The following is a 144,179-nucleotide window of genomic DNA, read 5'->3' as shown; positions in this document are numbered from 1 at the left end:
ACAAATTTGTAAAAATGCAAACACAATTTGGGTTGGCCTCTGAGCATATGGTGAGAGGTAGCAACATCTGCCACCTCCAAAGATGGAGAATTGCATTTTTTTAATGCTTGTAGATGTTCTTCTTACTTTGCATCTTTTCTGTGTTACTACTAAGACAATAACGCTGGGAAAAACAGAAGGGAGTAGAAAAAGAGGAAGGCCAAAGAAGAGATGGATTGATTCCATAAAGGAAGCCACAGACCTGAGCTTACAAGACCTGAACAGGGTGGTTCATGACAGATGCTATTGGAGGTCGCCGATTCATAGTCGCCATAAGTCGTAATCAACTTGAAGGCACATAAAAACAACAACTGTTTCTACAGAGAATCTAACCTAGAAAATTATCTCTCATTATTCATCCTAGAAATCTGTATCACATTTATTTTTATTAATTTCAAATTCTTTTTACTGGTCAATGTCATATGATGGTGAAGACAGCCTTTTGTGTTTCAAACTGGAGGTTATGTTCTATTTCTATTTTGGGTGCATTAACAGTTGAATCTGAAACTGCAGTTTGATGTAAAATCAGACTGATTACAATATGTTGCTACTTAAGCAATGACTCTGAATGTAAATGTAAATGTACTGCCTTCAAGTCGATTCCGACTTATGGTGACCCTATGAATAGAGTTTTCATGAGGCTGAGAGGCAGTGACTGGCCCAAGGTCACCCAGTGAGTTTCATGGCTGTGTGGGGATTCGAACTGTGGTCTCCCAGGTTGTAGTCCAACACCTCAACCACTACGCCACACTGGCTCTCTAGCAATGACTCTAGCTGTTGGAAAAAACAAACTTGGCCTGCCCAAGATGCATGTTTTCAGCCTGCTATGCTTAAACTACTCCACTTAAGGAAACATGGGCATGGTCAATTAAAAACATAGAGCATACCTAGAATTTTGATAGAATATATTTCATCTCCCACTGTTCTATCTTGTGCAAACTGAGACACTCCTCATATTCATTGGAAACTATTCTGCAGAACAGTCAGTGCCATTATTCCACAATTGTTTTGGAGGCTTTTTTTTTTAGTGTTGCAAAGTGTTTCTGTACTTCACATATTCACAGAAACAAGCAAAAGAAAATGATTTACTATAGGAAACTTCACTAAAATTGCAAAGTAAATCAAACATTTAAAATGACTATCTGAACTATAGCAATTGTTTTAATATTGTTGCTTCCTCCCTGCTAAAACAAGATCAGCACAACAGATGTCCTGTTTCTGTTATTTGGGCTGATTGGAGGTGTTGCCACCACTCACCGTATGCTCAGAGGCACATGTTGCCCAATTCTTCCAAGCTACACAGGTAGTGGATTGGACTGTAAAAGACCAACCCAAATTCTGTTTGCGTTTTTATAAATTTATAGGGCGATATAATATCTCAGAGGGGAGGTCAGGTCTCCTGTGCCCTTGGTGCATTCACTGTAGCTGCCCAATTTCCCTGCTGTTAAAGGTTTGATAGAAATATCTATTGGCTATAGGTACGTTCGGAAACTGCAAGTGTTTTGCCTATTAGTGAATTTCTCTGCTTTTTAATCTGGGAGGTAAGAAATGAGATCTTGTGCAAGTTTGCTGAGAATTGATTGATCATTTGCATGCTTATTGAGTTCCGTGGGATTTATCCCCCTGCAGTCATGCTTAGGATAGGTAAAACTGACCATGGGGGGGGAGGGGGAAGGGCGGAGGGGAGGGGAAGGAGGGGATTGGAAGGGGAAGGGAGGGGTGAAGGAAGGGGGAGGGAAGGGGCAAGAGGGAGGGGATAGGAGGGAGGAAGGCAGGTCTGATCATTTGCCTGCTTTTTGAGTTCAGTGGGATTTACAATCATGCTTAGGATAGGTGAAACTGACTGGGGAAGGGGAAGGGGGGAGGAGGAGGACAGGAAGGGGAAGGGGAGGAGATTGGATGGGTGGGTGCTGAGCAGAGGGAAAGCCCCTTTCCTTTGCAAAAGGAACACTGTGAACAGTAATCATTCTTTTTCAGCGTTTCCCCCACCTTTTTATTCTACAGCAGGCACATGTAGCCTCCCACCCAAATTTAAACCAAAGCTATCCCTGCCCACATCCACACCAGACCTTTATTTCACTTTAGACAGTCATGGCTTCTCCCAAAGAATCCTGGGAAGTGTAGTTAGTGAAGGGTGATGAGAGTTGCTAGGAGATGCCCTGTTCCCCTTACAGAGCTTCAATCAGAGCAGCTGACTCTGGCCACTGGAGCTTTGTCAGGGGAATAGGAGTCTCCTGTCAGCACCCTTCACAAACTACACTTCCCAGGATACTCTGGCGGAAGCTTTAACTGTCCAAAGCGAAATAACGGTCTGGTGTGGTTGTGACCCCCTGATTATGCAAGTCCATCAGCTGTGGGTCTGCCTTTTACAACACTGACAGTTGGTTCTTACTGAGCATGCCCGGCCTTATCATTGAGTTCAATGCTAAATTTCTTAAATTAATTAAAAATCAGCCAGGCATTTTTTTAAACGTTTAAACTGCAAGATGAAGGTCAGAGTATGGGACAAGGTCAGTAATAGGATTACATATACTCTGTGAACATGGTTGATTTAATTTCAACAAATTATGAGAACTGACCAAAAAAAGTCCAAAAGGGGTCTGGTTTCTCTCTCTCTCTTTTTAAACTTTGCAGTCTTGATTCTCTCTGACTGTTTTGTGTATCGCCATGAAAAGTTAGAGGGTTGTTGAGCAAGTGTTTCTGAGTTCAGGACTGTAAGTTTTGTAAGGTTTTGTTTTGAAATGAGCTTATGGGAAGCATCAGAATGGCATGAGGTGGTATTTTCAATTTAACATTGCAGAAAGTGAAAAATCCATGTTGACTATAGTATACAGCCACTCTTGTGGCTGTATAATATGTACCAGCCACTGAGGATTGCACTTCATGCATCTGCTGAAGTGGACCGTAGTCCAGTGATTCCCAATTTTTTTCCCAATGGACCACTTGAAAACTGCTAAGGGTCTTGGCAGACCACTTAATAGTTTTTTTTCCTGCCAGTTGAAGCAATTGTAACACACTGTGCTAGGGGCTGTATGATTTTTAATTGTATTGTATTGCTTCTTTTACTTCATACAGCGCATTCTATTGTGTTACAGCTTGAATTCTATTGAATTCCACTTGTAGTTGTTTTTCACAGACATGCCGTGGACCACCTGAATGAAACTGACACACTCCGGTGGTCGACGGGCCACAGTTTGGCAACATCTGCTGTAGTCCATGAAAACCAATGCCATAAGAGTCCCGAAGGTGCCGCAAAACTCTTCCCTACTTTTGCTGCAACAGACTAACTCACCTATTTCTCTCGGGATGACTCATTAGCTACTCTTTGTCGTTTCAGATTTCTGCCCCCAAAACCCGCAAAAGGTACAGACAGTAACAAATGGGACTTGCATCAAAATGTTGCAGTGAAGAGTCCTCCCAACCAGCCATGTGCTGGTGTTCCATTCCGTTCCCCCACCCCGCCCTTTTCCATTTTCTCCCAAAACTGATAGCATTCCATGCAGAGCATGCTCAATCCTGACTAAATTGTTTTGGGGCTTCCCCCTCCACTTCTCCCTAATGTTTTTCTTTTTTTTACTTCTGCAAAACGTTGATGCTTCCCTTAACCTGCTCATACTTCCCTCTTGTGTGTGGATGGAGCTGATTTGGCTACAGAAAATGAGTTTCCTATTTGTGTATGGGACTAGGCCTGTAGCCCACTTACAGGTTCCGGGGTGGGGGGAACCAAAAAAGGTGTGTGTGGGATTTTTTCCCCTGTAATGAAATCAGTTTAACAAAGCAAGTACAACTGGAGGGGGATTTTAGGGAAACTAGGGACCCCTAGCCCACCCTGGCTATGGGACTGTATATTTATTTATTTATTACATTTATATACCGCCCCATAGCCGAAGCTCTCTGGGCGGTTTACAGCAATTAAAAACATTAAAAATAAATATACAAATTTTAAAACACAAAAACAATTTAAAAACACAATTTAAAAAAATTTAAAACCAGTTTTGTATAGGACAAGTGTTTCTTCTGTTCAGGCTTCTAGCCACTCCATTCCATCCTCCCTCCCACATGGCTGTGCACCTCCCCCTCCCCACAATCAGGCAAAATTCTTTAGCTACTGAGCATGCTTAATTCCTATTGAGTTGTTTTCAGGTATTCCTCGCCCTCAAAAGTTCTTTCAACTTCTGCAGCCAGTGAGGTTCCCCCAGACCTGCATGGTTGGAGTCATTTTCACTATAGAAGCCATGGCCAGAGCAGCTGAAATAGTGTGTGTGTTTGTGTGTGTTGGGGAAAGTAATGATGGATGATGATTCTATCTACTTCAAAACACATGACAGTTGTTATTGATGAACTTACAAATAATTATCAAAAAATTAAAACATACTAGCAGAGGTTATGAACCATTCGTCCCTGAAGGTTAATGATGGCTAAATCCTCCTGATACTATAAACAAATGAAAAGTCTCTGTACCTATTTCGTTTTCTCTCATACTCTAGCTAACCCCCTTCCCTGACTAAATTGGAATTCTTTTTGTCCATTATATGCAGTTTCTCATCAACTAAGACATTATAGGAACATTAGAAATGATTAGACTTAATGGTAAGTGTAAGAGGTAAACTTACCCATGTGCATAATCCTTAGGAAGATCATGGACATTACTACTTTTAAAAGAACAATTTCAAATGAGTTTTCACAAGCTCTCTGCCTTGCACCACTGTCCCATGTGAACAAGTGCAATCACTGCCTTTAATTTCTATTCAAGAGGAATGATCTGCAGAAAAAAAATGTTTCTGTACGCACACATACATTCATAGCAACGGGGCCACAAACATAATGGAAGGCCCATATGTTGAAAGACTAATCGCTTGTAATGAGAATTGCTGCATTTGGGGGCAGTGCAGTGGGACAGATACGCAACAGCTGTGGCTTACTCAAGCAGCAACTAATTTAGCAAGCTGAACTTAAGGATATTTCCCAGAACTACAATACAATGAATAGCAGTATTGTTTAAGATTACCATGAGGGGCTTACATCCTCCCCTGACTGGAAGCGGAGGGAGGAAGCCTTTATCTGTGCTTCTGGGGCAGAAGTGCATGATTCCTGGCTAGTCCGTCACAGTCTGGCCCCCAGGGAGCTGAGGGGACTGAGGTTGAAAGGAAGGAAGTTAAGTAGCATAAACAAAGAAAAGAGCCTCAGGAAAGCACTTCAGATGGGCAATGCGGACGGAGAAGGCCAAATCCTCTAGGGATGGATTTCAGTTCTAGCTACATTAACCAGTTTTAGCAAGGAATAATAATGATAAAAGTAACAATACTTAAGTAGGCAACACTTAGGTCTAAAAGCATCTCCAAAGCATGCTGGCTTCAAGTTCTATATATTTCAAATGCCTTCTAAGCCAGTGTGTTCATTGTTTTGGATATAAATAGATGGTTTTCAGAACATGTGGGTCTAAGTTAAGCTTCATTTATCAGGGCTTAAGCAGCATTTCAACATTTTTTAAACGAAAGACATGATTGAAATGTATGGCCTTTGAGAGCTGATGCCGTGCAATGCAAGCACTAAGCGTGTGAGCTGAGCTACAAAGTCCCTAGTTCAAATCTCTTCCGCCATGAACTCACTGGTCAACCTTCGCCAACCTGGCACCCTCCAGATGTTTTGGACTACTATAAGCCCCAGTCAGAATGGTGCTGGCTGGAGATGATGGGAGTTGTAGTCCAAAGCAGCTGGAGGGCACCACATCAGCAATGGCTGTGGGTCTTCAACAAACTGCTATCTCAGCTACCCCCTGCCCCCAAATCTAACTTGAGGGCTGGGATGAGAAGACACATCTTTGGGGGGTTGGACATTCCTGGCCCTACGTCACCTATCTTCCTGTTGCTCTAGCGAAGGAGTCTGAAGACCTGCTGAGGTCCATTCTACCCAGTGGCCACCCCTACCTTGAACAATTTAGATCCTGGCCTCCTCCAGTTTCAGCGTCCAGGTGAGGGTCAAGACTGGAGTGTGTCAGGCTACATTACACCTGACTACTTGTATTATCCTTATCGTCTCCACTTCTGAACCTGGTTCCTACCCTAAAGCCATCCTGTGCTAGAGAATTAGGACAGGTGAGAATAAGCAGGTGATAAGGAATGATCCCATCACTTCAGCCGGACCTGGAGCACACTTACTTACTTACTTACTTACTTATTTCTTTCATACCGCCCCATAGCCGAAGCTCTCTAGGTGGTTTACAACAATTAAAAACATTAAAAACAGATATACAAATTTTAAAACACATGCTAAAATGCCTGGGAGAAGAGGAAAGTCTTGACCTGGCGCTGAAAAGATAACAGTGTTGGCTCCAGGCCCACCTCATCAGAAAGATCATTCCATAATTTGTGGGTCACTACTGAGAAGGCCCTCTCCCTTGTTGCCAGCCTCCCAGCTTCCCTCAGAGTAGGCACCCAGAAGAGGGTCTTTGATGTTGAGCGTAGTGTACGGGTGGGTTCTTGTCGGGCAGGGCTGGTTCTAAAGGGCGGCCAGGTTGGGCACTGGCCCGACAGCCCCTGGAGCTACAGGGGGCCCCTCAGCTTCCCCTCCACTCCCCTTCCACGATCCCACACCCCCACCTACCTCCACCTATCTTTCTGCAGTCTTTTACCATTGCCCTTAATGAAGATGGCGGCCGCAGTTTCCCTAAGGTACTGAAGCCCCTGCCGCCATCTTAGTTGATGGCAGAGATGCACGCACGTAGCACACACGTGTGCCATCAACAAAGATGGTGGAGGAGGCGTCATCCCATTAGGGAAACTGTGGCCGCCATCTTCATTAAGGGCAATGGTAAAAGACAGCAGAAAGGTAGGTGGGGGCATGGGTGTGTGTGTGCAAGCTGATGCCCAAGGGCCCCGGCATTCCTGGAGCCGGCCCTGGTGTCGGGAGAGGTGATCCATCAGGTATTGTGGTCTTAAGCTGATAAGATGGAATCTGCAGGAGGCCCTCACCTACAGAGCATAGTGATCGACTGGGTATATAAGGGGTAAGATGATCTTTCAGGTATCCTGGTTCCAAGCTGTATAGGACTTTGTACACCAAAACAAGACCTTGAATTTAGCCTGGTAGCTAATAGGCAGCCAGTGCAATTCTTTGAGCAGTAGGGTGACATGTTTATTTATTTATTGCATTTGTATACCACCCCATAGCTGAAGCTCTCTGGGCGGTTTACCACATTTAAAAACATTAAAAACAAATACACAAATTTAAAAACACATTTTAAAACAGCAATTTAAAAACACATGCTAAAATGCCTAGGAGAAGAGGAAAGTCTTGACCTGGCGCCAAAAAGATAACAGGGTTGGCGCCACGTCAGGGAGATCATTCCATAATTTGTGGGTCACCACTGAGAAGGCCCTCTCCCTCGTTGCCGGACTCCCAGCTTCCCTCGGAGTAGGCACCCGGAGGAGGGTATTTGATGTCGAGAGTATGGGTGGGTTCATGGCGGGAGAGACGTTCCATCTGATATTGTCCTAATCCATATAAGGCTTTAAAGGTTAAAACCAGCACCTTGAATCAAGCTCGGAAACATACAGGCAGCCAATGCAAGCAGGCCAGAATCGGTGTTATATGTTCGAACCATCTGGTCCCTGTTACCAATCTGGCCGCTGCATTTTGCACAAGCTGCAGCTTCCGAACCGTCTTCAAAGGCAGCCCCATGTAGAGCACATTGCAGTAATCTAACTTGGAGCATGGACCACTAAAGCCAGGTTATCTCTGTCTAGATAGGGGTGTATCTGGGCCACCAACCAAAGTTGGTAGAAGGCACTCCATGCCACCAAGGCTACCTGAGCCTCAAGAGACAGAGATGGTTCTAGGAGAACCCCAAGCTATGAACCTTCTCCTTCAGTGGGAGTGCAACCCCATCCAGGACATGTTGAACATCCACCATCCGGTCAGAAGAACCACCCACTAGCAGCATCTCAGTCTTGTCTGGATTGAGCCTCAGTTTATTAGTCCTCATCCAGTCCATTGTCGCAGCCAGGCACCGGTTCAGCACATTGATAGCCTCACCTGAAGAAGATGAAAAGGAGAAATAGAGCTGCGTGTCATCAGCATACTGATGGCAGCTCACTCCAAAGCTCCAGATGACCACACCCAACAGTTTCATATAATGTTGAACAGCATGGGGGACAGAACTGACCCCTGCGGAACCCCATACTGGAGAGTCCAGGGTGCAGAGCAATGTTCCCCAAGCACCACCTTCTGGAGCCGACCCGCCAAGTAGGAGCAAAACCACCACCATGCAGTGCCTCCCACTCCCAACTCAGCCAGTCTTCCCAGAAGGATACCATAGTCTATGGTATCGAAAGCAGCTGAGAGATCAAGAAGAATCAACAGTCACACTCCCCCTGTCTCTCTCCTGACAGAGGTCATCTTACCAAAACCAGGCCTGAAACGGATCCAGATAATCGGTCTCATCCAAGAGTGTCTGGAGCTGGCCTGCAACCACTCGTTCCAGGACCTTGCCCAGGAATGGAACATTTGCTACCGGCCTATAGTTATTAAGATTTTCTGGGTCCAGGGAGGGCCTCTTCAGGAGTGGTCTCACTTCAGGCAGCCAGGGACCACCCCCTCTCACAGAGAGGCATTAATCACTTCCCTTAGCCAAGAAGGGCAAGGATCCAGCACAGAAGTGGTTGCACGAACCTGTCCAAGCACCTTGTCAACCTCCTCAAGCTGTACCAACTGAAACTCATCCAAGAAATCGGGACAAGGCTGTGCTCTGGATACCTCGCTTGATTCACTTGCAATAACACTGGAGTCTAAGTCCTGGCGGATGCTAAAGATTTTATCCTGGAAGTGCCTAGCAAATTCATTTTAGCTAAGATTTCTATCTTAATTTGCAATCAGATAATTTTTGTTGTTTGAATAGTATGCTCCAGTCACCTGTGGTTGATGCTTAATGTATTATGCTTAATGACTAGGGCCAACCCCCATGACATCACTAGGGACCACCACTGAAATATCACAGTTTGGGATGCTTCTGACCTGGCAACCTTAATCTTTTAACATGCTTCATTGCGGGGACAGGAGGCTGGCACTGCATCCACATTTGTGGATGGATTTGTACATGTAAACAAGAGAACCCTCGCAGACAATTAAATTAGTTCGAAGCAGCTCTTTCAGATGTTCGCATTAAAATAAAACAAACAGGGAACTGGAAGAGGGAGTATTTTAAACTGATTGTACTTTGTTGTAATTAGAGACAGATTGTAAAACAGTATCGTTGCACATAGTGAAGCATGTTTTTCTAGATGATTTCCATCTTCTCCGCCCCACCCCACCCCCGCACACACTTCATTCCTATAAATATAGTTCTTTATTACTGTGCAGCTGGGATAACTTCAGAGCCCATTTGGTACAATCAACAGGCTGATTAGGAGAGGCCTGGGTTCAATGTGTGGGGTTCAATGTGTGTTTGACAACTCACAGTTTGTCAGCTTAGCCTACCTCACAATGATGTTGTGTGTGGGGCAATGTTTTACAGATAAAGTGAGATATACCCAAATATGCTTCCCTAAACTGTTTGGAATAAAGGCAGGATACAAATGTGATAAATAAATGAAAATTGCCAAAAATGCCAGAGGTATAGCTGTGTATTGCTGAAGCAGCAAAACCAGTTAAGAGCTACACCAATACCTCCGTTAACAAAGCAGACGTGTTCCTGGACATTGCTTCCTTAACAGAAACTTTTCTACCAGAGGTAGGAATACCATAGAAAGAAGAAGGATCGGTTCCTACACCTGCTCATAGATGGTGGGGGCAGCTTTGACAGGGGATTTAAAGAGTGCCTACCCAGCACCCACCCCTTCCCCCTTCCCCTTTGAATCGTATTGGATCCTTCCCTCCCCAGCCCTGGGAGAAAGCAAAATATCTCTTTAATGCAAAGCAAAGGCACTGGCTTGTCAATTTCACCCCAGCAAAGCAAAGGCAGAGGCTTATTAGTTTATTCATAGCAGAGCAAAGACAAAGGCTGGTGAGTTTTACCTTAAAGCAAAGACACAGGCTTTAAATTGTAATTTGGTCCTCCAAGCATGGTGAGAAGGAGGAAGACACAGAACAGTGTGAAGATTTACTAAATTATAACTAACCTATCACAGAGATTGTTGGTTACACTGTAAATAATTACTGAAGGACCAAAGAAGTTATTATTTGACAACAACAGGCTCTGCCCCTTCTATCTGTCTGACATAGCAAGTTCACCTGATCCTTTTTGCTGGGGCTTTACACTACCTTGACCAAAGACTTTATTTTTTTCTCTCTCCGTCCTTTGTAAGCAGCACACGTCATAGATGAAATTTTGATTTTGAAACCGCAGGAACACAATATCAAGAAACCACCTTAAAAGCCTAGAAACGACTGGTTGAATATAGCTTACGTATGGGATAGCACCTCCTTCCTAAGGATTGTACAATTATAAATGAGATGTTAATATTTAGAACAGACACTATTTTCAAATGCAACAGAAGCAAAAGTTGTTAGGGGTCTTTTTTGCCCACATTCTAGTCTGATAATTTATAGGGAGTTAAAGAATACTGGGTTATATTATTCTACACGTAAGACATTTTTCTATATCACTTTTCACCTGACACTTCAAAGCACCGTACAATTCAATCATATAAAAACACACATTAAAATGTCAATTTTTAAAACCATAAGAACTAAACAGCAACAAAAATCAATGTAAAACATCCACAACACCATCAACAGCAGCAGGACCTGGGCTAGAGAAGCCTTGAAAATAAGTCTACAAAAGAAAATAAGATGACAGAAGGTTTTATTACCCCACCCCATCATTCACCTATGCCTGTGTAGTATATTACAGAAAGATTCCAATTAGCTTTTGTCATCTCATTTAAAAAGCAGGTTGATATAATAGATAGAAAACAATGAATAAGGCATATGAAAGGACGTGATCCACATTCATTAACTATATAAAAAAGGGTTTAAGCTAGATTTCCTTGATGATTTTCTAAATGTTGCATTTTTTTCTTTTCCTCTTCTTTGTAATAATTTTCAAAACTACTAACAAAAAAACAAAGATTTGGTCATCTGTTGCTCTGAGCCTGAACAAAACCAAAATAAATTCCACATTACTGAGAGCAGGAATGTTATAGCGAAGGAGAAAGGGGGAGATGATATGCATGCAGAACATGCCTGTTGTGATGTGAACTGCATAGCAAAGTGCAGATTATAGAACAGTCTTGACTTATTTTCACAGGCAGCTATTTTGCAGTCAGCATAAGGAGCAACCACGAATAGAGAAGAGCAGACAAGACACAAATTACAACATTGACTAAAAGAAGAATGCTGCTCATGTGGTACTTAAAAAGGCAGAACAGATGTCTTGAGAGATGCATTCAATGGTTTGTGTTTTGCTTTGTGCGTTTTTCTTTGGCTGGGGGCGGGGGGACTGGCAATGAGATACCCTTTCGAAGCCACTGTGTTCCCTCCACATCTGCACAACGTGGCTAAATTGAAAGGTGGAGAAGAGGTCTGGCAATCTGTTTGCGGTGGTACATTATTGTGTGTAGGAGCCTCAGCACAGCTTGGATTTATATTCAAAAGACAGTTTTGCAGCTGAGGTTCAAAGGGGCATGGATTGAGCTGTGGGCGAGTTGAAATCACTCACAACTCAATCAATACATATATGAAGGTGAGGGGACTGGTAAATCCTGCCAGGGTAGTATCATGTAAATATATTTCAGATAAATAAATGAGGTCAATGCGCTATTTGTCTTCCCCTGCCCCCAAGAACATATAGCATAGGTCTTCATCTTTAAATTACATCTGAAGCTTTGCCTAGTTAAGCCCATGCTGCAGTTTGTGGAAGGTTCTGCAGGCTCACTTGTGAACACATTACAAAGGTTTCCTCATTCTGCCAATCATTTATCATCTCTTATTCCTGTGTGAACTTCAGGGAAGAGTACCTACCACTATGTAGCGAAAACAGCAGCGCCCAGGCACGTGAGGTAGATATTGGCAGAAGCAAGAGACACACAGAGGTAAAAAAGGTACTGAGAGAACCTCATTGTCTGGATATGTCAGTTCCTCATTCACACTGAGAAGATATTTTTAAATATTTTCAGGGACAGAAATGAGACTGGCCAGTATGATTTTAATGGGCATGGACACTAGTTTGTCTATTCCAAACCCAAATAACTCCAGAAGGTAACAACAAAAATATGAGGTTTTGTTCGTTCAAATTTGGTTCTTATTTAGTGTGAATCATCTATAAAAAACAAAGCCTGCAAATGCAAATTCCAAAGCAAATACAGTGAATTCTCCTTATTGCAAGTGGAAAGATACTGGGGCTGAGAGAGTATGGCTTATGACAGCCCTGTAGTGTACTTCACACTGAATATTGCAAGTCAGGCTCAGAGTGCTTTGCAGCAACCCTGCAGTGTTGTCCAGTGGTATTAGATCTCCACATTGCAAATTGAGGACTAACTGAAGATGAGAGAGTACAACGACCTTACAATATTATCCTTTTTATTCCTACATTGCAGATTAGGCTGAGAGAGTAGTGGTCAACAGCCCTGCTATGTAGTGTAGTGTACTCATAATGCCCCTATTGCACATTGGAGGGCTGTACTGACATGGACTAATTTACCACAGCCCTGTAATCCACTGATGATACAGGGAGAGCCAAGGCAGCTTTGGATTTCATTATGGTTAAAAATCCTCCAGTTATAGCAAAGTTCAATCTATTTAAATTTTTCCCTTCGGCCAAATCAAGCACTGCATGTACCATCAACTTGCATGCAAATGGGTTGCACTTTTAAATATTCAAAAACTAACTCAATACGTATCATTCACATATAGAAAGACCCCAGTTACAGCAGGGACTCCAAGTTCAATCTATTTAAATTTTTCCCTCAGGCCAAATCAAGCACTCATATGCAAATGGATTGCACTTTTAAACATTCAAAAACTAACTCAGTACATATCATTCACATAAAGAAAGACCCCAGTTACAGCAGAGACTCCACCTATCTTTGATGCTAATATTTGCCAGTTTCTGTCTCTCAGCCTAAGCTACCTCACAGGGTTGCTGTGAGGATTAAATGGAGAGGGAGTGAACCTTGTTTGTGCGCCACCTTGAGTTCCTAAGGAGGCATATAAATGTAATAATAATTAAAAAAATAAAATTGTGTTTTTATGTGACCCAGTCACAGGCTCAGGTAATGTGCACCAGAGATACATTTATACTGTCACTGGATGCTGTTGGGTGATTGGTTAAGATACACCTCTTTACCCAGGCCTTTTGGTTGAATGGATGGTCTTCCTTCAGTGCTGTGCACTGTATGTCCTGCTCTTTTGTTCTTCCAATACTGGTTGGTTGGGTGGTATTGTTTTATGGTTTTAAAATAATTAATTATTATTTATTTCACTTATTTGTTGCTTTCCACACACACAAAAATCTAGGAGCAACGTTTGGATTTTAACGTAGATTATACTTGTTTTAATTGAAGCTGCTAGTCGCGCATCAGAAGCTCGTCTCCCCTGCCAGCAGAGCTCACGCCAAGGAGGAACGGATCCCCAGGACTGTCCCTGCGTTAGTGGTGGTGCCTGCACATACGGCAACAACTGCCGGTGCAAGAGCTGCAAATGCAAGTCGTGCAGAAAGAGTTGCTGCTCCTGTGGTCCGGTGGGCTGCAGCAAGTGTCCCCAGGGCTATATCTGCAAAGGGCCCCCACCAGCAGATGCAGCGGCTGCAAGTGAACTTCCCCAGGCTTGGTGTATTTGATTGTCAGCAAGAATGTAACCTTATTGTCCATTTATATATTTTCCTGTGCATTTTTTTTTTTTTGGTAGCCTTTAGGTGTGAAAATAAGCTACCTGGAAAGCAACAAAAGCTATTTGGAAAGTAATAAAGCTGTTGTTTACTTCTTTTAATTGTGACATTATTGTAACCTGCCCTGGACAATTTGGTGAAAGGTGGGCTCTAAGTATAAATAATAAGTAAGCAAGTAGCAAGATATTGTCACAAGTCCTTGCTTGTTCCTTTTATTTCTTTTAAATTATTTTTATAGAAGAAAAATGATAGCATACAACAGATTGCACAGTTATTTTCCACTATGCGTAAAGAAACACATTTTAAATGCAAAGACTGTTCTTTCTATTTCAAATGTTTAAGCGTGAGAGCCAATGCTTCTCTTGTCAAAATGGCACCACCTACACACAAGAAGCATCAAGCTTGGCTGAGTCCTGAAATTTGCCGAAGTACAAAAAATCTGGTGGGGGAAAAATACTAAGGGAGGGAACCCCTCAAAACAGCCCTATGAGGACTGTACATAGTGACCACAGAATGCTGGTTAACTGTTGGAGAGGGGGGTGTCATGAAAGCAGGTGGAAGGAGAAATGGAATAGAGTATCCTAGGAAGAGGACATGACTGACTAATTGGAACTGCCTCAGTACCCTTTGGGATCTGTCATTCTGAGGGCAATGTTACTTGCCTAGAAATCTGATTGTGTTACGTATTGCAGATCACTTTGAGAACCATTATGGATGAAAGTGGTATACAAACATAATAAAAATAAATAAATGAATTAAAGTGCAGAAGAACCATCCTCAAAACATCTACAGGTCTTCCAAAATAAGAAGATCTTTGTTAATCTTCAAAGATTGGGAGGGACCTGTCAGATGGGCTTTCCAAGGGAAGGACCTCCAAAGGTTGGATGCTACTGCATTAAAAATGCTTTGCACTGCGTCAACATATTAGGTTTTGATGAGTACCCATAAAGAACTTGTGTGTGCCATTGTGTTTGCTTTGAAACATTTCAACCCAAGAAATGGCTGGTCTACAGCCCCACTCACATACATAATGCCTCCACAGAATTGTCACAAACTTTGTCACTGCTCAGGACCTTGGTTTCTACAAGTCTCATGTATCTGAACAGGATTAAAAAGCTTTCACTGGCTCAAACTCATGTAAATGGATTAATGGAGGTTAGCTCCAACTGAAGCTAGTATTAGCTGAACATGGTATTAGTTTCTCACTTGTGATGTTCCAGTAACACCAATCATTTAAATAATTTACGTAATAATTTGGCAGTTTGTCATCAAGACTTTCCTATCCTCATAATTCAGAAAAAGTAAGCAGCTCCCCAAGTGACAGTAAAAACAACACAAGAGTCTCGTGGCACCATCAAGACCAACAAGGTTATTATGGCAGAAGCTTTTTGTGCCATAATAAATGTGTGAGCCTTCAAGGCAGGAATGGAGAAGCTGTGGCACTCCAGATGTTCCTAGATTCCAACTCCCAACACCCCAGCCAACAAGGCCGACGATCAGGAACACTGAGAGTTGTAATCTAACAACATTGGTCACAACACAGGCTTACATGTCTACTCCTCTGGAAACTGTTAAATTAAAGTGAATTTGTGCTTTGGCAGGCCTACCTGCATATTAATTTATTGGAGTATATGCCAGAATGTTTGAGGATTGATAGCTCCACATTTATTTTTCTAAAAAGTTATTTTACTTTTTGTTATTTGATTTTGTAAATTCATCTTTTTCAGCACTTGGGACATCAGGCAACATTTTGTCTGTATTGCTTTCAAAGAAAAAAAAAACCCTCCCTGAACATGATATAAATTACTGTAACCTTGTCTTATCTCTGTGCCCTCAAGAGTCTGCTGATGGCCCCTGAAAACTCACAAGGTCAATTTGGATTTTAAAATAAAATAAAATTACACACTTCTCTACTTGTGTATCTAGGGGATCCCTTGAGCCCATGGAAGCCATTATCTTATATTTGTATGGCCCTGTTTCTATTTCAAATGATAGGCACTTGACCACACAAGTTTACTATTAGAGGGAATGATGGAGGCCAATGAGGCTATTATAGAGGAGTCCAAGCATATTGAACACAAATGCTGTAGTATAACAGCCTTGGAATCAGGTGCTGTCTTAAAAAAAAAATCGCTCCACTGTGAATCTCTAAAAACAGTAGGAAGAAAAACAGGTTATAGATACCCTTATTTTACTAAGAAAAGGCTAACTGACTTGTCCATGGTTTCATATTGAAATCTAAAACTGATAAGCAGCTCTGAGTTTAGATTTATAATGACAATGTCAGAAAGTAAGTCATACTTCCAATCTGCCATATTGTTCAAAGTTTATCCACAAGCGAAGACTGACAAATCAGATGAATGATGGTGCCTTGATGTCCAGCAATGCAGGGTGCGGGAGGTCTAAAAATTCTGAGAGATGCAAAGCCAGTGCACCAAAAATACACACATAGTTTCCACCCTTGAAACTATCTTGCTTCTGGTTGGAAGCCAAGCATTTGTATACTTATTTTCATTTGTGCCATCACAAGAATCAAGAAATATAATGGTGCTACAGCTGACATTTGCTTATTTTGTGGCTTTCCAAACAAACTTAATCAGAGGGAATGAGAGTAAAGTCAGCTGCTTAGGAATCATGTGCTGAACTCAGCACAATGGTTTGTGGTACCATCATGTTTATCTCTGTAGAAGTCCCGCTGTGTTGCTTGCAAGAAGTGCAGAAGGTCACAAAGCAATTTTATGAACAGTTCAGGAGAACAGGACATTTAAGAACATAAGAAAAGCCCTTTTGTATCAGCTCAAAGTCCCATCTAGTTCAGTATCCCATTCTTCCATCAGATGCCTATGGGAAGCCTGAGTTCAATAGCACTCTTCCCACTTTTGATTCACAGGAATTGGCATTCAGAGGCATACTGTCCCCAACAGTGGAAGCAGAAGATAGCTATTGTGGCGAGCAGCCATTGATAGCCTTATCCTTCATTTGATTAACTAGTCACTGTCAGGGATCTTGAATATTGCACCTTGCTTTGGAGGTGAGTGCCTTGATAAATAGCATTATCTTTCTACCATTTCTATATATTATAATGCATTGTAATCAAATGGTCTGCTAACATCACTGTTCTCTATACATGTTCAAACTGTTGACAAACCCATCAGTAAGAAAGAATATTCAATCAATACTTGAATGAGAGCAGTAGTCATATGAGGCATAGTTGAGGGGAGAGGGGAATTACTTTGTTGGATATCAGAAATTCTAAACCTTAATCAAACCCTAAAAATGCACCACAAAAGCTACAAACAAGCTCTGCTAGAGGCAACCAGTTCCTTGCTTTGCCCCATGAGCCACACATCAGAGCAACCCACACGTACAAGCGCAAATCCCCAGACAGCTTGCAAAGTTTCCATCGTGTCTGGGGAAGGGGTGAAGATAAAGATCCTCCTCAATCAAGGCTGTGTTATTTGGAAAATGATGACAGGGGTGCCTATCTCCACCTCCAGCTGGTTCACCAGCTTTTGGACAGAGATGACTTAGCCATGGTACTTCGTGCTCTCATGGAATCATAGAATCATAGAGTTGGAAGGGGCCTATAAGGCCATCAAGTCCCCTGGCTGGATCGCCACCTTGCAGTGGTGAGTGGGTTTGCGTGTTCCAATGAACCCTGTGAACGATGCCGTCGGGAGTCATGTACTCCCAGCAGGGTCACCCATGGCAGTAAGGTCAAGGGAGAGGAACCAGACAAAGAATGATCCAAGAAAGTCCTCAATGGCAGAACAGGCGGAGGATAACAATGTGTATGTTACAATGGCTGTGAAGGTAGATGAAGGCTGCAGCAGATAAAATACTTCCAATCGTCGTGGTATCCATGCCACTGGATCAAAGCCTTTTTCTGTCAAGATTGTGTGTTGATCGTCGTGCGCCGATCTCCCCACATAAAACAAATTCATGCACAGGTGTCTTCCAACCAAATATTCTTGGAAGACAATCTTACTCGGTCACGAGTGATCACCAACCAACCATAAGGCCATCAAGTCCAACCCCCTGCTCAACGCAGGAATCCAAATCAAAGCATTCCCGACACATGGCTGTCCAGCTGCCTCTTGAATGCTTCCAGTGTCGGAGAGCCCACTACCTCTCTAGGTAATTGGTTCCATTGTCGTATGGCTCTAACATTTAGGAAGTTTTTCCTGATGTCCAATTGAAATCTGGCTTCCTGCAACTTGAGCCCATTATTCCGTGTCCTGCACTCTGGGATGATCGAGAAGAGATCCCGGCCCTCCTCTATGTGACAACCTTTCATGTACTTGAAGAGTGCTATCGTATCTCCCCTCAGTCTTCTCTTCTCCAGGCTAAACATGCCCAGTTCTTTCAGTCTCTCCTCATAGGGCTTTGTTTCCAGTCCCCTGATCATCCTTGTTGCCCTCCTCTGAACCTGTTCCAGTTTGTCTGCATCCTTCTTGAAGTGCGGAGACCAGAACTGGATGCAGTATTCAAGATGAGGCCTAACCAGTGCTGAATAGAGGGGAACTAATACTTCACATGATTTGGAAACTATACTTCTGTTAATGCAGCCTAATATAGCATTTGCCTTTTTTGCATCGCACTGTTGGCTCATATTCAGCTTGTGATTATTGACAATTCCAAGATCCTCCTCACATGTGGTATTGCTGAGCCAAGCATCCCTCATCTTATAACTGTACATTTGGTTTTTTCCCCTAGGTGTAGAACTTTGCATTTATCCCTGTTGAATTTCATTCTGTTGTTTTCAGCCCAATGCTCCAGCCTATCAAGTTCCCTTTGAATTTTGTTTCTGTCTTCCACGGTATTAGCTGTGTCCTGCAATTTTGTATCATCTGCAAATTTGATAAGCATGCTCTGTACCTCCTCATCCAAGTCGTTAACAAAAATGTTGAAGAGCACGGGGGCCAGGACCAAGCCCTGTGATGCCCCACTTGTTACTTCTGCCCAGTTTGAGAAGGAACCATTGATAAGCACTCTTTGAGTATGATTCTGGAGCCAGTTGTGGATCCACCTGATAGTTGTTCCATCCAGTCCACATTTAGCCATCTTGCTAATCAGAATATCATGGTGCACTTTGTCAAAACAACTGGTAACTTCCAGATTGGATTATTGCAATGCACTCTACAAGGGGCTGCCTGTGGGGCTGCTCTTGAAGATGACTCAGAATAGTCCAAAATGCCAATTACTGGCTGGGGTTGCTTTTACAACTCATATAATCCTATTGTAAAATAGTTGCCTTGGTTGCCAGTTTGTTTCTGGGCCCAATTCAAGGTGCTCACCTTAGTGTTTAAAGCCCTAAATGCTGTCGGAAGGCAGAGCTGGGGTCCCAATCCCGGGGAGCTGGATCCCGGAGAGTTGGGAGAAGAGTATTCGGATGGATGGCAGAGGGAAGGGGGAGGAACTTCCCCCCTTTGGAGCGAAGACGAAACAGAGGAACTGCCAGTGATAAGGTCGCTTAGCAACGGGGAGCCTGAGCCCTCCCTGGACATTCTCACGCCTCCCCCTCTTTCAGGCTCAGAGCAAGAGGGGGAAGAGGGAGGGCTGCTCACAGCCGAAAAGCGGGGAGGCAGTTTACCATCAGCCCCTCCCCTATCCCCCATCCTGGAATCGGGAACTTCAGAAGAGGAGGGGGTGATGCTTCCCCCCTCACCGCGCACACGCAGACAGCTGAAAGGACAGGAGAGAAGGGGGGGAAGGCGGGCAGTACCTGAGGGGCAGTTAAGGAGGAGCGAAAGATTGCGCGCCCGTTTGGCCCCTTCTTAAAGAACAGGCGGGAAGAAGTCCCTTGCTCTGTCAACTTTCTCCCAATGCCGCAGGACCTGTATCACTGTATTGCTTCATGAGAAAACATAGTCTTTGTTTGGACATTACCCTAATAAAACACGAATTAACTACAACCGCTGGTCTGGTTCCTGAGTCGCATCCTGGGCCTTTAGGCTCCAAATATCTCAGAGACTATCTCTGTCTGTGCAGACCCTTGGGGGCCTTCTTGGTAGTTCTGCCACCCTCCGATAATCAGGGGATGGTGGCTCGGGGCAGAGCTTTCTCTGTGGCAGCCCCTAAGTTGTGGAATTCCCCCCTTACAGAGCTGCGTCTGGCACGGTCGCTATACAATTGTCAATGAATGCTAAAGACGTACCTCTTTATCTGGCCTTTGTTACCTGAGATATGTGTTTCCAGACCCATTCTATTCCTATGACTGTAATTTATTTTAACTGTATTTAATACTGCATTTTAAAGTGTTGTAGCCTGCCCTAGGACCGGCACATGAAGGATAAATAGTAATAATTTATTAATAATGCACACTCCTATCCAGAACTGTGATGACTGAGCGAATATTATAGCATTAAACTTGACATCTAATGGGGATTTCAGGTTTGCATTCTGCTCAAAGTTTATTCATCAGTTCCCACTTGAACTATTTTTTCCAAAATAATTAGAGAGTTTAGAATTAGTGGGGCAGTAGCTACTCTAACCTAAAAATTAACTCAGGGCATATAACTTTTTAAATATATCTGAATCTGGTCTGAAGATCACACACATCTGACAAGTCTAAGACGCTCTAACTATGCTCAGCAGCATCCTGCTGCAATTGTGATGCAACCTTTTTCATGATTGTTGCTAAAACATGTGGTATTGTACCTAAGTTTAGAGGCTGGCAGAACTTATCTGCTATGCTAGTTGGTGGGCTATGCATGTGTGGCAAATGGTGTGAAGTGGCTGTGTGATGCCATTAGCCTACACATCACTAATCAGCCTGAAATTGTTCCTAGCGTGGTCCTGGATTGAAATTATTTTGGCACCCTAACTAGTTCCTGTAGGCACACAGCACAGCTCTCATCCCAAATCAGCGTACCAATGTCTTCTGGTACTGCAGCCAGCTCAATACCTGGCTGAGCTATTGCCTACTTGTGCAGAGAATGATTATTTTATTTATTAATTTTATTTGTATACGGCTTCATACTTGAAAAGAAGCCTCTAAGTGGTTTACAGTGTTGTAAAAAAAATCAAAGAAAACCACACATTTAAAACAATACAAAACATTTAAAAGAAACCGTCTTAAACATTAACATCTTAACATTAACAATCAACGTCATAAAAACCAAACTGCATATTTAAGACCATATAAAAACTTAAAAAAACATCTTAAAACATTAATATAACCTACAGTAACAAATAAATCATCATCACTACCAACAGATTAAAACACAAATATACCAGGAAGACAACCCTACCCACTAAACACAAGAGTGTGTGTGTACATGTAGCATGTGGAGTGATATCTTGGAGATCAACAGGCTCCTTATTTTAAGCTCCCTACAGAGATGATCATGACCTTTGTTTAAGGGTCACTTCACACATTGTGCAGCAGCCACTAAGTATAGAATGGTCAAGAAACTACAGCCAATCCTGGCTTGCTGATGAGTTGTAGGATACACATGCTTATCACATTTCAAACTTTACATTTTCAGGTGTAACTTTGCAAGATTCAGTGTGCGTGCTTAAGAAATATCTTTCTTATGAAAATACTCTTCTTAGCATAACGTTTGTCTTTGCAGCTACAAACACCAAGGGACATTGGAAGCTGCTGTAGAATGAGTCTGACCATTGGCCCATCTAGCTCAGTACTGTCTACACGGACTTGCAGTGGCTCTCTGGATTTCAGATGGGGGTCTTTCCCAGCCCTACCTGGAGATGCCAGGGATTGAACCAGGGACCTTCTGCATGCAAAGCAGATGCTCTGCCACGCAGCTATCACTCTTCCCAACATTCTCCAATGTAAAAGATGACACCATTCCATAGCTTCTAAAGATACTTCTCCAGGTGTCTATTTTTGAAGGGGTTCTTCCCACCCCCAAGCCCCACAAGGAGTAAAAAGAATTAGTACATTGTGTCCCTGGTTTGCTGAGTTGTCTTGGATGGTGACATCACTTATTGCAGTCCCTTTCCCTAATTTAGCACCAACTGGAGGCCTGGATGGGGCTAAAACCAAGTGGGAACATCACCTGCTCTTGATACCTCAGTATTAAACTACAGATTGGGAGGCTAACTATTGGTTAGTCTGGCTCTCATCATTCCATGTTATTACAAAGTGTCCTCTTGCTTTTTACCGCAGAGGAACAAGAGCTCTCCCCTTGCAGTTAAATACAGAACTTTCCAGATTTGGGTACATCTTTTGGATAGCAGAGCTAAGGGTCTCTTTATTCATGGAGTTCCTTAAAGTGGCATTCAATACGACTGAAGAGCCATCTACTTTCATGAGCCACATGCACATTACACTTGCATCTCCTCTATTCTTATCTTAATGAACTTGAATAACCTTGAACTGTACTTCAGCTGATGATCATTAAATGCACCAATTTACCTTTTCCCTAGCATTTAAGACATGGGATAGAACTCTTTCCTCTTGTTGTGAAAAGGAAAAAAAGGAGCAGCATGGATGTAATCACACCAGACAATGCTTGAATGACAGCTGAGAATTGTCAATGCCTGCCAATGACCTGTTGCTTCCTGCTGCTTTTAATACAGGAGCACATTTCTTTGGTGGGAACTGGAGATCTCCCGCTCCCCACACCCTCCATTCTTTTATCCAGGAGAGGGGTTGATTTTGCCATGAGGAAAACCAAAGTGTTGCATATTAGGCAAATTCTGACTGTAGTTCTGCACAGTACTTGCAAGATACTTCTGAACCACTGAAATGGAGCATGACGCTCCAAGTCCTGTTTTGTATGTTCATGAGGTGCTGCTGCAGTCGGTTAGGGGAGAGGGTCTAAATAAGAGTAGGTGAGAGAGGAAAAAGAGAGAAACTGAAATAGCAACTTTTCCATTTTTGAGGCCACCAGAGCACATCAATGGGGTTTACTTCTGAGTAGACATGCATAGGATTGCACTGTTAGTGCCTTAGGACTTACTCTTAGTTAACATGTCATATGAAGAACATTAGTTAATTAGGACATGTCTTTAATTCTTCAATATTTACAAATAGATTTGAATGAGACTGACTGCTGTGGTGTTTTGACAAGTGATGTCTGGGTCTTGACAGAAGAAAGGCCAAGACATGGGTCAACAGAGCTCAATATAGGTGATTACAATTGGGGCCAATACACAGAAGAATTATATAAAAGAGATGCCAGGATGACAGATTCATTCACTGAGGAACCATATGATGAAGAACCAGAAATTTTAGAATGTGAGGTGCAAGTGTCTCTTAAAATACTTGGAAGAAACAAATCACCAGGAATAAATGGCATACCAATACAGTTGCTACAAGTTACTGAGACTGACTGTCCAAATTTTGACTAAAATCTATCAACAAATATGGAAAATAAAACAATGGCCTACAGACTGGAAGTGTTCAATATACATCCCAATTCCAAAGAAAGAGGATCCCAGGGAATGCAGGAATTATCGACCCATCGCCGTAACATCCCATGCAAGTAAAGTAATGCTCAAGATTCTATAATGGCTCTTAAAATAATTGTGTGCTTTAAAGATTACAGCAAAGCCTTCTATTGTGTAGATAATGAAAAACTATCGAATGCTTTAAAAGAAATGGGGGTGCCACAGCACCCAAATGTTCTGATGCGCAACCTATACTCTGGACAAGAGGCTACTGTAAGGACAGAATATGGAGAAACCAATTGGTTCCCCATTGGAAAGGGTGTGAGACAGGGTTGTATTTTATCACCCTATTTGTTTAATCTATATGCAGAACATATCATAAGAAAAGCAAGATTGGACCAAGATGAAAGAGGTGTGAAAACTGGAGGGAGAAATATCAATAATTTAAGATATGCAGACAATACTATACTACTAGCAGAAACCAGTAATGATATGAAATGAATGCTGATGAAAGTTAAAGAGGAAAGCACAAAAGCAGGACTACAGCTGAACGTCAAGAAGGGTAAAGTAATGACAACAGAAAATTTATGTAATTTCGAAGTTGATAATGAAAACATTGAATTTGTCAAGGATTATCAATTCACTAATAGGCAAAAAAACTTGCAGTTTAAGAATGTATCTATAGCCAACAGATATTTCTATCAAGGTTTGATAGAAATATCTGTTGGCTGTAATAACATTCTTAAACCATAAGGGTTTTTTTTGCCTATTAGTGAGTTTCTCTGCTTTTTAATCCAGGAGGTAAGAAATGGGATCCTGTGCAAGTTTGCTGAGAACGGACTGATCATTTGCATGCTTACTGAGTTCAGTGGGATTTACTCCCCTGCCATCATGCTTAGGATAGGTGAAACTGACCACAGGGGATGGGAGGAGGAGGGGAGGCTTGATCATTTGCATGTTTATTGAGTTCAGTGGGATTTACTCCCATGCAATCATGCTTAGGATAAGTAAAACTGACCAAGGGGAGGGAAGGCTGGAGTGGGCAGGGTAGGAGGAAGAAGGAAGAGGAGAGGGGAGGAGGAAAGGAGGAGGAAGGGAGAGGAGATGGGAAGGAGGGGAAAGGAAGGTCTGATCATTTACATGCTTACTGAGTTCAGTGGGATTTATTCCCATGCAATCATGGCTAGGATAGGTAAAACTGAACGTGGGGGAGGAGGAGGGTAGGGTAGAGGGAAGGAGGAAGTGGGGAGAGGGGAGCAGAAGGAGGGGGAGGGGGAAGGAGGTGATTGGAAGGGAAGGCGTGGAGGTGGAGGGAAGGGGCAAAAGGGAGGTGATGGGAGGGAGGAGGAGGGGAGGGCAGGTTTGAACATTTGCATGCTTTTTGAGTTCAGTGGGATTTACAGTACAGTGATGCTTAGGATAGGTGAAACTGACCTAGGGGAGGAACAGGGAGGGAAGGGCAGAGAGGGGGGGGAAGGGGAGGAGATTGGATGGTTGGGCACTGGGCACAGGGGAAGCCCCTTTCCTTTCCACCCAAATTTAAACCTAACTGCCCTGGCCACATCCGCACCAGACTTTTATTACCCTTTAGGAAGTCATGGCTTCTCCCAAAGAATCCTGGGAATTGTAGTTAGTGAAGGGTGCTGAGAGTTGCTAGGAGAGGCCCTGTTCCCCTCACAGAGCTTCAATCAGAGTGGCTGACTGTTAAACAACTCTGGCCCCTGGAGCTCAGAGGAATAAGAGTCTCCTCTCAGCGAAAGTTGGATAGTGGAAAAAGTGGGTAAGAGAAAAATCAACTCATTTGAAATATGGTGTTGGAATTGTGGATACCATGGACTACAAAAATGACAAATAATTGGATGTTAGAACAAATTAAACCAGAACTATCACTAGAAGCTAAAATAATGAAAAAGAGGTTATACTTTGGACACATCATGAGAAGACCTGATTCATTAGAAAAGACAATAATGCTTGGAAAAACAGAAGGGAGTAGAAAAAGAGGAAGGCCAAACAAGACATGGATTGATTCCATAAAGGCAGCCACAGACCTGAACTTAACATGATCTGAACAGGGTGGTTCAGGACAGATGCTATTGGAGGTCGCTGATTCAGACGGTCGCCATTAAGTCATAATCGACTTGAAGGCACATAACACACACGCGTGTGCGCGCGCACGCACTCACACACACAAGTCGGGCCCTGTAACAAAATGTTGCAGTGTATTCCTGACGTGTATGTGATATCCGAATATGTGGCTGAGGGGGCTGAAATAACAAATATCAGAGACAGAGTAGTTCAATCTCATTTCAAGTGTAACTCATTTTGTTTTTGCTTGGTTTGGCCTGAGAGGAGCCTCCCTCTCCAAAAGGAGGTATCTTCACTGGCCACATCAATTCCTCCACTTACCCAGCTTTATTTTCCATTGTTCTGAGCCCACTGATCATGCTTAGCAATGTTTAGGCTGTGTTGCTCCCCCATTCCCCCCCCAACATTTCTTTTGTACATCTGCAAACCTTGCTGTTACCCCCCCAATGCTGCTGATAAATCTCCTTTTGTGTTTGTTTCAATTTTGGCTACATAAGGATTGGCACTCACCCCAAGGTCTGCAAATAGAAAGAATGATAGTAGGCACAAAACTCTTGGCAGAGAATTACAGAATGGGAAGCTGTGCTGAAAATATAAATATATATAATCCCCCTCCCCAGCTGAAATCAAACTACACTCAGGCCCCTTTTAGGGTCTGAAAAGAAACAACTCACATGTTGAGAAGTGAATGGGCAGAAATTCCTCCGTACTCTTTCTTGTCCATTTGAGAGTGATGAAATTAGATTCTGCTACTTGCTTCATCTATGGCTGGCCTGAAAGGAGCACAGTCCTTGGAGATGTTGACAGGTATCTCCTTAAGTGATCAAGGTGTGGCCTCTACTGTCAACTGGAGTCCTCCGTTAGTGGGGAGATGCTACGCTATGGCTTGTATTCAGCTAGGTGTTTTGTTTTGTAATAGGAGGGCATGGCTGGGTCTGGGCAAAATGCACAGAAAAGTGGGATGCTTGCCTTTGCAGCCCTTTGTCGCTTTGTTCAAATGCAGAAAAAATTAGCCACAGGACACTGAAGAGCAGGAGGTGTTTAAGAGTGTGTGAGACCCTTGTCAAGAACGCAAATTCAGAGGGCAGTGCCAGAGATACGTTCTGAGCCACATCCAGGATCTTTATCACATCTGGAGGGAACAGCCCACACTAACCAAGTGACAATCAATTACAAGAAGGGTAAAAACAGTTTTGCCAACTAATGGTGAAAAAGAGAAGACCCACCTTTTGCACCATACCTTTTTTTATCATTTGTTTAACACCCCCCCTCCCCGTTTTCTGTTGATTGAATCCCAATGGAGAGACAAGAACACTGTTTTGTACTGTTGCCAAGTCAGCACAGCTCAGTGACAGAGCATCTGCTTTGCATACAGAAGGTCCCAGGTTCAATTGTTCAGTGTCTCCAGGTAGGGCAGGAAGAGACGACTATGTGAAACACCGGAGAGCGACTACCATTCCCTGTAGAGACAATACGGAGCTAGACAGAGTGAGCTTGGAAAAGTTACTTTTTTGAACTACAACTTCCATCAGCCCAATCCAGTGGCCATGCTGGCTGGGGCTGATGGGAGTTGTAGTTCAAAAAAGTAACTTTTCCAAGCTCTGACTAACGGTCGGACTCAGTATATGGCCGCTTCCTGTGTTCCTATGAGACATGGCCTGCTGCTGCCTCCTGACAAACACAGAGGCACATATGAAAAGGCAGGTCTCTGTCTCTCCGTCTAACACAGCTGGGGGACTTTTGCTGAAATATAACAAGGCAAATTCCTTAATAGAAACAAAAAGGTCTTTAAATTGAGATATTTTGCAAAGCTGTGTTGAAATTTTATGACTAAATAATGAGCTACTCTTGAAATTCAACAGCAAGTACAAAACCTTGCTTGTTATTTTTAGACATCTTTGGAAGACTTCCTTGTGTCGACAGGCTTCTTCAGCTGGATGCATATTTATGTTATTGACCAGTTCCTTCTGAATTTTTTGCTTTCCTATTTTTCTTATGATTGATTTTATATTTGCTGTATACCACTTAGATGTATTTTATATGAGTTAGCGGTATATAAACATTTTTCTAAATGACATGTGGAATGAGTACATCATATAATCTCTTGAACTCTTGTTTTATGTACTTATTTTATTTATAAAAATATTTGTATGCCACTAATTATAAAATCAAAATGGTTTACATCATATCTGTATAGACACACAATAAAACTATGTAAACATTTAAAAATAGGAAATGTTGGGAATTGGCATATTTGAATCTGTAAAATTTAGAGAAAAACAAAATATGAATCACATGATCAGACTGATTGCTTAACATAACTTAAATATAACTGGCTCTGTTAAAAAGATCTTGGAAACTCCCTGTCTTACTAGATATACACTGTTTGCCATTCTGTCACTACTTTTAACTTCCCTCCTGTCCATCAGTAGCTCCAATTAAATGCATAAATGCATGGCTGGACTCAGTATAAGGATCATAAGGCATGATCTTCTAGGGATTGGCTGAATTGCACAGTATAAAATAAAGAGGAAAATACATCCGTGAAACATTTTGATGGTTATCATGGTGTATGCGCTGAACGTTAACTCAAGATGGATTCTCAGCAGGAATAAGGGCCTCGCCCCTTGCAGATGAATGAAAGGCAAGAATCTTTGAACCTCACCATGCTGTCATTGAATGCAGATACCATTAACGATTTGCTAAAGAAAGAAGCCCCGCGTATCTCCTTCTGCTCAGAGCACTACCTAACAGAGGATTCTGCATGACTGCTGGGAGGGAACACTGACAGGATAGGCAGCTTCACTCCTAGAAAGGGCACCAACAGAGTGATGTGCACATGTGGATATTAATCCCAGCCTCTTAGAACCACTCCCACCAGCTCCCTCCCCTAACCTGAGCTGCTGATGCGTGAAAGGGGGACACAGAAAGCAACATAAAATCCAGCTGTGGACTACATCTGGCATGTGGGCCAGGGACTCTCCATCCCCACTATAAAATTCACACTCCCTCAGTTTCTTCTTTTGAAGTCTCTGTAATCCTTGCTGCAGCTGCTAAGCAATGGGAACTTCCTTCCAACAATTGCAGGATCACAGGGCTCTGCAGACATTACAATGAATAAATGAGTGTAATGTGTGTGTGTGTTACACAGGGTGATGTTCAACTGTGTTCACTTCTGCCCTCCATACTTTTAGTTGATGTCTGCCTAGAGCAGGAGTGACAGACATGTGCTCTCCATATATTGAATGAATGAATGTTTTTATTCACTCCATATATTGATGGACTACAGCTCCCATCATGCATAGACGTTTCTCTCCATCTACTGGAAACCCTTTCCCTCCCCTCCACTTCACTGGAATCCTGCACAGGACTTACCAGATTGCCACAAATGGATACAAACCATCCCTAAGATCAAAAGTACCAAATGACAATTACTACTTTAATTTTTTTTTTAAAGATGTTTTGTTTTTGAGATGTTTTTAAGATGGTTTGACCTTTGTTTGCCACCCTGGGATCCTTCTGGAAGGGCAGGATATAAGTTTAATAAATATATAATAAACTAAAATCTAACAGCAGCAGCAGCTCTGGAAGCGGCTTCCTCTATCAATATGATCCATGGGGCCAGTTTATATAATCAAAATGGCAAGCTTTTCTTTAGAAGCAACATGTTAATAATTTTTTTTGTTTTAAATCTCATCCTGAGTTGCCATGCATTTAGATGGCTAAATCAGGAAACACCAATCTTATCCCTTTTCCAGCATCAATTAACTATTTCCACAAGCCTCACCTGGCCCCCATTTTTCAAAATTCCTGTGCAGACACTTCATACCTTTCCCCCACAGCTGAGATTGATGGCCATCTTTGGAGAGTTCACATTTCAAAAGATCACTCATGTGACTATAAGCTCCTCAGTGCTTTGAGGCCTTCTTGAGAGGTCAGTGCCACAGTGAGACCAACTATCAGAGGTCTCCTTGCTATGTTCCCATGTACGCGGCGTCAACACTGAGGAGATGAAAGGGGGAGCAAAGACCACAGCAGGAAATGGCTCCACTGGGTAGAAGAGACTGATTGTTGTGTTCTGATGGGCGAGAGTAAGGGAAAGTGCCCTTGGACGCCAAGGGAAATTTTGGGAACTATGGAATAAGTGGGCTCATTTTGTGAATAATGCACAAAATGTACGGTTGGGCAATATATTTTTAGAACCAACAAAAATGTCCCATAATTATGACAAGATTTCAAGTTCTCTAAAAACACTCCATCAGGCAAGATGTTACACAAAACAGAGGGTGGTGATGATGGGTTATTTTAAAAAAAATTAGGTTGGATGTTATAGGTGTGGGACAGACCCAAGTTACAAGGCACTTAATTGATCAGAAATGAGGACCAGTCATCGCTTCTTCATCCTAGAATCCTAGGGGTGTAACCTGGTATCTGTAGTACCTGGGAGGGACATATTCAGCCTGCAATCTCCATCTTGGAGCAACGTTTACCAGCTGACCTCATGGCTATAACAACATCCAGCCTAATTTTTGTACTTTTAATATGTTCCTTGCCCCCACTTCTCACAGTGTAACATCTTGCCCATTGAAGCTTGCCACAATTTTGTGACATTTTAGTTGGTCCTGATACGGTATTGCCCAGCTGTGCATTTTAGAGTTTTGGATGTAAATCTGGTAACACCAGAGCCCACATCCCATGCTGTGAATCCTGAGGAGACCTTCCCCCAGACTCTCGATGACTGCACTACAATCTACTCGGTGGAACAGGAGAGCCCTGAAATTTCACTAAGACAGTGTCTATAGCTTGAAATCCCATTGCTGATGGCTGTAGAAATGGGCACTGTCTTGGACAGATGCAGCACAGAAAGGGTGGGGCTTCCCTCTTGACTATCCAGCCCAGACTATAAAGTTCTACCAGATGCCCCATGGCTCCATGGAGACTTGTGTATTTTCTGCCTCGGCTGCAGGACTACTAACCATGGTCCTGAACCAGCAACTTTGTTCTTATCCAAGGTTGTGACCTTGCCTTACCTTCCCATCTGTTCCAGAATCCTAGGTTTAATTATCTCCACCTTGCTTCGGCCATCACCATCCCTTGCTGGTGAACATCACCATGGATAAGGACAGCTGCATCATAGACTCATCGGACCAAAAAGTGGGAATAAAAATATGTAATAAATACATTTATTATGCATATACAAGAAGAGCAATCCACCTCCTGGCCAAGAATGCTTTTAACCTCAGTATAAATTATACCTCATATCTCCACATGCTGCATTGGTACATTGGCAGCTATTAGAGGAAAAAAGCAATGGCAAGTTTTACTGTCTTTTGCATACCAGGCTGTTAAAACGCCCAGGAATATGGCACTAGCCTGCTTTTGGCACAGTTTTCCGGAGGTATTTACAAGCTTCCTGAATGGATTTTGATATTAACAGTATCTTCTTTGCACCCACCCACACTCCACAGCTGCAGGCATCCTTTATTCCAGTATGCTGTCCTCAGTCTCACAACATATCCAATTCCAAGCAGTGGATACAGTTAAGCTGTTTAATGTTGACAATTGTTTAAGACTATGAAAAACAGTTTTTTTCTTCTGTCATTCATTAAGGAAAAAGATGTTACCTTTTTTTGTATTTTCACAAGTTGCCTCCTGCAATGTTTGACCTTTAGTTGTCAATCCACACTGCACAGAAATATGGTCTCAAATCTTACTTTATAAAAACCAATAATAAATGCAGAACTCCTTGAGTGCTACCATCGACTTTTAAAACAATATCAAAGAGCTTTACACAAACAAGTGTGACCACACAGTATCACCCCAGGAGGAGTTTAACTTGCACATTTTAATTAATATATAACCATTTGTATGAACACAAGTTACTAGGTCATACCTGATGGCCATATAAAACCTCACAGTAGAAACCTCTAGGCAAAGGCAAAAAGAGATTAAAAGAAATCAAAGGTGGACATATTGTCTTGCCTAAAATAAAGGAAGATGTGAGTATCAATTATTTTTAGTCAAGAAAACAATCAGCCAATTAGGTTGCACTTCACTTAGAGTCTCTCCATGACCAGCATGTATTTATTATATTGGACATTCCCTCCAAGTTTAATAGCACTTATGGCCTCACTCACTCTTGATATGGTTCATTCCCCTGTGAAACTGGATCTTTGTGTATGGGAAGGGGTCAGGATGAGGATGAAAAGCTCCTCAGACCTCATCAATAAAGTATGAAATCTGTTTTTATATGCTCTAAAAAACCCCAAGGAAGATTATTTGAGAATTCTGGAATTACCACTAGGAATGGGATAAAAAGTAAGCAGTAAAAAAAAGGTTTTGACACTTCAAATCCTATAGTGAAGCTTCAGTAATTTCAAAACATGTTGAAATCATTATGGTTGGACATAGTTCCTTTCCAAACACAAAATGCTAAAACTGGGAAAATAAGTGTTAAAATTAACACACAAGCAGCTGGATTGCATACATGCTCACATAGGTTTAAAGAAGTTCACTGGGCTTCTCAGGCGATTGTGCATAAGTGGGTATGAGGCAGCCACCACCACTTCCCAAAACACTCACAACAATTATTTTTCCTCGCGAAAGAATTACAGGCACAAAATACTGTCCTATATATGCTGAGAAAGTGCAATACCCACACAAGTGAAACACAACTTTAAATTTACGACTGGTTTATGAAGCTGAGTTTCTCCACGAGATCAGAAAAATGAGCATGAATTGGGCTACACGCATACAAAACCCATGATTGCACTTTTTACATCAGCAGCAATCAATGGGTTTGGACATGGCTATCCCTCCCCTCCCTGCTTACCTACTTCACACAATTTATTTGTGCAGAGAAATAATTGGGCAGAAACTGTATACGGGTGCACATTGAATAACGTGGAATGCACCACAGAGGCTTGTCTTGCATCTCATCTTTCAGTCACACACACCTTTCCATTAAAGACTTCCAAAGCATGTAAGACAGTTTTGGTTTGATATGATGTATTTATATTTACATGGTACATTTTTAAAGCAATAGCTACAATGATCATACATATTAGAAACAATAAAAAAGAAGTTAAGAACTAAAATATACATCATACACTTGTATATATATTCTTTACACAGAGGTAAAAAGGCTTATAAAAATCAATACAACAGAGTTTTAAACTTTTAGTATACAGATACATAATGGAAGTTTGCTTCAGGCACTTAAATTTGTTAATGTGAGCAATAGCTTGAAAAAAATGTTCCAACTGGGAAAAAAACAACCACCACCTTTTGCTTAATGGGTTGTTACCACAGATACAAAAATAAAATCTGAATAATTTCTCAGCTGATTAATGTCAGTACTGAAAAGCCGACAGAGGAAAAACACCACAGACCATTCTACTGCAGTGTGGAGATCAATGGGAAATATTTACAAAAATTGTCCCACTCCCACGCCCCCATTTCTACCCTTGTGCCCATTTTGCTGCTCCCGTCACAAAAATGAAAAAACACCCACAATTCCTCCCCCCAAAACTCACGCGGAGAGAGAGGAACAAAGGAAGAGAGAAGAACAAACATGAAACAATTCAACATGGATTAAAACAAAACCAGCAAGGAGAAGAAAAGAGGAAATTTACAGAAGAGGACACACATCAAGGCTTGGAGTATGTCTGCTTTAGCTAAATAAATAGGGGCACTTGAACTCAGAGGCTTGACAATCTGTAAGATCTCTTCTGTAGTGTTGTGCTTTATAGAGGGGAAAGACCTTACAGAAATTCAGAAAAGTGGAACAACTTGCAAACAAAACAAGTTGTACCATCACTTTTTATATATTTATTTTGAGGCTGGCTTGATGTTTGGTAGTCACCCTTTAGAGATTTGTCATTTGCTATCAGGCACAAAATATTTATTCTTCCCATGAATTCACCAAAATTAAAAAAAAACCCACAAAGAACTTCCCTTACCATTTAGCATTCTATTTTTACAAATGCAAAACCTAACAATTGCTATAACATTGAAGTCTATATTATACATGTGTATGTATGTTACAGACAAATCCCAAATCTTGAATACCAAAATATGAGCTAGAGAGATAATGGAGCCGATCTACCCATTATGTAGAATTCTGTACTGTATCACAGCAGGATGCAGTTGGGAGAATTGTATTTTTTATAGCTATTAAACTAGCACACCAGGAAAAAGGTAATGCTAAATCTCTGATCTGCTAGCTTGCTACAAAGCAGGGAGTATGTTTTTTTAACATAGGGGAAATTATGTACAACTCCCTACCTGAAATGGTACAGTTTAGAATTCTACCATTTTATTCAGCATTATGTGTAGGTGATTAGGTCTGGGGCCATCCTTACATTACCTTGAAACATGGAAATTACTGCAATATTCTCTTTTCTGTCCTTCAGAGGTAATATGAGAAGCCGCAAGTCATCTGGGAGGAGCCCACAATGCAGCTGGGGTAATTTTGGCATGGGGAGGAGTTCACACACAGGTTCCTCCCACATGGCGAATGTACCTTTGTGGTATGCAGAAAGGGGCTATCCTCCAGCTGCTTCCATGCTGCCAAGGCAATGTGAAAAGGAGCCTGTTGAAGTTCTTAGGAATGTGCAAGTTTTACCACAGACACCCACATGCATGCCAAACATTCTCCCCTTTGTTTCCAAGACTGCTCCTGAAGGTCCCCTGAGTTTCACAAGAGTGGTTTGTCCGGTGGCAGAGTGGGTAGGGTGCAAGGTCCATGTTTGGAAACAGGCTTCAAGCGCTGCTCGCCACAAGGCCCTTGGATCCCAGCCCACGAGTTTCTGGATAGGCCCATTGCATACGGCAACGAACCTAGGTGGGCAGTCGTAACAAAACCCAGAAAAGCAATCAAATTAAATCATGAAGTCAGTGCCTGAGTATAACCAAATCTGCTCAAGCTCCAGGATTCGACCGTAACGCCACACACTGTTGCATATGTAGTTAAATGTGATAAAAGCTATGACGACTCCCAGAAGGAGCTGGTGGCCCATTTTACACAGAAAGAGTGGCAAGCATGTCACTATTCATCCCTATTTGGCAAAAATAAAATTCAGTTCCTTTTCCTTTAAGACTCATGTCAACGTGCAAGAACGAGGGCGGGAGGGGGCAAGGGCATGTACTCACTGGCAGTGATCTGCAAAAAGAAATTATGGCAGGAACAGGAGTGCCAGTCCTCACAAGCCAGTGCCTAGCTGCATCGGAATATTCAGATTGTACTATGCTATATTATAGCTAAACTGCTCTACATTATTCCTTTGAATAAAATTTTTGCCATTCCACGTCATATATTAGAAAAATATTATTTCCCTAGCTAATTACAAGCCTTGTACATAAGACATGGCTTTAAAGAAACAAAAACAAACATCAAATCCACACGGAATTAAAGTACGGTTTCACCCTGCTGTACGTATTTCACAACTAAATAAAAAGAAACCTGTCAAAAGACACAGATCCTGCAAAGCACGTATGGTTTATGCACTATCAAGTTCTACTGCTATCAATTGCCTTTCAATGTTAGGGCGCCTACTGATTTTGATAGGGCCTGTCTCTAACTTAGGGAAGGGCTGGAAAAATATTTCAATATTCCTAGCATCTAGTTTCAAGGCACCAAGGTCACCAGGTGCCTGGGATTTATCCAGCTCTGGCCTAAGGGATGTCTGCTCTAGGTTCTCTGCAGATCCCAAATATGCTGGTTCAGTGCATTTGAAAGCAGAAAGCCACAAGGCCCTCGGCTGACCCCAGGTTGATCCTGTAGTCTGCACAGCAGACAGAACTGTGGGGTCAGATCAGGCCACTCAATGGAAAACCCTGTAAACACCATAGTACATTTTTCCTCGATACTTTCTGCTTCCTATCTGTGCATTAAATCACTGAACTGGAAACATGGGAAGTTGTAATGTGGTCATGAATCCACCAAAAATTATTCATGTGCACAGTGCAAGCACACCTACTTTGCAGGTCCAAAGGCTTGGGGAATGGAAGAGACCTGCTGTCCAGATGGGAACAATCCTTGTCAGTTAGTCAATTTCACCAATGTACATTAAATAAAGTGGAAGCAGAGGGCTGGAGTGCACAGCCACACTAAAAACTTTCTTGAAACCGATACCCACCACCACCTCTCTAGAATAAGTTTGAAGAATCCCCCTGAATTTGACTAGCTTAATAAGTTTCGTCAGGCTTCTCTGGAGAAGAATGCTTCTCAATTTAATAAATGCATTTAAAAAAAAATTATATTCCTTCTGATGGGAATTGAACTATACAAAGAACCCATGCTCCTGCCTTCATCTGTGTGATTGTCAACTGGATCCACTTCCACATCTGACAGTGTCAGATGTCGGCAGTGCTGTTTTTTCCCCTCTGTTAAAAACTTTTCCCTCATGGGAAGTGACCCCATGAGGAGAAGTTTCAAAACACCCTCGCCTGTTCAAAAGGCCTCCAAGGCAGACAGAGGCAGGCAAAACAGAAATAAAAACAAACTGAGACAAACACCTCCTTGCACTAGAGGCTTCTCTGTATTTCTAGGTTGGTCTGGGACCTCTGAAAAGCACAGAGCCCTGAATCCATTCCCAAAATGCTCCTGCCCTGGATTCTGGTGGGAGCAGAATTTTCACCCATCCTTAGTACACAGATTGTAGACATGGTTTTAAAAAACAAATAAAAAAATGTTCCCTCTTATGCATTTCAAGGTACACCACATGAGTGTACATGTGAATTTACTAACATGATATCCCCCTTTGTTTCAAATAGAAACACTATAGGTTAGAGTGTATTTCCAAAGTGAAGAACATCAACACTCAAGTGATATTTTCCAATGTTACTTTGAGGAGAAAGACTTAAGGTGGTAGTGGGGGGGAAAGAAGAGAAGACACTTAAAGTTTCCCTTTCACTGTTGGGTCTGGAACAAGAGTTTGCAGAGTCACAAATATTATAGGTGATACTAAGGCTCATTTCCCACATTTCACTTCAATGGTTGGTGATCAGAGAAATCATTCAAAGCAACTGTCAAAAGAAATGATGGACTCGAAATCTCACAATAAAGATTGTCAGCAATACTGTGTCATGGTACACATTTCTTATTAACACATCTTCTATACACACACACACACACAAACACACTCAGTCACTGGCTGCAAGCTGAACACACTTTAAAGTGGGATTTCATTCTATTACACCATATTTCCACATGTGCCAGTAGCTTGCTAAATACAGATACAGCCATGAGATCTGAAGTCCACGTCACTCAACCGTTCACATCTCAATTTCCTTTGGGGGCAGGGTAGGGAGGAGGGAAGGTATAACCATGTACAAGACATTCTGCTTGATTACAGATCAATAATAGAAAAGTCTTTTATGCTGCACATTAGTCTGTTAGAACTCGGTGAGCAATCGATGCATAGCAGCTGAATGGGAGGGAGAGCCAGCTGGTTTCCGAATTCCGTCGTGCTCCCTGGGCTGTGTGAAGATGTACGTAAAATTTGAGAATGCTCCAGACCAAGAAGCCCCGTAGCTAAAGGGGAAACGTAAAGTCCTTCACAAGCTTTGAGTGATGTCATCCAGCTGCTTTATGTTTTCCGCCGCAGCACCTGCACATAACCCCACAGTGATAACAAGCCCGGAGGGGCAAGTAACAGCACATACAAGGGGCAATAAAAGACAAGGCGATAAGGGCCAACCACCGGAGGCAAAACTTTTCATCACTGGTATCACAAGAACAAGGGTCTGTATAGTCTCCTTCTGGATCGGACATACAGTGATAGAGCATACTGTCCGCACACCACATACAGCTGACTCGGCGGATACAGGTTCTTACTCTGTCTGGAGCATCCTGACACTGACCCCGCCTGTTTTCCTCATGATTGAACATGTCTCTGCAATAGACACACCGTGACCTCTCCCCATCTTCCTTTCGCCGCCGCGATTTGCACCTGGCAGGCTGAGTCTTTACCACAGCACCCTTGATGTCTTCACCCAGATCAAAGTCAGAGTTGCCTACGTAGGGGTAATTGTAATCATGTTTTGAGGCCTCAGTTTTGGCAAATCGCACATACGAGTCCCCATCATCCGGATCAATGTACTTCCCCCGCATAGGGGTGTGACGGTAGTCCTCATAACCCGTTACCCAGATCTTTTCCCGTGGATTAATCCGTACAATTTCCTCATCATCATCTGGGAAGCTAACGTGCCGATATGCTCGTGGGATTGACTGTTGGACAAGCATTTTAAAAAAGCACATTTCAAAAGCTGATAATACATGGCACATTTAAAATATTGCATAATCTGATATATACACACACTCTCTCTATACAAATATGTATAAAACACAAAGATCCAATTATCCAAATTATTGTGGCACGTATAGCTGAAAGTTCATACACTGAAGAATACCAGGTCAAAAGCATCTCATCCATCTATAAGATCTTCCAACTGGATACAGGGAAGGATAGCAACATGACCAAGGTGGTACAGCCACCTGTAGTTCACATGGCTACAGTAACTATAGAGAGCGTCTCCACACCTGGTGGACATTCTTGCCGGCTGTTGTCAGCTGTAATTCTTGCTGATGTTTCTTCACATTATTTAATCCCAGAAACATGCAGGAAAAATAGTATTGGGGCAGAGGATGGGAAGAAGCTAGCTTTTATGTGCGAGCCCTCCCTAGGAACTTTAAATCACAGGGATTAATTTAAGGCTGTTTTGGCTATGGGCATATGCCGACCTAACAAGAGACCATGCCAAGCAAGCATACTTATCAAAAGAACTCCCTCCTCAAGTCTCGGTTTCTATGAGAAATGCATACATGGAGAATTAGGCATACCCATCTTTCTGAAAACTAACAGACGAGTGACAGCAACAAGACCACTGTTCTGAAGTTGAGGGAAAAAGAATAAAAAAGGGCTCACTTGTTCTAGATGGTACTGGTCAGGACTAAACTGGTCATGAATGTGTCCCCGGGTGCAAATTCTGTGATGCTCACAGGATGGAGGAGATGCTAGTGTTCGCAAAGGCTGCTCCCTCTTCTGAGAAGAATTAGAAGAGCTGTCTGTAGCATTCTGTTAGTAACATAAATGAGAAAAAGTGAAGCTAAGTAATACAGCCCACCAACAATCCAAAGATTTTCTTTAGTCAGGCAATGGGGCATATACCCCACCATCATATTGCCGCATTATAAACATCTTTAGAAACACCCATATTTTAAAAACAACAACCAGTTTTAAGAACTAGTTGTCTAAAAATATATCTGGGACAGCTGGGCAGTTCCCTATGTTTTGGTCCCTCAATTTAGCATCACTTTGTTTTATACTAACAACAACAAAGTCTTGTGGCACTTGAAAGACTTGCAAAGTTATTATATCACTTTCATGGCCTAGAGTCCACACCATCAGATGCGTGCAACACAGACTAAGAAGCCTACCCCTCTGGAAATTGTTTTACAATGTGCATAATCTCACAGATATAATAAGCAAAGTTGTGCAAATGTTCCTCATGCTGGAACTTGTGACCCTGTGGAAAACAACTTCCTTGTGTCAAGCCCTCTCCTCCTTCTGCCCTGTAACGCTTAGGATCACTTTTGCCATATTGTCACATCATGTTGGCGGCTCCTGGTAGAAACAGGAAAACTTATCATGTGATGACTTCACAACACAAGGTTAAGGGATCATAAAATGTAATAAGACAGAAAGAAAAATGGACTTAACTAATTTTAAGCTGCTTCCTTATAATATAGAATCCAGGAAGTCAACCTTTCCTCCCCACCTACACCCACTGAAATTGATCCTGGCATGTCACAGGGAAGAACAGTCCCTGTGTAGCATCTGTAACCCAACTTCTTCCCAGTGGCTTAAACCAGTGCTATAACCTCACAGTAACCAGCTCAGGCCAAGAGACTAGCTGTTGGCACATGTTATTTGTGTGTAGGACATAACCAAATACAGACTGGATCAGGTCTCCTTTCTTTAAGAACTACACATTGCAGTTCTAAGGTCAATTGTGGGAACAACTGTGATCCCACGGAAAATTGTACAGTGTATCTTTCATATTTGGCCCTGGAACCAAAAACTGAACTTAAAGGTTCCCCTGTCCAGGGACTACTCTCCAAGCTCAGGGTTAGCTATTGACAGGCTTTTGAAATTGAGCATGAACAACCTACCCCAACACACACATAAAGTAAAAAGGGTGGCACGTGTATATTTTTAGCCATGTTTTCATCTAAAATACATGTAAACTGGGTCTGAACAACACTTGTGCGCATCTTAAAAGTGTAACAGGGTTAGAAATACATGTACACACCCATATTTGATGCCCTGTATTCATTTTGATGCTGTGTGATTATTTGTGTACAAGGACTGGCTTGTAAGAATAGACCTGTATTTCAAGTAGTTATGTGACAAGAGATGAAGATAAGATGTTACACTAACAAAAGTAAACCATGGAATCAACATTAGCATATCTGTGGCTGCAGCTTACGTGCAAGCTTTTAATCTCCACACAGGTCCCCTCCAGGTAAATGAGCATCCTTACCTATGTCAGAGCAGAGAAACATATTGCTATAAACTAGGATCAACTGCTTCAATTGCCCCTGTCTGGTTAGTAGGACCCAGTATCTATGGAATACTCTACAAGTATATCATACATAAATTCACTGGCTGTTACCTTCCTATCTTTCTTTTGCAAAAGGAGAAACTGGAGATCAATAAATGTTACAACACTTTTACATAATGCAAGACATATTTTGGAAGAATATTTTGGAAGTTTTACTTGCATCAGCTGTTGAGTTCTATTTTGGGGGCAGATTCCCGTTAAAGTAAGTGTAGATGGTCATAACTGCAAATAAGTGACCCCATCTGACTTCTTAAAATATCGTTTCTGTCTGCTCTGAGAAGTCTCTGCCTCCAATAACCTTCTTTTCAACTCTTAAGCATAAGCTCATGAATGCGCAGCTGAAGACAGGGGGAATGTTTAAAAGCTGTAAATAGCAAAGTATGAATGCAAAGCATGCCAATCTGCATGAAATATTTTAACACAAATTTTGAACTCAAATACTTCTATTTTAGACAAATATAATATTGCACCTGTCATCTTACTCATTCTTGTACATAAATCTGGCAGGATGGACATCTGTTCCTGGAAAACATTTTCTTTCCTTTGTCTTCCAGGCTGCTCCCTACCTTGCTTCAAAACCTTTTTCTGTTTTAATTTTAACAGTGGCAAGAGTATGATCCTATCCTATGTATGCCAGTGATTTTTGTCACTGAAACAGGGAGACATGCCACTTTAAGCAGCCTCTGCCTGGTAGGCACCTAGGATATAAAGAATGCAAATTAAAAGCCACAGCGCACCTTTAAAAAATACCCTCAATAGGTCGTCTCCAATGTCTGTCGTACTCAGAGAAGACTCATTTAAATTAATGGATATGACTAACCTAGGACCATGGTCTGCCAACAGAGATTCAGCAAGCACCTTCTGTTCTGATTTTTAAACGCCTGCCGGAAGTTTTTCTATGCCACTAGGCTTATGCAGGCAGTTGAGTCAATATCTTTCTGCAACTGATCTCTGATTTAAATTTTTTAAACGGTTTTATTCTGTGTTTATGTATGTGGTAAAACAGAGTTTGTGAGCTCTGCCTGAAAAGTGGCATATAAATGTTAAATGAAAAAATAAATTCAAACGGGTCTGCTCTTTGTAGAACCCTACTGGATACAACCCTCTGTTTATGGGAGACTGCTTTTTCTTCCGTTCCCCTCCATTTTACAACTGTTGTAGTTTCCCATTGTATGACGCTAGCTGGCTAATTGTCTTTTTGTTTCAAGGCAAAACAAAATGCATTAGGGATACTTCATCTACTTTTTAAAAACATGCATATTTTCTACAAGTTACAATAGATCAGAGCTCAAAATCAAATCTGAACAGGTCTAAATGGCTTAAGTAAGTTACAGAACATCAACTTGACATATATTTTCCTTTTAAAAAAATAAATAAATCAGTTTTTCTTTCTACTTCTGCTGAGATACACGGGCCCAAGTCAGCACTGGGAGGAAATTTATCTCTATTCTTCCTCTCCCCTGTCCATCAAAAAGATAGAAAAGCCAGAAACAACTTCAGAGACTAGTTCCAGATCTGTCTTCCCTCTGAATATTCATAACAGCCTTGCTAATGTCTTGCATTATACAGGCTGCAAGGCAATTCCTTAATCTTTTTTCCTTTGTTAACAGGAAGTTGTCAATCATCTTGTTGTCAGGCTGCCAGGGCTGACTTTCTCCAACCAAGTTTGCATGCCAAGCATGGCCTGCCCAGTGTGTCACTTTCAGGGCAGAATACAACAACATACAAACATTTCTCAGGGCTTTTTTTGTGTGTGATTCAAGAAATCCAATAAATAAATAAAAAAAAAGCATGTTGTTGAATAAAGCCCTCTTCTCCTGCCTGTGTTCGCCACCCGTATCAAAATCCTCTCTTTTTTCGACACAGTGAGTTAAAGGGTGTGTGTGGGGGGGAAGAATGGCACATAAGAGCACAATATAATCTACTTTCTTGTGTGTGCAGAAATTTTTCTAATGCTGTGATCTAGATCTAAGAAGAACCCAGCTCTCAGAAATCTCCTTGACAAACATTTTGACAAACATTTGCACCCATATAGATCCATTGGAAGTGTCAAAATCCATTCAATGGTTGCAGTATTACTAAGCCAGCCCCAAGTTTCATTTTTACGGGGGAAACAGAAGCTGCAGCTAGAAATTGTTTACTGCACAATTGTTACTACAGTTAAATAACAAAATGCTGAAGCTACATAATGGGGTTAAGTTACTAGATATTTTATTATTTAAAAGGTCTTTTAAGTCTGCCTTTCAGTAACGCTATGAAGGCAAAATCAGAATTTTTAAAGAATCAGTTAAGTCAACACGTTAGTTGCGTCCAACGCTTTTATGAATGTTGGAGCAGTTGAACCTTGCACAGCACTGACTCCTCCTCCTTTATGAGCAGCAGCATCTTAGAGAGAGAGAAAAGACACACAAGGACTTCCTGACACAGGTCACAGATGAAAGGGAATCCTGGAAACATGACCATTATCCAGAAAGTGCAGCCCTGCTCCTGAGCACCAGTTGGCACTCACAGGGAATGGAGCTTCTACGAGAATTCAGTGGTGAAGGGCACAGAAGAGAAAGGGGAGGGCAGAACTCTGCAAGGCACAAGACCTCCAGGGCACAGAAGCGACAGCAGTCCTGCTCAACAGTTCAAGAACAGTGCAAATTAGGAAAAAGTATCTGTTGCAGCAGAGCCATACTCTTCTTGGGTGCTCCACAACAAAGGCACTGGGTGGCAGGGAGCAGTAATAGACCTATTGCTGGCTAGGAGGTGAATACACCAACTTTAGCCTCCCCAGCCCTTCTTTACTTCACCTGCTCCTGCACCTGGAGAACAGCAGCCTGATGCAGAGCCAGCTAGTCCTGTCCCGGAGAGCAAATGTAGGAACTGTGCTGCCATTGTATCTGATGGAGGATCCCTCAAGCATCTTGGCCCCAAGCAATATGGGCCCTTGAAAAATGATGAAGGAAAAATGGATTTCTTTCCCTACATTCACACACAACAGGCATTAAAAGCAGGTCTGTGTGGAGGGAAAGCAGGAAAATGGTCAAGCTCACCTTGCTGCAAATTCCTGAGCTCTTTCCGTGCCAAGAATGGCTAATGCATGACTGGCAGATCATTAATTTGGTATTGTTTTAAGCAAAATGCGTAGGTTTTGATTAATATGCTTTTCATTATTTGATCTTGGAAAACGAGGTTTCTGGGTCTTGTATGCTCCAGAGCAATGGCCTCAGCTAAGAGAAGTCTTCATAATAGAATCAAGGAGAGCTTGACAATGATTTTTTTCAATAGCATGATGTGTATAATTTTACTTCATAAATATAATAAGTGTGTTTTCAAGGTGAGAGGTATTCTGAGGTGGGCTGCCTTCTTCAACCCCCTGTGTTTGATGGAGAGTGGCTGACTCAGAATTACCCCTTTTCTTTACTGCGTGCCATCAGCCAAGATGGCGGCAGAGGCTTCAGCCCCTTAGGAAAACCTCAGATGCCATCTTTCTTAAGGGCACCACTGTGTGCGCAACCGCAGAACAAGGTAAGTTAAGGAAGAGAATGGCGGAGCTCTGAAGCTCTCACCCTGCGATCTGCGGCTGCGATCCTGCTGTGAGTTGTGGAAGGGAGCAGAGGGGGCCCCCAGGGGCTCCTGTAGCCTCAGGGGCCCTCAGGCCAGTGCCCCACCTGGCCACCCTTTTGAACCGGCCCAGCCAGCAAAGATCCCACAGGAGAAAAATAAGAAAATTCTCCATCATATCTGCTTCCAGGGAGAAGCCTACTGTGTGGACAATTGTTTTGTGGGTGACAGTTGTGTGCTGGCGAGAGCACAAATGCAACTTACGAATGTATAAGGGTCATTTATGGCGTGTTTCCGCTATTTAATCTTTTTACTGAATTATTGTATCAACCTTTTATATTTGTATTTATTGTTGTTTTATTGCATTTTCTTTTGTATTAATCTGTTCACTGCTTTGGGGACTTGGCCAAGCAGCAGTACAGAAATAAACAGATAATGATGATGATGAATACCAGGATTTAACTTAAAGCACAGCGAAAGGAAAGTGCTAAAGGAAAAGCAATCCGATTACTAATGTGGGGCAGGGGATACTTTCTGGAGGTCTGGGAGGAAATCTATTACACTTTGATTCATTGGTCTTCATGTTACAACCAAGGCAGGCTATACACAGGAAAGGTTTTACTCTGCTCCCTGTAAATGAATAAATAAATAAATAAAAATGGTAACAGCCTTGAAGTTAGCTATTCGTCTTTTTGCACAGAGAGAGGAGATCCAGGTGATCATATTCTTGGCTCATCATTCAAGCCTCTGGCAGATGCCAGCAGAAGCAGAAGTTTGCACGCATCTCCAAGGCTGTGTTCAAGAAGAATTCAATCTTCTCGATGTGCTAATCAGAGAGGCTAGAGTGGAGTGTCCAAGCGACTCCAGTTGCATATGCAGATATTTTAATTCAGAGATGGGGAACTTGTGACCCTCCAGTTGTTGCTGGGCTCCAACTGCCATCATCTTGGACCGTTGGCCATGCTGGTTGGGGCTGATGGGAGCTGGAGCCCAACAACACAGAGAGAGCCACAGGTTCCTCACCCCATTCTAACTTCCCCAAACGAGGCAAAACGGCTCAAACTTTGCTATGTTTGCTGAGAGTTCCATCTTTTTTGTGAATTGGGTCTTTGGCAACCTAAGCTTTAGAATGCAAGTACCACTTCCAAATAATTGGCACTGATGTATCTGGCAGCATTTTGCAGAGCCTCCGTTAGTTATTGCTTCGAGCTGTACATGAATAGGGGAAGTTTTTTCTCCTTGTGCGCTGCTTTGTATGAACAGACACAGCTAGCAAAGTACTGCCAATTGTTCTGATTTTGTCAGGATAGTTCACAGAAAGTCACCATCAAACGCCGCGTTAAAAAAAAAAAGCATCTCTTTGCCTGTGCCAAGTTTAAGGTATAAACAGGAAACAGAGTTACTGAACAACAATGCATTCCTTGTATGAAATGTTCACATGGCCAGAAATGTAAAAATGTGTGATCTGGTAGGTCTGGAGCCCATACATTTGTCTGGCAGTGGACCTATTAGGTAACACATACACTGGGCATGTGTCCACAAAATAAGACACATTCCAATAATTCTTCCATCCCCCCCTTTTTTTAAGATGGAAAGAATGTGGGAATCTGGCATACACCCAATAACCTAGAATCCTACTGTTTGGACTTTAAGGGCACAAACAACTTCGCATAGCCACTGTGGATGTAGCCACCTAGCACACTCTTGCTCCCTATTTCCAATTGCACCATAAGAGAGACACCTGAAAACATTCTTTAGCGCAGTCTGAGGCCAGATCAGTCCAGTCAACATTCTAATCACTGGACTCAATGAATGGTTTTGAAACTTTCTATTTTTAGGGAAACCCTGATAAGCTTCTAAGGAATCCTGGAACACAGATTGAAAGCCGCTGATCTAGGAGATGCTGGACTCTCATTTGTGCATTCAGAACTGAACTGTATATAGCAGGAGAGATGTAAAATTTCCAGAAATTTTTGAAACCATGGGAAAAATGGAAATGAAAAAAATATGCAATACTTTTTTTAGCACCCTATACAGATCGAAAGTCACTTTTTTTACTTTAGGAACATAAAATGTATTATATATAACTTGTGTTGCCATTAAGTTATCATGTTTGGTATATTAAAAGTACAGTTTATTCAGACAATAATTACAAATTGATTTTACTTTTTAAAAATTTAAATTGTTTTGTTACAACTTGAGCTACAAGCTGCTGAACTATAAGGCACCTAGCATCTCTTGTTTTGCCAATATATGAGAAGCAGGCAAAGAACCCCAATAAAAATAGGAGAAACCATCAACACAATATATATATATATATAAAAGAGAAAATGATTATGCCTCCTCCAGTCCTCTACAGTGTCAAGCAGACATAAAGTGTTCATTTCTACAGAAAGAGCAGAGAAAAAAAGGGGGAAGGAAGCAAGACTCAGTGAATACTACATGAAATTTAATCAGTCTTATTTTCTGATCTATCACTATTAGTTTGTGCTCATATTTATCATGGACTTACAAAAATGCAGGACACGGAATAATGGCTTAAGTTACAGGAAGCCAGATTTCGACTGAACATCAGGAAAACCCTCCTAACTGTTAAGAGTGCCATGACAATGGAACAAATTACTTAGGAAGGTGAGCGGGCTCTCCAACACTGGAGGTATTCAACAGCCAGGTGGACAGCCACCTGTTGGGTATGCTTTAAGTTGGATTCCTACACTGAGCAAGGGGTTGGACTCAATGGCCTTATAGGCCCCTTCCACCTCTATGATTCTATGGCAATTGGGAGTTGTAGTCCAGCAATGTCTGCGTACAGGAACAGATGAAAGTGAACATTTGTTTCCTATTCCTATCATTAGCCTAACCACCCTATCTCCAGCAGATGGGGTAAAAATCTGCAAAATACATTTTCTTATCCTTCTTCCCACCAAATGATGTGCAGATATTAATATTAGAGGGTTTTGTTTCTCATCCACATGTTCATTCCTTATCATTTTTAGAGGTCCCCCTCAATCTTCCCTAAGCTGCCCTATGGCAAAACTGTAACTAGAATTTATTTTACAATAAATAAACTGAGAGGGGGAAAAATAGGAAGGTGGGGGTAGGAGAGAAGATGTGAACGGACTGCTGGAAAGTGTATGCACTTTACCCCTCTCTCATAAGCACATTTTAACAGTGTGGCTGTAACAGACTTGACATCCTTCTGGGAGGCAAAAGTAGGCCAAAGATTTCTCTGCCGTCTCTGCTGTCTTTTCGGTGCCTCTTGAAGACTTTCCTCTTTCAACAAGCCTTTTAAGTTGAGACCTATCCCAGTCTGCATCTGTGTCAGAATTGTTTAATATAAATAATAAATAATGTTTTTAACCATTTTTTAAACTTCTTTTTTTAAAAAATGTTTTTAATGCTGTTTTGTTTTAATGTATTTTAAGATCTGTTTTTATGATGTTTTAAAGTGTTTTAGTGCTTTGTTTGCCACCCTGGACTCCTGCTGGGAGGAAGGGCGGGATACAAATTAATAATTTGTATTAATAATAATAAAGATTTCATGAAGGAGTCAGCAGAAAGAGATCTAGTTTCTTAACTTTGTTTGTAGGGGGATGAAGAGGGGCATGGAAATACACCAAGTTTTTGCATTTTACATTATTTATGTTGGCTATGAAGAGGAAAGGACACTTGATTTTGTTAACAGGATCTAAATGTCTAGATAAATCTTACTTATAAGCTACATATGGGACCAAGAATTTATTACATAAAGCAACAGGGAAGATCATCATTTTAGGTAGGCCGATGGCTAAATATATAACTAACTAAACAAAAGCCAGATATAGTAAGCCAGACATTGTTTGGGTTTTGTTTTCTTTAGTGTGTCAGCCAGAGTCAGGCCTGTCTTAACTAATCTCCTGGCCAGTAGCACTCTGGTAAAGAAATTATGAGTTATATATTAGTGTTGAAGCAGATAATTAGATCTGAGGACTTTATGAATTATTTTGAAGGAGGCCAATGACAAAGTGTCCCAGAGGTGCTGAGGGCAACCCTCAACAGCACATTTTGCAAAGATCTTTCCATGAACGGAGACAGTAGTTGAAAAGTATTTGATTAGGAATTGCCATGAAGTCTGACCTGCTGCTGAACTGAGGAGTGCTGGTTGCTTGCAAACATTTGCAGATGCATTTGGGGTTTAGGAAAAATGTTTTTTTCAAAATCAGGTGTATAAAAGGTTTTGTAAACCTGTGGGTACTATTGATGCTTGAAACTCACTTCGGGGCTTACTATAAGTGCAGATGTCAGTGGGATTCCTGTAAGCCAGTCTTTCCCAACCAGTGTGCCACCAGATGTTGTTGGACCACAACTCCCATCTTTCCTGACCATTGGCAATGCTGGCTGAGGCTGATGGGAGTTGTGGTCCAACAACATCTGGAGGCACACTGGTTGGGAAAGGCTGCTGTAAGCACTGACAAGCTGTTCAGCATTTACATGATTGATTGTGCTATGAAATTCTAGATGAAGTATTCCATAGTGCAGCTGATTGCTGCTGGCTTGCCATCGCTGCTAATCAGCTGATTGGTGCTGACATCAAGCCTCCCTTGCCAAGGAAAACTGGGACCACTTTAGGGTTCTGTTCCTTGGCATCCGTGTTTCTGCCTGCTCCACACCTAATATGATATAGGACATGGGTGTGAGGTAGGTGGGCATGGTTTGGGGAATGTGGCCTCATGGGCCAAATTGAGACCTGTGCTGGGTATCGTTAGACTGGTGGGTTGGAGGTTTCGCACTCCTGCAATAGCCCATGCCCCTCTTCCATGTTCCCAGTTGGCTTTGTCCCTCATCTCCACTGCCACTTCCTCCTTGATGCCTCCATTCTCCTCCATTGGGTTCTGTCTCAATCTCTTTCTTCTCAGGCTGCCTGTACTGTCCAATAAGTGGTGTGTGCATTTTCTGAGCACATTAGGTGTGCATAAAACAGTCTGAATGCTACATCAATCTGGATCAACAAGAGTATTTCGAAATGAATGTGATGGCAGAAAGAGATAAAGAAGGCGGTGGAGGCAGTGAAACAGTATCACCAGCATCCATATGACTTCAAAATTGTGAGGAATAGGAAGAGGCTAAAACATCCCCCCCAAAAGGAAAACCCACTTGCACCTTTTGAAGCCATAGGAGTGTGGAGTACAATAAAGCAGTGATAACAAACACTCCTTAAACTGATCTTAGAATCACAGAATAGTAGAGTTGGAAGGGGCCTATAAGACCATCCAGTCCAATCAGAGAGCTGCTAGAATATGAGTACACACTCCAGCTCACAACACCACCACTCCTGCCCAAGTTGGTGAAGCGATTCAGGAAGTGAACACAGAGAAAGTGGACAGAGATAAATGTCCACTCTTCTTTGCCTCTCATAACACCAGGATAACCTGAAGGTGTGTTGGGTGGATTTGTCACTCATTATACTGACTGGCAGTAGATTCAGGACACACCAAAGAAAGTACTTGATACAATGCACGAGCAATGGCAACTGCTTTAAATAGTTTAAAAAAGGTATCAGTCAAGGTCATCAAAGGAAAAACCAACAACGCTATTCATGGCTACTAGGTTCAAAGGCAGTGTGCCATTGAATATCCAACAGCTGGAGGACTGCCTTCAACATGTTCTGGGTGTGGACTTCCTAAAAGCATGTGGTTGACCATTGTGAGAAACAGGATGGACATTGGTTTGATCCAGAAGGAAACCATGAAATATTATTTATTCTGGATCTATGCACACACTTGGGCTTTTTCATACTCCCTCTCACTCATAAGCCACCAGACAACTATGCCACTCCTCAAGTAGAAAAGGTAGATCAACAGTTAGCACAGGCAAACCATGCTGGGAATAGCCTGCCAAAGACAACTATGGTCAGAGCACAGGTCTATACATATTTGCCAGGATACACAGGCCTGATTCACACATTATAAAAACCATGCTTTAGGCAACCATAGTGAATGTTGCTTATCTGAACCCAGCCCAGTGGCTTAACCATGGTTTATAAACCACAGTTAAAACAATTTGTTAACCAAGGTTTGTTGTGGTTTATAAACACATTATGTGCAAAACCAGGACTGTCTCCTTAACTATGGTTAAGAAACACTCACAAAGCTACAGAGCCACATGTGAAAAGCTGCTCAAAATTCAAAACAGTGGGGAGAGAAACTATGCTGTGACTTGGGTCCCCAGAAGTTGTTGGACTACAATCCCCAGCCACCACAAGACTATCTGCAGCCCTCCAAAATGCCACGGAGGGTTACAAAGACCCCCATCTACTAAAATCATCATCTCTATATTCATGGACAGCATGGTTCTCTGCAATGTCAGCTTTTCTTGGCTCCCAGAGATTGATTTCTGGCTGGTCTTTTGGGGAGGATTTGGAACAAGACTGAATTTGACAAGTTCTGCTATTTATTGCCTACTGCAATAATTAGACAACGCAAATATGATAGTTGCAATTTCATGTCATCTCTCTTAGCAGTTGCACAGAGAAAGCACCTATGGAATGTAAAGCCTGCATTACATTATGATGCAGTACTACTTCCCAAAAGATGAACATTTCTCCAAAGGGGAAAACAATCCGAATGAAGAAAGCAGATTAATTAAATGGAGGCAAAGAACAATTTCAGATTGCTGGCAAGCAAATGCATTCTCTGTCAAGGCAAAACTGAATGACTGGCTTTACTCAGGTTGCCTCTAGAGAAGAGCATTCAATATGCAAAGACTGGAGAAATTTATTTTCAAGCATATGGAAAACATTTGTGAATTGTAATGAGGCTCTGGAGTTAAGGTAACATTATATTACATACCAAAGAAGCCCCCTAAAGGGAAACTTCATCTTTGGGAAACACAAAAGGCATAAGTCAGCCACAGTTAAGCCTGTTTAGCTCCTTTTGATTTCACTGGGGGAGAAGAAGGAGAGTTAAGCACATAGTAAACTTTCCCATGAAAAATCAACAGGACTCCTATGTGCTATGATTTTACCATCTTCCAAACAAAAGACTTGTCACCCTTTCTGAGGATACTGAGGTTTCTGTGTTTGGGCTGAACAGGAAGAGAGCAGCATTGATTATTTCGGCTGAGCCATTACTTCACATGTTGCCATTTGTGTTTTAGATACACTGTAGGACAAAAATATACACAGCTGATGTTTGAAAGTAGCACAGACCTGGCCATACACATATACAAAGGTATGTAAGGAGATACTCTGGAGGTCATGACTGGAAAGTTTGCTATAGAATAGTATCCCATTCCAGGTCTAGTATAGCAAAATCCTCTCCCCCCCCCCAACCGCCCTTCTTTCTCTCTCCATCATGGTATCTATAAATCACTTCTGGCAGGTAGCTAGGAAGCAGCTGCTAATGATAGTTTTGCTCTGGAGGAGAGGAAGTCACCTTTTCACCCTGCCTGCTGTTGTTTGTCTTACAACTATGACAAAAGAACAGAGGAAAACACTGTCACAGAGGATCTGGTCACACGCTACAGGAAACCTATCTTAGACCCTTAACATCATCAGTAAGCCTTTCAGGTTGAGGATGTTTGTCCTCCATTATCAAAGATATTTGAATGGATGGGGTTCCCCCCCCCCCTTTAACATTTTTTAACACTATCTCCACCAGTTTCTTCTCACGGACGAAAAAAGATCAGCAAGACATCACACAGAGGCAGCTATGGTTTTCTAGCTGAACAGAGATGTCAAAGAACGTTGCACAATTACTAGTTTCCAACTCCTCATTTTGAAATCTGTGGATGTGATTTCATCATACAAAAGGTTTCTTGCTCAGACCCTGCCCCCCCCCCACTGTATGCGTTTGTTCTGTGTTGACAATACAGAATACACAAAACTGACCTGCAAACCTCTATTTCAGCAATAAAAATGAGAAAAATAATGACGATTAATATTGCAATGTCAACATGAATGGGCCTTTACGGAGTACAAGATGACAAAGGCCTGCCCCAAGGCACTTACAATCTAAAATTTGCCCCAGGGGAAACCAGAGGAAGAGGGACATGATGTTCTAGTTGCATGTGCTACAGCTTAGTTACAAGCCAAAGAGAGCAATCCTAACGGCTAGACCTGCTAGGTGAAGGGGATCAAGATGGGATGCAGGTCCCTTTCCACCAGCAGAGAGAAGCTCTATCAGAGGGTGGGCACTAGACATCTGCCCCAGAAACCACACTTATGCCAGAGGAAGAGTTTTTGGGCATAGATCCACCACTGATGTTTCTGCCAGCAACAGGGTCCGAAGATTATCCAATAATGGGCAGAGGCAGGTCAGAGACAGCATTGAATCTGCTAGGTCCAAAGCTCCTTGGTTTACTGAGAGGCCCCAGAATTGGATCCCTAAGCTATGCCAGCCTGGAGGTGGCATAATTAATTTCCCCCTTATAGAAACCAACTGGTGGCAGCATAAATGTCATGGGCCTGAAGATAGGAGTGGAACTACTGTTAATATAGTTTCTCCAAAGATGCAAGATCAAGAAGAATCAAGAGGGTAGGTAGCAACCCATCTGTTTCTCTCCTGGCATGAGTTAATCAGTCAGGGTGACCAAGGCTGTTTCGGTACCATATCCAGGTCTGAAGCCTGGTTACCTGTTGGAGTCCTACAAGACCTGCTCCTTGCATTGCTGGCTAATCTCCACCTGGCCTGGAAGGGTGGGGCCCTGTCTCCATCCAGCTACTGCTGAATGGTCCAGTGGCCACCTCTATATGTGAACCTGGTGTTCAGAAAGTCTATAGACTATTGGGGTTGGATGTTTTTTAGGAGTTGTTTTTGGGGTCAAGACTTAATTTTGGAGATTCATTTTTGCTGTTATTGGGGCTATGGCTTTGTATTTTTGTTGTTAGACATTATTGTGAAGTAAGCGGGGTTTGCTTAACTGTATATTTATTGACATGTTTTCATTAGTTTGTTATTTATTACAATTGTTTGGCTACTTACTTTGATCTGTTTTTGAAACTGCTAAAATTACGTTGCTTTTTTGATGCTGTGCGCCGCCTTGAGCATAGCTGCTATGGAAAGGCAGCATACAAATAAATGATGATGATGATGATGAAGCCAAACTGAAATAGGTCTAGATGGATGGGATTGTCAAAGAGATTTTTGAAATATTAAGTGCTTTATAAATGCACTTAATACATAAATGCTTTAAAATAAATAAAAACGTGGGATGTAAATGTAAGCAAATGAATGAAAAGGGTTCTTATAAGCTCTGCTTTCAAAGTATCTCAGGTTCACAGCCACACATACATACACAAGCCTGTAAAACATTGTAACAGAACCTGGTCTGGTAATCACTGAGGTTCAATCTAGTCAGTGTCTTTATGGGTATTTTTCAGTTTATGAAACTTAAGGATTTTTCAGTTTATGAAACTTGAGAATAAGGGCAAGACCTTTGGAACTAGAAGGTCCACCATGTGTACTTTGGACCCATGCCCATCATGACCTATTAAAGTGGCCAAAAGAGAGTTGAAGGGGTTGGGTCAAAGAGGTGATGCATGCCTCACTAAAAGAAGGTGAAGCCCTGATTTTTTTTAAGGAAACGATAGTCACACACACACGCACACGCGCACTAAACATGCCTTTGACATTTTCAAAAATGTGCTTTTTTGGGCAAAATTCTTGAGTGTGGTGGCCAGTCAGCTCCAGGTTTGGATGAAATGGATTTAGACCCATTCCAATTTTGTTTCTGGCCTGGTCATGGGACTAAAACTGATTTGGTCACTCTGATAAACAACCTGCCCTGAAGATTTATAGAGGGAGGTGGAGCTGTGGATTCCCCTGGAGTTCTTATGGATTTTGATATGATTAACCAGGATATGTTTCTGGACTGTCTTGCTTGGATGCACTTAGGGCAGTGTTTTACAGTGGCTCCAGTACTTTCCGGAGGGTAGGTTTCAAGTCGCTGGTGCCAGGGACTACTGCTCTACCCTGTGGCTTTCGGTAGGTGGGGGCAGGTGCCACAGGGTTCCATCCCATCTCTCATGCTCTTCCAGGAGATATGGAAAAGATCAACCAAAGATGTGGGCAGGTGGATTATGAATATGCTTACAACACCCATCTCTCCTCCACCCCACCCTCCACATATTATACAGAGCAGCTTTTCTGGGGAGGGGGAGAGAAACAGCGTAGAAATTAAATCTCTAACTTCAGACATTTGTGTTCTAGTCATTTCCAGGTTGGATTACTGTAATGAACGGTATGGACTGCCCGTGAAGACAGTCCAAAAGGTTCCGAATGCTGCAGCCAGACTTGTCTGGGGTCACAGCAGGATGTATCCTGCAATGCACTCTGTGTGGGCCTTTCCTTGCACATGACCCAGAAACTGCAGTTAGTGCAGAATGCTCCAGCCAGATTGCTGACAGGGGTGAGAACATGTCAGCATATGACGCCTCTGTTGTTAGTTCTGCACTGGTTGCCAATTTGTTATTGGGCCAAGTTCAAGGTGTTACTATTAGTGTATAAGCCTTTAACAGCTTGGGACAAGTTTACTTATAAGACTGCCTTACCCCATGTGCGCCCACTCAAGCCCTTCACTATGCGGAACAGGCAGTGTTACAGGTGCCACATAATACTCACTCTGCAACTTGTAAGAAATTGTCCTTTTAATGTGGCAGCACCTACTCATTGGAATTCCCTGCCTATTGACATCAGAGAGGCGCCTTCGCTGTAAACCTTTTGATGTGTGCTTAACAGGCAAGCTTTTCCAACACATAGATGTTGATGTTTTAATCTTTTTAGTTAGGAGTTGTTTTAATTGTTTTATATATGCTTTTAATGGCTTGCTTTTAACTGTTTTACTGATTATTTTAGTGTTTTTTGTCAACTCGCTTAGAGGTCTCTACATTCAAGGGGTATATAAATTATGTTAAATAAATAATACATTTTTTTAAAATCATCATTTTATCTTGATTTTGTTCCAGCTTCATTGGCTACCAGTTTGTCCCAGGTTGAATTCAAGGTGGTGGTTTTGGCCTTTAAAACCACAAATGGCCCTGTGCTTCTGAAGAATTGCCTCCTCCGATATGAATGAATCTGCTCAAGATCTGTGCTCAGTTTCTGAAGCCTTCCTTACTGTCTCTTTACCAACAAAAGTGTGGCTTGTGGGGTCAAGAAAGGGGCTTGTTCAGCTACTGGGCCCTCAGGGGAGATCTGTCAGGTTCTGCTCATTCTTAAACAACCTTTGAAGCAGGATGTCAGATCTTGTGCAGATATATTTTAATGATGCTATGTGCTTATTGTTAGCATTGCGTCTTAACTTGCTCATTGATTTATATTTTTTATTTTGTAAATTAGCCTTGAATATGGTATCTCATAGAAAGGTGGGCCAGAAATGCTGAAATCATAAACAAAAAATACATTTTCACATCATGTTTGGCCAGAGCCTCTTTAAACACTATGAATATCTTGCATCTGTAGAGTCCAACATACCACAGCCTTTTGTGAAAAGTCATTCAGAGCAATTCCTAGTGAGAGATACTTACTGTAAAGACGTCATCATCTCCAACTTCAGTCTCATTGTGGATTGTTGAGGATGAAGTTGTAGATCCTGGAAAGACATTTTAAAATGTATTCTGTTTCTGTAAATAATGATCACAATCCAGCAAGCCTATTGACCTTGGTTCAAAGGAGTGCACATGAACTGCAAAGAGGTTTGCTTTCTTTTTGGCAGAGCAGTGTCTCATAAACTACATTTTAAAAGCTTGCCTATGTTTCAAAAGCCAACTGGTGGTGGTAGTGGTGGTGGGAATGAGCCAGGAAAAAAAGGGGGGGAAACTAAACAAAGGGGCCAGCTGTATGCTTAGAACGATGCATATATCCTGGAATGTGACCAACATTTTTTTTGTTAAATTTATATGAATATTCTTGGCAAGGTCCTAAATAAATCTTTTAAAATGGTAAAAGAAGTTGTGTCAGAATAAGGAACAGTCATTCTATGTAGGACAGAGAAGCATCTAAGAAGACCACTTAAACAAATGTAAGTTTAGTTTTGTAACTGATTAATCTGGCAACATAAAATCCGAAAGAACTTGTTCAAGACAAACAAGGATTAAGGCTGAAGTCACATAAAGCATATTAAGAAGTCATGTACTAGATTTATTTAAAGCTATTCAATACAAGATGTATGAGTCAATAAATATTATATTCATTTGCTTGCAGCAGATTAGCTTCCAAAAATATAAGTTCCTAGATATTACAGAGATTGAAAGCTGAATCACATCTTCCATAACAAACTGCAAGCTGATACAAAAGAGTGGCTCATTTCATTGAAAGATGTGTGAAATGCAGTCTTCAAGTTGTAACAACAACAACAAAAGCTACTTAGCAATAATAAATAGAGTTGTTGAATGCTGTTCAGTACCTTCCATGAGATCTTCAATGGCTTTTCTCACACCTCTATCAAATGCTCGTGCATCAGCAGGGCTTAGAAAAGTGAGCCCAAACTTTCTGTTGTCAACTTTCCAATGATGAAATGTAGGATTTGCTTTAGTGTAGACCAAGTCCTTCTTCACATAGCATTTCAATACCATCTGGGGTTTAAAATGCAAAGAGGTAAAATGATGTTTACAAGTGAAGGTCATGTATTTGTTAGTATGGTTCAATACTACTTCTTGTATACTGAAAACAAGCAATTTATTCCTGTTCACTACGCCATTGCCTTGGTGAGAGAAGCTCTCTTCATAGAAGAGGTCAGCAAAAATAGCTTGCGAGAGAAACCAAAATGCTTTAAACCCTTCCTGCTTGATTGATAAAGGAACACCACACACTTTTACATTATACACTACATTTCATATCTGGTCCAAAACAGAGCTTAAAATTAAGCAGAGCTACCCAAATTCCTCTGCAAAATTCACTCTCTTTATCTTGTTTACCAAGATAAACCAAGAACCTGCTCTTTTGCACAAGTGTAAAAATGCAGTTCTAGTAATATTAACGAGAATATGCAGATTTACTCACCTTTTGTGCATAATGAAATCAAATACTTGCAGATGTAGACACACATACTACCACTACCACCCCATGGCAAACTGACTTGTCACATCCTGCCCTTTATTTTGTCTTCTCTTGTAATGAGCAGTTTGGCTCATTTCTAGATTCAACTGGTAATATTAAAGAGTGGATAGTGCATTACAAGTTGGATGAGGAGACTTGGGCTCACATCTCTACCCAACAAGCTTGGGCTAATGACTCAGTCTAACCAACCTCACAGGGTTGATGGGAAGATTAAATCTTGTATATGGTGCTCTAAGCTCCTCAAAGAATGTCAGTGTGATAAAATAAATCAAGAGCATTCTGCAAGCATATTGGTGTCTCTGCAGGGATAGCCAGCTTTTGTATTCTCAGTGGCTAGCCTTTCGCCAAACAGTGGTCCCAGGGAATGTCTGTTTTTTATACTCCACAGCCTAGCCCTTTCCTAAGAAGTCAAGCTGTATAACAAAGACAGCAGGAAGAGGCTCATGGTTACATGGCACATGCTTAGATGTGGCCAGATAATCATGTGCACTATAGTTGAAATAAGGCCCTTGCCGCAGTACACATTTAAAGCACTATTATACTGCTTTACTCAGCCATGGCTTCTCCCAAAGAATCATGGGAACCGTAGTTTATGGGTGCTGAGAGTTGTTAGGACACCCCCCTATTCTCCTCACAGAACTATAATTCTGAGAGTTCTGAAAGATTGATTATTAAACCATTTTGGGAACTGTAACTCTGTGATGGAAAAGAGGTCTCCTAACACCTCTTTGCACCCTTAGCAAACTACAGTTCCCAGGATTCTTTGGGGAAAGCCATAATCATTTAAAGTGGTATAATAGTGCTTTAAAAGGTATAGCGTGGATGTAGCCTGAATCTCTGAGTTCTGATCCATAAACAGCCCAAACACCATCTACGCACAAGAGATGTTTATCAACCCCAAATGTATGCAGAACGAACAAAAGATAGAAAAAAAAACTTAAAGGGGAGGAGGACCAGAAATAGCACAATCAGAACAGAGCATGCTCAGTGACCGTGGAATGCTGAGTGTCGGGAGGGGGGGTTGCCAGGGGAGGGGGGAAGAGGATGTAATGGAGAGTCATGGAGGACAGCACAGCTTGCTGGAACTCTGAAGAAGAGCACTCCACAACACTGCAAAATGTTGATGCACATCCAGCTTCTAACATATAAAACCCAAAGATACAACATCAATGTGCGGGCTAACAACTTCACAAAACAATTAACTCTTTGATTTTTTTTTTATACCTTGATTAAAATCTGGTAAGGCTTTAGTCCACAGGTCATTGAGCTGGCCATTCCTGCATTATCCCTGTTGGACTAAATATGTGAGTGGAACCTACCTCGGGCAGCTAGCTGATTTGTTCTTTCAGCTTATGATTTAACCACCACCCCTTTCCCATTTTATTTTGTGCAAAGAAGCAGGAACTCTTGGTTCTATAAACAGCTATGGTAAGGAGCAAAGTGTCAATCTGCAAGACAAATTACCCTTGCGCTTTTGCTCTACCAGCCTATACCTCAAACAGAAGGTGGCATAAATAATTCATTGCCATTTTAAAAGCTTGAATTACTCAGTACAACGTGACTGTCTTTGTCGATTCTTTATACTTCAATCTGCGATGCTACAGGAATTTAGAAAAAAGTGTCAGTTTCACTTCTTGGGAGTAAGAAGGTGTTAACTGCATTAAAATGTAGGTTTTAAAACATTAATGTGCAGCTGCTGTTTTGGTGGAAAAAATAGATTTATCGGGAGGAGGGGTTTCGCCTGATGTGTCATGTATGGTCCTATGAAATGATAAGGGGGGGCAGAGAAATGAACCAAAAACAAATACTGAATTAGATTAAGTTACCAGTTTGTCTTTTTGCCTTTCTCCGTGGATCAGAAATCCACTTCTTCCATTGCCCTCTGGGCACATGACCTTGCAGACACCAACTCTACTAAGACCTCCTCCTTCTTGTGGCAACCATCCTCCACTGGAGTCATCTCGGGTCATAACCACAGCTTTGACTCTCACAATATAGCTGTCACTGAAACAGACAACACGAACAAGAGACCGTTAAATCAGACGACGCAGTCCACAGATTTTAGCATCTCCTAATCTATCGGGGGGAGAGAGAAAAACCCAGCCAGCTTCTGCAGATGAAGCCACTAACAGTGTTCTTTGCTGCCAGGACCAATCCACATCCTTCCCCAGATATCAAAGAGAGATACCAGGATCCACTAATGTTCAAACAAGCCAAAGTATTTGACATACAATTATATTAGGAAGCTCTTGATATGTGTGAAGGGTAGTTCTTGCTCTGTGCAGGGGAAACGCAGCATCACAAAAACTCAAATATTTTGGTTTGTTTAAAGTTTTTTCCCCCAGAAATTGGTGCGTGCAAGTAAATATACAATGAAAGTGTTCCATTTTCATGTTTCATTCTGAAATAGATTTTTTTTTTATCTTGCACATACATTTTGGAGCTCATAAGCTTTTGCCCACACAAGCTCATGCCACAATAAGCATGTGATAAAATAGTATTGTGGCAGCATAGACTAATGTGGAATTTTTGTGTTAGGAATCAGCTGGTCGGAGGCCATGCAGGAACATGAGAAGCTGCCTTATACCAAAGACTGCTGGTTCACCTAGTTCAATACTGTCTACATCGATTGGCAGCAGCTGCCCAGAGTTTCAGGCAAGAGACTTCCCCAGACCTGAACGTAGGCCCTTCTGCATGCAAGGCAGATGTTCTACCAAAAAGCTATGGCTCTTCCCCAAGGGACAAGTATTCAGGAAGGGCAGAGAAGTCCTTTGCCATAAACGCTAGGACTATCATAGGCTTTAACTCTGCATCCATTCTCTAATACTCTGCTGTGTCTGGAATCCTGGAGCCCTTCTTCCCACTGTGGTCTTCCGTAAGGAAAGGATTCTAGAGTAGCTCCTGACTGTCACATTGTGCACAATCCAGTGGGACGAAAGGTGACGCTGCCCTTTATGCTCCATTGCCATTTCTTTTAATAATAATATAATAATAATAATAAAATTAATTTCTTTGTCGCCTATCTGGCCAATGGCCACTCTAGGCGACTTACAAAATTATTAAAATACAATTAATAAAATACAGTAATACAATAAAAACAATAGATCTGCAACAACAATATTAAAACTGGGCAGGAGGCATTACAATTATATCGATTAACCCTCCCCGGATACCCCAAAGGCCTGCTGAAAAAGCCAGGTCTTTAAGGCTTTCCGAAATACATTTAGGGAAGAGGCATGCCGGAGATCTTGTGGGAGGGAGTTCCAAAGAGTGGGGGCCGCCACTGAGAATGCCCTCTCTCTTGTACCCGCCAATCTGGCTGTTTTTGTTGGCGGGATTGAGAGAAGGCCCTGTGTGGCCGATCTTGTCGGGCGGCATAATTGGTGGCGTTGAAGGCGCTCCGTGAGATAAACTGGGCCAAAACCGTATAGGGATTTAAAGGTCAATACCAACACCTTGAATTGGGCTCGGAAAACAACTGGAAGCCAGTGTAGGTCGAACAACACTGGTGTGATGTGATCTCGGCGGCGACTATTCGTAAGTAGTCGAGCCGCCGCATTTTGTATCAGTTGTAATTTCCGGACCGTTTTCAAGGGTAACCCCACGTAGAGCGCATTACAGTAGTCCAAACGAGAGGTGATCAGGGTGTGTACCACCAGTGGGAGCTGATGAACAGGAAGGTAGGGTTGCAGCTTTCGTATGAGGTGTAGTTGGTACCAGGCTGCCCGGCTCACTGCCGAAATCTGAGCCTCCATGGACAGCCTGGAATCAAGCACAACCCCAAGGCTGCGGACCTGGTCCTTTAGGGGTAAACTCACCCCACTGAACTTCAGGTCAACAGTTCCCAACCTTCTCTTGTCCCCCACAAGTAGTACCTCGGTTTTATCAGGGTTCAACTTCAGCTTGTTCCTTCCCATCCATCCACTCACGGATTCCAGGCACTTGGACAAGGTCTCCACAGCCAACTCTGGTGAAGATTTAAACGAGAGATAGAGCTGAGTGTCATCCGCATATTGATGACACTGCAGCCCAAATCTCCTGATGATTGCTCCCAGCGGCTTCATATAGATGTTAAATAGCATGGGAGAGAGGATAGAGCCCTGTGGCACACCACAATTGAGAGGCCAAGGTCTGATACCTCCTCCCCCAACGCTACCTGTTGGTACCTGTCGGAGAGAAAGGAATGGAACCACTGTAATACAGTGCCTCCAATTCCCAATCCCTCCAGGCGAAGCAGAAGGATACTGTGGTCGACTGTATCAAAAGCCGCTGAGAGATCGAGGAGGACAAGAAAGGTGGATTCTCCCCTATCTAATGCCCTCCTCAAATCATCAACCAGAGCGACCAAGGCTGTTTCAGTTCCGTGACCAGTCCTGAAACCCGATTGGTATGGATCCAAATAATCCGTTTCATCCAAGTGTGCTGACAACTGGTTGGCCACCACTCGCTCAATGACCTTGCCCAGAAATGGTAGATTCGAAATTTTATTTATTTATTTATTAGATTGATATCCTGCCCTTCCTCCCAGTAGGAGCCCAAGGCGGCAAGGCCAAATCATGTATGCTGGGCCCCAAGAACAATCCTGCTCTGAATCCTACTGATGAATTTGGAGCACAGCAGAGGCATTCACAGACACTGCTTTCAACTCTGTTTCACACTGGGTTGCAGACCTGTGATGGGAATCCTCCAGATTCTGCATGCTAAACTCTTATCCTACCCTTTGATACAAAGACTTGTGACTTCCAACTACTGTGTCCTTAAGAGCTTCCCCTACTTCTGCGCAGATATTCGGCGCACACAGTTTCACAGGAAATTAAGCAGCACAGGTCAAAAAGAAGAATATTTAGATACCACTCCCTTTGCAAGCATTGGGAGCTTCAAACTCCAGTAACTCTCAGTGACAGCATCTGCATGCTAGCCATCCATGCATAAGTCTAAGACATAAGACCAACATGGTCAGCATTACTCTTCTAGAAGCCTGCATGGACTTAGGCAAGTATACTGAACAAACCGGTAGCTCTTTTTCCTCAGACAAATGGCTACTAAAACATAAAATGATTATCCTTTTCTATTCTATTCACAACATGCAAGAAACTGCACTGGACATCCCATTTACCTCAGAGATCCTCAATATTAAAAGCCAAGATCAAATGCATGCAATCACTCTCAGAGAAGCTGAGGTTTAGAACTACAAATGCCAACTTTTAATCCAGAGAGAACATTTACGTCAAGTTTCCCTTCAAAGCACAACTTCATGAACCCTTGCACCAGCCAGATATTAACACAGAAAAGTTATTGTATTCATAATTATACTGGTGATGGTCAAATTTTTTAGGGCAGGCTAGAGCTTTCCTTTATGCGTGGAGAAATTCTTATGGATATGGTTTACTACAAGTATCGAAGACCACGTGATTGTCATCCAAAAGTTTCCCCATAAAAATATTTTGCATGTAGATTTTTCAGAAGGGAAAGAAGCATCATATTTCTTGGTAAGAGATATGAAAGTAACATGCGGGGGGGGGGGATCAGCAATAGCTCTCCAGTACGTAGAAGTTGAGGGGGGGGGGAGTTGAGAGAAGAAATCTTTCTCAGTAGTGGCTCCATAACCCTTCAAACTTTGTCTTTTGGCAATGTTGTGGATTGATACACAAATAGGTCAAATTAGCTTACTTAAATTGTACAGGGAGTTTGCACAAGCATCATACTTGCCTTCTTTAAATACAGCCACAATTGTATCTGACTGATCATCAAGCATAGCCTTGCTCAGATAAATATCCTTCCCATCTCCTCCTTATAAGTGTAAGAAGAAAGCCTTCAACACGCACATTCATAGCAATGATAACTCCTTCATAAAGTAATCCTCCCTAACATTGGGGGGAGAGAGAGGGATGGAGAGGCAGAAGCAGGTGAAGACTACATTAGAGCCTGCTCCAGCTGGACAACTTCTCCCTTCCCCCAGCAGGGCCATTCTACTACCAACTGCCCTGTGGGAAGGATCCTGATGACTTTTGTTGATATTGTCTTTTTTTTTTTTAATGTCATTTTAATGTTTCTTGTAAGCTGCCTTGGAAGGATTTGTATCCTGAAATCTGAGATGTAAATATGTGCAACAAACAAACAAAATATCCTATTATTTCAAAAGTTCAAACAGCCATTTTTCTTTAAGAGGTTCCTTTTCCTCTTTCCCTTTCCTGTACCTAATTATATATGTCCATTGTATCAAACAGAACATTTTCCATATTCTTTAAAAAAAGCTAGCTTTCGACTTAACTATATGCGAAAGCCACTGGGAGGATGATTCTTCCTTAATAGCGCTAAAGAAATTAGTCATTAGCTTTGATTCCATTTACCAACTATTCCCTTTATATATTCCAGAATAAATTGATTCAAAGGGAAAGCTACACCTGTCATGTCCTTAACAACACCTTTCAAAAAAAGGTAGTGTATGGACTATCACATTTCTAGGAGTTATTATGCTGTAAAACATGTTACTGGGAAACCCCCAGATTTAAATTTGACTGGGTGGCTTTAGAAAGCCATATTCTTTGAACCTTAGATCTGCAATACAGGGGACGACCATACAAGCTTGAACACTAAGAGTTGCATTCATTGTAGAGCTACATGAGGGCTCCGTCCATGCAAGGATTACTGCTAGCTTAATGGGATTTTCCCCCTCCTGCCGTGTGTCCCCTAAATCTGTTCTAGGGGTTTCTTCAACTGTCTGGAACAGATTTGTGGAGGACACAGGGTATGCAGGGGAAGTCCCATTGCGCTAGTGGTAATCCTTGCACTGACAGGAGTTAGTAGAATACCATCCTAAATGTTTGATTGTGTGCCCCTCTGTAACTGTGCACAGGACTGAAGTCTTCACTTCCCCTCCCTAATCAAAATATACTACACACCATTGCTAGGGCTACATTCAATCTAAATTCGATACTGATCCGTTTTTCTCAATACTGGCACAGCCATATTGCCTGGTGAGATAGCCAGGCACTAAAGGTAAGCCAGGGCTCACCGGGATGCACATACATTTGCTGCTCTGTCCTTTTAGGAATAGTTCCCTAAACATTTTCTCAAGGGAGAAAAAAATGCAGTTGCTATTTCTTGGTATAAGGCACCAGAAAGAGACAGTAAACCATGAAACTATTGCAGACACCAATGAAAATATATACTCTGTTGTATGCTCACTGTATATCCTCTGTGAGAAATAATGCCAGAAGAAGCAACACTTTTTTCAGAATGTAAACATCTTTTGAACTCTTCGAGAGAAAAATCACACAATAAATGTACCATGCTGTGGCTTGCCAAAGTGCTCCACTATGCTCCCAACATGGCTAGCAGAGCAGTCCGGGGTTAACAGAGACTGTCACACACAAGATGTCATTTCTTAAAATACTGGACATGATGGCTGCACAATGACAGGAGCAGGTCCTGATGCTATACTGAAGCAACAGCTCCCCTCCCACTTCTACAGATCCTTTCATGAATTCACTTTCCATAGCAGAACTGCCAAGGTCATACATACCTTTGAATGTGTTGCTTGTAATGTGTAACCAGCAAGGCTTACAACTCAGTCCATTCCCGTGGCAGTGTTTCATCTGTGCAGTTCACTCTTACTTGTGTTAACTGGCTGATTTAGCTACTTTAGCTCAATTGATATCTGAGGTGAAAGAAGCTTTGGGAAAATGCGTATCTTCAGACTACTGAGCTATGTGGCAACCTGACAGCCCTTTCCACCACAGTGTTTCAAGGTTTCTGATAATCCTACCCAGAACAAGAATCATCACTTCCTCCAGTACCAAAATGGGTAGTCCCACACCAACCAGTTGGAAAAGCAAAATGGGGTCTACCACAAACACCTGTTTGGCACAGGTGGGCAGTATACTATAGAGAAGCTATATATGAAAAAATATGTGTGCCATATGAATACCTCTGGTTGCGTGGCTCTCTACACCAACGTCCACCAAGACCGTTCCTTTCGTATAGTTAGTATAATATGAAGATAATCTGGTCCAACGGAATGTTTTAAAATGCTATACAGTAAACCTAACAAGGAACTGCAAAATAAGCCTTTTTATTTATGAAGGTTTCTGCAACATAGAAGTTACTTCATGAGTGATTTTATCATCAGTAATATCCAATATTTCTGAATACCCAATAAAAAGTTAGCATCCAAATCAGAGACAAATGGATCTCTACAGGATGAATGCGCTAGAACACCAATCCATGTGGGCATTAAATAACCAAGGCACAGATAGATTTATCCTGAAATTCATACAGTGCCTTTCTATACCATTCTTCAGCTTAAAATATTGGTTAATTTATTGGAAAGGACGTAGGGGTCTATGGTGAGCTAGCAATGCAATGGAGCTACTAAAGCAGCTAACGCAATCGGAGGGTGCACTAACCGAAGCACAGTGTTCAGATCACAAGCAGTAATAAATAGTTCCACTCTGTTCTGCACTGGTCAGGCTGCACCTGGAGAACTGTGTCCAGTTCTGGGTGCTACATTTTAAGGAGGGCATGAACAAACTGGGGCACATCTAGAAGACAACCAAGTGGTGACAAGGGTGTCATAACTAAGTCCTACCAGGAAAGGCTTGGTTGAAAGAGCAGAGCATATTTAGCTTGGGGAACAGAAGATTATAGGCAGACATGACAGCGGTCTTCAAATATCTGACAGACTGTCATGCAGAAGATGAAGACTTGCTCTGCTACTCCAGAGTGGTGGAATTTGGAGGGAAGCAGACTTGGGTTAAACATTAGGAAAATCCTGCTAAAGGCAAAAGCCGCTCAACAGTGGAACTGACTGCCTAATACTTAATTTGACATATTTATTTAAGCAGAGGTTGGAGAGCTATCCGTCAGACATGCTGTGGTTGCATCTGATACTGCAGTTCCTGCACTGAGCAGGAAGTTGGGCTAGATGACCTTCAAGGACCCTTCCACTTCCACGATTGAGCAAACCATCACAATTTGAAATAGGAGGGGACATTTACCCTTAATATGCATTTTATATACTCTTTGGTATTACTCTGAAACAGATTCAGTGCAAGAACAGTGTCCTTTAGTTTTTGTTAAAAATAAGTTGGAATTGCACTCACTTTGGCTCAAAATATACTCGCTTGCCTTTTAGAAGTGCTTACAATCTAAAATATATTCTCAAATATTTTCTTTAAGCATGTGTTCCTTGCCAAAGGCTTTGGTTAAGCAGAACATGTACATTAAAAAAAATTAAAAATACCTGCCGTCTCTAAGGCTAATAGCACTCCAGCTCTTAACATTTTAAACTCTGCTTCTATTTTATTTACAAAGCAGCAAAGACAAGAGATAAAGTCTGGTGACTCAAATACAGTTGCAAAGCCATTTTCAGCTTTCTTGTTTTAACAGACGCAACTGTGCCTAAATTCCTTCCTAAATAAATGCATTATGCACCATAATTATACTTATTATAAATACTTATAATTTATAAAGTGCTTTTAAACTGTTCACAGTACTTCACACACATCATCTAATAATGCTTAACAACATTTTGTAAGAAAAGTCAGATATAGTTATCCTCATATTGCATAAGTTGGGCTGAGAGAGTGTCCGTTTTAGCATGATCAAATATCAGTTTAATAAGCCAAGATATACAAGAACTTCATGCACCTGTATGAAGGCTCTTTGCTTCCGTTTCTCTCCTGCCTTCATGCAAGTTAGCAAGTGAACAAACAAACAAACCAGGAAACCTCAGTTTAACCACAGCTTCCCACTACATGCAAACTGGGAATTATGGTTGATGGCTTCCAAACAAGCCAGGATCAGGATGCTAACTTGAAACGTGGATTTACATTCTGGTTTGAGTGAAAAACTTCCTCCCAAGCATGGACAGGGCTGCAGCCTTAATCACATGACCTAACAATTCAAGGAAGTCCTATGGAAGTAATCAATGTAAGCACTTTAATTCTTAGTGAGATATTACTTTAATTGAAATTATGGTAAAAGGGGAAAAAAAGCCAAAACGTGTTAAATCCTCAGAACTGTTCTGCCTAAAGTTGAAAGGAGTAGTTAACCTGATACAGGAAACACATTACTTATGCTAACTTCCGTGAAAATATTGTTGAGTGCCACGTCCTTGCATTAGCCTTTCCTGCTTAATACTTAAACATACAAGAGCTGTAGCCCCTTAACAAACTTAACACCTTAAACAGACTTACTGCTGCATAAGCTTTCAAGGAGGAGAGCCCACATCTTGAGATGCGTGAAATGTATCCTCAGTAGGCAGGAGACCACATATACAGGTATAGAGAAAAAACAAATGAAAATATACCCTGCTTCTCATGCCAGAGTACCTTGATGCACCTAAAAGAGTATTTTAAAAGGAAAAGAAAACTAAACTAAAGCACACCAGTAAACAAGAACAAACCTAAGCTGTTAAGAGGGCCACAAATGCCCTCAAATGCAACTGTCTTTACTTGCCACTAGAAGGCAAGGAGTGAAAGAGCAGGTCATACTTTACACCAATCATAAATAGTGGAGCAAAGAGGCCATAAAGTGCAAGAGCTACATCTTGCAACTTTTCTACGCAAAGCTCTAATGTATGCAGAATGACCATACTGACTATTACTGCTGTTGCAAAAAGATAATACCAGAATTTTCCTATGTTTGCTAGAATCTGTAGCAGGAGAGAACACTTTGATTTCAATTGAGTCCTAAATGGGGGGGCAGGATGGGTGGGTAGAAATCAAACATACATATGGGTGGCTATAAAACAGATACGTACTGTATCTGTCCATACAGATCCTTTGATGATGGCATCAGTAGATGGTATCCTGTTCTGCTCAGCTAAGATTATGTGGCAAGCTGATTTTCTTGCTAATTCCTTGGACTAGGCAAGGCAACAAAATCACTATGTAAAACATTGGCCAATATTGCAAGCATCAGAAGGGGGCCATGAAACCCCCCAAAAGCAAATTATGCAAGTGTCTGGCAGTGATTTGAAGGAGATTCCTACTACGAGTTCAGAAGCAACTGGGAAGCTGAAACTCTTTAATCTTCAAGAGACTCTTCTTCTAGACTTTTATTTAAAACATGGGTTTCATTTCATAGTTAAACACCTTGCTACCTTCCATTCTACACCCCCCCCCGCTCCCAAAAGAGACAGAAGCACCAAAGAAATAAGCAAAATAACTTTGAATTCACTGGCAAAACAGTGAAAGATTTCATAGAGTGAAAGCTTACTCCTCCCACTGTAAACAAATTGTCCTTTGAAATTTCAGAACCTTATTTTTACAAGGATGAGAAAAATTAAAAAGAGTAAGCTTTTCTAGGACCAAGCATTTTGAATTATAATTCTTTAACATACATTGAATTACCTTGCACTGATGTGGGTGCATATGGATCCAAGGATGCATGAAACCACAAATTCTTATATATTGTGTTATGATCAGCTGAGTTCTGTGGAACACAAACATCCTTATTTCTCTCCAGAAAATCAGTCATAGGAGAAACCATTTGGCAGAGCAATACGCTTTAAGAAGGAGTGCTCTTAATGACTTCACAATTTACAATGGAATAATCATCTGGCTCTAAAGCACCCATTCAGCAAAAGAACATTATAGTGTCAGAGGTCAAAGGTGGAGGTTCTTAAATGGGAACAGACAAAAGGAAAGGGTGGAATCTAATAAAGAGGCAAATTAATGGCTGAAATGCCATTCAGAATCTGCACTAATTCTATTCAGCTTCACATTCTGCATTTGTATTCACATGAGGTAATGGTAAAAAGGAGTAAACTAGACTGATCCAATTACTTCAAAAGATAAAATTTTACTGGCTGGCTGGCAGGTGTTGGTTTTTTAAAATGCTTTAAAAAGCAAAGTTGAACTCTAATCTCAAATCTGCTGGAGGAACCATTTTACTATACCAGTGTTTCAGATAGTTTCCGCACTGCTATCAAACTGTGACATAAAAACTTTATTTTCTGTTTGAAGCCATCAGATTTAGCCATTGTCATTTTTTTATGTTTAGCCACAAGCGCTGGGGATCAGTTCAAAAAAGCAAATGCCAAACACTTTCTTCAAAATGCTACTTTTCACTTACAAGTATGTTTCTAATGCTGATGGTGAAGAAATGTTATCTCTTCTAAATAGACCTAGAACCTGTCAACACAGATTAAGGTGGCAAAATTCTGGACTGTGCTACTCTGGACTTCAGGTATGGCATATATGTCAGATTTGAGTGTGCTCCCATACGTAAGAAATTCCCTGCGCAACTAGAAAAGCAGAGATAAAAGTTTAGTGTTGCTTTCTTTCTGGTAAGCTAATGTTCATGCAGTTCTAGGCTACCATCTCATTCTGTGTGATTCACAGAATGTCTAGAAGTCTACCACATTGCAAGTTTTAGTGGCGACCAGCAAATGTTGATTTAAAATCTCCATTTAAATTTACACCAAAGCTGAATGACCAACGGACATCATAAAAAACAAAACAAAGCCCAAATACCAAACTATTCTGGTGGCAGCTAAGAAGAAATCACCTGCTCAGCTGCTATCCAGACGGGATAAATACAACCTACATTTGAGACTCTGTGCACACAAGCCAACCTTGGGATATTGCAAAGTTTTACTTTTAATCATTTTGATTAAACCTCTTAACATCCTAAAAGAACATCTGCTCCTACGTACAGTACACTACGCAGGGCTGCAGGTCCCTGAATGATAACATCATTAAATCTTTTTGAAAGTATTTATTTGTCCGCATTAGTAGCACAAAGATAAGCAATGCACACTTTTTATCAGAATCACACACACAGAATTCCTAGGTGACTCACTTAAATATTTGGTTACAGTGTCGACAATAGGACAAGACTATTTGATAAAAAGAAAGTATCAAAAGATTACATTCCTTGCTAAAAGATACATGGCTCGTTGAATAGATTTACCTCTTGTAGAATACAAGTTTAGTTGCCTGGAGACAGACAGGTCCTCTAATAGACACACCTCTAGTATTGCTTTGGTCACGTTGCTGGAAGTGGAAGATGTGCACCAACAAGAACTCCTCTCTCTGTATCTGTGGGAGGTTTCCATCCCTCGTTTCACAGAAAATTGATTTGAAACTGGAATCAATGACATCATAGCTTTGGCAGTAAAGTTAACAAATGAAATTTCTTTTATCCCAGATGGGCCAATGGCAGCGATTTCATTCCTAGGATGCCACATGGGATAAAACAAATGTATTAATGAAAGCACTACATTGTTAACCCCATGGCCAGTGTGGGAGACACCCTTGTTGTTAAGATGAGGCAATTCTCTCAGGAAAAAAGTATTGTGCAAGCTATCACATTTTTCCTAGCATAAAACAGTAGAAAATGGGGTGGCAATTAGCCTTTTATCTGGGATCGGTAAAAGGACTTCTGCGTTGGCAGACAGCATATATCCAGGAATCACTGGGAGATGTTACCACTGTGACTGCATTCTGCTGCCCTATCTACTGATCTCAGGCAAGAGCTTATTAGGGGAAGCAGCATCCTGTGCTTGTGTGACATAGCTGTGGAGCTACTTGAGTGGTTCTACGCATTCCTAGCAGAAAAGACATAAAAAGATAATTACTGCACAGCACAATGGAGCCTCCTTGTGATGTCCCTCTGGGTTCCATTTGGCAGCTTTATTTTCAGCCATTTGAATGTCATGGAGTGTCTTTACTAGCTCTTGTTTTCCAGACACGACTCAAGGAGATACTTTTTAATCTATACAGCCCTTAACAAACTAGGACCCTAAAGACCTTTCATGACAGTATCTTCTTGTACAACCCACTGCAACTGCCACAGCATTCTTTTAGGATACTGTCTCTGCAAAGATTCAGACTATAAGTGGTCAGAATAGAGAGGGCTCCACAAAACTACACAGCCCCATAACAATGGACTTGCCACAATACATTCAGATGGATGGCTGTGCTTTATTTGGGTGGCTTTTTTCCCCCATGGTCGATGTTGTAGTCTGATTAGGTACTGCTTTTAGCTCTCAAGTTATAACCAGCTCTTATCCACAAGGGTGGGACAAGCTAGAAATGGAAAGCAAGATTAGCAATGAAATTTAACACTCAAAATATAGAGTAATCTCAAACAATTAAGCGGAGAAGCCCAAAGTCACTGTGTCTTTTTAGGAGGATTCCAACAGACATGCCCAGCACATATCTTCTCCCCTGACAGCAACATACTTCTTTCTTCACATCACTGTTGATTTGCCTTGTTTATTGCATGGATATATTGCATTCTCTTTGTAAGTGTATTTCCTTGGGGTTCACTGTACGATCAGGGGCAGATTATTGTACTTTGGTAGATTCTTTGGATTAGCTATTTACATTGCTTGCCTGATTCTGTCAGCTTGAGAGGGTGAGTGGGGACGGGGGAAGTTAATAACTCTGTCCATGGTGATAAATCTTATACATGGTTACTGCTATAGCAGTGAAAATTGCAAGAAAATTACAGGGTGATGCATCACATGAATTCCTTAGACAAAAAGGTAAATCTGCGAACAAAGTTTTTGTTTGAAACATCTTGTTATTTAATAGAAGTTCCAACAAAAGACATTTTGAAGTAGAATGAGATATATTCACTGGTTGCCAACAACAATACAGATTTACATTGAACATTTATTTCTCTTATCTTTTTTCCCTTTGTGTCTCTTTATGGTCTTTGCCTTATGGGTCATAAACCGCGTTCTTTAAAATTAAAAAATGAAGCGAGGGAGGTGGGTGGAGAGAGAGAGATTGAAAGCAGCACTGAAGACAATGTAAACAAACCCACGAAATTTCATCCTCCCCTTTCGTTCCTCTACCCCTACCCCCAGGAGCAGCTCTTTCCATACCTACCTGGCCCCAAGGTTGCCCTTTGGAGTGCTTCTGCCATGGTGGGCAGCTACAAGACAACAGCCTGCACAGTAGTGGCTCCTGGCCTATGGAATGTCTTCTGAAGAGACGCCCATCTGGCATCTAATTTAATATGTTTTTGTGCCACGTAAAAACCTTTTCATAATCTTTGTAGCTTTTCATAATGTTTTTATTTTGTTTTTAATTCTCCGCACCTCTATTTTTTAATGTGTTCTTATTTTCAGGTATTTTGAAATTGCACTTAGCTGCTGCTTGTGATTTTTATCTCCTTTTATATAATTGTTTATTGTTGCTTTTATAGTGCACATTGCTTTTTTGTGATTTTTTCCCTTGTTTTACTGTTTTCATGTACAATGCCCAGAGAACGGTAGCTATTGGGCATTCAATGTATTTTGAAAACACACTCACAGACAGACACACGCACATACAGAGACAGAGCCTCCCTTGCTATTTTTTGTCAGTGGAAGACTTTGTTTTATTCCAACAGGCTTTTGCTGCAATGCTTTGGTTTTTAACTGCTGGCCTTATTTCTTTCGTTTTTATACAATTGGCATTTTATAAAATTGTTGACTTCAAATGCTGTAAAGTGGCCAGAGCGGTGTTTTTAGCACAGAAGTGTGGGTCATAATTGTTTTAACAAAATAAATAAATGTCAACTTGAGAGGGTTAACAAGGAAAGGCGTAAGTGAAAGAATGACAATTCTGTGAAAATTGCATCTGTGGCTATAAACAACTGCCAGAAGACACACGATCATCAGCCTGCAAGGTCTTTCCTATTTGTTTTAATGCAGTGAGCTTAAATTATACTACTAAAATAGCTCACCCCATTGTAGATTTTGCTAGAGTCTCCTTGGACCATTATTTGTTACTAACCCCCCCCCACAACTTACATAATCTGTGGAAATGAGATATTTTACATACGTCATAAAAAAATCAAGATGTCTTGCAAGAGTTAGACCACTACTGTTTTCTCCACTTTTTCTAAAACTGAACTCTGAGACAAGACACCTGGAAAGTGTATCTGTAGTCAGTATGGTCACATGTGCTACAATTATAGTTGATTAATGCTTTCTATGGTGAAAGAAATCGCTGTTCCTTGCAAAATGCAATATCAAAGGGGGGAGGGAAGCATTTATTCAGTAACATTTTCACCAAAATTCACTTTTGTCTTTTGGCAAGATTCATCACCAATACGACCATGAAAGGAAGAAGAGAAGTAAATGAGGAGTGTCATTATCAAACTAAAGATGGAATTAAAAAATGATGATGCATGGAAAAATCATTTCAGAATTGGGCCCCAATATGAGATGAGCTTTTGCTGGTAAAGCCTGCTTAAAGCCAAGGTGGGGCTCTGAAGGTTTGAGAGGCTACGAACTGATGGCTTACTATGTGGTACTAAGCACATCTATCAGCAAAACTGGCAGAACACTATGCTTTGGTATGCTTCACAGGCATAGCTGTAAATATAACAGCTTGATTACTGGCCCAGAAAGTCTAGCTGTTAGGCCATTAGCAAAATATAAGTGTTACCACATACTTCCATAAATGTTCCCCACGAGTATAAGAGTTTGTCTTTTTTCATCTATGGTATTTTTTAATGCTGCATAAAGCAAATGCAGACAAAAATAGCAATAGACCATTTTGTGACGTATAAAACAAATTGTCAATTTAAAATGCGCTTAAATGGAACAATAAAAATCTTCTCCAGGGTAAAAAAAAACCCACCACCACCACTCCTATTATTACAGTATATATTGTTGGGTAAAGCCTAATTTATCACAACTCCAATCAATGACGATAGATACACTCATCGTTCAAAGAATGTTAGTCACCTGCCAGCTAACAGAGATTAAGAGCTACATTCCCCAATGACACATTTTACTGTTCAAAACCTGATTCCCTTTGTGCCCTCTTACTCTGCTCATGAACAGGTAGCCTTCCTTTCTCTCTCTCTCTCTCTCTCTCTCTCTCTCTCTCTCTCTCTCTCTCCCCACACACACATTTCAGTCATAAAGGGTCACACAAGCACAAGTTATCCTCATCAATGCATCATCTAAGTGATTAAAATGTGCCTTCTTTCCACATCAGGCATCTGCAGGATTTACAGATTTGTTTCAAAAGAGAGACTAGAACCTGGGAAAGAAAGAAAAAAAAATCCAGCGACATGAGCACTGACACGCACAGAGTCTAAAAGAGGAACACACATACCTGCCAGCAGATGCCATTTCCTCTACATTTTACATCCCAGTATGCACCATTTTTACAATTATTGCCACCATAAACCATACAATAAAATGGATTGCCGTGCTGATTCGAGTACCAGCTGGTTATTAGAAAAGTGACTCCCCCCCCCATGCATGATTCAGTCTCCTTGACAAATATACTGCATTGTACTAGATGAGTCATCAAAGGACTATTCTGCATTTTACAGGCCAGTTGCGTAGTTCCTCATCTTTCAGCATCCCCATTCCCACACTGAATTACATCAAAAACTGACCAAAGATGCCTCCACTCCACTCTTGTTCTCAGGTTTTTAAAAAGAATATCCTGCTCTTAGAGTAGCTAAATAACCAATAGCGGAAGAATTAAACAGACACACTGGCCACCCTGATATTGTCCTGAACTCCCAGAAAGCACTATTTCTAACGTGAGGAAATTAAAACCTACAGCACATGCTTTTTACGTAGGGACTGAAAGTAATGGATGTAAGGTGCAGGTGCTACTCTGCCTTTGTGCTACACTGCCTTTGTGCAATGCATCAGTGCAATTCTGGTAGAACAGACCACACCTGCAAGAACCTGTGACCAACCACAGCAAGCACGTGCTTGGTGGTCCACAACACTTCTGAGATGTTAGCTAGTTGAACATAGTTGCAGCCCAATAAGTCACATAAAAATCTATTCCTGCCAATAAGAATGCAATTTTATTTAAAAGAGTATTATTTGTAATATCTGCAACAAGAGGATCAAGCTATTGAGTTCTTAAATCTGAATATAATGGACATTATAAAGAAAGTGAGCCAAGTCCTCTACCTTATGACATCAAGCAGGGCAATATCTGGTCATACTGCATTGTCCTTTATAACGTCCCTTAACCTCCATCAGCCTTCATTTAGTTAAAAGCCCCTTAAAGCCATAAGGGCAAATGAAGGCCAGATATGGGGGCAGTTTCCCTGGGGAGGTGAGACAAGATTTTGTATAGGGTGTTTGAGCAGCAATTAGACACTAGTATGGAAGGAGCCTGGAAGTCAACATTGGTTAAGCACCTTGTGACTTCGAAATGAGCACCACAACAGCCCCTTGCAATCAGAGAGCCCACTGGGAAGCGCAAGTCAGAAATAGTCTGACCAGTTTTAGGAGTGCATGATTCTGATGCCATTTCCTCACAGTCCGTTAAGACAAGGGAGGGAGCCTGTTACTTAATGTCTATAATAAATTGCTTTCAGGGCTAAAGTTTTTATTGAGCAATAGGATGCCTCTCTATGTTCAACAGCCTTAGGCATAGAACTGGGGACACCTAGGGGTCTTGTCAGGAATTTATGCTGGTCTGACTCTAGGGCTGCAATATCTGAATGTGCCCATACAGGGGCTCAAGGAGGGGGCATCACTAGCCTACCAACTGCATAGCACTAGCCGTTACATTAGCTGTTAGGGCAGCAGCTTTCAAGTGGGTGGACCAAGATCCAGAGTTTTTAAATGTCACACCCAGATTTTATAGGAGTTTACTTATTTCAGTCACCGATTGTCCAACTGCCAATGGAATTTCCGCCTTCTCTTTGAGATGCTAGCAAGAGCCTTGCATTGTGGCTTATGAGTCCATTAAAAATTGTTTCCCCCGATAAAAAGGGCATCTGAAAAACACACTGAAATAATTTTATCACAATGTCATTCACATAAATACAGCTTTTGCAACTCTCCATTATAGTTTGTTATCCTCTTCCCCTTGTTTGTGGTCTGGTGCCGCCCACGGTAGAACTGCGTATTGGCCCTACTTGGCTGATGGCTCGGGGCTTCATAAACCATGTCATGAAGCTGGAAAGGAGAGTCGGGGTAAAGTGCTTCTCACCTTGCATTTCTCCTGCTCTACGCTGGGGAGGAGTGTTCTACCCCAATGCTCATAATCTATCTGAACCAGGCTATTATCTTGGCTAATGCAAGGCCTTCATGGGGGGTGGAGGGGTCATTTGCACTGGAAAACTGGCATGTGAAAGAAGGGGCCGTTTAATCCCTTCTGCACCTGTTGATTCCCCTTTACTCCCCCCTCCCCAACATCAAGTATGTTCTTGACTTGTGAGAGCCTGGCAGGAATGGATGTGGGCAACTGTGGGAGAATTAAAAACTCCCTCTCACCCCCTAATTCTCCTGTACAAGTGCCCTCCTGCATTTCCCTTACACGGTAAAAAGAGGATTAAGAATCCTATGTGTCCCTCAGGAATGGGTAATTGTGCCCCAAGAGTAGGTGATGAACGACAGTGCCAGCAAACCTGAGCTCAAGCTGCCCTATAGCAAGTTCAAATTGGATATTAGCAAATACTTCCTGTTAATGTGAAATAAGATGGGGAAGAGAATGGGAGACTACATACAATCTGAGGCAACAAAAGCATATGGACCCCCAAGTTCCACATGTCTGGACCAGCCATTGGAATCACTTGCAGGGACATGTACGGAGTATGTAGGGAAGTGTGCGCAGCTAAAATTGTCATTAAAAATTGTTAGGGTAGATCTAAAGACTGAAACAAGGCAGATATTGCTGCATGCTTATGTAAACAGAGCTATGCAACACAACTAATTTTGATCTAATTCTGTATTAAGTGTGCAACCTCTAGAGCACAGAACATGGTAGAAGTCACTGATGAAGAAGATGACAGGTGTTGATGAAAACGACAAGCAAGTCAGATCAAAAGGTGCACAGAGCACTCCTCTTCTTTAAAAAAAAAAAAAAAAGCATTTATTTAAATAAGAGTATTTGAAAGGCTTTAGTCACAACTAAGTTATCAAACAATACAGAAGAAGACTGGGAGAGATCCAGGCTGCCATTTCCAAGAGCAAAGGATTCTGTTGAAGAAAGATGCACCCAAAAATGTTACTATTTTTAAATATAGCTGGCTTTGAAGCTCTAATTGCTTTTAATTCAACTTGGATTTCACAAGGAGGGGAAAAGGGAAATTATGAAATACCTTTGAAACAGTTTCAAGAGCACACTTTGACACACACACACACAAACAGCAAGGTATTTGGGGAAAAAAAACTGGTATCATTCAATACACCAGAAATGGAAAGGTGTCTGATGTTTATTTGAAAGCTTACTTCCCTAAGAGAGATTAAACATCCCATAACATGCCTGTCTATCATCCTGAAGTAAGCAGGGGGTGCACTTGAAAACAAAAGCTGAGTTTTTCATACTTACTCTGGTCATTTCCAGACAACCTGTTTACTGAACATTCATCCTGATTTGTTTGCACAATGTTTGCAGGGAAGTTATACGACAGCGGCTGTTGGTTGAACATTCATCCCAAATTCTAGGGGTGGGGAGGTTATACCATATTGTGTCAAGTAATTGTTACCGCACACTTTCAGTGTTTCCTAACTGAAAAAGTCAAGTCTTTTTGGAAACAGGACTGTTGCACAAGAGCACCAAATCTCTTTAATTGCACAACCTGAATTTGCCAGCGTACGATTGAATACCACCCACAAAAGATCCACAGTCTGGAAGTTGCCTCTGTTTGGAAAGAGGCAGACCAAAAGAAAATGAAAACCACCACCACAGGAATCCAAATAGGCCAAAGGAACAAAAACACAAACACACCATGAGCCGCCACACCAGCATGGAGTGGCTGACAATTCAGCCAGATAAGCGACTAATAAGTCGAATAAATAAAATATAGTAGGGATAGATACTATCCAGTCATATTTCAAGCTATGAACTTCCTTATTTTGGTATCGGCTGCCTTCAGTACTGCAAATAGTTGTCACTCAACCCAAAGACTCTTTACAACATTATCTACCAACAGGGGGAAAAACAGTGAGAAATCTCTCTCCCCCCCCCCCATCTCAAGTTATCAGTGTGGCCCTACAATGTAATTCTACCACATTTTACCATCATGCTTATGCCACAAAAGACAATGCAGAAGGACTTACCAAAAAACTCGATGACAGAGCAAGGATCTGAATCTGGGACACCCATGTACTTAATGTATGGCACCATGCCAGCCAAAGGTATTGGAGCAAAGCATTGTGGCATACGAGGAAAGGAGGGCAGCTTGCAAACCCAAGCGTCCTTGGGCTTGTTCCCACACTGCTAACCCTGGATGAATTATGCCCGAATGGTCCTTTGAGAAGGAATTTTGTTTATAGGATAGAGTCGCATATACAAAGGTAGAGCTGATAACCTACCTGCCCGTTGCAGAGAATTTTGCAAGGAAACTTTGCTCCAGAATGACACAAAATTAATGTTGGTGGCAGCAAGAGTTTGCTTAGCAAAAGTGTGGGAAATGTGAATATCCCATAAAATCACAGCTGGTCCATCTACATTAAGTCAAACTGGCATTTGAAATATTTTAGATATCTGCATGGGCTAGCGAATGCTATGATTCCACATACTAAAGATGACATACTGTAATAAAGACATCACCGAACAATGCTGTGTCTTTGTTATTTATATTTGCAGAGATCTCAAAACCTCTACCCTTCTTGCTGACAGTTACTGAGAACCAAACATTCAGATCATTACAGCTACTATCTCATTCAATCCCCTATCAAGTGAGCCTTTATAGTGCAAGGGATGTGAACCAAAAACAGCTTAACAATCATTGTTGGTAAAACTTCCCATAGCTCCTCTAAACACATCAAAATAGCCAAAAGATGTTGTCTTGCATGTAATATAGACAATGGCCGTGTTTGGATCATATCCTCATTTAAGGAGAGATTAAGCTCAAACATTTTTCTCCCTTCACAATGTGCAGGAAGTCTCTTTAATTAACCACAGTTTCATCTTTCATCCGAACTGGGAAACTATGGTTACCCGCTTCACGATCTTAAAATTTCAAACTGAGCAAAAGGTAGGAGTATAGAGATGTGTGTGCAAGAGAGGGGGAGTAGAGTCCATCTCTCTCTGCCTACTCCTCTTGATCTTTTGTCATATTTTCTTCAAGCATGGGGGGGGCTTTATTTTTCTCATGCCTTCTTGAGTCTTCTTCCTTCCCTAAAGCAGGAGGGGAAATGGCTGTATTAGAATCTCTCATACCTTCTAAATAGTTCTCTCTCTCTCATATGTATATGCTTTTTCGTTGTCATGTCTGAATGAGGAAGTGAGTCTGTCTCTTTTCGGACATCATGTATGGAGAGAGAGTTTCTATGGGCATTTATAGGTTTCCTGTGACCGTGTATCATCCGCTGTAAAAAGAGAAAAGGCAAAGACAAGTTTGCATTTGTATTTGAGTTTTTTATCATGGATTCACAGATTCCCCCTGAAACTTGTCTCTCCATTATGTAAAATGGATAGAAAGTTTCTAGACTTTCTTCCATATGCTAAATTCTTTGAGTTGTATTCAGTGAAGTCCAAGTCAGAGTAGACGCAATTAAATTAATGAATCCAAGTTAGTCATGTTTATTAACTTCAATAGGTCTACTCTGAGTAGGACTAGCATTGAATACCATGCTGTTTATTCCTACTTCCAGTTTATAGCACAACTGTCTGGCTTGTTTTACAATCTTTGGATGACTGATGAGTTAGAATTGTGTGGTAGACTGTTTCTCAGGTGTGAGCCCTAGTCCTCATTCTAAACTGGGTACCAAATTATGTTACAAACAGTAATAGCTGTCTGTACAGGGGCTGTGGTCTGTGTGTGTTTATTTTACTTATTTATAATACTATTTATATACCACAATTTATTTATTGCAGTATCACAGAGATGTACAGCAACACAATGTGAAACATCACTAAAACAATACAAAATAATCATTAAAATCATTGGCTAACCAAGAAAGTTTAAACAGCCGCATAGACAGGCTTGTCAACATAAGAAAGTCTTCAAGAGACACCTGAAAGTCAAAAGCGAGGATGCCTGCTGAAGAATGTTCTACAGCACGTGACTGGCAACACTAAATGCCCAACTTATAAATCTAATGAATAAAATAAACAAACTTCTAGTTGAGGCCAGGCTCCTGACACGGGGGACGACTGGCAGTGCTCCTCCAGATGATCTCTGTGGTTGAGCATAGATATATGGGGTCAGGCGGTCCTTAAGGTATCCTGGACTCAAGTTGTTCAGGGCTTTGTTTATCATGACAAGAGACTTGAAGTTGGCCCAGTAGGATATAGGCAGCCAGTGTAAACATTTTAGCAGAGCTGTTGGCCATCTGCCCCCATCAGCAACCTAGCCGCTGCATTCTGCACTAGCTACAGCATTTGGACCAGACCTCAGGAAAGCCACACCTGTTGGGAATGTATTCCTTTCTTTGCATTAATTGCCCTGTTCCTTTCATCAACTTTTTTTTTAAACTTCCATGTGTTGTTTTTTTATTTCATAGAACTGTCCCCCAGGCTGGACACTGAGACTGGGACAAGAATTGCTGCTAAAGAACGCAGGTCACCAAAACATGACCCAAGCATGCCCCTTTCGGGGGACTTATGCCGGCTTCCCTTATACTGGTCCTGGCTGAAACTGGCTGAGCTAAGCTGAGGGACACCAGCGTAGCCCGACTGAGCTGGGCCCCAGCTGGCGAGGCTCTGCATACAACTCTCCTCAGCCTGGTGTACAGTAAATGCGAGTTGGATTGCGCCCTAAGTGTTTTAAATAGGCATCTGCTTAGTATCTTTCATTTCTAGCTAAACAAACATTTTGAGAGCATTTCATAGGAATTGTTTTCACCTTTACAAGTTACGTTCCTTAGAAGGAAATGACAAGTATTGTGCAAGCATGGAGCTTCTTCTTTCCAAGACTAACAATCCTGAAGTTCCACAAGAGTATCTATTTTAACTAAAACCAAATGGCTGGTTACTTTCAGTCTCAGGCTGAGCAAGAGTGTCCTCTTGAGTACTATCAGATCTTTGAATCAATTCTTTTTTAAAAAGCCAAACTACGTATTTAAAAAGGGGTGAACAATTACCTTCACTCATTTACTAAATCCCCAACCACTGCTGCCTTGTCAGAAGCATGTTCATTAGTCTGACCTATTTTTTTTAAACACAGTCTCTGGTTTATTAAGACAACCCCAACTGTTCACATCTACCATTTAAAATGCCACAGTTAGGCCCTTTAAATTATACACAGCTTCCAAGGTTTTTCCTATCTCATCCAAAGACTCCTATTAAAATCAAGAAAGGAATTGCTGTAAGAAATTCTTTACACCCTTTTGCCAAACATGGAAAACAACCATTTCTACATCATTCTTTGCCTGGCTGATTGAACTGCAACACCTGGATTTTGCTAGGGATAGTGGACAGGCTTCAGGCTATGGCACCAGTGGGTTGATCTCTGCCACTTTCCTCATGATGTTCTGGCTACTCGCAGGAAGCACATCTTGGCATAGCCAGAGAGGCTAAGCTACACAAAGACACCACCGAGTAGAAAACACAGCTACCTCCACATTTCAAGGTCACTTGCCAACAGAGCTACAGTGCCCAGAGTCTCACTGGCCGGGTGGTGGAGAGAAGAAAACCTCAGGAACTCCAGGAAATGGAGTTTTAGATCCTTCGGAAGCCCACTGTGAATTGTTTGCAAGGCACTTTGAGGGTAAAGTTGCTCGCCTCTGTAGCAGTCTTGATGCCTCATCCACATCTGCTGTAGTCCCCACTGGGGTGTCCAGTGCAACATCTGCTGCAACTTCTTGGGAACGGTTTCAGTTGATGCAGCCTGATGACGTAGGCAAGGTGCTTGCAATGATGTGGCCAGCAACGTGACCTCTCAACCCTTGCACTTCTTGGCTTATTAAAGCTTGCCGAGGGGGGTTGACCAAGTGGATCCTGGGAGTGGTCAATGCATGCAGAAGGAAGTGCTTCCAGCCGCCCTCAAAGAGGCAGTGATCTGACCTCTCCTGAAAAATCCCAACCCTAGACCCATTGGTCTGCAACAATTACCAACCAGTCACAAATACCCCCGTCTTAGGGAAGGTGATTGAGAGGGTTGTGGCGCAGCAATTGCAAGTACTCTTGGATGAAACAGATTATCTTGACCTATCCCAGTCTGGGTTCAGGCCTTGTTATGGGACTGAATCGGCCTTGGTTGCCCTGATGGATGACCTTTATCAGGAGAAGGACAGGCAGAGTGTGTTACTCTTTCTTGATCTTTCAGTGGCTTTTGATACCATTGACCATTGTATCCTTCTGGGCCAATTTGGTGGGATGGGTATCAGAGGCACTATTTTAGAGTGGTTTCGATCCTAACTCCAAGGTCATTTTCAGAGAACAGCATTGGGTGATTGTCTTTTGGCCCCCTGGCAGTTGTGCTGTGGGGTGCTGCAGGGTACCATCTTGTCCCCTGTGCTGTTTAACATCTATATGAAGCCCTTGGGAGTGGTCATCAGAAGATTTGGGGTGTGGTGTCAGCAGTACACTGTTGATGCCCAGCTCTATTTCTCTGTAACATCTGAATCGGGAGAGGCTGTGCAAGCCCTGGAACGCTGCCTGGACTCGGTGGTGGGCTGGATGAGGGCCAATAAACTGAGTCTGAATCCTAGCAAGACGGAGGCGCTGTGGGTTGGTGGTTCCCGAGTTCAGATAATTGGTCAGTTGCCTGCTTTGGATGGGGTCGTACTCCCTCTGAAAGAGCAGGTCCATAGTTTGGGGGTGCTCCTAGATCCATCTTTGTCGCTAGAGGCCCAGGTGACCTCAGGGGCTAGGAGTGCCTTTTACAAGCTTCGGCTGGTAAGACAGCTGTGGCTGTTTGTGGACCGGGATAGCCTGACCACTGTTGTCCACACACTGGTAACCTCCAGGCTGGATTACTGCACTCTATGTGGGGCTGCCCTTGAGGTTGGTCCAGAAGCTGCAACTGGTGCAAAATGCAGAAGCAAAACTGCTCACTGGGGCAGGGTATCGCCAACATGTCACCCCGCTGCTGAAAGAATTGCTCTGGCTGCCCACTTGCAACCAGGCCAAGTTCAAAGTTCTAGTCTTGGTGTACAAAGCCCTATACAGCTTGGGAGCAGGATACCTGAAAGAGCGTCTTACCCCTTATATACCCAGTCGATCACTGCGCTCTGCAGGTGAGGGCCTCCTGCATATACCATCTTATCAGGAGGTCCGTTCTGCACAACGTAGCAAATGGACCTTTAGTGTGGCGGCACCTACCCTGTGGAATTCCCTCTCCTTAAATATTAGACAGGCGCCATCACTGTTATCTTTTCAGTGCCTATTGAAGACCTTCCTCTTTCAACAAGCCTTTTAAGCTGAGACCTTATCCCAGTCTGCGTTTATGTTGGAATTGCTTTTTAATATGTTTTTAAATTTTTTTTAAAGATGTCTTGAGAGCTTTTTAAAAAATGTTTTAAAAGATGTTTTGTTTTAATGTATTTTAAAGTCTGTTTTTATGTTTTAAAGTGTTTTTAGTGCTTTTGTTTGCCACCCTGGGCTCCTGCACGGAGAAATGGAGGGATATAAAGCAAATAATAAGATAAATAAATAAATAAATAAGAAAACCGTCCTTCTCCAATAGAACTAAGTAGATGAGCCCTTCAGTCCTTCCTGCTTCAGCTATAATGACCATCCAATAACCTACAACAGAGATGAGGGACCTGTGGCCCTCCAGATGTTGTTGGACTACAACTTATTCCTGCCTACTGGTCATGCTGGGGCTGATGGGAGCTGGAGTCCAACAACATCTGGAAGGGCACAGGTTCCCTGTTCCTGACCTACAGTGTTGGACCTGGCCATAGTGTTACATCCAGATGTACACCTGAGCATGGACTCAGCTATACTGGATGCAAAGCAGTGGACGTCCCATGGATGTAGATGCATTAGTCTGCCAAGTGAGATCTTTTCACCCAAGGACTGGTGGTTTTTTTGGTGGTGTGGAGGGACCCAGGCAGTGGATATTCCAGATGCTGGGGTGTGTGACTGGATGGATTGCTCTGTTTCTCTTAGTACTTCACTAACCAAAGATACAACAATCTGTCCCAGAAATTTCTAACGAGGAGTGATATAGAAATCTCTGTAATAAATTAAGGGGGCAAACCATCTGCTATTTACGCCGGGCTGAGGGGAGGTGGATATGGCAGACCCCCGGCTGAGCCATCATGGTCCTGGCTCCACCGACAGAAGCCCCTCATCCCCGGTCAGTCAGGGGGCTGCCAGGGAAGCCCAGCCTGGCAGAAGGAAGCTGGTGTAAACCAGCGTAAGGCCTGAAAAAGGGACATTCCGGGGGGGGCAGAGGAGGAGCCATGGGGAGGGACTTGGGTGACATCCAACTTGTGTTCAGACTGCTCCTTCAGGTCCCAATCCCGGCCAAAGTTAGGCTGGGAAAAAGGTTAGTCTAAGAAAATAATTACTATGCAAGACTATGGAGAGTGCTTACTTCCTAGTAGGGGTATTTGTGAGAGCCAGCTTTTACTTTCTGATCCCTGCACATGGCTCCGAGCTGAGTCAGTGTTCAGCCAGCCCAGAGGCCCAGAATGGCAACTGGATGCTGCGGACCTTCCTGCTGGCTCCTCCTCCACCGGCTTCCCCTGTTGGACTGCTCTGTAACTAAATTTAAACAGCTGCAACCGAAACGTTTGTATACAATTTCAAGTATCCCAAATCCAGTACATTAGAATGCTTCAGATCCATAAATTATCTTGTTTCAAGAGCCAATTCCTACTCTTCCTAGCTTTTCCTAAGTAAAGAAACTGACTCTTGAAACAAATCAGGTATATAAATATGCAGAAAATTAGCGTTTTCTGGGGGACGTGAGTCAAATTGGATGAAAGTCCTCTGCAAATGTAAAAAGCTAAGTATCCAGTTTTAAGCCAGGTCTAAGAGCAAGTTCACTTTTAATAGTCTTTCAAAAATGCATAAGTTTCAGGCAAATTGAGAAGTCAGATATATGAAAGAGAAACCTAAAAATAGTATTCTAAAAATACCTCAGATGATAAATGCCATACAACATGGAACAATACTTAGAGGTCATCATTCTACCAAGATGATTTTAGGAATGGAAGTAGAAACTCTCAGTCACTGTGGGTATGTGGGAGGCTGATTAGCCCGAGAAAAGCCGGTGACCCTATTACAAATATCTCCTTCTTATCAAGAAAAAAGGCTCTTTTGCAGATAGAATTGCGAGGGCAGATTCCATAAAGTGCTACCTCTAGTATCAGCTTGAAGCATCAGTCGTATCAGCTAATACATGTGGAAAATATGATTAAGACCCCCCCCCAAAAAAGCTAGCCAGATGGGAATAGTAATGAGTGGTGGGCCAGCTCTTCCCTTTCCCAGTGCCCTGGAAGCACACTCTGCTTCCTCCTCTAGGTTGACAAGGGAAGGTTAGGTAGCACCTTTCAGGAGGTAAATTTGGCATGGATTCTAACAACAGAGTAATATTTGGATTTTCTACCCTTATCAGATTAAAAAGAAACAACATGATTTGATTCAGTGATTCACACAGTATATTGGGAAAATAAACTTTGATTCTTTACTCCTATAATTGTTCTGCAGAGGCCATTCAACAACTTAACATCTAAAAATAGGGGTTAAGTTGGCCTAACCCAACAGACACACTATTTTTCCTTATCTGACAGTCAAGGCAGACAACTAAAATATGGTCAAGATATTTTTTCCCCAGAAAAAAGCAAAAAATGAAACTTTGACCTTTACTCGAAAACAGATTGACTATAATTTGATAGATTTGGCAATTAAAGCAGTTTCCGCTGATTGAATGCAAAATCTGAACCATATAGGCAAAAAAATCCACATGCAAGAAGGTAAATGAAAGATTTTATGGTCAACTCCACATGCACAATTGAATGCTTCAATGTACAGATTATGTGACCTAAACTAGTAACTACTTGTGCAGAATCCCAAGGCTTCTGAACAGATTTGCAGCATCAAATTTCACTATGTTCCTCAAGTGTATCAGTGCTCCCACTGATGTAAATCCATCCCAAACCCAAGTCTATTTAACTGGCACTAAGAATTTAAGATACCCAAGCATAACTACAGCTAGCAATTGACTTAAATTGGATCCTATGGCATACATCAGTGCCCCTAATCTAAACCCACATATCTGTAAATTCCTTTGAAATCAAATGGGATTCGTTTGAAGGTGAAACATTTTAGGATCAGAGTATATCCCTGTCTTTTAAATGAAATTTTCTAGAACTTATCTGATCCTTATCCTGGCAGTAGGTAGGACCCAAAAAACTGGGTGACCTTGTGGATAGTGGGGTCCTTAAACAAACAAACAAAATCAAACCGATACTCATGATGCAGCACAAACTGCTTCTGAAAGTTCCTTCAGTCCAAAAGTGATTTGCTTGGATGTGGGTTTCGAGCTGCTGTTTGAGAGACACTCGCCCAACGCTTCCCCCATGCAGAGGCAGCTCTTTGGATCCAGGCCAGGGATCACTGTTGGTATAACTGCTTGTTATTATTGCTTCAGTATCGTGTGCATTTGTGTAATCACCGCTGAAATTTCATTTTGCAGAAAAAACTTACAAAATTCTCCTTTCACTTTAAAATATTTGCAGAATTTGGTCATAATCCAGTCAGTAAGAGCCTCCAAAAAGTCCCTATGACTTTCAGCAGAGGCGTACCCAGTCATGAAACCTGCCTGACTGGCGAGGGGGGCGCTTTCTGTAGTGGTGCCCAAACTATAGATATCTCTCCCCAGACATGACTGCCTGGTGCCAACTCTTGTTATCCTTCAGGCACCAGGTGAAGTCCATCCAGTTTGCTTGGGCTTTTAGTTGTATGTGAGAAGATTTAAATGGTCTTTTATCTGCTAGTTTACTGTTTTATCTTCTTAGCTTAATTGTGTTTTATTACTGGAAGCTGCCTGCACGAAGCAGGATGGAAATTAGCAAAGACTGTTGCATTCACAGCCCAGAAGCTGCTCACAGTTATTCATGCAGAACTCCCAGAACATATCAAACTGTTCTCTGTCCTCCCACCCAAAACATTATTTCACAGTAAAATCCATGCAGCAATTCTGTAATGTAGCTCATCATCATCATAGCCATATTGCAGATGGGAGGAGGTAAGTCTAAGGGAGAATAGTTTGTCTATGGCCATACACAGAGTTCATGTCTGAGGCAAGCTCTGAAATAGGGTCTTCAATTCTGCCTCTTAACTTGTTCCTACAGCTGCTGGCTTGTGGATTTCCCCCTTGCCTCCCACTAGTGATTAACACTTTTCATGTAAATACACAAAAGCTCTCCTATATATTTTCTGCATCTACTGACAATGGCACAGCATCAGGCACAAACATGTCCCTGGAATTAGCTTTGCCGAAACTATTTTACTTGACTGCATTGCCTGTCAGTCAAGTCTTAGAAGTACCTTTCGACATCTACTAACAAAATCCAGCTGAAAAGCCATTTCCCTTGGGAAAGTACAAGCAGGACAGAAAGGATCCACTGTGCCTTCTTCTGTGTGCCTTGCGAGTGGGGCGGGGGAGAGATTGGAAAAAGGTGAACGTTTTGGGAACCTTGATTTTGTTGTGAATTCAGCTGCCCTTTACATTGTTTTAGTTTTTGAGGTTGTATATTTGTGTGATGTCATTTTCAGTACAATGTATATGACCTTGTGTACCTTGGCAATAAGGCATCAACACACACAAACACCAATACCAAATATAATAATGAAAAGATCAATGCCTGACCTGTTGCCATTCAGAGTTGAGAGCACTACGCCTTTGGGCCAGATACAATATAAAGACAGTTCCTTTCATTTGCAACACACTGTGCTTTCTATTTGGAAGAAGATGGCAGATTTCATGTTATTTCCTGCGCACTGTAGCATTGGCATCTCAAGACATTCTGTCACCTTTACTTACTGTAATAACTGGCAAGTGGACTATGAACGTTTGCATGGTAACAGGCACCACCCGATGACAACTAAGAATGAACTGGGATTCAGGTGGCCAGCGTGAGGTGAAGTGCAGAAGCAATTGCACACACCTCCTGGGAGGTACAAGCAAAGGGCTAAGTACACATTGCCTGCTTGATTAGTCTGCAAAGGTTCTCCCAAGCGGTAAGCATTCCTGCTCTAGTACTTGCATGCATTAGGCCTGCAATAGCAAAGGTGATGGGTGTCCACATACAGACTAGTTAATGCCAATGTCAGTTCTGAAACATTTCACAAGAGGCCAGCTTAAATAATCAGATGTATTTAGACACTTTGCTAAGGGAATCAAGAGGACTCTGAAGAATCATCTATAAACCAAGATAACTTGCAGACTGCTCTTGCTTCCCAGTTTAACATCCTTTGGCTTTCTTGTTCATGCCCTTGGGCATCACACAAGGAATGTAGCAGTCACTCAGAAATTCATTACATGCCGCAGCACTGTTCAAATTGAAGTGACTATATACTATACATAGGGATGCTACAAAATAATCATGTGTGGACATGCTGCTGGCAAGCTTTTCCATAACAGTAAAAGAAAAGTATTCATTATGATAGAAAGCTGTTCTCTTTGCACCGATTCCAAAATACTGGTTTTGTTTTGGCTGTTTTACATTACACAAGGCAAAGATCTCATAAATTAATCCAGGACATAATTTTATTTTTTAAAAAAACTAGGGTGAAATCCAACGTTGTACAAACACGCATCCACGTGTGCAGTGGGATTTCCCCTTCCAGAGCAGCCTCCGCCCGACTTTCCAGAGCAGATGTGGGGGTCTGCAGGGGCTCCAGTAGCTAGGAACGGAGGGGGAAATCTCACTCCACTGAGTATCTTTTCTGTTCATGCACAGAAGCCAGTAGATTTAACCCTTAAGTCTTTCCTAGATCATCTCCCCCTTTGACAGTGGGTTCTAAGGACTTTGGCCTACCCCCAGCACCTACAAGAGAAAGGTATAGAAAAGCTTACTGGTCCCGGTGCACTATTATCTCCTCCATAGATGAGGATAGCTGCTTTTGTGACTTTTCTGAAAGTAAGTCAAGAGCTGCTTCACACACTGGGGGAACATGCATTTTCCAACAAGATTAGAAACGGTACGGGCTGCAGCCAGCCAGCGTGCATCTGAACCATACAAGAGTTTTAAAACATCAAACATATTTTTGAATGTGTACAGTCATATATGCTAAGAAAAATACACTGGATGAAATTGCCCTACAAGAATCAGACAGTTATTCAGGCAGTTTAATTGCAGTTTTTGCTTATTTGTGAGAATTTATTCCCCCCCCACAGTTGCTCGATTCCCTGTTTTGAGTTGTGGAGTTTTGTATTATTGCTTTAATATTTCAATCACAATCAGGGGCAACTGCCTCTGCCCTAGAGAGCCCCCAAAAAGATCCCCTCTACACCTGTAAGTTTTCTGCAAACTGCAGAGAACTGGCAATCAACTGCTCCTCCCCCACCCCACCTGAAATCTGTCATGTAGAGAACTCTGTGGGCTGACTTCTGCTATTGGGCTCTCATTTACTTCATGCTGGGATCTAAAGAACAAGAAAGTTCAAATGTGTGTTTGATCAAATTCCTCCCCAATCCACCCTTCTCTGCACATGGCGGAGGAGTCTGGGGGAAGAGTACTATGACAACAGGAAAGAATGGCTGGTTGTTAGGCCAGGCCAAAATCTGTGGATCACTTCTTCCTCTCACCCTTGTTGTTTTCACATAATCATCCAAGATCCAAATCTCAAATGGCATAAGCTTTTGTGGACTACGGTCCCCTTTAACAACATTTTTCAAAAGTCTTCTCTTCCTACTTGCCAGACCTTTTTTTAAAGCAATACACCAATTGATCCCTTGTCACATTAGCATTCCCCTAAACATTTAACACATTTTGCAAATTTTTCCACCTGGAAGAAAATGATACATTCTCTCACCCCCGCTTCCAAATAGCAAATGGCCAAATCCCACTTTATAAGCAAGGCAAACATTAAAATTTCAAATGCTGAACCACACTTAATTATACTCTCAAACTGTATAATCATACCAGAGAAATATTATGGGTTAGATCCAGACTTAGTCATGCTGAGATCAAACCTGCTGGAATAAATGGGTCTGAAATTAGCTGTAGCTAACAGGTTCTATTGATTTCAGTGGGTTTACTCTAAGCATGATTAAGTCTGGATCCAATACTATAGGTAGCATTGTCAGGCATGCAGTATAGCCTTGGCTGGTCACAAAGACAAGACCTGATTGACAAGCAGTACCAGCTAATTCATAGTTTGCTAAGTGTCAATTTTCTTTTTTTGTAAGTTTAAGCCATCACCGACTAAAACGACATCCAAGACAGAACAACTTTTAAACAGGGAATCCCCTAGCCAAAGGCACAAACATTTAGTTAATCCATTATACCCCACAATTTGCATAGCTTTGGTTAAAGTAACAGTAAGTCTTGTTACCAACAGCCAGAAACAAGGGCAATATGGTTTTTACAAGATCAAAGGGAAAAGGCTCTTGGACTCTAAAAAAGTCAGGAAATTTGCAAATCAAGAGTCCAAATGTATGTCTGTAATATAATTTGTTCCCCCCTCACTTTAGAGTGCAGCAGGACAAGGACAATCATCATGTTTTAAGAAAATGCCAAAGTGTACCCAATTGTAACTTTTTTTGCTAATTTTTATCGTTGAGTACATGTTCTACTTTTGTCACATCTGCTTTGGGGAATCTCAAATCACAGCAGTGACAGCAAGTATCAAACACTTATCAGATACTATTCACAGCTCCACAACATGGAAAGGAGGTATCTTTTGGAGCTGTCAAAACAAGCTAGAGCATCCAAACGTAATCTTCATGACAGTCAGGAGAGAGGGTAATCCACTCCCCAAGTGTTTGCCCTATGTAGACGATCCATACTTGGATATTGAGTGAGGGGGGGGGGAAATTAACTGAATTTATAGACTGAAGAGCTATGCGATTGTAGGGATTTACACCTTTCATTGATCTGAAGAGTGGAATGTGCAACCATCATTCAGTAACAGAATGCACAGGTCGCAGATACATGTTATGCAAGCCAATGTTCTCTGCTCATGTGGTGGTATTCCAGCTCGATTCCTCAGGCATCAATATCTAGATCAAAGGCACATTTAATATTGCAACTTACCGTTAACATTTGCATTTGGAAGTGTATAGAATATAGTTTCAGAAAATTTCATTGATTGTCTTCTAGGTTTCACATAAGTTAAGGGGAGTCAACATAATGCCCTCACCCTTGGCCATTCTGGATGAACCTTACAGGGGTGGCATCAACAACAGCTGGAGGGCACCATGTTGGCTGTCCCCTATGTAAGCAATGAAAAATAACCACCGTTATACTGTTTCTGTATGTACCTCCAGAAGAGTAACCTCCCTCCCCCCAACTCATAGTAAACCACTATCACTGATATCTAGAAAGGGTAACCTGTGCTGACGACAGACTCTTTCATTATTAGATTTGACATAACACGCATGAAAGTGTGTTGTGTGCAAGTATTATTCTTTTATAACTAGCTATATCTGGCTACTTCTGCTGTGGTACATGGATGACCACTCCTATGACTAGTTGTGGCTGACAGGAATTAACCACCACCGATAAGCCACACAAGTGTTCTCACTCCAGGCAAAACGGTTACATAGTGCATAGATCACTAATTTCTAAAAACTCCAGGAGGAGTGTGCCTAAGCACGTCCAATCCTTCTTTACCACACGTGAAGTAGAGTGTGGGGAGAAAGGGAAACAAGATATTAACATTCCTTGGGCAGTACTAAATATCATTTTGTGCTTTGTTTGCCGATCACATGTTTTTGTAGAAGACACAAATGCGTATCTAAGAACTGAATGCATCTCAAATGTCAGGTAAAGATGGCAAGACAGGCAGGAATACAAAAGCTCTGACAAGCCTAAACGGCGCACCTGCACTGAAACAACTAGAAAGTTCTCTTTCCACACACGTTTCTTTTAAGGAATAACAAGCCGTGTTGCAGTCCTCAACACATACTTAGCTGGAAATCAGGTCCACTGAAAAGAGAGATTTCAGAATATTGTACAGTGTAGGGCTATAATCCAAACACCCATGACAAAACAACATTGTTTCTCGCTTAAAAACAGTCCCAGACTTATTTTGTTGCTGTCAGAAAGAAAACCAGTCACTAAAAAAAAAAAATCCCATAAACAAGCAATTTACTAAAAAGTCCAATTATTACTGCATTTCATCATGTGTGTAAGTTATAGTAACTTTTCCATGTGATCTTCTAAGTGTTGAATTCAGCACATGGGAAATACTTCTGCTATGGTTGTGTTCTTCACAATGATAAACCTCATACCACAAATTCCCCCATTTTATTGCAAGACATTTCTTCCATATTGGTTTGCTTTCCCCCTTTAATTTGACTCTTGATGCATGACATTTGGAATAGGTTTGATTAGCAAGACACTATGTGTTCCCCAACCTCTTAAAGAACATTAACCATTTAAACTGCTACGGAGCTAGTCATGGTTCTTCCTTCAAAATGGTGAGTTTTGCCCCCCATTGCTCTAGACAACACTATGGATACTCTGGGTGCGCTCTGTCCTGCGTCAGGCAATGCAAGGGAGAGAAGTAGAAATTGTGTTATGGTTTATTTTTGTTGTAAGGTTATTATCCAATTATGTCTGTTCACTTCTGCAATGGGATTTCCAGTTCCTCTCCGTACCCCAAATCTGCCCCAGAGTCCCCAACCTTCCAGGGCAGATTTGGGGGTGACTGAGTGGATGCAGAGGAAGAAGCAGGCCTGTTGTGCAAAGAGATGCACCACTCACACTACATTGGGTCTTACCCTTGAGGCTTATCTTACACGCACATTCAGTGCTGCTGTGGTGGTAGGAGTGGCAAGGTTTACTTCCAAGAGATATTTGTATACTCTTACAGATATAACATCTCTTGGCACTAATAACTATGATAGGCACTACAGACGAAGATCTTAACAGAACAGGCAAGAACCTGCTGTTGGATCAGTTACCACTGGTAAGAACAGAATGCAATGTTTATTTACTGTTACATTTATATCTCACCTTTCCATCTCCAAGCAGCTCAAGGTGGTGTGCAAACATGGTTTTCCCCTTTCCAATTTTATCCTCACAGCAACCCTTTTAGGTAGGTTAGGCTGCGAGACAATGCCTGTCCCAAGGTCACCCAGCAAGCTTCAGGGCCAAGACGGATTTGAACCATGGTTTCCCGGATCCCAGTCTGACATTCTAACCACTACACCACACTGGCTTTCAATGTTGAATTATGCGTTATACTGGTAGAGTGAGAGGGTAGTTTACAGTCAGCCACTGAGAAATAGCAAAGTTGGTTACAAATGCAACTGTTTTTACTCATTTTGGAGAGCGCTTCATATTTAGTAGTTCTGACACAGGTCAGCAGCAAGTTAAAAACTTTTCCAGTCGCTCATAGTAGCATCTTGGATTCCTGGGTTATTACAACAGTATGCAACCCCTGCTGGTCAAGTAATCTCACTAAGACATCTTAGACCACAGGTCAGATTCTTAGGATGCAACTACTTAGTGTAAAGTTACCCACATGCTTCCCTATCTCTTCTGATAAACTACATGTTAGTGTAACCGTAAGCATCAGTGTAACATTACATAACCTACATTCCCTGTCCATACAGTGTGTTTATATTTTTCACACAACACTAAATGAAAGATTTCACTGTACTTTTAAAAACATTTCTCTACTGGAGCAAGAATTAAAAAATGTCTGAAAGTAAGCTGCTGATATCAGAGTAAAAGGAAAAAATGTTTTCAAAATTGCTAAGTATCATCTTTGCCTAGGACTGAACCATTTTAGATTCCTTGTCAGTAACAGGCATTTCAAGTCATGAACAACATAAAACCCTTTTTCCTAAAGTGAATAAAAGACAGCACACACTCATAATTAAGCTCAGAATAACTTCTTTTTACACAGTTGTGCACATGTACAGAGTTTAGCATTCACCTTTTGCTGTGTGTGGTTCTAAAACACAGCTGCATTAGCCATTTTTCTGTTTTCAAAACTACTTTAAAAGTGAATGATAATACTCCCTCTAGAACAGCGAGTGTGTTGACCTTTGGAACACATGAGTGTATCAGTGAGATAAAAAAATACACAGAAACAAGTTAAGAACTTGCAAAAATATAACTGGTCTAACTAATGGTTCTGAAGAAGCTGTTGGATATAACAGGTGCTTAGGAAGCATTTTTAATATACATATCTGCTAGAGACAATTGAAGTCCTGTCCCTTTCAGGACATTCATTCTTCATCTATTGCAGGCACTGGGGAAGGGATATGGATCTAATAGAGAAAATACTGGTTGAGGTGCTGAAAAGATTAGAGAACTTGCTTACAAATTGCACCCTGTGATCTAGAAGCCTTTTCATAGAGTTGCCAACTGACCAAGAACAGACTAGGTCAAGGGTAGCCAATGTGGTGCCCTTCAGATGTTGTAGACTACCATTTCCATAATCACTGGCCATTCTTGCTGGGGCTGATGGTCCATGTCATCTGAAGGAAACTGTGTTAGCTACTCCCAGACTAGCTCAACAGCAGCTTGAGATGCATACATCAGTTGGCAAATATTTTCATATCATGGAGATAGCATTTGTTACCTATAAATGCCTGCAGATCAAGCTGCTGTTAGAAGCACAGGAGCTGAGGTTTGAAAAGAATTTGGCTACCCTAGGTCACAGACATGTGCAGGTTGGCTGTGACTATTTAGTATTGAAAGAAAGACCCTTACGCATATGACTTGAGATGTTCATTTCAACATCAGGACACAGAGATGAGACTTTAGAACAGGCATCAGGGATGAATTTCAGCTCAAATTAAGCCCTGCTGTCAAGTGTCACACATGGGCAACCGTCATGGAGCTTGCAACCCACCTTCTCATCTAGCTCTGTCGGTGTACCAATCCATGCCTCTGCTGGTCATTCAAGCTATGCAGGTTGTCAATCTCCACTTCCCCTTAGTCTTCTGGATTTAAGAACAGAACGAACACAGTGAACCACAAAATCAGCCCTACTAGCAACACTCTACCATGGAAACAAGTTGCATTGCCTTGGCAACAGCCTATTTCAGTGGCATGTGGTTGGCAGAGGAAGAGAAGGTGAGCAGCGACACTCTGCTTTCTAAATAAGTACAAACTTGCAATATACCACCAATGATGCATTGGGAACACCAGTAACGGGGAAGGGGGGAGACAACATGGGCTCAAACCACCAAATCAGCCCATTTGGAGGGATCAATTGATTTGAAGTCAGTTGTTGGAGAACAAGTATTTCTCAAGGCAAAACAGATTTTATAGCCATTTGAATATCTGGCTTCTAAACAAGCTGTACTTCACTATATGGACAGTTGACTTCCAATGATGGTGAGGTGGGGGGGTGTCTGAAATTTTTTGAACTGTTAAGAGTTTCTGGAAAGATTTCCTATGCAAAATAAGGTAATTTTGAATGGAAATTTTTCTTTTCTTTCTATTATTCTTTACTAGTTTTCACACAAAAACACAACCCTGCAAAATGTACTTGAGGAGAAATCCTTACATCCCAGAAGCAATTTCAACACAGGCACTCAAAGAATGAGAGTGGAAGGATAAACCATTTACCATACTAAACCACAAAAAGAGAATATTGGAAAATTTTCTTGATGCCATAAAGAATGACCTAAGTTAGCAATAAACAGAGCTAAAAAATTTGAAACTGCCAAGCTTGCCTTATGTTGCAATTGACATCCAATTCATTGCTACTAATGAACTTATGAAACAGGAAATATTCTGCAGGAAAATAAGCACTGGAAAATTTTCTGCCCCACAACACTGCTGGCTTCATGTCATGGTATGCATTGGCTGTAAGCCTCATCTTCATGATTTACAAACAAAATAGACCATGTCACCAGCATATAAAGGCCTCTGCCACCAGACATTATGGGAGCTCTGTTTACAATGGTACTTGATTATCTCTGGCATTTTTAAAATAAGGTCATGTTATTATTACTCCGTAGTACTCGCCTTCCTAGTACATCTGAACTTGTAATTTTAAAAAATCAGTTATCAAACCACTTTTTAAAAAAAGAAGCTTGTGTTGGGAAATAAGCCTGAATAAAATTGTTTTGTGGTTCACACATTGATAAAAAAAAAAATCCCCAGTCCATCAGATAGTACCATGCAACTCAGGTATGGGTTGACTGCAGTCCTGCATGCTCTACTTTTCCCTACCAGATCTATCAATGTGTTCATGCGCAAAAAAGCAAGCGTGCACATACTTAAGACTTTTCACCAGTGAAGGCATTATCTGCATGCACATACTCTTGCTTACAAGAATAAGCGTCTCACAGGATTAGACCAAGGTCCACCTGGTTCAGTATTCTAATGAAGAACCCCAGTACGTGGTGATCCACCAGAAACTGGGCAGCTGTCCACCAAAACACTGTCCTCTACCTTCCTCCCATCCTGATATAGCCAATTTGGGGAAAGCATTAAAACTCCTGCAAAATTTCTTTACATAGAAAACAAGCTTTGTTGACAACTGCCAGATTCCCAAAGCTTAAATGTCAAGAATTTATAGATTGCATTTCAATTGATCGAAGAGCTCCATATTAATTCAGTAACCCATCCAGAAGCCCTGTAAGGGAAGTCAGTATGATTGTCCCAGTAAGGACTGAGACTGAGAGAATAGCATCTCAGCTAAGACTAAGGACTTTCTGTGTCATTCACAGCTCTTAACTGCCAGACTAGGCCATATTATTTCACTTGCATCATTCTTCTCAGGTTCTTACCACCACTACAGGCACAGACTTTCAAAAGGCAGAAAGGCATTAAAAAGACTATAATTCATATCACATGAAGTCGATACTGACATGTTAATTTAACATATATGGAGCAGCTTTTCAAATAAATTTTAGGTTTGGAGATGTGTGGGGGTAGGTGTGTCGCTTATATATCCAAGTTAGCATACTAGGTTTTATTTCAGTAATGGTTTTAAGAACGATAAGGAGATTGCAGAGAAGCTAAATGAATTCTTTGCATCTGTCTTCACAGTGGAAGATATAGGGCAGATCCCTGAACCTGAACTAACATTTGCAGGAAGGGATTCTGAGGAACTGAGACAAATAGTGGTAACGAGAGAGGAAGTTCTAGGCTTAATGGACAATATAAAAACTGACAAATCACCGGGCCCGGATGGCATCCACCCGAGAGTTCTCAAAGAACTCAAAGGTGAAATTGCTGATCTGCTAACTAAAATATGTAACTTGTCCCTCGGGTCCTCCTCCGTGCCTGAGGACTGGAAAGTGGCAAATGTAACGCCAATCTTCAAAAAGGGATCCAGGGGGGATCCTGGAAATTACAGGCCAGTTAGCTTAACTTCTGTCCCTGGAAAACTGGTAGAAAGTATAATTAAAGCTAGATTAACTAAGCACATAGAAGAACAAGCCTTGCTGAAGCAGAGCCAGCATGGCTTCTGCAAGGGAAAGTCCTGTCTCAGTAACCTATTAGAATTCTTTGAGAGTGTCAACAAGCATATAGATAGAGGTGATCCAGTGGACATAGTGTACTTAGACTTTCAAAAAGCGTTTGACAAGGTACCTCACCAAAGGCTTCTGAGGAAGCTTAGCAGTCATGGAATAAGAGGAGAGGTCCTCTTGTGGATAAGGAATTGGTTAAGAAGCAGAAAGCAGAGAGTAGGAATAAACGGACAGTTCTCCCAATGGAGGGCTGTAGAAAGTGGAGTCCCTCAAGGATCGGTATTGGGACCTGTACTTTTCAACTTGTTCATTCATGACCTAGAATTAGGAGTGAGCAGTGAAGTGGCCAAGTTTGCTGATGACACTAAATTGTTCAGGGTTGTTAAAACAAAAAGGGATTGCGAAGAGCTCCAAAAAGACCTCTCCAAACTGAGTGAATGGGCAGAAAAATGGCAAATGCAATTCAATATAAACAAGTGTAAAATTATGCATATTGGAGCAAAAAATCTGAATTTCACATATATGCTCATGGGGTCTGAACTGGCGGTGACCGACCAGGAGAGAGACCTCGGGGTTGTAGTGGACAGCACGATGAAAATGTCGACCCAGTGTGAGGCAGCTGTGAAAAAGGCAAATTCCATGCTAGGGATAATTAGGAAAGGTATTGAAAATAAAACAGCCGATATCATAATGCCGTTGTATAAATCTATGGTGCGGCCGCATTTGGAATACTGTGTACAGTTCTGGTCGCCTCATCTCAAAAAGGATATTATAGAGTTGGAAAAGGTTCAGAAGAGGGCAACCAGAATGATCAAGGGGATGGAGCGACTCCCTTACGAGGAAAGGTTGCAGCATTTGGGGCTTTTTAGTTGAGAGAAAAGGCGGGTCAGAGGAGACATGATAGAAGTGTATAAAATTATGCATGGCATTGAGAAAGTGAATAGAGAAAAGTTCTTCTCCCTCTCTCATAATACTAGAACTCGTGGACATTCAAAGAAGCTGAATGTTGGAAGATTCAGGACAGACAAAAGGAAGTACTTCTTTACTCAGCGCATAGTTAAACTATGGAATTTGCTCCCACAAGATGCAGTAATGGCCACCAGCTTGGATGGCTTTAAAAGAAGATTAGACAAATTCATGGAGGACAGGGCTATCAATGGCTACTAGCCGTGATGGCTGTGCTGTGCCACCCTAGTCAGAGGCAGCATGCTTCTGAAAACCATTTGCCGGAAGCCTCAGGAGGGGAGAGTGTTCTTGCACTCGGGTCCTGCTTGCGGGCTTCCCCCAGGCACCTGGTTGGCCACTGTGAGAACAGGATGCTGGACTAGATGGGCCACTGGCCTGATCCAGCAGGCTTTTCTTATGTTCTTATGTTCTTAACAGAAATATAAAATGGTCACAGCAATACTGCTTACAGAAATGCGTGTGTGCCCGTGCTCACCCCTTCCTCTTTCTTCCTCTCCAAAAAAATCCAAATCCACATTTTAATCTTGTGTAAATAATATTGTGAAGTAGGGACAGCAGCCTCACTAGGGCTACACGTGCCAAGTTTCAGTATGGAATGAATTATGTAGGCCAGGCTATAAATCCTGCAAGATAAGATTTCCACTGTAAATCTTCAAGCAGAAATTCAACAGCAGGCCGCAGTAAAATAGTACTTCTTTCACAAAGGCATGCTGCAGACAGACAAAGACACAGAGGCTAATCACCAATGCGTTTAGATTTCTGAACCCTCCATTCAGAAAAATGTATGGCTCTGACAAAAAGTTCATTCTCTCTCTCTCTCTCTGCTAAATTCAACAGCCAGTCACTCCCCAAGCATAATATTCCTGAAGTGCCCAACTCATGTTTTTAGGATTTATTTTTACAAAATTTATTTATTTATTTATTTATTTATTTTGTATCCCACCCTTCCTCCCAGCAGGAGCCCAGGGCGGCAAACAAGGCACTAAAAACACTTTAAAACATCATAAAAACAAATCTTAAAATACATTAAGACAAAACAGAGTTAAAAACATTTTAAAAACTTTTTAAAAAAGGTTAAAAACATTATTAAAAACATATTAAGCAAATCTGACACTGAGACAGACTGGGATAGCTCTCAACTTAAAAGTTTTGTTGAAAAAGAAAATTCTTCAAAAGGCGCCGAAAAGATAGCAGAGATGGCGCCTGGCTAATATTCAAAATGCTTCAGTTGTATCATCAGTAGACCTCTGCCTGTATCTAACGCCACATTAGCTGCACCCGACTGAATCCTGGGAGTGGCTGGCAGACACAGATATAAACTGTTCTTCCACATTCACTTCCATGAGCAAACTCAACAAAACATGAGAGATGTCCTATGGCCCATTCAGATATTTTGCTCCTGAAATTTAACCTGGAGAAAAAATTAGAAGGGAGCCTCAGTGTGCTCCTCCTTCATTCATCCTCCAAACCTCCCTACAGCAAGATGAGAATCAGCCAATCAAACCAGGAAGCATGAGATTTCCCTGACCACATGGCACAGGAGCTGGGAACACTCTCATTTGATCATTCACCTCTTCTGCAGTGAGGTGGAGAGGGGGAAAGGTCACAGAAGAGCAAGAGAGGCAGCCAACGAAAGTCTCCCTCTCAAATCTCTGCCAGAATCCTGGGGGTGAAGTATCGTCTCAAGCAGCCCCTAGAAAGAGACATTCTGGCCTAGACACAGAGAAAGAAACCATGATATTTCACCTCCTCAATTCATGAGCTTCACTTTATCCATGGCCATAACCTTTCCTGCCGCCGGCTGCACCTACAGTAGTATTTTATGTTCCTTTAAACACTATACTAACTAGTAAAACAGCTATTTCACATTAACAGGGGTAGACACATGGGTTAAGGAACAGCTAGTTCAGGGGCAATTTTTAATTTTAACACGAAATGCCTGTGTGAACTTTTCTGTGCTAGGTCTAGAAACTGGCTAGGGGGGAATAATCACTGCCTGTGCTTTGCCCATTGTGAGCTCTTCTAAGAGATTACGACAAGACAGCATCATATTTCTTTCTACTAGGCAGTAGTACATAAAAGGGCGGCGGGGGGAGAAGAGACAGGAGTAATTATATTGTTGTGTCTGAAAATGCAGGGATACTACTACTAGAGTGGCCTTCTTCACCCATCTGGAAGGCAGAATATTCCCCATCCCCTTTGGTGTCACATCAGATGCTAAAAAGGCTTCTAAAATGAACAACAGAAGTCCATCAAAACTACACTAAACTAAACTTAAACTATATCTATATCTTAAACTATATCTAAACTTAAAGGATGTACTGCTATGGATTTCCATACAGCATTGGGCTTCCTATTGCTGGAAGAACTATAATGACTGTACTCTGAAATGCAAAATATCTGCTATTTCTAGATACAAATGGGAAGGAAAGCCATCAAAGTGCCCTCCATTTAGATGTGCAGGACTAGCCAGCACAGATTTCAATTCACCTCACAAGCCTAGCAATTATTCACATACAAGGAGATTTCTGAAAAAGCAGACTTAGTATTCTCCTGTCTGATTAATACATGGGCCTTGATATTTGCATAGAAAATATTACTTATCCCTGCTATGGTAGATAAAATGAGATAAGATTCTAAGGTTCTAACTTGCCAATTTTATGGCTCCTCTCTCTCCCTCCAGTTTTGAAAGGTACATCTCTTAAGTGCCAAAACAAATCAAAGTTATCAGCACAGAGGTTTCCTCAACAATGTCACTGGAAATAAGATAAGTTTTCCAAGAACTAAGCATGATAAATCAGAACAGAGCAAGTCAGCTCTTTTCCTTTTGCGAGATTTAAAATAACTGCTAAATCTGAGTTGCTAAACAATGTGGTTCTGGTGCTTGCAATATGTGCTATCTAGCAGCTCAAGTTTAGCAAAGTTAGCCATTAACACTTTGATTTCAAGCTGAGCAGGGGATACCTAGGCTTAGAAAGTGCAAACAGAATAATACTAAATACATTTGACCTGAAAAGCATACAGCCAATCAGGGCTGTGGAGTCGGAAGCAATTTTGGGTGGAGTTGGGAGTCGGTAGAAATGTACCGACTCCGACTTCAAAACAAAAACTTTCATAGGAATTTAGGAAAGTTTTCTTGTTCAGAAATTTTAATCAAATAAATATATTTTATGTTCTATCAATCTAGCCTGATGATTCACGTGGTGGTGCTGAAATGCCTTGTGCTACCATTTTACTACAGTAAATTTGTTATTACTAGTTAATATACATTTGCCATTTATGAAGGAGTCGGAGTCGGGCAGTAGAAAAATAGAGGAGTTGGAGTCAAAGGTTTGGCTTCACAGCCCTGCAGCCAATGCCCAATGTATACTTTATTGCACATTTCCAAATCTATCTCCTTTGCTTTTCTTGACTTCTCCCTTCCCCATGTCAAAAACAGGGACAAAAACTTTAGATTTCAAAGTAAGAAGGTGATGTTTAGATGCTCTCCTTTTAGATTTTCAAGTTTGCTGGTATGAACATCCTGCAACAGTTATTGATCCCATTCCTTTTCCTACAATGGGGATATGTGAAGAATACAAGCTCAGTAGAACTAGTTTTCTCAGCAAAGGGCAAAGTCTCAACTCCACAAGTTAAAAGTACTTGAGCATGAATTACTTCTATCCTCGTACAAAAAAAAAGGATTACCAGATGGACAAATATACTCATTTTATAAACAATTTGCAAACCTAGATACTAAAGCCATGTAGGAAAGATTGGAGACTTGCTCCATTAACACCGCATGTCTCAGCACTTTCTCATTTCCCCACTACATTTAATGAGAAATCAGGAGAGGTACCTGAAACATTTTAGATATGCAGATATGTATTTAGATTGCAAAGGTTCAGGCTTATTGCGCTATTACATTAAATATCAGATCCATAGCCAGAGGACAGGAGATAAGAACACACGCACTTAAGCCCCACAGTCCCACCCACTCTGATCTAGCATTAGTGTATTCATAGCTTTTATGCGTTTTGCCTCAACTTGAGACTCATGCGTGTGTGCGCTCTCTCATACATACACACCTTTATATGTTCCAACTTGAATCCTTAGTAACCCTAGATCAGCTCTGGGGCATACTCATAGCCTATATAAACAGCCAGATTCCATACTAAGTGTTAAAATGAAAGCAACGAATCTTCCCCTCCACCTCCCATTTAACAGCTCTAAAATTACACCGTTAAAACATGTTTCTGGAAAATATAGTCTGAAAGCAGGAGTTAACTATACAGTGTTGCCTTGTCTCTAGATTGTCGTTCCCATGAATGCTTTAAAAGAAAAAGGAAAAGAGGGAAGTGAAGAATGAATTCACCCAAATTTAAATGTCCTTACTTGAGGAGACCATTTTGACTTTTTTTGGTTTGTTAAATGTCCTGTTCACCATCTCCATTCCCCTCTGGGACTACCTTCACCACTCCAACCCTTCTGTCCCTGGAAAACTGGTAGAAAGTATTATTAAAGCTAGATTAACTAAGCACATAGAAGAACAAGCCTTGCTGAAGCAGAGCCAGCATGGCTTCTGCAAGGGAAAGTCCTGTCTCAGTAACCTATTAGAATTCTTTGAGAGTGTCAACAAGCATATAGATAGAGGTGATCCAGTGGACATAGTGTACTTAGACTTTCAAAAAGCGTTTGACAAGGTACCTCACCAAAGGCTTCTGAGGAAGCTTAGCAGTCATGGAATAAGAGGAGAGGTCCTCTTGTGGATCAGGAATTGGTTAAGAAGCAGAAAGCAGAGAGTAGGAATAAACGGACAGTTCTCCCAATGGAGGGCTGTAGAAAGTGGAGTCCCTCAAGGATCGGTATTGGGACCTGTACTTTTCAACTTGTTCATTAATGACCTAGAATTAGGAGTGAACAGTGAAGTGGCCAAGTTTGCTGATGACACTAAATTGTTCAGGGTTGTTAAAACAAAAAGGGATTGCGAAGAGCTCCAAAAAGACCTCTCCAAACTGAGTGAATGGGCAGAAAAATGGCAAATGCAATTCAATATAAACAAGTGTAAAATTATGCATATTGGAGCAAAAAATCTGAAGTTCACATATACGCTCATGGGGTCTGAACTGGCGGTGACCGACCAGGAGAGAGACCTCGGGGTTGTAGTGGACAGCACGATGAAAATGTCGACCCAGTGTGCGGCAGCTGTGAAAAAGGCAAATTCCATGCTAGGGATAATTAGGAAAGGTATTGAAAATAAAACAGCCGATATCATAATGCCGTTGTATAAATCTATGGTGCGGCCGCATTTGGAATACTGTGTACAGTTCTGGTCGCCTCATCTCAAAAAGGATATTATAGAGTTGGAAAAGGTTCAGAAGAGGGCAACCAGAATGATCAAGGGGATGGAGCGACTCCCTTACGGGGAAAGGTTGCAGCATTTGGGGCTTTTTAGTTTAGAGAAAAGGCGGGTCAGAGGAGACATGATAGAAGTGTATAAAATTATGCATGGCATTGAGAAAGTGGATAGAGAAAAGTTCTTCTCCCTCTCTCATAATACTAGAACTCGTGGACATTCAAAGAAGCTGAATGTTGGAAGATTCAGGACAGACAAAAGGAAGTACTTCTTTACTCAGCGCATAGTTAAACTATGGCATTTGCTCCCACAAGATGCAGTAATGGCCACCAGCTTGGATGGCTTTAAAAGAAGATTAGACAAATTCATGGAGGACAGGGCTATCAATGGCTACTAGCTGTGATGGCTGTGCTCTGCCACCCTAGTCAGAGGCAGCATGCTTCTGAAAACCAGTTGCCGGAAGCCTCAGGAGGGGAGAGTGTTCTTGCACTCGGGTCCTGCTTGCGGGCTTCCCCCAGGCACCTGGTTGGCCACTGTGAGAACAGGATGCTGGACTAGATGGGCCACTGGCCTGATCCAGCAGGCTCTTCTTATGTTCTTATGTTCCAACCCAATTTATCAAGCTCCTGGAAGATGGAGGAAAAGGTGGCCATTCATCATGAGACCAAGCCTGAATCTAAGACACAGAAGAATTAAAATAATGTGCAACTTATGCCTCATTTCAGATGTACACAATGAGGTAAAGGATATCATTCAGTCCTACCAACCAGGGCTGTGGAGTTGGAGTTGTGGAGTCGGAAGCAATTTTGGGTGGAGTCGGAAGAAATGTACCGACTCCGACCTCAAAATAAAATTAATATTTTAATATTAATATTAATAAATTAATATACATTTGCCATTTATGAAGGACTCAGAGTCGGACAGTAGAAAAATAGAGGAGTCGGAGTTGAAGGTTTGATGTACCGACTCCATAGCCCTGCTACCAACATTTAAGAAGCCATTTCATGGATCAACCTTGTTGCAAAGAGATAATTGGTTTCTCCCCCACCACATAGTTCCCTTTGGGAGTAAAGTAAAGGATTCACTAACAGTGTATAGGGGAGAATGTGCAAGGACAATGGCACGCCACATAATCTCATATTATGCAAGGGACATCTCCTAAAACTGCAAAAATGGCTTTACATACCCTAGATTTCTTAGTCCCCAGTGGAAGAGATGCTCTCCTGAACCTCCTTTCCTCAAAAAAACATTTCTCTGTTTTATTTGAGCAGTTGCTACTCATAGCACCAGACTGGACTGGAAAAAATATAGGATCATGCCGCAGAGCTCCACATCCCTTTGGATATTCGTCTTTATATAAACATGCAAAACATGGAGTCTAAAGCAGAAAAGCACATTTTGCAGACAACACTAGAAGAAAAGTACTGCCAAAGTGAGATGCTGTTCTAATGGAAGTAGAGAGCCACCTTTACTGCAGTTTTGTCTGTGTACAGTGAGTATGTCATTCACCAACCAATAATGTTCACGTCACGCCATATTTCTCTTTCATATGCTGCTATTCCATGTACTTCATCCAAATATGAACTCAAAGATAACTTGCACAACTTCCACTAATCATCCTGAGATTACACCCCCCCCCAAAAAAAGTTGGGTAGCATTTGACCAAAGCAGATGACAATGTTCAGTTTTCTTTAACTCTATATTCTCAGTACTTAGCTTCCAGAAAAGAATTACCTGGCAGGACTGAAAACACCATTATCTGGTGCTTCAAAGGTCTGATTACCTAGATAATGGGATTTCTACAGCCCTCTCATCTGGTATAAAAAGAGGTTTGCACTGAATTAACTGGAAATCAAGGTGATTACTAAATGGGAATAGGGATATTCAGTTCCCTAAATTTCCATGAATAGCACTAAACTGTTGCATATCATGCCACCAAGTTTAGATATGAGTTATATGGTGTTTCATATTTTGTGAATCTAGTTTGCATTCAAAGATTTGTTGCATATATTCGAAGACTGTCAAGTCCTCTAGTTGCACAATAAATTAATTCACTTAGTTGTGTTGTTACCATTCCCGGCAGCTAGATTACTTGTGCTTATCCCCAAATCCATTATGTCAAAATCACAGTCCCTTTAAGTTAATTAGCTAGAATTGCTCCAGCTCAGTCTCTCCAAAACACGAACAGGGAATCTCTGCCCCATGACCAGATGTGGCCTATGGGACTTCCCATGCTTGCCCCTTTCCACATGGCAATCAGGCTGGGGGGAAAAGCTTCCTATTGGCTCTAATAGATGTTTTGGCTGTTTTCAACCTTCATTGCTATGGGCATGTGGGTGGCATCAAACAGGGAAAGAAGCTTCCCCATGTGTTATTACCACCCTGCCAAAGTTCTGCCCTGTGCAGCAGTTAGGCTTAAAAACCCCTTCCTTGCTGGCTCTTGTGGGAGGTACGTACATGTACCATAGACTGCAATATTGCAACATTTTAACTTAGAAAGTAAGTAGAACTCTTTGCCGTGCTTTTACTTGCCAGGACTGCATTTCCTGCCTCAAAAGTGCAGACTGATATCATGACAGAAGAACACAACGGGGGTCCATCAGCACAGCTACTACTCCATGATGATAAATACAGTTCGGTAATTACTGCTACTATAAAGCCATTGATAATATTTCCTAGGAAAGGACTGCCTTTGTGAGATAGAACTGATGTCACACAGAGCAACCTTTGGGAGTCCTCTGAAGCCAAGTAATATCTTCAGATATGTTATGCTTTTTCTCACAGCCGCCCATGGATGCTTGGCTCCAGGGCTCAAAGAACAAAAGCAGAACATGAAATGTTCCTTTGCTCAGGAAACAACTGCAGAAGCCTATGTCCTTCCACCCACGTTAACAGTAAAAACCAGGCATTAAAGACACATTAACATTTGGTTTTTAAAGTAGCTTCTTAAAGAGCTGACACAGCAGCTGTGCTGGCTAGGGCTGGTGGGAGTTACAGTCCAAAGCATATGGAGGGCATCAGGCTGGGGAAGGCTGAGGCAATGGCTAATCACATGGTCTATGGGATAGCAGACTCTTCACTTCAAATTTCACCTTGGCCAAAGAACTCCTCAGGGTGGCCTCAGGCAAGCCGTTCTACCCTCAGCCTCTCCTCTGCAATACGCAAATAAGAATGGCCTGGGCTGTTTTTAAGGATTACTGAGATGGCACTATGGAAAACTCCAAATACTATTGAGCAGCTTCTTAAAAGCAGTTCGAAAAGTGCATATCCACATAAAAGTCTTTTTCTTACTCTAGTTTCTCACAGAATGTTAATTGCTAGCACAAGTACCAAAGACTCAGACTGCAATTCCTGCCATCAGGCCTGGACTCCGGGAATTTGGCTTTGCTTACAGAAATCTGCTTTATACAGAGTTAGGCTGCTGGCCCACCTTGCTCAGTACTCACAGAGTTGCAGCAGTTCTCTAAGGCTTCAGACAGGGGTATCGACCTGTCCCATCTGGAGATATCAGGAACCGAACCTGGGACCTATGCTCTGCCACTGGCTGTGGCTTTCCCCATCATAGCTGGATTATCAGGCAGCCACTGTTTGTTGTTGCCACTGATCCCTCCCCTTGAGGTCATTTCTCTCCCTTGGACTGGTTTTTTTGGGGCAGAGGGCAAGAGGTTATCATCAGCATCTTGCTGCTGCCACCACATCCTCTCAGAAAAGCCCAGTGGAAAAGAGACATTTTTCCAGCTGTGCAGGATGAGGCAGGAGAGCATGGAAATAATAGGGGCACTCATTGCCAGTGAATGGGAAAATGAGTTTATGTGACCCTGAATCAAGGCACTTAATATTTCCATAAAGTGACAGGGATGCAAGGGATAGGGTAGGGGAGAGATTGCTTGCAAAAGGAGGAATAGAAAGAGGAAATGTGTATTCATTTAGCTGGCTCCCAACTTGCACACCATGGCTTGTTGAAAGTATAATGCCTACATCAGGCCAGTATCAAAGAGATGCCAACTTGAAGCCAGTGATACTGTTGTTTCTGATGTCACAAGTTTGAAACACATTTCCTAGCAAAACAAGCTTTTGACAGACAAATGCAAAGTAATCCACCTCCAGCTAATGATGCTGAGTCAACAGCCACTGCACCTTTATGCATCTCCTTAGAAGAGAACCATGAAGGAGACGAGAAGACTACTAAGTGCCCAGGAGGGAAATATTTTAAGAGGTTATTACTATCTCTACAAAAGTAGTGCTATCAGGGACATTGTAGCAGCACAACATGGTCCCAAGTACTTTGAATTTACAAGCTTCCACCTCAGATGGCAATCAACTAAAATGAGAAACAGTAAGGAACTGGCTCAGTAGGTGGTTGGTAATAAGGTCTTAACAATTCCCTTGCAAGTCATATAGTAACAGAATCGATTTTGATTAACCCGAGAGTTTCACTTATTAAAGACCTGTCTTTTAAAAACTCACAAACACCAACGAAATACATATTGCTTTTAATGCTCGACGCAAAAGCTAGTATAAGAAACTAGAACAGGAGACAAAGCAACAGCGACCCAAGAATCATGTGTTTTATTGTATACATTGCTATACACCATCATGTGTATGAACTGATATATAAATGCTTTTACTATATAGCCACAACAGTGGCTATATATTACAGCCAGCATGGATTTTTCACATTCAGCCGTTTAGCAATGTAATATTGTCATTCTGCTGTTTCCCATAAGCTCATTTCAAAACAGAATCTTATAAAACTTATCGACCTGAACTCAGAAACGCTTGCTTAACTATTCTCTATGTTTTCTTGGTGATACACAAAATGCTCAGAGAGAATCCAGAGTTTAAAGTAGGGAAACAGGAGTAAAAAAAAATCCAGACCCCTTTCGGACTTTTTTCTGTCAAAGATCTCATAATTTGTTGAAATTGATTAAAAATCAGCCATGTTCACAGAGTACCTATAATCCTATTATTGACCTTGCCCCACACTCTGACTTTCATCTTCTGCAGTTTAAAAGGTAAAAAAAAGCATGTCTGATTTTTAATTAATTTAAGAAAATTAACATTGGAGTCTATGAAAGTGCAGGCATGCTCAGTAAGGACCAACTGTCAGGGTTGTAAACACTGGATTAACAGCTGTTTGTCTTAGCTAATCAGGGTCAGCTTTGGTTTAAATCTAGGTGGAAGACTACATGTGTCTGCTGTATTATAAAAAGGTTGGGGAAACCATGAAAGATAATGATACCGCTAACAATGATTTCCTTTTGGAAAGGAAAGGGGCTTCCCCTTCTGCCCAGTGCCCACCCACCCAATCTCCTCCCTTCCCTCCCCCTACTCTTCCCCTCCCCTTCTTCTCCCCCCTCCAGCACCCCTCCCCTATCCTCCCCCCCATGGTCAGTTTCACCTATCCTAAGCATGATTGCACTGGAGTAAATCCTACTGAACTCAATAAGCATTCAAATGATCAAATCTGTCCTCTCCCTCCTATCCCCTCCCTCCTGCCCCTCCCCTGTACCCCTCCTTCACCCTCCCCCGTGATCAGTTTCACCTATCCAAAGCATGATTGCATGGAAGTAAATCCCATTGAACTCGATAAGCATGCACATGATAAAACCTGCCCTCCCCTTCTGCCTGCTCCCATCCTCCCTTCCCACTCCTGCCCTCCCTCCGTCCCTGGCCAGTTTCACCTATCCTAAGCAAGATTGCAGAGGAGAAAATCCCACTGATCTCAATAAGCATGCAAATGATCAATCGATTCTCCGCAAACTTGGACCAGGATCCAATTTCTTACCTTGCTGATTAACAAGGAGATAAATTCACTAATAGGCAAAAAACCCTTGCAGTTTAAGAACATACCTATAGCCAAAAGGTATTTCTATCAAACTTTTAAAGCAGGGAAATTGGGCAGCTATAGCGAATGCACCAGGGGAGCTGGAGACTTGACCTTCTCTCTGAGATATTGTACTGCCCTACAAATCTGTCAAAATGCCAACACAATTTGGGTTGGTCTTTCACAATCCAATCCACTTCCTGTGTAGCTTGGAAGAATTTGGTAATATGTGCCTCTGAGCATATGGTGAGTGGTGGCAAAATCCACAATCAGTACTGCATCTCCAAAGATGGCAAATTACATTTTTTGTATGTTTGTTGGTGTTCTTACTTCGTTTCTTTCCTGTGTTACTACTGTTTCTACAGAGAATCTATCCTAGAAAATCATATTTCTCTCATTATTCATCCTAGAAATCTGTGTCAAATGTATTTTTATTATTTTCAAAGCCTTTTTCAAAGTCAATGTCATGTGATGGTGAAGACAGCCTTCTCTGTTTCAAATTGGAGGTTATATTCTACTTCTGTTTTGGGGGCATTAACAGTTGAATCTGCAACTGCATCTTTGATGTAAAATCAGACTGATTATAATATGTTGTCAACTTGGGCTCCTACTGGAAGGAAGGGCAGGAGATAAATTAAATAAATAAATAAATAGTACTTAAGTAATGAATCTAACTGTTGGAAAAAACAAACTTGACCTCTCCAAAATGTACACGTTCAGCCTGCTTTGCTTAAACCACTCCACTTAAGGAAGGGTGGGCATGGTCAATTAAAAACACAGAGCACACCTAGAAATTTTCTAAAATATATTTCACTTCCCACTATTTTATCTTGTACAAACTGAGACATTCCTCACGTTTACTGGAGACTATTTTGCAGAATAGTCAGTGCCATTATTCCACAATTGTTTTTTGGATGGTTTTTTTTAGTGTAAATTACACAAAGTGTTGTTATACTTCACATATTCATAGACACAGAAGCAAAAGAAAACAATTTACCATAGGAAATTTCACTAAAATTGCAAACATATTTAAAGTGAACATCTGAACTACATCACCTGTCTCAATATTGTTGCTTTCCCCCTGCTAAAACGGGATCAGCACAGTACGTGTCGTTTCTGTTATCTGAGCTAATTGCAAGTGCTGCCACCACTCACCATATGTTCAGAGGCACACGTTACCAAATCCTTCCAAGCTACACAGGAAGTGGATTGGACTGTGAAAGACCAACCCAAATTGGGTTTGCATTTTGACAAATTCGTGGGGCAGTAAAATATCTCAGAGAGGAGGTCAGATCTCTTGCTCTATTGGTGCATTCACTATAGCTGTCCAATTTCCCTGCTTTTAAAAGTTTGATAGAATATCTGTTGGCTATAGGTACATTCTTAAACTGCAAGGGTTTTTTTCCTATTAGTGAATAAATAGATAAAATGTCTAAAGCCATCAGGTTTCAGATCCAGTGTTCCAATCAGGGCTGTGGAGTCGGTACACCAAACCTTCAACTCCGACTCCTCTATTTTTCTACTGTCCGACTCAGACTCCACCCAAAATTGCTTCTTGTCAATCAAAATTTATTTGGAAGTCGGAGTCAGTACATTTCTACCGACTCAGATTCCTCCCAAAATTGCTCCCGACTCCGACTCCACGACTCCGACTCCACAGCCCTGGTTCCAATATGTTCTTTAAACAAAAGGCCTTTCCCTGGAGAAATCTAGAAAAGCATACACACAGTCTGGATTTCTCAAAGTCAACAATTCAAGATTTCAATTCAAAGGGATATTAAATTCAAAGTGATCCAAAGCTGTAAAAGCCAATACAATACCATGTTACTTTTTCCATCGTAAGACTAGGTTTCTAAACCCAGAAATGATTACATACATAGGAACCTTTCAACTGCAAGCTGCATTCTATGGCAGGGACATCGAGGTACACTCAGCTTTAAACCAAGTCAGTGTGCCTTAGCCAAAAAACACATATGTATGCTGTCCCACACAAAGGCATTTCTTTTTTTATTTTATGCTATTTACACCCTGCTTTTCTTCCAAGAAGTTCAGGGAGGCTTACGTATGGTTCCCAAGGAGTCTCCCATCCAGGCAGTTTCAGAACCAAGCCAGCCAAGCTTCAGCTTTTATACTATTCTCAGAATATCTTCCTGGCTTCCCATCCTTCTTTCATACTGCACTGGAAATTCCCTTGGGCAAGAGCCTTCTAACCACAAAACAGTAGCCTCACAACAGGCAGTCTACAAAACGGGTATCCAAGGCAGGCAAAAACTACAGCAACGTTGCAAGTAGTCCAACGGAGAAGTGGGGGCTGATTTGACCCAGCCCAGCCTGGCCCTCAGCTAACCAATCTGCAGCAAATCCAACATTACTACTTCAAAGCTTTTTACTTTTTACGAAGCATTTTTGTTTAATTTTCAGTTATATCCTTAACGTACTCTCCTGAACTCTCACTTATGTGTTACATGGCAATTTATAGATGCTACAATGCCACCCCCTCCCTCAGTCCACATTTTCTACAGGTTTAATTCTTCTGGTTCTCAGACAGAAAACTCAGATTACTCATTCAGCATTAGAGTACCACAGGTGGGTTAATTTTATTTTCTAAGGCTACAATCCTTAAGTCACCAAAGTAGTACCATTCACTTTAACACAGCTGTGGGTGGGGAACTCCGGCCCATGGGCCTTATTAGGCCCAGCAGTTGTCCTATTTTTGGCCCATGATGCCATTATCCTTTTGGGAACTCTGCAGTGAAGCTGATCGAAGTGGGGCTTGACATCACCACTGCTCAGTTGATGGGCTGGTATCCTCCTTTCCTGGGGTCTTCCTTTGCAATGTGGCTTGAACTCAAGCCACACTGCAAAGGAAAAATGGGTCACCTGATGCCATGGTGATGTCAGAAAATTGACAGGTATGGTTCCACCCACCTCGCACAGTGGCCTGGCTTGCAAGCAGAGGCAGGGACAAGCTAAGTATCCAGCCTGCTGAGGGGAAAAGTGGTCCTGCTTTAGCAGAATAACCCAGGAAGGTACTAAATTGCAACCTGACATGTGATCTTATGATGGGAGGGGGTGGGAGTAAAAGTATCCCAAATGAAATGACAAACTACCACCTGCACCTAAAAGTATGAAAGTGATTTATTGTATGAACATCTACCAAAGGATGTCTAGTCTAGCACTGCAGAAGTGGGAAAGGATGGCCCAGCTTCCAAGGAAACATATCCTTTAACCCAAAGTCTTATATACATATCTCTTGGTCCAGTGCTTTTTGAGCTTTCTTCCTTAGACCCTTCCATATAAATTTATCTGCAAAGAAAGTCCTGCATATTGCAGAAACTACTAAGAAGTGTTTGGGTTCACATGCAGTTAATGCAGAGTGCTAGAAAGGCCTCATCCAGCCTAGAACACACTCTTGTTCTTTGGGTAATGAAAGCTAAGCTGCTCTTTCAAGGAAACTTCTCTGATAAGCTCTTTGAAGACCTCCCTCAAACTTCCTTGAAGACTAATAAGCCTTCAGCAAGCCCCAGCTTCCCGTGAACATTGTTTCCCTCTTTTTTAGAAGTCTTTTAAGTATTCTCAGGGAATAAAAAGATCCTTACTCACAAACCAATCACAGTTTAGGCAAGAAATGCAGGCTGACCGAGACAGAACCATTCACCTTTTGAATAGGATTTTGTATGAGCGAAACAAATGTTTAAAAGATGTAGTCCACCAATACCCCTTTCAATATGCATTTACAATGCATTTCGCATACTTTTTGCTTGCTATTTTTTTGCACTTAAGGCCAGCTGCAATCCTATGCACACTAACCTGAAAGTAAGTCCTATTAAATTAAATGGGACTTACTTCTGTGTAGATATGCATATTATTGCATTGTATTAATTACTTTGTGAGCGGCACTCTTAAGAATATGTATTTTTGGAGTTGTTCTTTTAGAGTGCATTTCCATACCTGTAATCTTTTGGGAATATCAATGTTATACTGTTACCCTTTGGCAATGCAGCTTTTTGACACATTTTATGGTGTTATCATGCCAGCCTAGCTGGTTGCAACACCAGCACCTGCCTATGTTTTGTTGACACAACAAGCAGTGTGCCCCATCCTAAGAATTTATATGTTGGTACAAAAGATCAGGTAAAATTGTAGGTCATGTCTCCATTGGTAATGACTTTTAAAGTCATTTACTTTTTTAGATTGTCACTAATTGTTTCTACTAGGAAAGAGAACTGAAGGTTAATAGTAATCTTTTAATTGAACATTTACAAGAAAGTACATTAAAATCATTGGAAAACTTCCATTTTTCCTACTCTACTGTTATTTAAATGGTGTATTGGTAACAGAAAGCTGCAAGACTTTTTTTTTTTACAATAATTTTTATTCAAATTTTCATAAAACATACAAAACAAAATAATAAAACATTCAAAGACAAAAAACAAAACAAAACAAAAATGATTAAACAAAAAAATAAAATGTTGACTTCCCATTTGTCGCAGATCAAATCAGTTATAGGTCTACAATATATAACAATCCTGTCTCTTAAATTATATTATAAAATCACTTTCCTCCAGTAGTTATCTTAATTAATCATCAAATCTCATAAACATTACTTTATTCTTTCCACAAAAAGTCAAAGAGAGGTTTCAATTCTTTAAGAAATATATCTATCAATTTTTCTCCAAATAAACATGTCGATTAATCCATCTCGTTAATAATAATAATAATCTTATTGTCATAACCATAGTCCAAATAAACATATCGATTAATCCATCTCATCAAAATCTGTTAGGTCCAATAATTTCAATAGCCATTATTCCATTATCCCTATTAATTCCATCTTCCATCTTCAATAGTCCTGTTAAGTCCAGTAATTTCAGTGTCCAATCTTCCATTATCAGTATTCCATAATAATCTTGCTGTCATAGCCATAGTCATATAATAAGAGTCTGATGGGAATTTCCTCTATCCCAAATATTTTCTTGCCATCAATTCTGAATAAGTTGCTGAAATATTGTTGTAAAGTCTTATTTCTGTTCTTCTTTTTTACAAAATGCACTGGCTCATCTCTTGAGAGTTTTTCCATTGTCACATGGCTGCAGTTAATTCCATAGATTTTCTCTATATCAAGCTCCATCACGTCATTCCAGTCCAGAAGATTATCCAAGCCATTGATAACTTTATCTCTAATATCTTCATTAATTTCTTCAGAGATAACGTTAAATTCCAAACAGTAGATTTTATTTCTAATATCCATAAACTCCAGATCTTTTTCCAATTCCACATTTGTTCCAATCTCCAGGGCTTGTATCTTCCCTTTATTTTTTCTTTTCTCATCTCTGATCTCATTCTCCTCTCTCACAGGATCCCCTATTTCTTTAAGCTCCTGCGTCATTTTGCTCAGTTCCATTTTCAGCTCCTTACTGCCCTGTCGCAGGGTTTGTTTCGTTATCTCAATCTCATCCATTATTTTCTGAAACATAATTACTTCCAGATTCTCAGCCACTTTCTTGATTGCCATTTTTAAAACCACGAAAACAAAACAAAACAAAAATAAAGAAGAACCACTTCTTATTTCAGCAACAATTGGGTTAATATTCCAGGCTTGATGACATCACAGTATAAACAGAGCAGCCTGCCTTATCTCTCTATGTTCAAGAATACAAAACAAATTTAGTTCCCAGCATCAAAACAGTTAGTGGCGTCGTGAAGAAGCAGATTCGTCAAAATAAAATAGACCGAAAAGAGAATAGTCCCAGACAATATAATGTTCCTCGGAATAGAAATCCCTCTTCTGTTTATATCTTTAGAATGCACTTCCAGGACAGCTTTTTGCAATAGAAACAGAGATAAGCTGTTAATTTCGTGAATAACAGAGAAGAGTTATAGCTCACCCAGAAGTTCTTTAAAGCTGATTCATTTGACAAATCTCTTTTTGCTGCAACAATTTAAACCAAGTAAAAAAAATAATAGAAAGAAGGGTGCTTGCCTGTTAGTCCGTTTTCTCTTTGAAGAAAAGATAAACGTATCGCATTAATCAGATAGAGCTTGTTCGGAAGTCCGTCCGGCATTGCTGGCTGGACCTTTTCTCATAAATTAATGAAATCCAGTCCTCCCAACAAAAACAGGCTTTTGAGGTTGATCTCTACGTTTCTCCCTGCCCGGGAGAAATTTCATCAGTCAAAAAAAAAAAATGTTCTGACTGATTTATATCTGAATAAGCTTCTTTTGAGGCGGGAGCCCGTCTCAAAAGCAGGCACAAGCGAAGTCACCCTTCCCGGAAGTCTGAAAGCTGCAAGACTTAATGCTTCAATTCCCATTCAACCTTGGTTAAATTGGTTAATGCACCAAGGGGAACCGTCTCGCACACTTAATCGTCGATTAACTTACCAGGATACAGGAAGTTACCCAGGTTAGTATTCAAGCACATGGAAGCCCATAACAAAAGTCAGAGGCATGCAATTGGCCTAAAGCCTCTAAGGCTGCAATCTAATACATGCTTACCTAGGAGTAAATCTAACTGAACTCAATGGAGCTTACTTCTGAGTAGACATGTATTGGATTGCAGCCTAATCTATGAATAATAATATTGGCGAAATGGAAGAGAATAAATACATTTTTAGCCTTCAATTGTGCCAATGCATTTCTCCCTGCCGTGCAAAGTCTAGCTGTCTGGACAAGATGGGATGAACCAAAAAGGCAACATTCCGTTTCTAAAAAAAAAACAGGAAGCAGCCACAGAGATGTACCAGATAAATATATTAGAGCTCCGGCAGACCACATGCAGCTCCCAAACCATTCTGGAAACTAGTTCCTAGTCCTCATGCTTCCAGAGATAAGTGATGGCAAAAATGGCATCAACAAAAGCAGGAAAAGACACTCAAATCCACTGTCTTGCAGATCTTTCAATTTCAAATCACTATTTCTGCACCAATATTAAAATATAAATATTGGAAGGAAAAAGAGCAGCATGCCTGGTGCTTGCTAGGTTATAAAAAGAATATTCAGAATATATATAGTTTCATTCAGCTTACAAATTAGTTGTGGCCCTCTGGTTCATTATACATTGTCACTGTGGTCCTTTTTGCTTGACAAAGTTGGCCATCCTGTTTTACAACTAGTGACAAGTGAGAAGATTTGCATGTTTTCAGTACTACACATTCCATGCTATAGATCAGGTAACCTGGGACCTTAGAGATGTGGTTGGGTCCATCAGCCCCAGCCACCATGGGCCATAGTCAGGGATGATGGGAGTTGCAGTTCAGCAACACCTGTAGGGCTGCAAGCTCTCCACCCCTGCTGTAAATGAATGCTAAAAATTGCTTATAGCAGACAAGTTCTCACCCACCCCCAATCCTCCTCCTCCTGAACTAAAATAGCCACTACCATTGGTAGAGAGGACTACACAATTGTTTATATCAGATGTGGGAAATCTTTGGCTTTCTAGATGTTGCTGAACTACAAATCCCACCATCCCTGGCCACTGACCATGTTTACTGAGGCTGATGGGAATTGTAGTTCAGTGGCATCTAGAAGGCCAAAGATTCACCCATGCCAAATACGTTTGCATCAAATTGTTGAATATGAAAGGATCAGAGTGTCTTTAGCAGTTCTGGTCCCATAGAATAAAAGAACATTTCAAGGTGTTGCTCCAGTGCTTGGTGGCACCGAAACAGGAAGTGAAATACAAGGAATCTCACCCTAAGATCCCACACAGGTAAGAGGAGTACACAGGCCCACTGGATCCTAACTTTATTTGAGTTCTTCCTTTGGATTGCAAGTGTCCACATGCAAGTGTGTTGAGCACAACATGTCCGCATCCAAGTGTGTATTGGCTTTGGCTTGGAGGTGAGCAAGTAAGTGGACATTACTGTTTTGACTAGATTTACCTTTGCTGCAGCCCAGTCATTAGCTCGAAACTCAAGGCAGGCCATAAACAGATTAGGTGCAAGCCAGACATTGCTTCCTAACCTCAGACCCCCTCCCTGATCTACAATATGGGGATTGCAGCACTGAGCTACATTACAGGGCTGCTGTAAATCTCTTTCACTTCCCATATCATCTCTCAGTCTCATCTATAGTCCCCACTTTGTAGCATGGGGACAAAAATATTGGATGCTTTATTCTTCCTCCTGTAGCACAAGAAGGGTTTGCACAACATTTTTTTGTAAAACAAAACAAACTCAACATTCCTATTGTTCCTCCAAGAGAAATGAGTTTTTCTTTTAATTTAGGAGTGGGGAAGAAAACAGCACAATGCTGCCAAATCATTACAGACCAGGATTTTTACATTGTTGCCCAGGAGCAGTTTTCAATTTGCCACTCTTAAAAGAGATTGCTAAGTCTCCACGAAAAAAACAGGCAATCCAGCCTGAAAATAGTTACTCTAGTCCTTTTATAGTTTATAGCTTGATCAGATGGAGGATCAACCTTATGAATGGATTGCAGGCAACAACTTCTGCAATTCAGAGCCCAACAGTAAACCAGCATGTATTCGAAGCAATCCTGGAAGTAGAGCAAGCAAGATGGATGTTGCAGCCTTGTACCTTTTCAGGCCCTGTCTCATTTGTTCCACTTTTCTAGCATGAGAGGATTTCACAGTAAGGTGCAGCTTTATTTTATTTTAGCGTTAGCTAAAGATGACAGAACAGTTTGCAGGTACAGGGAATACTGAAGTGATTCTCAATATGCTGAAGCCCCCTCTTTACCAGACTCAAGATCTACATGGGCAAGGGCATCTATGTAAGGATTGCTCTTCCCCTCTTGCCCTCCCCATTTCCACAAAGATGAATTAGCAACAGCAACATCCTCTCCACGGATGTGAGCTTCAAACCTTCAACCATCAAACGGAGGAGGAAAAAAACGTGACTCACTTCCCATTTCCAGCATGGAAAGGAGGCCCCTTCTTGTGCCAATAAGTACTATTTAGACTAGAGAGCCTATTTCCTAATCCTGCGGAATTACCTTATTCTTCCCCCCCTCCTAGACACCCCCCTTATCTCTACCAATTCAGGAAAAGGACAGGGCACTAGCGACGGCGCCTAAGTGAATGAACGAAGGCTGAAGGTTACCGGATTTATGAATGTCAGGGTCATGTGACAATAACGGGAACCCGTTTTATTCACAAAAAAGACACACACACACAGAGAGAAATATCCATGGTGCAGAGCGAGAGCTGCCTAATCCAAGCCAGAGAGAAAGATGTATCCCTGCGGGCGAGCCAAGCCACCTTTAATCACCACGAGCCTAAGGAGCCCCACCCCGCCACACAGGCACTTTTAAAAGAAAGCCGTGCCCCAAAGCAGAGGTGCGGTTGTAGGAAGATCAAGCGTGGCTTTGAGACACCCTTTCGCACCTTTAGAGGGATTTGTCTGGAAATGATCAAGCTTTCAAGGGGGAAGGCGGTATAAAAGTCATTAATGGGCCCCGTCCCCCTTCTTGCATGCACGCTCTCTCTCCCGTTCACTCACTCACAGACACGCGCGCGCAGCGTCAGGCACACCGTTCTCTATCTGCTGCGACGCTAACAATGAACTCAAAGCCGAGCCTGTGTATACAAGGCTGCCGTGCCTATGCGAGTCAGCGACCCACCCCTCCTTCCCCCAGCGCAGCTTCAGAGCCAGTCAAGGCCGAGGCAGGCACCCTTCCGATTTGTTCCCTCGCCACGCAGCGTTGGAAGAAAGATCGGAAGCCTCTTTTCACTCGACACCCCGGATCCGTCTTGCAACAACAATCGAGCCGCCCTCCTCCTCCTACCCCCCCCGCGAGGTTTTCTTTCTCCTGCGGCCACAGCACAGACTCCTGGCCTCCGAGGGTGGTTTTTTTTTTATGAATGGAAATGTGGTATGCAAATGAGCGCGATTCAAGAAAGAAAAAAAAAAAGAAATGGCGGATATGAAGGCTGCATAAACACACACCAGGCAAGGTTGAAGTGGGCGTGAGGGGCTGGGGAGGGCAAATCCTTGCATAAACCAGTGTCCAGCACCCAGAGTCAAGGAGCAGGGGGTACCACGGGGTAGACAGAAAGGGAAGGGAGAACGAGACAATCCGCGCCATGGTGCATTCGCCCTACATAGGTCCAGAAAAAGACCCAAGTCTTTCTATAACCCCCTCCCCCACTTCCCAGAGAGGGGCTATGCAAGACCCCGTCCCCAAAGCGTCGCAGGCTGAGACTGAGAAATTAGGGCATTGCACGCCCTCCACCAGCGCCTCAGCCACAGCGAGATGAGGGGAGGCGGAGAACGAACGGACTCCTGGAGACGCAGGCTCGGGATAGCTGCAGAGTTTGGCATCTCTTCCAAACCAAGCGGGGGGGGCCGCAAGAGAAGACGAAAATGATTGCCACGGCAACAGCGAGCCCGAACAGCGCTCTCTCGCTCTCCAGATGTTCCCCAAGCAGATGTTTACATCCATTTCCACCCCTCCCCTCCGCGTTCTCCTAGGCGGACACTTACTCGTCTGGGTGGGCTTCTTCGGTCATTTTCTCCCCCTCAGAGCTCATCCCCCGCCGCGGACAACCGGGTTGCGCCTCTTCATTTTTCCGGGGCTTCACATTGAGGGGAAGAAGAGAGCGCGCGGGGGATGCGGGCAGGCCTCCTCGGCTTGGGTGGAAGAAGGGGAGGGAGGTGGAAGAAGAGGGGCAGGGATGGAGGGGGGAGGGAGGGAGCCAGCCGAAGACGGGCAGTCTGCTCAGGCCTCGCTGGCGGCGGGCGAGGATCGAAGGAGAGGAGGGAGGATTGCGGCGGGGACGAGGGCGCTCAGCGCGCGGGAAGGCAGCGGGGTGCCGCGTCGGCCAGTGCGCCCGGGTGGAGGAGCAGCAGCAGCAGCAGCAGCAGCAGCCGGCGGCCCCGTCCGAGCCCCATCGCTGCCTTTACTCCATGTTGGATTCTTACCGCCGCCAACAGGAGGAGGAAGCTGGGCGGAAGCGATGACGTTATCCGAGCAGCCCAGCTGCTTTCGGGGAGGGAGAAAGAGCGAGCGAGGCAGGCAAAGAGCCAGCCAGCTTCCCTCCCTCGCTGCTTGGGACTCAAGATGGTCGGGGAGCGAGCGAGCGAGCGAGCCACCGTGCGGGAGGTGGAGGCGGCTGTATTTTGCAAACGCGTCTCCTCTTTCTGCTCCTCCCTCGCCTTCCTCAAGGCCCTAATCACAGGCTGGGATCTCCATTGCCCCGGGGGATGCTTCGGAAAACACTCTGCTCCCTCGGCAATCACTGGCCCGGGTGTGTGTCTGTGTAAAACAGTCTTCTGCTTCTGCTTGGACCCGGTGGCGACGAAAACCAAGGCCCTAACTTGCTTTCAGTGCCCTGGCACGTGTGATGCAGTGAGGGGGAGAATATTTCATGAGCATGTGCGTGTTGAGCTTATACACAGTACCCCAATAATCACACATCGCTTACACTGTCTTTGGAAGGACAGAAAATAGTTTCCAGATCAATATTTTAAGTTTAATAAATTTCAGTTTAATAAATGTTAAGTGACTCTTGGAAGTCACTGATTCATAGGGTCGCCATAAGACGTAGTCGACTTGGAGGCACATAACAAGTACTATCAACATTTTCCTCTCTCTGCTTGGGAGATATTCCTCACACTTTTTAAAGCCAAATGTGCTGGAGAAAAGGAGTCAGAATTATTCAACCAAAGTCTAATGTCCTCTTCCAGGAGATCAAAACTGAAAAGTTGTCACCTGTTGCATCTCAGGGGTGCAACTTCCTTCACTCCAGCAGTCAATGCTCAAATTAGCCTGCTCCAGTCCTAATATTAGGCGACCCCATTTCATCATGTGGTAAGGTAAAGCTCCTGCTTTTTGTACACAAGGCCCCATGTTTAATCCTGGCATTTTCAATTGAAAGGATCTTCAGGGAAATTCTGCCCTGAGACCTTGGTGAGCTGTTGCTGTACTAGTCAAGAGTATGGGCTTAGATGCACAAATGACAGGACTAGGTGGGAAGGCACCTTCTTGTGTTCCATTCAGGGGTGGGGAATCTGTGGCCTTCCAAGCATAGTTGGGCACCAACTCCCATCAGCCCCAGCTGGCATGGCCAGAAGGATGATGGGAGTTGTAATGCTATGCATTTGGAGGACCACAGTTTAGCCATCCCTGCAGAAGATGTATCTATCCTACCCTAAACATCACACATTATACAAAATATGTTAGTATCCTTCACAAACATGTAAATGTACACTGCCTGTTACTTTGTCTTCAATAAGGTATTCCCCAAGTTGTATAAGGTCAGATAATAAAGATTAAATTGTGAGAACCTGTCTGAATGTAGTTTTGATGGTATTTTTCTGAAAACTTAAGATAAATTTTTCTGGCTTAAGTTGCCCTAATTAAAAAAAATACTGTGGAAAATGCAAAAACGATACCCTTATTTCACAAGTAGCAATCTTCTCATAAGATATGTTTTTTAAAGGAAGGGAACCTATAAGGATAATTACAAAATCAGATGCACTTGTCAGGAATTAACGTTTGATACGAGAAGTCTAGAAGGAGGTACAAGAGAGTGAAATGGTATAAATGCTGTGAGCTAAAAATGCAAGATATCTTAAGACATTTTGGGCCACAGACAATAATGGCCAGTTCAAGGGCTAGATTTTGAAGCAACATAATACGCTGCTAGAAAAGGTTCAGAAAAGGGCAACTAAAATTATCCCCTGTAAGGAAAGTGACAACATTTGGGACTTTTCACTTTAGAGAAAAGGCAAATAAGAGAAGACATGATAGAGGTGTATAAAATTATGCGTGATGTGGGGAAAGAGGTCAGAGAAATGTTTTTCTCCCTCTCATAACTTTACAACTTGGGAATATCCATTGAAGATGAATGTTGGAAGATTCAGGGAAGACAGAAGAAAGTACTTCACACAGCACATAGTTAGACTATGGGACAATGTTTCGTAATAAGGTTGAATCTTCGTAATTTCCAGGTAGGGCTGGGAGGGATTCTCTGTCTGAAAGCCTGGAAAGCCACAGCCAGTCAGTATCAACAATACTGAGCTAGACGGTCCAATGGTCCGGCTCAGTATAAGGCAACTTGTATTTTAAATAGAGGAATTGTTTGGGTTTACCATCTCCTGTGCAAAGACAGAAACACAGACACATTTCTGTTTGCAGTCTGTTTCTTTTTCTAGTGCTTGTTTTCGTAAGTTGTCTTATTGCTCGCTTATATAAAGTGCCTTCCCCCAAGGCATGCTGTAAACAGACTCCCGTGCAGGGCAATAAGTCATGATTGCTATGTATTTTAAGTGCACAGCATGCACACCTATTATCGTATAATACGTAATGTGCAATTCTGCAAAAATGTACAGCGGTGCCAGCTGTGACTAGCCCAATGGGATTCAATAGCAATGGCTGCTAGAGATAAACAGCACAGCTAGCTAATGTGTCTATAGGATATGATAAATCATTATTCTTATTCCGATTATTGTCTTAATGTGTACAGTGGGTCCCTGGTTTGGTTCCGTTGTGAAAGCAAGACATTGCTTCATATTTGTCTTCTGTCCCAGACCTCATGGCTGACTTTAGGAAATTAAGTGACACAACCAATGAAATGAGTGGGGTTCACTGTTAGAGTGCAATGTGCTGAAAATTGTGCTCTGACACTACCCAGATTTCGCTGCTGCCCTTCAGATGTTTTGGACTACAACTCCCATCATGCTCTGGTAACTTCGAGATTGGATTACTGTAATGCGCTCTACATAGGGCTGCCCTTGAAGACAGTTCGGAAGCTTCAGCTAGTGCAGAATGCGGCAGCTAGACTATTGACGAGGACCAGTCGGTCTTCGCACATAACTCCTGTTCTGGCTCGCCTGCACTGGCTACCTATTTGCTTCCGGGCGAGATTCAAGGTGCTGGTTATGACCTATAAAGCCTTACATGGCGTGGGACCGCAATACCTGGTGGAACGCCTCTCCCGCTATGAACCTACCCGCTCACTTCGTTCAGCATCTAAGGCCCTCCTCCGGGTACCAACCCATCGTGAAGCCCGGAGGGTGGTTACTAGATCTAGGGCCTTTTCTGTGGTGGCCCCTGAGTTGTGGAATAGCCTCCCCGAAGAGGTACGCCTGGTGCCTTCATTATTATCTTTCCGGCGCCAGGTAAAGACCTTCTTATGCTCCCAGGCATTTTAATCATTTTAATATTTTTATCTTTTTAATCTTGTAATACTAATCCTTTTATTATCTTATATTTTGTTTAATTGTATTTTGTTTTCATTGTGTCTTATATGTTTTGTGATTTTATTATGATGATGTATGTATTTTATCCAATTCTGTTTACCGCCCTGAGAGCTACTTGCTATGGGCGGTATATAAATGCAACAAAATAAATAAATAAATCAGCACCAGCCAGCACAGCCATCCTGGTCAGGGCTGATGGAAACTGCAGCCTAGAAGGCTGCACTTCACAGCCACAAAACTGAGTCTAGATGCAACTGGCACCTAAAAAAAAAAATTCTTCTACCCCCACATGTGTTGCTGTGTTTGGGGCTCGGTAACCACTTCCTCTAAGTTCCTTTGTTTCTGATGACAGCTAAGAGCTACTCAGTGGAAGAAAGGCTCCCAGTTCAAAAGCTATAATTACCAGGTAGGTTTGAGTGCCCTTAGGAGGGGGGGAAGAGAGGAGGGAATATATCAGAACACAGCAACAACACAAGATCCCACCTCTTACTGATGCACCCAGGTCTTTGTCTCTCCTTATAAGTTGGTTCTTAGAAAATCTGGTTGGTTTTTTTAAGCTCTGAAAGGCGGGGTGTGTGTGTCCACAATATGCACTTTTAGTCTTGCAAGAAGATTCCACTCCACCAGGAAAACATTTTTTCTAGCACTTGTGCAAGTTTAGCAATATGAGAATAAGCCAACTACAAGATATCAACAGAGAGAAACAAACTCTGACTGTGGATTTTTCCCTGCACGGGATTGGTATATAGTACAATAAAGACATAGCTGTAACTTGTTTCCTGCACTCATCCATCTCAGTTGTGTAGAGGAACATGGTAAGCAAAATGCTGTGCATCTCTCACTTCCTGGGGATGGGGGATGGACCTACTACAGCTTTCCCCAGTCTGGTGCCCTCCAGATGTTTTGGACTACAACTCCAATCAGCCCCAGTCATCATGATCAATGACCAGGGATGATGGGAGTTGTAGGATATCAGGTTGGGGAAGTCTGTCCTGGTGGCAGCGGATCAGGTTATGGCAAATATAGCGCTGAAGGGTAACATTCTAAACACAAACTAAAGGATGGTGGCAGATTTTTAAAAATCTCTTGTTTTTATGTATAAAAGTATAAATGGCTAGCCATTAAAAAAACTAAAAACAAATTCTAATTATAAAGCCACATGAGAGTATGTTGTGAGGAATCCAACTCCTAATCTAATATATTTTGACATCACCACAAGCTTAGGGGATAAAACCTTCCACACATGGGGGTGGAAATTACTGGGAGTAGGAGAAGTTGCTCACTGATCTCTGACAGCTCAGTCCCATGAGCGTTTAGTCAGAAGTACATTTCACTGATTCCAGTGAGGTTCATTCCCTAACAATTTTGCACAGGATTGCAGCTGTGATGCTATTCTGAGTGTCACAAGATCACATCCCAAGGAGTATTGCTAACAGGATGTAATAAAGTACATTTGTAGTTCGGTGAAACATACAGTTTTATCTCTAATTATTGATTTCTGGAGAATCAGCCATTGTTTCATTACTTCAAGACAGCAGTTTCTGCTTAGTCATCTTTGGCATGATACACGAGTTCCTTGCTTTATGAAGAAAAGTTTATGCTGCAAAAATGTAGTGTTTAAAGGTTTTTTTTTTAAAAAAATGCAAGGTACTCTGTTGCAGTTAAAGTGAAAAGGTGTCAAGTTTTTAAAGTGGATTTTGCTGGCTCCGATACTCGGTATAGGTTAAATGTAGTTGCTTTCATGATCACCGGATAAGGTAATTTGCTGACTACCCTGTTGGCATCTGTAGTAGGTCACCCCAGTGTATTGTTTGAGGGTGACAAGAGGGATTATTCTTCCAAACATACTTGCAAGGATGGTGGGTTGAGCTGAGGACTGGTCTGCTCACCTGGGTCTGAGCTGGTAAACATGCAAGTTTCCATTCTGTTGAACAGCTCTGCACAAGCAAAGAAAAAAACACAGGACTCAGCAAATAACCTTAACTAACAACCTGTGGTCTTAGAATCAGCTGATTTTAGCCTGTATTGCCTGATACAGAACAAACAAAAACCCTAATACTTTTTATTCTTTCTGAGCAGCAAGATAATTGGTAGTACTCTCAATGAGGTTAAAATATGCTCCAAGTCAGGTCCTTCTCAATTCAAACAGAGATATTGTTAAGGGGCAACCCAGGGAGCTTTGCGTTGAGACCCAGATCTCTTGTTCCCTTCTCATATATATGAGCAGCTATGCCTGATGCAAAGGGCAGTGAGAGCGAAATCCAGCCATGTATTACCTGAATTTGCTCAAAGGCGTACATTTGTATCTATGCATCTAAATTAAAATATGCAAATTTGTGGCATGGGCCTGTGCCCTGAGTGTTTGATCCAGGTAAAAGCAGGAGTTTGTGTTTTTAAAAATAGGAATCAGCCATTGCTTCTTTATCCCAGAATTGACGGTTTAACCTGATACCTGTAAACATCTAGGAATGACTAATTCAGTCTGTAATTTTCATGTACAGATTGACTGTAAATGCAGACCTCAAGATGTCAACATCCAGCCCAATATTCTGTACTTACCCCTCATCCCACACCCCCTGGGTTGCGTAACATACAGCCTGATGAAGAATTCTGGAGAACTCAAAAGCTTGTGCTCACTGTTTTGTGACATTTTGCTTGGTCATAATAAAGGTATTGCCTAACTGTGGATTTTAGAGGCATTGTTTTCTTATGGACCTACACAGATGTCCTTCGTTCCTAATACTTTCCCTTTTAATTAATTCAGTATTATATGTATTTCACTTCATTTCATTTATTGATTACATTTATATCCCATCTTTACACCAACAAGGTCAAGGTGGTGTACATGCTTCTCCTCCTCCCCATTTTATCTTCACAACAATCCTGTGAGGTAGGTTAGATTGAGAGACAGTGACTGGCCCAAGGTCACCCAATGAGCTTCATGGCTGAACAGAGATTTGAACCCTGGTCTCCCCAGTCCTTATGAAGCTGGTGTAAGAGACACATGCTCCTCCCTTTCATCACATACATAATGTAAATGCATGAGGCAGGCAGTCTATATGCAGCCTATATACATAGGTATGCAGCCTATACATACACACATACATTTTATTTGCACTACCTTCCCCCTCCCTTTTTTAGAGAAAATAAATGTGGAATTTCTGCATGGAATGTTCTGTTTGGTGAATGGTGGCAGAGAGGGATGCATTCATGTTGCTCCCTTATATGAAAAGGGTCACCTGTGTAGCAAGTGGTCCTACATGTTGCTGAAAGTATGTACTGATGGTTCAGTGAAGGAGGCCTTTTCCATTCTGGCACCCTGGGTTTGGAAGTCCCTCCCTAGGGAAATTTGCCTGGCTCCTTCACTGATGTCTTTTAAGCACCAGGTCAAGACTGTCTTATTTTTCTGGCATTTTAACCAGGGCCCTTGCTAGGTACTTAAAGGATTTGAGGTACAGCCCCATGAAACAAATTAGCATATGTTAATTAATGATTAGGGCAAATTACAATGGCTGGTGGCTGAGTTCACATCAGCAGTTCATTTTTCAGTGTGCTCAGCTGGCCTTTTAAGCAAAGTTTAAAAAAATGTTTTAAGTTTGTTTAAAAGGAAAAGGGAGAAGTGGACAGGAGATCTAGGGCTCAGGACAAAAGTCCCAGTGAATCTTGTTGTTTTAACTGGAGTTTTATATTGAGCTTTAATTGCTACTTTAACCAATTCCTCACTTGGAAATTTTTTGAGAGCTGTTAATTTTTGTTTAAGCTGGTATAGCACAGTGGGGAGGTGAGCCTGGCTGGGAGCCCAGAGTCTGTGAGTTCAAATCCCCACTCATGTCTCCTGGGCGTCAAGGGCCACCTAAAGATCACCCCCACAGTGAGTGGCTCAGGGGTTACGTGGCCTGCCACCTGTGCAGCCGTGGGCAAGCTGCATAGTCCCAAGGAGCCCAGTTGCCCCCCAGCTGGCAGTTGTGGACAAGGAAGGGGCTGGCTTGTGCAGTTGTGGCAAGCTGAGCAGGCCCTAGCCAGCTAGGGAGGAACTAGCCTCAGGGAGAGAAAATGGTAAACCCCCTCTGAATACCGTTTACCATGAAAACCCTATTCACAGGGTCGCCATAAGTTGGGATGAACTTGAAGGCAGTCCATTTCCATTCAATTTTTGTTTTGCGTCATCATTTTATCTTTCATTTTAGTTTTTTTATTGTGTTCTCTATTGTTTTATCATTTTATTACGGATTTGGTGAATGGAAAGGCAGTGCAGAAATCTACTAAATAAAATTAAGATAGCAAATCTGGAACATGTGATAGAATGCACGTATGCATATAATTTCTCCCCACCTTCTTGATATATCAAATTGGTCTTAATTGATTCTGTTATATTGCAATGCTTACTTGGGACTATGCTGCACTGAACTCAATGGAACTTACTTCTGAGTAAACATGTATAAAATTGCACCGCTAGTTATGTTTCTCGGACAATGTTTTGCAGTAGTCATGTTACCTTAACAAAAATAGTTTTCTGAGCTGCAATGAAATTTTTGGACAAGGTACTCTGAATGTAGGAATCTCAACTCCTCACTCAGTTGTCCTTCTTCATTGTCATACAGCAGGAGTGGGAATGTAGGCTTGAGGGTTGAATGTAGACTTCTGGAAGTCTCCCCAGGCCACACCTGCTGTCCACAAGCCACACCCCTCACCAGCTCTACTTCACATCCTCCTTGGTCTTTTTTGCCTGACTGGGATGTGTCCTTGAATTCTGATAATGCTCTGGCTTGCTAGGATGGAGAATAGAGTGTGTGTGTAGTGGCATCTGGCAATATATTGACTTGATAGCGCTGCAATTTTTAACCTTGCTACTTTCATCACAGTAAGACTTCTACAGCACTTATTTAGGAAAGTGTGCCATTACACATGTGCAGGGTACCACTACCTCCTAAAAATACATAAATTATTTGCACATCTCTGGACAGGGAAGAGCTTCCATGTGTATGTAATGTATTGTCTTCAAGTCGATTCCGACTTATGGCGACCCTGTGAATAGGGCTTTCATGAGGTTGAGAGGCAGTGACTGGCCCAAGGTCACCCAGTGAGCTTCATGGCTATGTGGGGATTTGAACCCTGGTCTCCCAGGTATGATTTTCAGACATGGTTGACACCCCATTTGTTATTTAGAAATTAAGCCTTACCACATGACAAAAGGTTTTGAATTCATGTATTGATTATGCCTGCATATCCATTCCTAAAAAATTAAACACACACACTTTTAAAATGAGAGGAACACTTGCTTCCCATTGTATGCAGTTTTTCTCTCCTCCACCCAGTCAATTTAACCCTTCATTTTAGAAATCACTGACAAAACTCATAAAGTTAGACATAATAGCACAGGTATTTTCCTCCATTCTTCTGCAGTGAAAATATTATGAACTTAAGCTACGGAGGGGCTTGTTGGAACGAGATCCACACAACTTTTCTGGAAATACTCTGAAAAATATTCTGGAATTGCAAGTGGCTCAGATCATCTTGCCTTGCTTCACTCAGCTCTTAATGAGTGATTGCAGGGAAATGAGTAATAACAGAGTTTGTTGCAACACATCCACAAACCATTCACTATTTTTCCTGCAATTCACAAAAAATAAATGCAAAATTATTAAGTAAACAACATATATTTATTATAGAAAGAGACTCGTTTGTTTGTGCACTCTCTCTCTAGCAAGGTCACAAAATACTAAACTAAACAAACAAACAAACAAACAAACAAACAAAAAAGCTCCTCAAATTAGGAAACACTCCCTGTTGCTTCTCTGGTTATGAATTAGGAGATCTGACCTTCAGGGAAACAGCTTTGAGCATGCACAGAACCAGGCTAAGGCTATCACATAGGTCTGTTCTTGAAGCAGGACTGATTCCTACCTGACTCCTCCCTAATCTACTATACTGGCCATGCTGGATAAACCTCCTAACAGATGAATTACGAACCTTCCTAGTAGGGCTGACAAGCTGACAGTCCAAGAAGTAACTTCTTTTCCATAGCTACACTTTTGGATTAGGATTGACTGAGTGGTGTGGAGAGCTGATTGGCCAGACAGAGAACAGGAAGCTGATTGGCCAGAAAACAGGAAATTCAGAGAAATGCCTTCACAAGCCTCTGTAAGTTAAAGAAATGATTTTTTTTGGGGGGGGCAGGAAAGAGTGTGGAGCTTTGAGGTTTTTTTGGGGGGGATGTTTTAAAAAATGGCTTGACATTCTCATTGGGAGGGCTGTGCCCCGTACCTCTAGCAGACCAACCTCCACTCTTTGTGTGTGCATGCAGAAACTAGCCTGCAGTACAACAGTAAAATTGACATTCATGGCTCTGCCCGCCTTTGCGTCTGATCCTTGCCCGCTCCTTGGATGTGGCCCTTGGGAGGTTGTCCTGAAAGGAATGCAGCCCTTGGGCTGAAAAAGGTTCCCCACCCCTGTCATATGAGAATGCTTTTGTTTTGAAAGCCAAACCACACTGTTAGTGGTCATATCCTGAGTGATTTCAAACAGACCCAGGAGTGACCACTGTGACTAGTGTACTAGGCCCCCTTTATAAGGATTTTGTTTTCACCATCAACTTCACTTCCAAAGCAAGTCCTGAATTGTAAACAGTCTGTTATTTGTCAAAGAAAATGCAAGAAACTGGAGGAGTGGGCAAAAAAAAGGCACAATGGTTCAACATTTTATGTAAACTGCAAATTTCTTTCTTTATTGACAGCTTTTGCGAAATATGCGAGGGAATGATACACTCATTGGTTCCAAGTGATCTGGAGTGGAGTCAAAGGAAAAGAAAGAGAAAAATATTCTAAGAAATGCTCAACCACTCTGCCTTTGGTAGACTTCCCAGCTTCTCCAGAGGATACTGGTATTTCAGGAAGTAAGGGAATGACCTTTGATTCTCAAGGCTCATCTCCTCAGACACACAATTCCAAAGCCATGCATAGGAAATTGCTTCTTTAAACTCTTGGGCGCTGGTATGATCTTAATTACCTGGAGCCGGTCATCTCCAGCTGGTAATATTAGCCCTCAAGCATCCTCTGGGGTGGGGACAGAACAAAGAAGAAATACTATCACAGACAAGCTAGATAAACACCAGTTCTTGTATTTGCATTTGAACAGCAAAGTCTTGTCCAGAGAAGGCCAACGATATAAAGTCTTTCATTTTTTCACATTAATACATTGTAGTTTGTTATCTGGAATTAAAATTTGGGTCTTTTTAAAATATTTCCTACTCCCCAGAGAGTGGTAGGAGTGTCACAGTATTTTTTGAAAGTGTTGGACTCCGGCCTGGGAGACCCGGGTTCGAATCCCCACGCAGCCATGAAGTTCACTGGGTGACCTCGGGCCAGTCACTGCCTCTCAGCCTCATGAAAGCCCTACTCATAGGGTCTCCATAAGTCTGAATCGACTTGAAGGCAGTACATTTACATTTAGCAAGTAAATTAATAGTATTGACTGAGGTTAGAATTGGGGAGGGAAAAAGGGGGCATGCAGGATAGGAGAGATTGTGGGAGATGAAAATGTGCTGTAGCTTCTTCTTGGTTCATTTTGATTATGTTATCCTGAAGTTAGAGAGCCAGTGTGGCGTAGTGGTTAGAGTGTTGGACTCCGGCCTGGGAGACCCGGGTTCGAATCCCCACGCAGCCATGAAGCTCGCTGGGTGATCTCGGGCCAGTCACTGCCTCTCAGCCTCATGAAAGCCCTACTCATAGGGTCTCCATAAGTCAGAATCGACTTGAAGGCAGTACATTTACATTTTAATGTCAGAAGTTACTTCCTAAGCAAGGGGTTCCCAAACAGAGGTCCATGAGCTTCATTCAGGCGGTCCATGGCATGTCCACATTCAACATTTATATTGATTATTAATTGTATTTGTATTGCTTCTTTTATTACTTATATTGTATTTTATTGTAGTACAATTTGAATTCTATAAGTTACAAGATAAGACATACAAGAAGCAATGCAACTACAATAAAAAGTCATGCAGCGTCTAGAACAGGGCAATGCGGTTACAACAGGCAGAAAAATCATTACGTGGTGCGCCAAGACGACCAGTAATTTTCAACTGGCAAGAGTTCTCCATGCCTTTCCTTCCCTACCCATTTTAAGAATCATATAAGGATGACACATATGCTTGTAACACGTCTCAGAGCACATTGGGAGTGAACATCCCCCATTCACAGCCTCCGTCTGCACAAACTTTCCAGACAAGGAGCCCTGTTAAATCTTTTGTCATCATGCAATGAAATGGTTGGTGGCTAGAGTGCAGGTGGCGTAAATCTTGGTCTGAACCTGACGAAACACAGATGAGGTCATGTTACCATACTTCATTGGAGGAGGGGGAAGTACCACCCACCTTGAAGGATGCAGTGCTGTGTCCCCTCCTTCAGAGGGTCTCCCTGGCCCCAGAAGTATTAAACAACTATTGCCCAGTGCCAAATATCCCCGTTTGGGTCAAAGTACTTGGGAAAGTGGCAGCGGCCCAGCGTCAGGCATGTTTGGAGGAAACTGATTATCTGGATCTATTTTAGTCTGGCTTCAGGCCTAGTCATGGCACTGAAACTGCCTTGGTTGACCTGGTTTTGTTTTGGGAGAGAGATGGGGGGTGGGGAAGTACAGCCCTGTTCTCTTTGAACTTTCAGCAGCTTTCAATACCATAGATCATGGTATCCTTCTGGGATGGCTTATAACAGGGGTTATATGAGTTCTAAAGGAACCCCTTCCAATAATCTGGCTGCTGCATTTTGGATCAGTTGAAGTTTCTGAGTTGTCTGCAAGGGCAGCCCCACGTAGAGTGCATTGCAATAATGCAGTCTGGAAGATACCAGAGCATGGAGCACTGTGGCCAAATCTTCTCTGTCCAAAAGGGGCCAGAGCTGGTGAACCAGCCAGAGCTGGAAAAAGGCACTTCTAGTCACTGAGGCCACCTGAACCTCCATTTACAGTGTTGGATCAAGGCTGCAGACCTGCACCTTCAAGGAAAGAGCAACCTCATCCAGAACAGGCCATTTCCCTGCTTTCTGGACAGGAGAACTACCTCTGTCTTTTCAGGATTCAGACTCAATTTGTTGGCCCACATTCAGTCCATCACTGCCTCCAAGCACCAGTTCAACACCTCAACTGCCTCTTCTGATTCAGATGAAATAGAGAGGTAGGGCTGGGTGTCCTCTGCATACTGATGGTACCTCACTCCAAATCTGTGGTGATAGCTCCCAGTAGTTTCATATAGATCAGTGATTCCTAGCCTGGCCCCCAAGGGGGTCGTGAAACAATCAAAAGGGGGTCGTGAAGAAGACAGATTTTTTTTCAAAAAAGGAACCTCAAATAATGGTAAGCCACAGATGGAGTGTTGCCCCTACCCCTTTTCTATCTCTATGGTGACTGCCCCTCCGCCAGGGCCGTATCCTTTCCCACCCGTGACGTTGTCGATGTCATAACGTTCCCATTGTCTCCTCCCACTGCACGGGATGAGCTCACCCTTCCCGCCTAAATCCACGAAGGGGGCACGTGGTTGCAGAGAGGAACTAACGCAATCGTCTGGAGCTCCGCTGTTGCTGTGTCTTTTTCTGGCCAGCCCAGCCCAGCTACTTGACCACCTTCCCCTCCCTTCTCCCCGACGGGTTGTCTTCTTTCCTTTCTTCCTCCTCCTCCACCCCACCCACCCCGCTTCCAGCCCTGCTTGCCTGCCATGGGCTCCTGCTGGGAGAAAGAGCAAAGTGGTGAGTGCAGGGCTACAGCTGGGGCGGGCTGCAGGTGAGGGCATGGAGGGTGGGAGGTCTTTGGAGCAACAGAAAACGACACGGAGGCAGGATCGCTCCTGGGGTGGTGTTAGTGTTATGCTCTCAAATGTATATGGTGCCTCATAGAATTAGATAGGCAACATCAGATAAGATACCTCCCCCCCTCAAGTCAACACCTGGGTAAAATCTCGTGCCCACAAATAGGCTTTCGGGTACCCTATCTTTCCTGGGTGGGTGGCAGATGAGGCTCGGTGTGTGTGTGTGATGCCATGCTAGAGAATTTCGTGAGAAATCCTTAAACAAGTTCAAAACTAAAGGCGCTGCAACTGCACGTTTGTTAACTGTGCTAAACGCTTCTCTTCCCCAGTCCCAGACATAACTGCTGCTCTACCACCTACTAGCCGCCCTCCTCCTGAACTAGATGGTTTGGGCTGAACGGGAAGGTGTGCACTGCAAGCTCTCTGGAATAGGAGTGATTCAGCTTGCATGCACAGTGGCTGCACAACTTAAAACTACTCAGCATGCATTCTATATCTGGTAATTTTCTGCCAGGCAGCCACTACACATGCAGTCTGGATCACTCCCATTCTAGAGTGCCTACACTGCACACCTTCCCACCAAACACGGCGTGCAGGAGGAAGCCAGCCCAGATTGAAAACCTGCAGTAAAGGGACAAGGGAGTGGAGGCAGGAGTGGCTTTTACTCAATCGGCTTTTACAGAAGCGGGGCAGGCCTGTCCACTTAAGGCCAAAACGCTGATGGCTCACACCTGCTGACAAACCTGCTCCTTAAAAGTCAAACCTTGGGTTCAGCTTGTTGCTGACTACAATGTCAGGCGTGACCACTGTGTGTCTTCCTATCTCCTGAACCTTGACTTGGACTGATCTCTCGGCAAACTAGACCCGGACCTTCACTGACGTCTCTTCTGGATTTCTGGCTTGGCACGTAAGCTTTGAACGGCCTCTGCCCTTATCTTGCTTCCTCCTTGCTAGCCTGGCAGATTTATAGCCAAGCTACCGGCTGAGGACTTATGGCCTGGCAATTACCAAGGAATCTCCAGCCCTGCCTGCACCCCCACCGACGCTGCTGTCTCAGTGAAGAGCTGACACAGTGTTCCATCCACCTCTATGTCTTTGTTCAATCTGAATCAGGAGCGGTGGTTGGGCTGCTAGACCAGCGCTTGGAGGTGCTAATGGGATGGGTGTGGGCCAATAAATTGAAGCAGAATCCTGAAAAGACAGAGGTGGTATGTTCCAAGCTCTTGAGTATGGGAGGTGGGGAAGCAGCTTTTTCTGGACTCCCCTGGAAGGACCAGTTCTGTGGTCTGGGAATACTCCTGGACCCAACATTGTCACTGGAGGCTCAAGGGGCCTCAGTAGCTAGGAGTCCCTATTTCTGGTTTCAGCTGGCTCTCCAGCTATGGCTCCTCTTGGATAGAGATGACTGAGCTAGGAATGCCTATTTCCAGTTCAAGCTGGTTCATCAGCTGTAGCCCCTGTTGGACAGAGATGACTTGGCCACTGTACTCCACACGTTCAGGCTGGATTATTGAAATGCACTCTATGTGGGGCTGTCCTTGATGACAACTAGGAAATTTCAACTAGTCCAAAATGCAGTAGACAGATTGCTGTCTGGGGTTCTATTTAGAACTTGCATAACATCTGTTTTAAAATTGCTGTATTCATTGCCTGATAATTTCCAAGCTCAATTCAAAGTGCTTACATTGGTATTTAAAACCCTAAATGGCTTAGGCCCCAAATATCTGAAATATTGTATCCTTCCGTACAGACTCTAGTGAATGTTAAGATCAGCAGAGGGGACCCTCTTGGTAGCTCCATTGTCCTCAGATGTTTGGGGGGGTGGTTGGCTGGAAGAGGGCCTTCTCTGTAGCAGCCCCTGAGCTGTGGAATTCCATCCCCACAAAGGTGCATCTGGCATCTTAATTATTAAGTTTTCATCTTATGCTGAAGTTACACCGTTTTTACCCTGTTCTTTCACACCTGAGATATAGGGTGGTACCCAACTAAGTTGGTCCATTAGAGCAAGGATTTACACCTGAACAACAGAACGTTCCCTCCTCTTCTTCCTGCATGCCCCCTAAATCTGTTCCGGGTTTCCCCCCAACCCTCTGGAGCAGATTTGCAGAGTGTGTGGGGTGCATGTGGGGAGAGGAGGGGAGGAGATTCCATTGTACAAGCTTAAACCCTTGCACTGGCAGAACAATCACTTAGCACTACTGATACGACCCATATATTTTATAACCTCCCACCCCGCATTCTCTTGATGGTATATATATATATATATATATATATGCATATTTTTGGTGTGGGTCAGAGTGCACTTTGTCACATTCACCAAGTGTAGTGATCTTCAGCTGGCAGAGGTATGTGTGTCGTTGTTTTCAATGATAAACTTGGATCAGCAAGCTCCCACTACAAGAAATAGGCATACCCCATCACTATGCAGAGTCAAATGCAAACAAGGTCCAGTGAAAAAAATAAAAGATCCAATCAGAGTGAGTCTGGCTCTATCCCAACCCATAGTGAATTGGCAAAAAAAAGGATGAATAGCATACATGAATACCTAGGGAAGGACATTTATTTTCTGTAGTGAGCTTGCTACTCCCATTCTCCACTGAGGCCAAGTCTGATAGTGTCCACTATGCACATTAATTCCAGCTCAGCACCTTCATACTGGAGTCTGCCTTTGATTTTCTTCTTCTTCTGAAGTATAATAGCTTTTAAGTCTGCTACTGAATGTCCAGGGAGACTGAAATGTCTGCACTGGTTTCTAAGTGTTACCTTTTTCAAGGTCCATTTTGTGTCTATCTGCTAAAATGGACTGACTCCACGCTAAAGACAGCCCAGTTTTGCCAATGTGAATGGTAGAAAGGCACTTTACTAGCACATGATAATATGTTAGAATACGCAGAAGAGATGGCTCTTGATAGTATGGCTGATGTTGTTAAGTCCCATGATGGTGTCATTCCATAGATATACAGTAGGTCCTTGTGTTCTTGTAGGAGCTAGTTCACGGGTTTGCGCCTTTGGTGGATGGCCCGTTGTCAATGGTAAGTAGTTGCTTCAGGTTGAGAGGCTGTCTGTAAGCAAGGACAAGCTTCTGTCCCTGTCCCCTGCCTCCAGACCAGTGAGACAGAAGAGTCATCCCTCAGGATAGGCTTTAGGTCTTTGACTCACTGGAGACATTTTAGCTGGAAACTGTTGTTGGTATCCAGTGGTGTTCTGTTTACTTTCAGTATCTGACTCCTAAGGACTTGCTGGTCCATTTCTTCACATCCTTAGGTGTTTGTAGAAGTCGTAAAGAATGTTAAGACCAGTAGATGTTTGTCCCTGTCTGAAGAACTGGAGGAAATGCAGGTATACCTTAGAGCTTGGCTTTAGACAGTGGGTTGAGTGGTATGCTCTGGATACCAGCTAGAACCATGTAGTGGTCAGTTGGTTTCAGTATAAGGTGGTGTTTATATGTCTATCACACAGGTGCACTCTGGTGTCCAGAATGTCAACCTGCTATGTAGACTTCTCCAGCCTCAGGATGATGCTGGGCTGGCAGAATTCTTCAAGGGCCACCTTCCCAAGGGTCAGGATGGTGGACATTATAAGTGATGTATCTCTGGTAGAAAAGAGGCACTTGGGGGCAGGAGCTGAAGAAGGATTGTTCTAAGTCAACCCTAAATATGTTGACATACCCTGGAGACACATGGGTACCTCACAGCAGTGCCACTAACTTGGCTACAAACTGTCCCCACATCTGAAACCAGTAGTAGTGGGAAAGTCAATGGGCTTAACAGCTAGGTATGCTGTTAGTATCATCAGAGATAGTATCTTGTTGTCCCTCTTTGTGTGGAAAGTTCCATGGTGGCTAGGATGGCATTTTCTGGAAGACCACCAAATGCACTGTAGTTCCATCAGGAAATCTGTGGTGTTCCATAAATAACAACATGCTGAGGACAGTGTCATGTAGCCAAACAGCCCTCTTATGAATATGTTTTATTATTTTATTACATTTATATCCCCACCTTTCCTCCAAGGAGCTCATGGTGGTGTAAATGGCTCCCCCCCATTTTATCCTCACAACAATCCTGTGAAGTAGGTCACCCAGTAAGCTTCATGGCTGAGCAAGGATTCAAACCCTGATCCTAGTCTGACACTGTAACTACCAGGCTCTCTCAGTGTATCTTGCTTTGTGGGTCCAGAGTAGCAAGCAGACGACCCACGGTCAGGGCTCCCAGCTTCCATCTGTCTAGATTTGGTTCTGTGCTTCTGCAGGAGGCTTCTTCAGTGGGTTGTGTGCATTATTGTGGTATTCCTCAACAGAGTCCAAAGATAGTGCACTGCAGTATCTCACAGCTCCAGTTTGTAATCTGACTTGTTCATTAGTGTCTTTGCCAGCCCCTTTGTTTATAATGTCAGAATTGTTTCTGAAGCCGTAAATCAGGGGTGGAAAAACCTTTTCAGCCCGAGGGCTGCATTCTCTTCTGGACAACCTTTTGGGTGGCCACACGCCGGTGGTGGGCAGGGCCAGAGGTAAAAGTGGGCAGAACAATAAATGTGAATTTTAACCAGAGCTTGGAAAAGTTACTTTTTTGAACTACAACTACCATCAGCCCCAGCCAGCATGGCCACTGGATTGGGCTGATGGGAGTTGTAGTTCAAAAAAGTAACCTTTCCAAGCTCTGATTTTAACTTTGTACTTGAGGCCAGTTTCTACATACACTTTCCCCACCCATCTCTACCCTCCATACAGGGAACCAAGAAGCATTATCAGAGTTCAAGAGTACATTGCAGCCAGACATAAACACTGAAGGAGGATGCCAAGGAGGACTGGGGAGGAGTATGACCTGGGGATAGTCCCAAAGGCCAAAGAGGGAGGCCTGGAGGGCTGCATGCGGCTCCCAGGCCTGACATTCCTCATCCCTGCTGTGGATGGTGTTATGTCCTAGTCCTACACACAGTTGAAATCACGGAGAAAGTGAGATCGGCTGTGAGTTTCTCACTGCTAAGCACATATCAAGCTATCCTATAGGTAACAAACTTGTCTGCATCAGCCAGCAGCCATCTACGTTTGAAGTCATCTGATTGACTTTCTAAAGGATTCTAAAACGAATAGAGGAATCTATTCCTAGGTGAATTGTATAAAGTGCAATACAGGACACAGTGCACAGTCTTTGACCTGGCTTGTTCTGCATATACAAATACCATTATTTTTTGGCCTGCTAAAGAATTTACCAGTCAGGTATTTTGCGAGCAATTTAACTATAAGCTACACTTGTGAGAGAGCTGAGATTTGCTGCAGCTCCCAGTGGACGGCACATCTGGTTTGCAATTGCATAATGTGAGAAATGGTCCTTAGCTGGTTGGGAGAAAGTCTCGTTCGATTCAGGAAGAATTCTTTACAAGTAAACATTCAAAGAATCAGGGAGCATTAAATGCATTCTGTGAAAGGTTAGTTATACTGCTTTGAAATTATGTTTTTAAAATGCCTGGAACGAAGGAGTCATGGTAAGGACACTGTGCTCCTTCCACATGAATGTATCACTTGCTTTCTATTTGCGTATAGGTCTATTAATCCTGGCTTTGCAATACTTTTTTTAAAAAAATATCTTCAGTAGAAGCTTGCCTTGTTGCCATAGCAATGCCTTCCGACTCCTGAAACCTTCCACTTTCCTTTCAGGTTTCTGCAGGCAGCAACCAGCCTCTTGTTGTCATCAGCAAATCTCCTAGCAGCTTTTAGTCTTTTTGTTGCTGGCGTTCTGTTTTTATCTCTCTGAACTCTGTAGGCTTTGCTTGCTAGCATTCCTACATAGACTCCTAGTCAGAACAGGTTTTAGTTTGCTTTAACTCTTTAGAAGAATAGCAACAATCCCGCCATTTTGTATCTGACTTGGGTGACTTTGCCACTGTACTTGCCGCTGGCTGAAACGTCATAAGAACATAAGAAGAGCCTGCTGGATCAGGCCAGTGGCCCATCTAGTCCAGCATCCTGTTCTCACAGTGGCCAACCAGGTGCCTGGGGGAAGCCCGCAAGCAGGACCCGAGTGCAAGAACGCTCTCCCCTCCTGAGGCTTCCGGCAACTGGTTTTCAGAAGCATGCTGCCTCTGACTAGGGTGGCACAGCACAGCCATCACAGCTAGTAGCCATTGATAGCCCTGTCCTCCATGAATTTGTCTAATCTTCTTTTAAAGCCATCCCAGCTGGTGGCCATTACTGCATCTTGTGGGAGCAAATTCCATAGTTTAACTATGCGCTGAGTAAAGAAGTACTTCCTTTTGTCTGTCCTGAATCTTCCAACATTCAGCTTCTTTGAATGTCCACGAGTTCTAGTATTATGAGAGAGGGAGAAGAACTTTTCTCTATCCACTTTCTCAATGCCATGCATAATTTTTACACTTCTATCATGTCTCCTCTGACCCGCCTTTTCTCTCAACTAAAAAGCCCCAAATGCTGCAACCTTTCCTCGTAAGGGAGTCGCTCCATCCCCTTGATCATTCTAGTTGCCCCCTTCTGAACCTTTTCCAACTCTATAATATCCTTTTTGAGATGAGGCGACCAGAACTGTACACAGTATTCCAAATGCGGCCGCACCATAGATTTATACAACGGCATTATGATATCGGCTGTTTTATTTTCAATACCTTTCCTAATTATTGCTAGCATGGAATTTGCCTTTTTCACAGCTGCCGCACACTGGGTCGACATTTTCATCGTGCTGTCCACTACAACCCCGAGGTCTCCCTTTTTGTTTTAACAACCCTGAACAATTTAGTGTCATCAGCAAACTTGGCCACTTCACTGCTCACTCATAATTCTAATTCAAGCGGCCAAGTTTGCTGACGACACTAAATTGTTCAGGGTTGTTAAAACAAAAAGGGATTGCGAAGAGCTCCAAAAAGACCTCTCCAAACTGAGTGAATGGGCACAAAAAATGGCAAATGCAATTCAATATAAACAAATGTAAAATTATGCATATTGGAGCAAAAAATCTGAATTTCACATATACGCTCATGGGGTCTGAACTGGTGGTGACCGACCAGGAGAGAGACCTCGGGGTTGTAGTGGACAGCACGATGAAAATGTCGACCCAGTGTGCGGCAGCTGTGAAAAAGGCAAATTCCATGCTAGCAATAATTAGGAAAGGTATTGAAAATAAAACAGCCGATATCATAATGCCGTTGTATAAATCTATGGTGCGGCCGCATTTGGAATACTGTGTACAGTTCTGGTCGCCTCATCTCAAAAAGGATATTATAGAGTTGGAAAAGGTTCAGAAGGGGGCAACTAGAATGATCAAGGGGATGGAGCGACTCCCTTACGAGGAAAGGTTGCAGCATTTGGGGCTTTTTAGTTGAGAGAAAAGGCGGGTCAGAGGAGACATGATAGAAGTGTAAAAATTATGCATGGCATTGAGAAAGTGGATAGAGAAAAGTTCTTCTCCCTCTCTCATAATACTAGAACTCGTGGACATTCAAAGAAGCTGAATGTTGGAAGATTCAGGACAGACAAAAGGAAGTACTTCTTTACTCAGCGCATAGTTAAACTATGGAATTTGCTCCCACAAGATGCAGTAATGGCCACCAGCTGGGATGGCTTTAAAAGAAGATTAGACAAATTCATGGAGGACAGGGCTATCAATGGCTACTAGCTGTGATGGCTGTGCTGTGCCACCCTAGTCAGAGGCAGCATGCTTCTGAAAACCAGTTGCCGGAAGCCTCAGGAGGGGAGAGCGTTCTTGCACTCGGGTCCTGCTTGCGGGCTTCCCCCAGGCACCTGGTTGGCCACTGTGAGAACAGGATGCTGGACTAGATGGGCCACTGGCCTGATCCAGCAGGCTCTTCTTATGTTCTTATGGAGATCCCCCTCCCCCAAGCCCTGGCTTGTGAACAATGTTGCCATAAGGGAGGAAAATATAGCCGCCGCCGCCACTTCCCACCGCGCTGAGCTCGCTACATGGCGGCGCTTCCTATCTCGAAGCTTTGCCAGTGCAGCTGCTGTGAAGTAGCCTCCTCCTCCACCACCACCGCATGAGCTGAGGAAGCTCAGCATGGCTCTGGCGCTGCTGGGGCTCCTGCTGTTCCTGGGCTCCGGGGTGTCACACAACCCTTCCCAGGCGCCCGTTGGGCTCCGGCTGCCCTCAACTGCATGAGGCAGAAATTTAATAGCTGTAAGTGGAGCTGCACAAGAGCCAAAAACTCAATCAACTCCATTACAGCCACTACTACCAAACCAACAGGAAATTCAAACTTCCGCGCTATTACGTTCAAGCGCATGCGCGTTATTGTGCTTTGCTGCAAAGGGGGAGAGGAGCATACGTCATATCTTGCGGACCAATTGGCTGATAGGGGGAAGTGTTACAGGCAGAGCTGGGAAAAAGCTGCATGTGCGGGCGCAAAAAAAGCGCATTTTTCAGATCGGAAAAGAGCGAATTTCAGGCAAAGTGGGAACTGTCAGTTAGTCTCAGCCCTTGTAGAACTCAGCAGGGAGGAGGATGGGGACAAAATTAAAAAATTGACTCTGGCATTGGCTCATTGGTTCTGGTCTCTGGGCACCAGCCGCCACTGCTGCCATGCCAGAGAAGAAGCTTCTGCGTTTTAAAACTCATTCTCCATTCTCACTTCTTCCCCAAAGCTTTTTCTGGATATACTACAAATATAAGCCAGGTTCAAAACATTTAAAATAATCATGGCTCTCAGTCAAGGAACACATGGGGATTATTTAAAATAACTCTCACAAAATGATAGTTCCAAAGGTTGCTTCAGGTGTGGGTGGAGTGGCTAAATAATATGTCAAACAGCTTGACAAAGCTGAATCCAAAGGGAAAGTTTAAAATGTTGAACCCACTTTTTAGCTGCAGCATAATGTATATTAAGGATAACAACCCCCCCCAATACTTTTGAGGCCACCAGATCTAAATATGAAAATAGATAATACAGCTGTTATCTTAGACATGTATGGAATTACCAATTATACTGCTTCTCTGTTTTCTGTCTTGTGCAAATGACTAGGAGAGGGAGAAAACAAGCACTGAATTATCATCAACGCTGCCATCCTAACTTTTTGGCTCATTCCACCCAGGCCAAGAAACAAACAAACACTCAAGGAGGACGCAAAGCAAGTCCTGTGAGGGAGGTGGCTTGGGAATGGCTCTGAGGGCCAAAGAGAGAGTCCTGGAGGGCTGCATTTGGCCTGCGGGCCTGAGGTTCCACACCCCTGCTCTAGTAACAGAAGTTAGATTTTTCATTTCTTTGCAACGTACCTGCTGGTTTCATTCCAAGATCAGAACATACACCCTGGCAAGTTAACAGTGAAGAAGGCCAGGAAAAGCTTGAGGCAGATGATTCATCCTCATGATCAAAGTCTATCTATATATATCATAGTACAGAAAACTGGTATGTTAAAAACCAAAATTCATTACTTGGAGAATTTGTAACTAGTGAGCTTAGACTCATCAAAAGCTGTACATCGGGGTAGCCAACGTGGTGCTCTCCAGATGGGGTTGAAAAGCTCCCATCAACCCTATTTAAGTCCACCGTGACATTTGGCCATGTTGGCTGGGGCTGATGGGAGTTGGGAAACCACAACATGTGGAGGACTTGGGGTTGCCAGATGAGAAGCATCCCAAACCCTGAGATTTCAGGGGCAGGCCCTAGTGATGTCATGGGGCGGGCTCTAGTGATGTCATTAAGCATGATACATTAAGCACCACAGTTGCTTAGAGCATACAGTTCAAACAAAAACATTTCTCTGATTGGAATTAAGACAGAAATCTTATCTAAAAGATTGTGTTCCCAGGTCCAGCTGAAGTGATGGAGTCATTCCTTCTCACCTGCTTAGGGAGCCTCGGTAGGGAACATTTAATCTAGCCTACTTGCTTCTGGCAAGAAGGGTTTAAGTGCCCTTGGTCCAGGCCAGACACCAGAAGGCCATTGTAGCAAGAAAGGCAATAGTCTTTTCCAGAGATTGAATTTTGGACCTTTCCATGAAAAGCATGTGTCCTACCATTGAGATACAGCCCTTCCCCTGTTTAAAAAATAGCTTTTAAAATTGTTCTTTTCAATTCACTAATGAATGCACAGCATGCCTAAGGCAGATCCACACCATTCATTTAAAGCACATTCAACACACATTTGAAGCACATGAATCCCACAACAGAATCATGGGAACTGTAGTTTGTTAAATGTGATGGGAATTATAACTGTGAAGGGGAAACTACACTTCTCAGGATTCTTTGGGGGAAGTATTGTGCTTTAAATGCAAGTTGGATGTGCTTTAAATGTATTGTGTGGATCTATTTCATAAACTTTGCTTGCATGTAAATTGTTTTAATTAATTTTTTAAAAATGGAAATGAGCTATAAAGTTTACTGGGGGGCCATGAGCTGCTCACCATCTCTCAGTGTAATCTGCCCCTCGGGATGAAAACAACAGAGGGGAACCATGACCACCTCAAGGAAGAAGCGTACATTTAAAATGTAGAGGAAAAGATAATGTACAACCATAGGGTGAAATCAGATACTTATTGGGATATAGTATGAATAAATATTTTTACAAGCATGACCGTCAAAGATGTTTATTATTTACACAACCTGTAAAGATATTGATAGTGCAATCCTATGCATATTTACTCAGAATCAAGTCCCTATGTATTCAATGTACTCTCTCTCTGTGGAACTGGCCTCTCTTCAGCCTCCTACAAAGTGGTCCTGCTTCAGGAGGTGGCTGCAGAGGAATGCGCTGAAGGGGAGCCTCACCACCAGCCTCTGGTTGAAATGGACAAGGAGGAGTGCTGCCTTTGAGGGTGGAGGGAAGAGAGCTACCCACTTTTGCTGCTAGACTGTCCTTCACGTTCTTGAATGGACAGATGAGCTTGTGTTCAAGGTGCAGAGCTGGCCAGGCAAGAATCTCCCCCAAATTGTTTTTTTAAAAGTGTTTTTAAATTTGTATATTTGTATATTTGTTTTTAATGTTTTTAATTGTTGTAAACCGCCCAGAGAGCTTCGGCTATAAGGCGGTATACAAATGTTGTTATTAATTACACTTGTGTATCGCCTTATAGCCGAAGCTCTCAACAACAACAACAACAACAACAACAACAATGGGGCTTACTCAAACAAGGAAGCATGCACGGAACTGCAACCTCAAGTGATAAAGAATTTCACTGACTCAACCCCAAATTCAGAGTCATGCCAC

At 42.3% G+C, this 144,179-nt stretch overlaps 2 protein-coding genes across 4 annotated transcripts; one reads left to right on the top strand and one right to left on the bottom strand.

Annotated features, from left to right (window-relative positions):
• Positions 1 to 12,387: 12,387 nt before the first annotated feature.
• Positions 12,388 to 13,813, top strand: LOC133384105 (metallothionein-1-like). Its single transcript, XM_061626033.1, has 2 exons — positions 12,388 to 12,433; positions 13,539 to 13,813. The coding sequence occupies exons 1-2, from the start codon at positions 12,388 to 12,390 to the stop codon at positions 13,811 to 13,813; spliced, it is 321 nt and encodes a 106-aa protein (XP_061482017.1).
• Positions 13,814 to 31,826: 18,013 nt separating this feature from the next.
• SPRED2 (sprouty related EVH1 domain containing 2) lies at positions 31,827 to 120,098 on the bottom strand. 3 transcript variants are annotated; one of them, XM_061622231.1, is made up of 7 exons: positions 119,501 to 120,098; positions 78,627 to 78,775; positions 58,344 to 58,521; positions 55,865 to 56,033; positions 54,987 to 55,051; positions 38,236 to 38,385; positions 31,827 to 37,538 (listed from the first exon to the last, which is right to left on the bottom strand). In XM_061622231.1, exons 2-7 carry the CDS (start codon positions 78,770 to 78,772, stop codon positions 36,885 to 36,887), a joined length of 1,362 nt encoding a protein of 453 aa, XP_061478215.1. In that variant the 5' UTR covers positions 78,773 to 78,775; positions 119,501 to 120,098; the 3' UTR covers positions 31,827 to 36,884. The 3 variants fall into 3 exon arrangements, with proteins under 3 accessions (XP_061478215.1, XP_061478216.1, XP_061478217.1); XM_061622232.1 differs by lacking the exon at positions 78,627 to 78,775 and having other exon boundaries at positions 119,501 to 120,095; XM_061622233.1 differs by lacking the exons at positions 78,627 to 78,775; positions 119,501 to 120,098 and adding an exon at positions 67,875 to 67,951.
• Between the last annotated feature and the right edge of the window lie 24,081 nt (positions 120,099 to 144,179).

This window comes from Rhineura floridana, chromosome 4, assembly GCF_030035675.1.
Source record: "Rhineura floridana isolate rRhiFlo1 chromosome 4, rRhiFlo1.hap2, whole genome shotgun sequence".
NCBI classification, from domain to species: Eukaryota; Metazoa; Chordata; class Lepidosauria; order Squamata; family Rhineuridae; genus Rhineura; species Rhineura floridana.
This window is presented reverse-complemented; position numbering and strand designations above follow the sequence as displayed.

Excerpts from the sequence above, each read along its gene's own strand:
- LOC133384105 (XM_061626033.1), top strand. The coding sequence starts at position 12,388 with ATGGCTTATGACAGCCCTGTAGTGTACTTCACACTGAATATTGCAA. Across the intron at positions 12,434-13,538 it reads CTTCACACTGAATATTGCAA|CTGCTAGTCGCGCATCAGAA; the intron begins GTCAGGCTCAGA and ends TTTTAATTGAAG.
- SPRED2 (XM_061622231.1), bottom strand. The coding sequence starts at position 78,772 with ATGATACACGGTCACAGGAAACCTATAAATGCCCATAGAAACTCTCTC. Across the intron at positions 56,034-58,343 it reads AAAGGCAAAAAGACAAACTG|ATGGTATTGAAATGCTATGT; the intron begins GTAACTTAATCT and ends TTTAAACCCCAG. Across the intron at positions 37,539-38,235 it reads ACCAGTACCATCTAGAACAA|TCAATCCCACGAGCATATCG; the intron begins GTGAGCCCTTTT and ends CTTGTCCAACAG.